The 121,896-nt window shown below is 36.0% G+C and overlaps 8 protein-coding genes across 10 annotated transcripts in view; 6 read left to right on the top strand and 2 right to left on the bottom strand.

Moving 5' to 3' along the window:
* Positions 1-12,170: 12,170 nt before the first annotated feature.
* Positions 12,171-59,402, top strand: gcgra (glucagon receptor a). 2 transcript variants are annotated; one of them, XM_052552838.1, is made up of 14 exons: positions 12,171-12,374; positions 40,847-40,994; positions 41,999-42,095; positions 42,343-42,450; positions 43,620-43,723; positions 44,168-44,274; positions 44,449-44,617; positions 46,176-46,335; positions 46,459-46,519; positions 49,244-49,313; positions 50,894-50,982; positions 51,576-51,723; positions 53,526-53,567; positions 53,669-59,402. In XM_052552838.1, exons 2-14 carry the CDS (start codon positions 40,941-40,943, stop codon positions 54,020-54,022), a joined length of 1,563 nt encoding a protein of 520 aa, XP_052408798.1. In that variant the 5' UTR covers positions 12,171-12,374; positions 40,847-40,940; the 3' UTR covers positions 54,023-59,402. The 2 variants fall into 2 exon arrangements, with proteins under 2 accessions (XP_052408798.1, XP_052408807.1); XM_052552847.1 differs by lacking the exon at positions 12,171-12,374 and adding an exon at positions 39,316-40,481.
* Positions 59,403-82,667: 23,265 nt separating this feature from the next.
* LOC127953707 (G-protein coupled receptor 183-like) lies at positions 82,668-83,618 on the top strand. Its single transcript, XM_052552979.1, has one exon. It carries the CDS (start codon positions 82,668-82,670, stop codon positions 83,616-83,618), a length of 951 nt encoding a protein of 316 aa, XP_052408939.1.
* An 8,635-nt stretch (positions 83,619-92,253) lies between these two features.
* On the top strand, positions 92,254-93,204 carry LOC127953715 (G-protein coupled receptor 183-like). The gene has a single exon (XM_052552990.1). The coding sequence runs from the start codon at positions 92,254-92,256 to the stop codon at positions 93,202-93,204; it is 951 nt and encodes a 316-aa protein (XP_052408950.1).
* A 1,412-nt stretch (positions 93,205-94,616) lies between these two features.
* Positions 94,617-99,786, bottom strand: LOC127953623 (nuclear factor 7, brain-like). Its single transcript, XM_052552858.1, has 6 exons — positions 99,388-99,786; positions 96,857-96,952; positions 96,527-96,757; positions 96,426-96,448; positions 95,900-96,018; positions 94,617-95,308 (listed from the first exon to the last, which is right to left on the bottom strand). Exons 1-6 carry the CDS (start codon positions 99,784-99,786, stop codon positions 94,779-94,781), a joined length of 1,398 nt encoding a protein of 465 aa, XP_052408818.1. The 3' UTR covers positions 94,617-94,778.
* tubb4bl (tubulin, beta 4B class IVb-like) lies at positions 99,651-105,266 on the top strand. Its single transcript, XM_052552883.1, has 5 exons — positions 99,651-99,798; positions 100,996-101,302; positions 102,280-102,388; positions 103,255-103,365; positions 103,881-105,266. The coding sequence occupies exons 2-5, from the start codon at positions 101,246-101,248 to the stop codon at positions 104,936-104,938; spliced, it is 1,335 nt and encodes a 444-aa protein (XP_052408843.1). The 5' UTR covers positions 99,651-99,798; positions 100,996-101,245; the 3' UTR covers positions 104,939-105,266.
* A 1,430-nt stretch (positions 105,267-106,696) lies between these two features.
* On the bottom strand, positions 106,697-112,268 carry crb3a (crumbs homolog 3a). 2 transcript variants are annotated; one of them, XM_052553023.1, is made up of 4 exons: positions 111,714-112,268; positions 110,948-111,155; positions 108,967-109,010; positions 106,697-108,426 (listed from the first exon to the last, which is right to left on the bottom strand). In XM_052553023.1, the coding sequence occupies exons 2-4, from the start codon at positions 111,054-111,056 to the stop codon at positions 108,217-108,219; spliced, it is 363 nt and encodes a 120-aa protein (XP_052408983.1). In that variant the 5' UTR covers positions 111,057-111,155; positions 111,714-112,268; the 3' UTR covers positions 106,697-108,216. The 2 variants fall into 2 exon arrangements, with proteins under 2 accessions (XP_052408983.1, XP_052408990.1); XM_052553030.1 differs by having other exon boundaries at positions 108,967-109,007; positions 111,714-112,221.
* Positions 112,269-114,642: 2,374 nt separating this feature from the next.
* LOC127953731 (histone chaperone asf1b-A) lies at positions 114,643-120,594 on the top strand. Its single transcript, XM_052553013.1, has 5 exons — positions 114,643-115,029; positions 115,114-115,235; positions 116,106-116,221; positions 116,741-116,917; positions 119,862-120,594. Exons 2-5 carry the CDS (start codon positions 115,127-115,129, stop codon positions 120,051-120,053), a joined length of 594 nt encoding a protein of 197 aa, XP_052408973.1. The 5' UTR covers positions 114,643-115,029; positions 115,114-115,126; the 3' UTR covers positions 120,054-120,594.
* A 602-nt stretch (positions 120,595-121,196) lies between these two features.
* LOC127953664 (cAMP-dependent protein kinase catalytic subunit alpha) overlaps positions 121,197-121,896 on the top strand; it is a 17,091-nt gene continuing 16,391 nt past the window's right edge. Inside the window, exon 1 of the mRNA XM_052552935.1 lies at positions 121,197-121,896. This exon is cut by the window's right edge and continues 240 nt beyond it. The gene's annotated coding sequence lies outside the window, so the exon portion shown is untranslated.

Here is a 121,896-nt window from a genome sequence, read left to right as displayed (position 1 = left end):
TCCGGGCACTTCCCACCGGGAGAAGCCCTGGGGAAGACCAAGGACACACTGGAGGGACTATGTTTCTTGGTTGGCCTGGGAATGCCTCTGTATCCCCCCAGAAGAGCTGGAGGAAGTGTCTAGGGATTGAGAAGTCTGGGCCTCTCTGCTTAGACTGCTGCCCCCGTGACCTGGCCCCGGATGACCGGAAGAAGATGGATGGATGAAAAATAAAATATTATTATATTTAAAATTGATAATATAGAATAATATATTTCTAATCATACATAATGGCTTGTTTTGTCATCAAAAATACATATAAGTGATAATTTTGTCAGCTTTTGTACCCAACGTTGGCTTGCTAATTTACTTTTTATTAAATATAAATCTGAACATGAAGATGATATCTATCTGAGTGACTATATGTTTAATATATTAATATTAATTAACTTTCTTTTATATATTAAATTTAAATCCAAAATGTTAAAATGATCAAAGACATCTTAAACAATTCCTGGAATGCCACGTGAAAATAAGCAAAAAATTGCACATTGACAAGCTTATATGCGCTTTATATTTTGAATTATATTTTAAGAATGCATTATTGTAGCAGAGTACTGAAAAGATTAAACATGTCTTTAAGACAGTATATTGTTTGTTGCATATCATCCTACCATCCATAGCAAATCATTTTAGATATCAAGTTTTCAGTTTATCAGAGGCACTACTACAATAATTTTTTTCAGCACAGTCGTGAGTACTGTTTTTAAGACGCTGTTTCTAACTGTATGTCTTGAAAAGAGACCCTTGCACAATTTCTCATTGAGCTGCACTCCCATCTGTTTTAGAATGCAAGACCATGTCTAGTGTGACTGACTCACTCATTCAGTGCTGTCTGTTCTTTATGCATGTGGATTGGTGAGGCTTGATGCCTACAGAAGCAGCTGAACTATGCTGATTGCGCACTTGAAGAAACATGAAGGTGCACCATGGTACTTTAAGCTTGAATTATTCAGATGGTGGGAAAATCCCTTATAGCATGGGTTCTCAGTTCCATCCCTTGAGGTCCACTTTCCTGCAGAGTTTAGCTCCAACATTTATCCAACACAACTGAACCAGCTCATCAAGGTCTACAAGATTGCTAGAAAGTTACAAGCAGGTGAGTTTAGGTGCATCCCCGCCATATTGTAATTACCGTGATCACGAGATACTAAATTGTAAAAAGCATTCACTTCATCGTGAAGCTCGTAATTATAACTTGTGAACTGGGAGTATTCTGAGAGCTACAACTTGTACTACCTGACCACCTCAAATTCATTAGGCGGTACTGTATGTTTAGGCATTAATAGTGCAACAGCTCGGAGTCCAAGGGTGTGAACAGCTCCAAGTAATACGTTACAACATGCCATGAATGCAGCATTTGATAAAGGGTTAAACTCTGCAATAAAAGTGGATCTTGAGGGCCAGGGTTTGATAACTGACTGCCTTAAAGAGTTTACCTACTGGTCAGAGTCTGAGTGCATGATTATATTAATATTTATTTATTTATTTATTGGATTGGTCATGACAAAATATTGATAAATATTTTAGTATGATTCATATGTTATCAAAGTTTTTGTTAATATTATGAATATTGCATTTTTATTTTTTATTTTTTTCACTTTAATTTTAAGGTTTTAGTAAATTTGTTTCTTTTTTTTTTATTTATATAAAAAATATATTTAGTTATATACAGTTACATTTTATTGATTTGTCTTAGTTTATTTTGTATTAGTACTTCAACTTGAACTAAATGAAAATGGGAAACGTTGCTTTGGCAGCTAGCTGAAATAAAGTAAGTTTGTTTTATATGTTATTTCAGTTAACTTATATTTTAAAATTTAATTTCACAATGTTTATTTTATTTAATTTTTTGATTAAAGCTAATAACCCTGAATGTAGGTTAGGTTAGGTTAATTTCAGTTCATTTTTTTTTTTCAGATGACAAATGGTTAAATAACAAAACATTTTTATGTTACTTTTCAAAATACATAGGCGAGAGGCTTACTGAACATGCATTTATTTTTTCAGGGATGAAGTGTATTACCGAAGAGCTGTAAAAACAAGTGAAGTACACCGGCTGGGAATAAGTAGTGTTTTAATGGAAAAGACAGGGAATGTGGGCATACGAGTATGTGTGAAAGAGGGCTCTTGTCAGTCCATGGTGTTGTGACAGATGACAGGAGACGTGCACAGGAGCTGTGGGTTATTTTTACTTCCAGGCATGTGGGCCGGGGCCAAGACCTCAACCACTGGCCAAGATGGGATAGCACTGTCTCTCAGTCGTCTCTTAACATCAACACCTGCCCAGGCTCTCAAAATGATTATACACTGCGCTGTTTGAGAGCTTCCCGTCAGAGAGAACACACATTCTTTTCCTCTGTTACCACTGCAGATTTCAAAATGAAACTGTACCTTCATCTGTATTGTAATCTTAAACATTAATAACGTTGTGCTGTTGGACAAAAACACTTCAACATGCTTGTGACCTGCAGCTCATGGAGGGTTTTGTTTGTGCACATTTACTCTAACATTGCCATTGGCAACATTCACTAGCATAAGCATTGGTAAATTTGTTGATGCTAGAATTGTTGTTTTTATGTTTAATGAGAATCATTAGGTCTCATTTACTAATAACTGAGTGAAATGTATAAACTTTGATCTCAGAAACAGCATGCCTTGTGTTTGTTCACATGCAGTTGTAGTGAGTATGTATCATTTATGTACATTGCAACAAATCACCAGCAGCTTCAACAGTTGTGACCAGGGCAATATTAATTTTAATTATATGCAAGAAGGTTTTTAAGACAGTTAATAGTAATTCAACTTCTTCTTCTGCAAATTTCAGTACATCAGTGCAGATTAATACATGGCTGTGTAGTTAGAATTAACTTTTTCCAAGGTATTTGTGATATCATCTATTTTATATAAACACAAAAGGCTGTTTGGTTGGTTTTTTTTGTGTTCATCTGACAGACTTTTTTTTTTTTTTTTTTTGTCTGTCTGTTTGAGTGGGCATTTCATTACCAGCGTATGTATTAATAAAAATGATAATAGGGAGGGAGAAGAAAGGATGAAGAAAGAAAGGATCAAGTGGTTCAGAAGACATAGTATGCCACCTCATCTCTGTGTCTTGCTAAGTGTGACAAAAGACTGAAATAAATGGGTGAGTGATGGACAATATTGCACCCTATTGCTCTTTGATGCCATGGAGCATGTCACTTGTTTGGTAAAAGAATGGTACTGGACTGTCTAGACTGAGTTCAGGGGCATAGAAGTGTGAATAACATAAGCATTGAATCATTCATAGGAACTCTGGTGGTTTCATGCCATTATACAAGTTCTGATGGGCACATAACTCTTCACTTTTTATAAATAGGGTCTGAAACTTTTAAAGTTAGATTGACATTTTTCAACAAAGGGGCAGTTCATGGAGGTGCAACTTCAGAGAAATGAAATATCATGTGAGTTTTCATTTTCCTATGTATTTTCTATGAGTTCTGAATGGAGGGGAAAATATTATTTCAGCATGGGTAAGAAGGTTGCAAGTACAGAGTTGCAGATTTAGCTTAAATTAAGTTGTAACTCATTAGATCATATTGATTTGTAGACTTCTCATGAATTATAGAGAGATTAGCTGATATTTTTCATCTTACAATAACATGACTAAATAACAAATGCACAGGTGTTCCTTAAAATTAGTTAATAATTAAAAATATATAAATTGAAAAGATTTGGCCAAAAAAGTTGTGGCCTAGTGGTTAGAGAGTTTGACTCCTAATTGTGGGTTTGAATCTTGGGCCGGTAATACCATGACTTAGGTGCCCTTGAGCAAGGCACTGAACACCAAAACTGCTCCCCGGGCGCCGCAGCATAAATGGCTGCCCACTGCTCCGGGTGTGTGTGTGTGTGTGTGTTCACTGCTGTGTGTGTGCACTTTGGATGGGTTAAATGCAGAGCACGAATTCTGAGTATGAGTCACCATACTTGGCTGAATGTCATGTCACTCACTCAAAATCATGATTTTAAGGTGATAAGGAGATGAGGTACCGTGGAAATTGTTCACTACTGCTTTAGTAATGGGCCACTGAAATTGACACTAAAGTGCTGGTTCCTTTGTTATTTTATTTCCTTTGCTATATTATTATTATTATTATTATAAATAATGTTTATTGCACTAGCTGTGTGCTATTTATAAAAAAAATAATAATAATTCATACAAAACACATGAATATGTCAGAAAATATGATTTTTTTTTATAGATTGTCAATTTTTTATTATTATTATAATTTTTTTATCTAATATATTAATTTGACCTGCCAAAACAGTAAATAAAATACACTTATGTAACATTGATCCATGTAAAGTAGTCTATGGCTCTTTTTCGATAGTTAAATGCTGCCGTCCAGCCCACTGCATTAAGGCACTTAACACTGGCAGTGACTTACATTGAAAAAGAACAATGTAATGTTGATTTATCAATGAAATTTGGCGATTTCTGTTAGTTTTTGGTCACCGAGAAATATGCATAAAAACATATACAGCATGTACAAATAGGGTGAAATATAATCTAGATAGTGTGACGATCGTGCACCATAGAAACACAAGGAGCGGGAGAGATCCAATTGCTGGTAGTTTATTTAACAAAAAGGGTAATTCAAAATAAACAGTCCAATGAGACGAACAAAACAGGGAACCGGAAGGAACAGAACGGGAACTCGGAGGCCGAGAAGGCAAGGGTGAGACGAGAACATTAGTAACACGAAGGGTAAGGACTCCATACAAACAACAAGGAAAGACAGGTATTTATAAGAAAACTAATGACAATAGATTTCCTGCACCTGGTGCAATTAATTGGAGTGCAATTACTGTGAAGACAGGACCAGACTAGAAGAATTATAGTGCCTCTGGTGAAGTGCCTAAGGAGAAGTGAGCTCACTAGTGGACACCCAGGAAAACAGAGACTGACAGCGTGACAGATAGTCTGCTTATTCTCATATCTGACAGATGGCAACAAATGGAATTGTTCTCTGTCTCATTAAAAACTAGCTCAGGTTTGGTTATTATTCCCCTCCCCATCCTCCTCCCAAAAGATATGTGCACAAAACCCCACTGATCTAATAAATGAAACCATCCATCTAAAAACAGCTATTTATGCTTCCTTGTACTGACTAATGTAACAGACCACGAGGGGCTCTGCATTATGAATATCAACACAATGAAACTCTTTAGTTTAATTGCTCCCTTTAGATTGTCTTACATGTTGTTTTGTGGCTCACAGAGTACGCAGAAAACTGAGGCAGAGAAATCACTTAGATGCGCAGTGCTGTGAAAACATGATAATTAGAGCAAAAAGCCCTGATGCCCCTCTGCTAGCCAAACCATCCAGAACTCCCCGTGTTTATCCATCATATTTAGAAATCATGTTGATACACGCTCATTTGCACCAGCCGAGCCCATTTATGAATGCACATTATTCTGACATGACCTTAGTTTACGATTCGTTTGGCCTGTTGGCTAAAACTAAAAAAAAAACTAGCATCACTGTGTTTAAATTTGTACATTTAGTAGCTGTAAATAGTTTTTTTTTTTTTTTTATTTAATTGTATAATGTTAGAGTGGTATAGGTAAGGTAAGGTAATGAGGGTATAGGTAAAAAAAAAAAAAAAAAACATAATTAAATTGGAGGATTGGCTTTGATAAAAACAGCCAAATATTCATAAAGGTGCTCACTCTGAGGCTTTTTTTTAATGTATTGTTTTAATTAAAAAATGTAATTCCCATAAAATTCCATAATACGACCTCTGCATTTTAATGGGTTGTTGCATTCTTAATATGATTAACTGTTTTAATTGATAACAAGCTTTATATATATATATAGAGAGAGAGAGAGAGAGAGAGAGAGATACATTTATAAAATATATATAAAGTATTAAATATATATATAAAATTATAAATATATATATAAAGTACAACAAGAGTCCTCTTTCTTTTCCATGCTGTTTAATTTGAGCTTATCCACCAACGTTTTAAATAAAAGAAACATTTTTTTTATTTATTAATTTTTTGGCCAGGCTTCAGAGTGGAGGACAGTTATTTCCAGAGAACATGCCATGAGACAAATGTCTTTGTATATTATGTGTTACAATCAGGTAAAATGTGTTTATTAGATGTATTATTTAGCCTTTGACAACAAATTCCTCTTAATTATCCTTATCTGCCAAGAGTCCTTTTTTATGATCTTTCACTTGGCATTGATAAAACTATTCAGGCTTCCTTGAGGTATTAAAAAGTGATGTCTGGCCAGCACTTGGCTTTTGTGTTTTTCTCTTTATTGGCATTCTCAAGGCAAAAGAATAAGAAAATTAATACTTGAGGAACAATAGTCATATTTTTACTGCATCAAAAGGGCTTTAAATATTTTTTTTTCCTAATGTAATCCCCACCACCAGATGAATATCACTGAAATGTTTGTCCTAAAACCCCAAACCTCGACAGAAACAGACACTTTTCTGTCTGTCAAGTTGGCTGACGTGTCTTTGCAGCAGTGAAGTGCTTTGAAAAAAAACATGTGTTAGCAAAACATCTGAAAATACTTACTTCTTGTCTTCATTTTGTAACTCTTTTGTCCAATGCTCATGAAATTGCATCGTTTCTAAACAAATAATTAAAAAAGTGTATTTTTAAATTAACTTGTACTGTAGATCAAGATTTGCTCGAATGACATTTGCGATGCCTCTAGCTCCCCCTATAAGAGCATTTCTGAATTGCAGTTATAATGAAGCCCAATTTTTCCTGTTATCTTTCTCACCACAGGAGGTGAATTTCTCAGGGGAACTCAGTATATGCTCTAATGCTGCTTTATAAATACAACTCTAGAGACACCGAGTTTCAGCACATAGCCACTTAACAGAATTCACTTATTTTTTTATTCCTCCAGCGATCTCTAATCTCTATTTTACCATCTGTTTTGGCATTCTGAGCCACTTACACTTCCATTACAGTGCCAAAACTAAAGATCGTTGTGACTATTCAGCATTTGCAACTGATATCTCCATACAACTCTGATATTCTGAAGGCTCTGTTTGTTTGAGGTTTCCAATGCAGTATAACTTAGGGATAATGGGGATGTGCTTGACGCTCACAGGTAGTTTTTGATTTTTTGCTGTGGAGGCAAATGAGGACATTGTTCAGTAGAGTTTAGAAATGTTTTATATTTTTCATCTGCCTATGGATGAAACTGCAGAATGTCAGAAAGACTCAATCAAAGGGAATCAAATTAATGTCCTACAAATTAAATTTACTTCACGCTGTGCTGATTTAAATCTGCCTGTAAACTGATTCATATGAGCTCATCTCTCACACCTCGGTACTCTAATGCATTTAAAAATCCAGACACTTTTCATGCATTCGAAAGGATAACACTTTGTTTTTGACATGCAAACTTTTTGGTATATCAATGCTAAATAGAAAAGTTTATTTCCATCGTAAAGTTTACTAAACCCTATACCAAATAAAGGTTGGAATTATTGGTTCCATGAAGAACTCTTATTATCCATGGAGTCTTTCCAGTCCACAAAATGAAAAAGGTTTTTTTAGATTATTAAAATGTTCTTCATACTATGAAAAAATGGTTCTTTTAAGAACTGTTCACTGGAAGGTTCCTTGGGGGATCCAAAGTGCTTCTTCTAAGACATTGTTGTGAACCCCCAGTTTTGTACGCTTGGTTTATAATAGTGCAGCTTCATTTATCAAGTGGCACTTGAGCCTTGTACTATATGTCTTATGTCTACAACAAAGCAAGACACAAGGTCAATGATAACGTCTCTGAAAATTACATTTATATAATTTACCCGGCTGATATTGCAACACATTTTCCATAGTAATGAGAAAGCCTTTTTCAAAGAACGTTGTAGGTTAATCAGCCTATTCCAGCAAATGACTGAAAAGCCTTTCTGCAAGACTTTGGAAGAAGAATTTATCCAATTCATAAAGCTCTTCTTTCAGAACTGAGCATAATATATTTAATGGCTAGGGCTTAATGATGGATTTTCACAGAAAACTGGCTCAGTTCTGGACCTTTAGCTCAGATTCTGGCAATACTCAGCGCCATTTATGAGGAATCTCGTACTTTAACACCCACTGTCAGTTTGAGGAACTCTGTATTCTTTTTTTTTTTTAAAACAGAAGACATTAATTTACTGACTCCTCGATCTGAGAGCGGTCTGCCAGTTGTAGTCGGCCAATGTCGTGTTCATTTTTTTGGCTCCAGAAGCTTTTTATCAAGCCTGAGAGTAGTCACATTATTTTTCACAGTTCACTGCTGGCTTTGGTGTGCATGGGAGTCTGCACAGCTGGACCAGCCAGAAAATACACCTCAGGGAATAGTCAATTCCCACTCGACTACTGTTCACGTTGGCTGAAGTTCAGAGTTTATCCAGAATATTGGACAAGGGAGAAATATTGACTTTGCTTAGCAAGTAATTGATTCATTTGCTTTCAATAGCTTGCCTGCTTGCTAGATTAGCACAAGTGACTTGTTATGAATATCCTGTTAAAATCATGGTCAGACATCAGGAGCTGTGATAGCAGTAATTCAGCCAGAAATGTACAGGATGGCACACTGGTGCCTGTATATTTTACAACTTCTAACCATATATTTCAGTAAGTTATATAATGTTAATATACCAATCTACTTATACCAAAATCAGCTTTTTATCTTAAAATCTACTTATTACATAATAAAACAGGTGGTACAACAGAATTGTTGAATGATTCATACACACTTTTTAGCTGCCAAAATGTTGACAGCTTTGTAATATATTATATCAATTATGAGGGGAAATACATTTATGGAAAATTTACATTTTTTTTGAGAGAGCTAACCATTCTTGCTTTTTTTTTTTTAAGTTTGATCAAAATAGTCTTCATAGATTCTTTTTAGTGTGAAACACTGAATGAAAAACAGTGACCTGTGTTGTTCACGGAGTGTAGTTTGCCTCACCAAAACTTATCTTCAAAGTGGGGCACTGAACTTTGTATTGGGACAGAGTTCATAGTGGACAGAAGCATGTAGAAGAAAAAATATCCCCTTTCAAAGTTTTGCTGATCTTGTTTTTATCTTTGAGTGCATTTGAGTCACTGTGTGTTTAAGAAGTGCAGTCAGGCAAAGTCACAGCACTGCAAAGGCATTATAATCTTATGAATATTAATTAGGTTAAGTCTACCATCATGGTAACTTTCCATTGTGACGCAATATCAGAAACTTCATGCTCATATATGACATAACTGAACGAGTCATGAGAAGCAGTCGTGTGATGTTTGTGTTATTGGTCTGAAGGTCAAGCTTTAGCAGAGCATGAATGTTAACAAATAAAATGAAGTGAAATAATTGTAACAATAATTTCAATTACACCCAAAATGGCTGTTTTTCTGCAATCATTATTTTCAATCAATTCTAAAGCTCAAACGTTTTTTTTATTTGATAACATTGCATCTCTCTCAGTATTGTGTGGGTCAGTGGAAAAATGCTTGGATCAAATAAGAGAAAGAAAAAAGGATGTTCACGTCTACGAGAGAGAACATCGCAACTTTATAAAATCTGCTGCTGATGAGAACAGTGGCAAAAAAAAATTTGAATAACAATTTATTTATATATTGCAGACTCTATATTACATCCTGCATTTTCCCCCTTTTAAACAGGAAAAAAGCCTTCATAAAGTCCCACCATATACTTGAACATATGAAAAAAAAGAGTTTCTTTCAAATGAACATGCTTGGTAATTATTAATACTTCCCTATTAGTCACTCATCATGGGGTCAATAACCCATGACAGTGATGTTTATTTATGCTTGGTATTTGAGTGGCTCGCTCTGACAGATGCATCTGTGGGCACCTCTCTGTTACGTAGAGACGATTCCTGTGGTGTTACTGTAAACAGGGGATCACGATTCTGCATGTGAGTGGATTGAAGCAAAAGGACAGAGTAAGGGTTGAGTGGAGTCTGGGAGCTTTTTGAAGAGGCTGTTAGTCAGGTCAGTGGGGTTAAAGGAAGAACTGTTGAAGGGAAGTGTCCGGTCAAGTTCATTCTGTACAGTAATTCATACTGTAAAAGGATAGGTCAGCCAAATATATATATATATATATATATATATAGTGACGGGGTGAAGAAGCACATGACACGAGGATCAAGGTGAGTTCCCCAAAGGGTGGATTTTATGCTCGGTGCTCGGCCTTCTCTCTCTCTGTGTGCAGTGCTTTGTAAGTCCGTGTAAATCAAAAGCTGGCGGTCACACGCTGCTATCTGGAGGAATACAACAGAGATACATTAGTCTAGTCTTTGGGGACATCTCTCACCTCTGTTCGTTGGTGCAGCTTATAAAGCCAGGTCTTGATGGGCTGCAGGTGCGACCGCTCAGCCCGTAATGAACAGGTGCAGGTGTGCCTGCAAGAAAACATCCCCCACACCATTACACCACCACCAGCCTGCACAGTGGTAACAAGGCATGATGGATCCATGTTCTCATTCCGTTTACGCCAAATTCTGACTCTTATCATCTGAATGTCTCAACAGAAATCCAGACTCATCAGACCAGGCAACATTTTTTAAATGATTTTAGTTTTAGTTTTCTGTTATAACTAAAATAACCATATAAAGTTCAGTTCATATAAATGGAATTTTGAAATTTAAATCTTTTTAGAAATGCTGTCACTGTCACTTTTGATCCATTTTCTTGTCTTCACTAAATTAAAGTGTATATATATATACTTACAGACCCCAAATGTATTAATGTTTGTTATATGTATGCCCACGAAGTCTATTTGGTTATCTTGGAATTACAAGGTTCTATCCGACATTTTTGTCAATTTTATTATTCTCATTCTGTGACAACATATTTACATTATGTGATAGACTTTTAAAATATCGTGTACATTATGGTACATTTTATTTAAAAAAACAAAAAAAAACCTATAAGGTTTTATCTACAAAGTCAAATAATTTGAAGCTCAATATCTCAAAATACTCAGAATGCAGATAGAACACTATAATTCCAAGGGGACGTTTTATTATTCCAATACCATTGTATATTTTGAAATGAAATGTAGGGCTCCTGTTGTTTAGCTTTTGTGCAGAAAGAGCACACCCAACACTGTATTTAGCTTCAGTGTTCTTTTGTGCTACTTGAACAACCTTTGAAGAAACAATAATGCTAATTGGCTTTCAGCATTTCATTGAGACTACATTGTGTGTACATTGCAATTGCTCTGTGTGAGGTGTTGAGTGTAATGATGGAGCTCCCAGCAATTTTTCACAAAAAAAATATACAAATAAAATAACATTCACACAGCAGAGGGGAGCAGATTTCCACAGGCGTAGCACAGAATAGTGGATCTCAATCATGCTCACATGTTTCCACATCCTAATCTCTAAGATGAAATACATGATGTTTACATAATACACAAATAATACATGTGCCGTCACATTGTATATATGGTGAGTTACATCGAGTTACAGTATATATGGTGAGTTAAATGAGTTACATCATTGCCTGCATTGGTATAGTAGGCTACTATATATGGCGAGTTAAACGAGTTACATCATTGCCTGCATTTTCTTTTTTAACTGAGAGTGTTTTTGTACACTACAAGTCATTCACATTATCATATTTTAAAATAAAGACAAATCAGTTTCTTTAAATCCGCCTAAATGTCTAAGTGTGCAAATATTATATATATATATATATATATATATATATATATATATATATATATATATATATATATATATATATATATATATATATATATATATATATATATCTCATAATAATATCTCAGTAATTATAAAATTTGAGTCAAAAGTTGAAATACGTTTGCTTTATATAGATAGATAGATAGATAGATAGACCCCAATCTTCTCTATACAGCTTAAATTAAACGTATTAGTAGCTGAAGTAACATAAATAAACGTCACATTCAGTAAATTGAAGGTTAGTTTTACATAAAAGGTGTCAGTCTCACTCTATTGACCGTAATTAATGCGTTCATTAGATTAATTGTATAAAGCAGTCAACAGTGGTCACTAGCTGAGTGTTGACGTCAGGCTGATGATGCAGACACGCGCTCCGCGGCTTCACTTTGATCTCTTCAGTGTGTTCGTGATCTGGAGCTCACGCGTGTCACTCACCGCAGACCAGTCACAGCAGATTGATATTCTCCGAAGGATTCATCTGCATCAATCCATTCAGGATAGGATTACGTGTTAAATCCTGCGCAGGCTTCGGTTCTTTCCCTCTGAAGATGCCCGCTTGTGGATCACAGATTGGGGACTTTCGTGGAATTAGACGAGCTAAAGGTAAAAACACTTTTGATTTGTTTCTCAACACTGTGACCTTCGCGACAAGTTTTTGTTTATTTTTATTTTTTATTTTTATAGATTTGTGGTACTACACAATGTTTCTCTTTTTGGTGTTTAAGAGCAAAAATGAAAGTTGAATAGGAGCGACAGTTATTCTGAGGATCATAATAGATTATCCTTACGGATTTTTATTTTAAAATGAAACAGTTTATTTTGGTGGAGAAAATAAGTAACACCTAACGTTAAAGTAAATCTTTTGTTTGTGCATGTTACTCAGTCTTGCGAAAGAGAACTCTTGAAAACAGGTTGTGTGATTGCTTAACCTCAATCTTATCAGTGCAGGAGTTTGTGAGGGCAAAAACATCACTCCATGTAAACATCTAGCTGTTACAGAAAAAGCTATCAAATATTTACTGAAATCTTATTTTTGTATGCGTCTTATAGCCTACGCTTACGAAGACGAATAGTGGGTTAGCAAAATTGGAAAAAGAAAGTAATTACATTTTATTTACAGGATCAGTTTAAACTGTTGAAAACACTACAAGGTAGGCTAATAGTCTTTATAGCCTACCTTGTAGTGTTTTCAACCGTTTAAACTGATCCTGTCAGTATACTCGTGCCACAAACCGTCTGCTCTCTCTCTCTCTCTCTCTCTCTCTCTCTCCGCGCGCGCGTGGCGCGTAACTGACCCGACTCATTGACAAGCAAGTTGTTTACATTTTTTGTATGCACAAATTGAGTCAGATGACCATTTAATCGTATTTTAGTAACATTGTGAAATTGCAATAAGGATGTAGAAAGTTTCTCGCTGGCCTGTTCCTATATTTTAGAGGGAAAAGGTGAGAGATCGCTTTTAGTTAAAATGTATCGATATGTTTTAGCTGATCATTTACTCACATATTCTTGCTAATTGTTACCGTTATTCTTGCTGTTTGGAAAAGGTAGGTTGTCACTCGATCATCACAGAAGTTTTCACAGTTGTGTTTATACTTTGTTGTTTTGTTGGTGTCTGGTTTCTTCAGTCACTATATATACACAGTCAGGGGCGTAGCCATCTTTTCAGAAGTGAGGGGGACAGAAATTTTATACATACACATATATATATATATATATATATATAAACATTACAATAGAAAATTTCTGTAATCTATACCAGTCAACAGTTTTTGAACAGTAAGATTTTTAATGTTTTTAAAGAAGTTTCTTCTGTTCACCAAGCCTGCATTTATTTGATCCAAAGTACAGCAAAAGTTTTAAAAGTTTTTACTATTTAAAATAACTATTTTCTATTTGAAAATATTTTTAAATGTAATTTATTCCTGTGATCAAAGGTGAATGTTCAGCATCATTACTCCAGTCTTCAGTGAAATCAAATCATTCTAATATGCTGATTTGCTGATTGTCATTATTTAAAACATGAGTCAATTTTTTTTCAGCATTCTTTGATGAATAGAAGGATCCAAAGATCAGCATTTATGTGAAATAAAAAGGGACACGTCCCCCCCCCCCCCCAACCCCCGCGTAATCTACGCCCCTGTACACCGTACAGACCAAAAGTTTGGACGCACCTTCTCACTCAAAGAGTTTTCCTTAATTTTTTTGCCATTCTCTTGATGATCTTCAAGAGGTAGTCACCTGAAACGGTCTTATATAAAAGTAACAACATAAAATTAATAAGAAAATATATTAATAAACGTCTGCCACTTAATCTCGATTGATTATAAACTAGGACTCGACACTGGACTTGGATACAACACTGCATTTATGACTCAAAAAGCTTTCTGGAACTAAAGCCTCACAAAGGAAAAATGGCAGCATCCAGTTTGAGCTCTCCCCGGGCTTCATGCGCCAACCATGCAACTGCCATTGAGATGGCTCTCTCCAGGTGTCATAGACATTTTATTTTTTTATTTAAATCAGCTTAATTGAGCACATAACCAGCCAAGCTGCCAACACTGGTTGCTTCTATGCCAGAGATGTGTATCTGGACATAACATCTGCTTTGTCCAGGTACCTAAAAAAACTCTGAATTATCTATGAAGAGTGAACACGTTTACTATTTTTTGTACTGAAAACATAAATCCATTCATTCATAAATCCACAAATCTTAATGCTTGAGGGGATCGTAAGTGGCCATCAACCATCTGATGCATTCAAACATGTACAGGTTCTTCTGTTGGCTACAGTATCACATATTACAGGACAAGATAGTATTTCATAATGAGCAACTAAGTACTAGAGAAAAGTTCTTTCATGGTATAAACCTCAAGGCATGCTATACTTGAATAATTTTCAGTAATTTACGTCTTATTTCAATTCAGATGCTGGGATAGTGACAGTATGTGACCCAATAGTTTTGTGTTGTTTCACTCTTTTTTTCCCCTTCCATTGAAATCCAGACCTTCACACGATGCCTTAGGTGCACAGGCCTGGTCTGTCATGGATTTTGCTTGTTATAGACCTTCAAGACAATTTACATCTTGCATTTGCATCACTTTTTGTCAGCTGAACATGAAGGCTGAGTCTTTTAATGATAGCAACGTGTGTAACTGGGGCCTTACTGTTGTATGGGCATACATTTCTCCACATGCCCTTATGGCATCATCCTTTTTCATGAGCAAAGAAGCCATTTTTATTTTCTTGACTTTGCCTAATTTAGAGAACAATTATGTTTGGGTCTTGTCTTGTGCTTTTATCAGCCTGTTTTTACAATCTTAAGAAGCGACTTAACAGTCAGTGCATGGATGTGAACAAGAATAATTTATATAAAATATTTGTTCTACCCAGTCTGAAGGAATGGATGCAAACTATTACAAACACTACTTGAGGGAACTATAAGAATAGTTCAAGCTTTAATCAATATTTGTGCCCTTTATTCCTGGAGTGTAGATGCTTTGGGCTGAAATATCATATTGTGAGGGGGGAAGCATCACATTAAGACTGTAATGTGTGTGTGTGTGTGTGTGTTTGTGTGTGTGATTTTAGCACATTGATGTTTATTGTTGTTTTTCACCCTTCTGAATGCAGGTTTCTCATTGCTACCAATCTGTACCTAATATCTAGGATATTGTTAGCACAGCAGTTTACTCAGCTTATTGTGCTCCTGTATTAAAAATGGAATAAGTTCTCCCATTTAAGGCAGCACAGAGGATGTTTTTAAAAATATATTTTCCTGTCTGCTGAATCATGGGACCAAATCAGGCGACAGAGCAAAGGGTACGAGGGAAAGACTGTATTCTCTGTACCAGGCATTCTGTCCAGACACTGCTCATTTTTTCATTACAGTATGTCAAACAGAAAGACCATTTGAGGCAAAGGAAAATGTCATAGTTGCATTCACTATGGTTTGTTAATATTGCATCCAATTCCGTTTTGTTTCTCAAATCTGATCTTTTGGAAAGACTGTAGAAAATAAAATCGTATCAGTTTGTTCAGACAGTGTAGTCAGTGTCTGTTTTATGCTGTGTAACACATCAGGACAATACCAAGAAACCAGTGTCAGTGTGGAAAGAGAACAGAAAAGTCCATCACAACATCTTGCCATGCTGCTGAAGTGACTGTAATCATCTACTACTTTTCTGATCGGACCTTTGGCCTGAAACTCATTCTCCACTCCAATTTCAATACGATTCCAGTTCATATTCTAGTTTGGATTTGTTTGTAAAAATATATATCTTTTTTTTTTTTCTTAGTTAGACCAAATGGATATGTGAATATGAGTCAGATATGACACATACAGACACACAAAACAATTGAAACATTGTTTCCCTTTTTTTTTTCTAAACAAAAGATAATAAAAATAAGACACTGTGACACATAACACACATGACTCAGTACTTAAAGGCAGGGAAGGTGATTTGGTTCAAAAAAATTTTTTGTTATGGTGGTTGAAAGCTCTTCACATCCCGACAGCAAGCAATAAGTTACTAAATGTATTTATATTGTCAGTGGAAGGTGTAGCACCAAAAAATGCTCGTCCAATCATATCTCCTGGTCCAAGGACTACAATAGGCTGTCCTACCTGCCCGTCAAATTATGCTTTTATCTCCACGCAGACATGATACATCATCAGCGTGTTTACTCTATTACAGACCGAGCGAGAACAGAAGGCATTATTATTGTAGTATTATGCATGCACTTTGTACTGTAAAGTTTTCTCACCGGTGAATGAAACATGAGGTCATTTGACAGCATTGAAGTCAATCCTCCACCAGTGCTGTCGCTCATAGCCTCTGGTCTGGCTGTGTGCGTTCATGTGTTTAAGAGGAGACATGGCTTTGGAAAGTGATTATGCAGGGAAGGTGGGATCCTGCTTGGCTCTCTGAAATAACCAAACCTAGTCTCACATTAAAAATGTACATGTGGCGAGATTTCTCCAAGATGATATGATGGTGTTTGCACATTTTACAATACTTTAAAAGCTGAGTGCAGGTTCAGTTGTCCAAAACTGATAAAATGTGAATCTGGCGATGTTTTATGTTAGCTGTTGTGCGTATTGCAGTATTCCGGAAATGAAATGTGGTGATGATACTAAAGGTGAGATAAAAAAGTAATTTGCTGAAGTAACCTTGGAATTTTAGCTTGCTCTTTTTTTCTTGACTCATGTTTTTAGGCCAGCGAGTAGTGCTGTGCAGGTAAACCTCACTCCTTGTTAGTGCGTCCGCCTCCCATGCAGGAGACCCGGGTTCGAGCCCCGCTCGGAGCGAGTGCGAGGAGTGTCAGAGGACCTGGGAGAGAGGGGTTACACAAGCACCTGAGTGATCTGTATTGCAAGTGTAATGCTGTACCAGGTGATCTACTGAGCAAGTTTACTATGTCACAAAATCAGTGCGTATGGTTGTTTATGTGGTGCCAACATTATAATGTATTAGTTTACAAATAATGTACTAATATTAAAAAATAATAATAATTACTGTATGAGGTCATAACATGGTATTGTACAAGAAATTATATAATAGTTTTTGATAAATCTACTGATCTAATAATCTGCCCTAGTTATCATGATTTTTTTTTTTTTGTCTGGTCAAGTACTCATTGCAGCATTTTTTGGCCAAGAACCAATCAAGACTCAGTCATTTGACTGACACTTGACTAAAAGGCAGAAAATACAAAAAGGCTGGAATGCGAGTAAGCTTCTGTTTGTACCTTTGTATAGTGCTGATGATTTCACAAGCATAATTTAGAAAAAGCGCTCCGTTACAGTCACCTGGCTCATGGAGGTTGCGTAAAGCCAGCCACCCAGTCAATTTAGAGCTTGCTGCTTCAAAAAGGTGCTTACCATTTTTGCTTGCAGTGAATTTGTGGACTTGAGACGGTTGATACTAACCAGGGTTGACCGAAAGTTGTTAAACCCGTTCAGTCACTCAGTTGGAATTAGTTGTAACATGACTTTGCGTGAGGTTGTTAGAAACACCTGTCCAATGAGTTGGGGTTACGAAGGGGTCCAAGAGTTCACCAAGAGATTCATTGCATGGTGAGTGATCACACGTGCTGCAATACACAAACCCTACGATAATTGGAGGCTCATGTATCCCAGCACTCATGTGTACTGTATGTGCACTTACAGGTGTTCAACAAGTACAAACAGTGCCTGATAGCCGTAGGAAACAATAAGCCTTCACTTACTGGATTAGCATTGACTTCTCTGTTTTTAACCAGCTCAAATTTTATTGCCAATCATTCCCGCTTTCCTTCTCGTGGTGTGTTAAACGAATCAGCTCCGAGTTTATTAAATCTGTCCAAGTACAACGTTCTCGAACACACATGCTCTTTATCTCACTGTGAAATCACATTACCGCTGTCATTTGTCCTGTGGAGGGACAGACCCTCATGACGTTAGCACAATCTGCCTCTGTCATCTGTAGCTAAATCAGTCTTAACCAGGAGTGACGCGACAAGTGTCCAGCTACAAGTCATTTGTCTCTCCAAATGGAAACTGAATATGCAGTGACACACACTTACAGCTAAAAATAATATGTTATAAGGTTATGTGGAACTGGATGTTTAATGTACAAATAATAGTAATAATATTATTAATATATTGCTCCACTTATCTAAATTTGTATGTTGTCTTATACAGATATTCAACCTCGGTAGACGTGCAGATTAAAAAGGTATTAATGTATGGATAAATCTGAAAATATATTAATATTTTTGTGACTGTTTCACATAGAGATGGAGACTGACTCATTCTGTATGTGATGGTGTGTTTATCACAATAGTGCAAAGCAACTAAAATCATATTATCATAAAACAAGGATGTATTGTAAATTATCCAAATATTTTTCATGGTTAGAAACAAATACTGCATCTCTGGTTTATACAGTAAAAGGCATTAAAGTTAACTCACAATTGCTTTCATCAGAGTTGTGCATAAAGGTTTGAGTCTGATCCAGATCTCTTAATCTAATTTCCTACAAATTAAAGTAAAGAAAAGCCCCTAAGGTGGCAACACAGCTCCAGATGTTTGCCCAAATATCACTAATCATCATTTGCATCAATTTCAATAGATTGTCCTCATCTCTTTCATGCAGCAGCCTCTCATCTCTGTGAAAATGAGTTGCATGTTAACTGAGTCTTCAAGGTAAATTAACTGTGTCATTGTAATAATAATATAAAAAAGACAGAAAGACAGAAAATGTCCTGGTACCAAAATAAATCACAAGTAGCTACCATTCATGGTTGTCATTTACTGTTATCAGTGACAGGAAGCAACTGCAAACTTGCTATACACTGCAGAAGATTTAGTAAACAATGAGCAAATTTGGTGCACCCTGTTGATATACATCCACTGACATACCACTGCAATTTTGATTTATTAAAATAAAAAGTATACAGATGGATTAGAGCTCATTACTCAATGTTATTAATGTCAACAATTAAGTGTTATTTTGGTATCATTGATAGATTGGACATTTAGTCAGTTTGCTGTAGTAATAATAATAATAATAATAATAATAATAATAATAATAATTTTAAAACAATAATTTATTGTTCCTGAAACCATGATCCGCACTCATCTTTTAGCATTTTATTTGACATTAATCATCAGCAGGACAAAACACAAATGTTTCAGCTCAAGGCCTTCTTCAGTGAGTTGAACAAAAGTGATTTTCAAAATGTAATTTCTATTCAATTTATTAACCTTATCTAATGCATTATTTAACCAACTTTCTGCATACCATTTAGATATTCATCAAATTCAGATGTAATACTAAAATTACGTTAATGAACACAGTTGAACTAAAAGAAAAGAATAATTAAAACAACTAAAAAAACTTCTTAAATTCACAATTAAAAAAAAAACTTAAACAATTAAACTTTAATCACAAAGATATTTGAGACATTATATGGTACAAAAGATGACCCTTTGCTCAATACTGTTATTTGTTCAGTGGACTGCTTTGATTTTAGTCAAGAGACTGTATCGTTAGAACAATGGACAATTATTTAAATGCTGTGTACTTTTCCATTTTATTGAAATAGGAATGTAATATGGCTGACATTGATATTCTTATCACTGGGAAAAACATTAATTGTGTCTATCATGAAGCTAAACCAGTTTAAGGATCCTTTTCATGCTAACACAAATGGGCATGATTGAACAAATTCTCTGGATATAATGGCTCATATTGTCCATGTTCAGAAAGCTCAAAGAGAAAATGACACAGTCGTACAGCAACACATTTAGTAGACTCTACAGTAGGACAGAAGTGGTGTGCTGGAGAATGTTTCTCTCTCATCTGTCCTCAGCACACATGTTATATGTCATCATTAACGCTGACATTTTTCCAACACATTTCATTTGTAAAGAGATTGCTGTTGTATCTATAAATGCATGCCTTCTGATATAACCGAGGAGGAGAGCTTCTGATGTAATCACAGAGAGAAACTTTCCAGTCATTATAACAAAACAAACCCTGACAGTGCATCAGAGATGTGAGAGACACTCACAGTCCTGCTTTTGTACTGAATAACAGTATGACTGTGATTCAGTCACAGTTAAACACAAACATGCTGGGATCCAGCACAAACTGACCTCAACCTCGTTTATATATAATAATACTTTTATACATATAAGATTATAAACACAGAACTGGCCTTTAAAAAAATATAGATAAATAAAATCACTGTATCACTTTCACATCCATTGAACAAAGAGTTAATATATATATTAAATCTTTGTTCAATGGATGTGAAAGTGATACAGTTCCCACCTTGTCTTAAAGGCTCATATACCAACATCAGCCTTTTTCAAAGAACATGGAATAACATAATTAATATTCATGACCCAAGCTTTTCCTGACACGGTTTGTGAGCACCGGCACAGAAGACACTTTTCTGCAAAGTCTGTGCACTCGGTCACCATTTTGCAATGCCTCTGGGCAGCTATTTGCGGCATCCAAGACCAAAGCCTATCTGTTCTAATGGGGAAATGGTGAAATATCAAAAGCTACCTAAATTCAGATTTATGTAATCTATTTTAAATCCGCAACAAAATCTGACATGAATTGTGCTGTAAATGTTGCTTGTCCTCCTCAAATAGCATTACAAAGCAATTTCAAGTTCGTAATAGAAGCTGATGTAAGGAAAGGAAAGGATGCAACGTGATAAAGAAAATGCATTTATACATTATTTTTTATAAAAATGAATGTTAAACGCTGAATTCTTAAACTTTCATAACAAAGCTCTCAGCCTGATTTCACCGTTTACAGGTAAACAATCAGATGTAACATTTACAAGTACAAAAACAGACTATTTGTATGATATATAATTACATATTTACAGTAAATGCATTTATAAATTCTTTTTCTGCAATTACCACTGCACATCTGTAAAGTTGCTCATTTGTAAGTAATTACATTTCAGATGCTGTTAAAACATTGTAATTATTGTATGAATTAGAAGATATTTTGAGTAATGTTGGTAACCAAAACCATTTAAGGTCCAATTGAATTCCATAGTATGGTCAAAAAATACAATGCATGTCAACACAACACAATTCAAATGGACCCAACACTGTTTGGTTACTAACATTTTTCAAAATATCTTCTTTATTGTTCCACGGAAGAAAGAAACTCATACAGGTAAATTTCATTATTTAATTTTTGGCTAAAACATTACATTAAACATGATTCCATTTCATTTCCTTTTTAAAATTAGAAATGTTTAAAACATTCATCCGAATTAACTGAAAGTGTTGGAACCGTGCTGTTGTAGTGAATTCATGTACTCTGATAGACTTTGCTATGGCCCTTTTTCCGAAATGTCCAAATTCTTGATAAATTGTATGCAATTGTTATTTTTCTTTGGAATAATTGAACCCAGTATTCATTAACAGCTTTATGAATAAGAATCATCTCTTCTGTGGCTCAAATTAATTACCTGTGCCTTCAGTTGTGAGAACCCATCAATACACCGGGGCTCTTGCACAAACTGAAGTGTCTCTGTCACTGCGAGTGGCATTTGTTCAGTTGAATTGGACTATGAGTGGCACTCTGCGAGAGGTAGAAAAACATCACAGTGACTTGCGTCATCAGAGTGGGCTCCTGATGTCCGTGTGTTTAGTGTGGCCTGGTTTTGTGCAAACAAACAGGAAGAGCTGACCTCGATCTGTGGCCTATGTGCTGTCGGTTGAACCTTGACCTACTGGACACTAACACACTCTTTATGTGAAGAGACGTCTTCTGGCCCCTGCTTGGTTCATCTTAAGAGTTTAAAACGTGCCATAGAACCGCACACTGAATCCATAAATGTTTTAAAAGGTGACAAGTTATTTCTATAAAGTGGGGCAGTTCCAACTTTGCAGAACAGTTTGGTGCTTCTGACGCAGTCTTTTAGTGATTTTTCATATTTAAAGAATTTGCCACTGGATAGCTGGCCAATCAGCGTATACCTCGCTTTTCAGAACAATGAGCTTTGAAAAAATATGTTTCATAAAGGTGGGGTATAGAGGAGCAGCAATCATGTAAATTTTGTGGAAAATAATGTGTTTTTGTTCCTTAAACTACATAAACACATTGCTTTACACCAAATACACAAAATAATGACGTTTTAGCAATTCGAGTTTATTTGTGTAGCGCTTTTTACGATACAAATCATTACAAAGCAACTTTACAGAAAATAAAGTTTCTATAATATTTAGTAGTAGCTTATAAGTGCTGACTGTTAGTTTGTGTGCATATGACAGGATTTTTCAGAAAAATGTATACAAGTCGCAGTCAACCGGACGTTGAACATTATTAACAGCAATTATTATATGATGCAGTCATACTTGTAGCAATGTTTGTTAGTTCTGTATGCTGTTTCAGGGTTAGCATCTTCTGAGGTCCTCTGAGGGTCAGCATCATCTCTTCTCAGGTGTTCTGGATCCAGACTGGAGCTTGTGTAAATCTCCGAACTCCGAACATTATCAGGAAAGCTATTCCAGAGTATTGGGAAATTGGGCAAAATTGGCGTTTTTTGGCCTTTGGGAGCATGATGGATTGTAACGTGGTAGAAGACTAGTTAGGTACGCAGGAGCTAAACCATTTAGGGCCTTATAGGTAAGTAATGATTTTGTAACTGATACTGAAACTTAATAGGTAGCCAGTGCAGAGACTGTAAAATTGGAGTAATATGATCATATTTTCTTGACCTGGTAAGGACTCTAGCTGTTGCATTTTGGACTACCTGTAGCTTGTTTATTGAAGATGCATGACAACAACCTAGAGGTGCATTACAATAGTCTAGAGGTCATAAATGCATGAACTAGCTTTTCTGCATCAGGAACAGGTAGCTCGTAGCTTGGCAATGTTTCTAAGATGGAAGAATGCAGTTTTTGGAACATGGGAAATATGATTTTCAAAAGATATGTTGCTGTCCACGGAGCCCCGCACATGACAAGCAAGAAAAAATAAATAAATTGTGCGCACAATTTACTAATTTGTTCCCTCAATTTACTAAAATGTGCATATGATTACTATTGCGTTCCCTCGATTTACTAATGCGTGTGCTCGATTTGCTAAATCATGCGCATGTTTTAGCATATCGAGGGAACGAATTAGTAAATCGTGTGTGCAATTAAAAAATCAAGTGAACGTAATAGTAAATCGAGGGAACGCAATGGTAATCATGTGCACGTTTTAGTACATTTGGGAATGAATTAGTAAATCGTGCACACGATTTAGCATTATATTTTTTCCTGTGTGTCATGTGCGGGGCTCCGTAGCTGTCTAACATAACACCCAGATTTTTGACTGTAAAGGAAGTAACTGATTGCAGTAGCCTGCCGAATCTTGCACAAAGTACATGTGTCCTATGCCTTTTTATATTGTTAGATATATTTTATTATTTGCATTTAGCATAATATTGCTTTTCCTTTCTCTCTATGACCCTTTTTGAAAAGACCTCAGTTTCTGAGTCACAGCCCATTGAGATCCACTAGGTTAAAGTAGGATAAAAGTCTTTTACCTTTATTAAAGGAAAATTCCATTCTGAATTGCTTATAGCATTAGTTTGTGCGGAGGAGAAATAAATTATATGGTAGCCAGGAAGATAACATTGCTTTTCGTATGTACATCTGCATGGCTGGCTTTTTGACTTGATAAATCCATTATTTATGTTCTGGGGCGCTTGCATGCCAGCATCTAAAAACTTCATTGGAGAGATATGGAACAGAGTCACCCTAAACTATGCTTCTCTCCAAAACATTTGGGAACAAATGAGACCTTCTGCATTGCCCAAAATAACAATGGATGTTCAAGAGCCTCCAGGCAATTCGATGTGGTTTACTTGATGTGGTGTGAGAACATCTGGGAGGGCATATGGGAGCATGTCTCTGAAAAAGTGGAAGTGTGATTTTCATTTTTGGGTGAACTAACCCTTTAACTACTGAAGTTAATGTATTAATTATAATTACATATATGGGTAAAACTCGTTGAAACATACCTAGGTTATATTTCACCCTAAGATGAAAAAGTTTATGTAATTTCATAGATATTATGTTTTGCATAATGAAAATAATGTATATTGCTTTGCATCTTGGCCAATTTAAATTTTGGCCAACATAAAAGCTTTTCTACTGGCTAGATAGAAAATCGCTGCACAGGGAACTGAGTTTCCTTAAAGGGACTTTGTTCATCCTCAACACAGTCAGAGTCTGGGCAAGTCACTCGGTATTTGATGAAGACCAGTATCATCAGACACTGGAAGAAGGGATTACTATGGTATTTTGTTTAAAACAAGCACTGTTTAAAAAAATGACGTGTCATCTGACACAAACACAGGCTGCTGGCAGCTCAGCAGGGGTGGATTTACCCAATAAATGAGGTAAGGGGCCACTTAGAGCCCAGAGGAATCAGGGGGCCCCATCTGATATTAGCGAAACATTTGGCAAACGCTCCAGTATGTATTTGTATTCTGGAGAGCATCAAATGTTCACTAACTGCTCAAATCGCAAAGTTTTAGTCAAGTGCTGAGTTCTCTGGCTCGTGAATCCTCTCTTTGTAACAATGTGTAGATGGAATTTATTCATTGTACTGTTTTAAACATTGTTAACAATAACAATTACAATACTTTTTAACAATAGCATCACATTTACAGCTTCTTATGTATGGGATTTCTAACACAGTCAGTAGCTCACATGATACAGCGTTGCATCTATAAGGTGAAGCACTCCAGTACAAATCCTGTGAAGCTACAGTGTGTACAGAAGCTACTGTACGAATGCATTTTTATATCGCTTTTGCATCCATTGACACTATCGGGTAGGTTAAGGGTTGGGATTGGTGTAGGGGTTATACACCAAACCCAGTTTTAGCAACACTGCCCCAGACGTTTGAATTCTGAACCACCACAATACATGCTTGAAGCAACATAATATGAAATTTCACCACAAGCAAACTAGAGAGTATGTCATTTTAGATGCTGCTTATTATTGGAGAGAAGCCTCTGCCAGATGCAGGGAAACAAAGTTCAGATCTCAAACGTAATATATCATTTTTTTTTTAATTGTCTGAGTAAAACTGTATCTGGGCTTGACAGCCAGTGACAGCCTGGTGACACAAGAGGCATCAGCCTGCATTACTTCTAGCTTCCTGGCCAGTAATGCTGGCTGAAGGTGTTGAAGGCACTTGAGAAATCAAAGAATATTCTTCTCCGTGCACTGCCAGCTTTGAGCAGGTGTGTACTGACCCCCTGCAGCATGATCAGGTTATCAACCCTCACCTGGGGCAAACTGCAGAGAAGTCAGCAATTAGCAGCCTGAAAATATCAGATGTGTCACAACCTGGTCTTATATATATATTTCCCTGATATTCTACCCAGTAAATGCTAGAAAGCGAATGTGACTCTTTTTTCTCATTGTGCATGCAGTGTCCTGAAATTGCCTCTTACTCTGTGCATTCCTGGAGTGATTAGAATGATCTGATAGCACTTTAGTACTGTGATAATCTCACCACATTCTGCATTGTGGTTTCTGTGTGAAATTTAAAACTGATGTGTGTCTTTTTTTTTTTATTGTTAAAATGCTAAAATATTACATTTTGGTAGAGTGTAAATCATACATTCAAAGGTTGATTTCTCTGAAGGTATGAGCGCTGACTGGCACTATCAAAAAATGTGTTTGTTTGCTTGAACTTCAGACTCAGCCAATAGTGTGAATTTGAGGCAGGACCACCTGTTTGTTCAACCTGTTTGAACAATCATTTTTCACCTTTACTTTTTCTTATGCAATTGGAATTTTGCAGCAAATTACACATATTAACAGGTTTACATTTGTGCTGCACTGTAATCATTTAAAATATATAAATCACTTGATTACACAAATTATAATCAAAATTATGTATCATGATTAGTGTGATTTGACTTTTTTTTTTGTATGCACGCTTTCACATAAGCACAAATCAAAAGAATGTCAACGATTTTTTTTATGATGTTGTTTTTTTACCTCATAGTTTCCTGCATTCTTACGTCATTAACACTCCCAATATAATGAAAACTGGTAAACAATTAGTAAACTTTTCTCCAAAGCTAAAACTTCATAAAAAATGTATAATAATAATAATAATAATAATAATAATAATCCCAAATGTGTGGGGGTTTTTTGTTTTGTTTTTTTGTAAAACAACAAAGACGCCTTTGTATTGTCAGACAGAGGGTTGCATAAGTGCTTTAATTTACCTCAATTGCAAACAAAATAGTATATATCCATTGATCACAGGCTTAATTGCAGCAAACAGTGCAAATTGTGTTCCTACAGTTGAAGGAACACAGACCAGCTTTATTACACATTAATCCGAGCAGAATAACACAGTAGAGATCACATACATGTTTTTCGAAGTTTTCAGATCATCGGCACATTTCAGCAGCAAAAATATACCTGTGTGCATATTAAGTAAAACACTGCGCAGAAAATGTATCAGTTTAAGAGAAAAGCTTTATTTGGGAGATTTATTACCTTGACCTGAAACCATGAAAGTTTGTGGAAGCAGTACAGCAATTATGCAGTGATGATGTTGGCTGTAGACCAAACGGTAAGTGCACATTTTCCCTATACAAAAGCATGAGGGTGTAAAAGTGGATTAGCAAGTAGATGAGTTTTTGGTGATGACATTTAACATCCCTGATGACCTCGGTAGTCCTATTTAGCCACTGTTAGCATCTGTCTTTTTCAATCCAAGTGAACTTTCAAATAATCACAGGGATTTTACTGATGTATTTTATGCTTTAGAATAAAACCTGAAAATATTTTGAGCTTGTGCAAACCACCGTTTATTTCAAACATTTAACCATAAAACCCTCCAAAAAACCCATTGACTTCAGGACAATGGAACCAGATTTGCTAAAATGCATTTACAGGATTTGGACTTCAAAAATACATTATCCCTGCAGCACTCTATGCAAAATAATGGAAATGTGGATAGAATAGTTGGCCAATTAATTGAAGACAATTATGCTTGAATAAAAAAAAGCTCTAAAAAGTTCTAAACAGGTCTCATATTAATCTTCTGCATTATTAATTCACCAAAGCAGTCAGGCGCTTCAAAAGAGAGAGACGTCAGTAAATGAAAAGCATGAATTAGCACAAGAAAGATTTGTTCCCTTAAAAGAATTGTTCAAAAACACTTACATTCACAATCAAAACAGCATCATAAAGTGGCTCTGATACAGCACAACATTTACACCTAAAGTCTAAAACCTAAACTTTCCCAAATTACAACTACAACACCTTGCATGCAGTGGTGCAGTATTTCCCTCATGTAAAGCATATCAAATTTTTCCTGCTGTTATGAGGAAAAGAGCAAATGAGGTAAGATTAATTCGGAGTTCCACTTTATCCTCATAAGCCCTAGACCTTTGAAATGTACACACTATCTCAGCGGCCCCTGGTTCACCTTTAACACTGCAGCCGATCTGCTCTTTTAAGACCGTAAGCTTGTGCAATATGTTTTGGTAGCTACTCTCTAACCCCAGAGGTCTATGAGGTTCCATTTGTGCCAAAATTATGTTGACATGCTGTCTGTCTATGCTACGTGTCGTCTCAACTTACTCCTGTCATCTGTCCTTGTCGTTTGACTGTGTCGTCTTGAGTGTCAATGCTGCATGTGTCATGACTATGTGTTTTTTCATTCTGTCGTTACTATGCGTCGTTTCCCTCTGTCATTACCATGTGTCATCTTCCATGTCAATGCTATGAGTCGTTGCTGTGCGTCGTTTCCCTCTGTCGTTACTATGTATGACACGGTGTACATTTTAGGACATCTTCAAACCTCAGTCATTAAATGAAAAGGCGTCATGCCTTCGACTAAAAGGCGTCAGTCATCAGACAAAACGCATCGCCCCTTGGACTGAAAAGCTTCAGGTCTCAGGAAAACCGACGACAGGTGTCAGGTCTCTAACAATTAGGCATCAGACGAAACGGACTCAGGTGGAATATCTTTTTTTTTGTGGCTTGCTGGAAAAGAAGCACCCCATCTTCTCTTATTTTCTGTCACTAGAAGCATAGTAAATTTCACAACATGCATGATGACCGAGTGACCTGACGGAAGTTCTTGTTGATCAGAGATGCAGGTGTAAACAGGTGCGTTCCTTCTGTATATTCAACAATCCCAGAGCCAGCAGTCATTTGATGTTTTTTGTGATGAGTAATCAGCAGGTGAAGTATAACTCCTTCTGTTTAGTGAAGAATTGAGAGCGCCTGGCAGCCTGAGATGAGCTCAAAAGGTCAAAAGAGCCATCGGGGCTGTTTTCATTACCAGATCGACTTCTGGAGGCCTTTCTGGCACTCTGTCCAGGGCACGACTGAATTAAAGACACTAAATCCAAGGAGACCAGGGGGGAATGTTTTGTGGGCCTTGAAACAAAAATTTTTGCACATCATAGCTTATTCCTCTCAGCTGTACTGCCATCCTATTTCCATTATCCACATTTTTGCTTCTTTCTGTCGTCTCTTAAGCTCACCAATGCTGCATTTAGTTGAAAATACAATAAAAACAGTAATTTTGTGATATATTATTATAATTTAAAATAACTGTTTTCTGTTAGAATATATTTTAATATGTATTTTATTCCTGTTTTTTTTTTGTTTTGTTTTTTTTTGTTTTTTTGCAGCCAATACTCCAAAACGTATTATTATAATCAGTTGTGCTGCTACATATTTTTGTTAAAACCATAAAAAATGTTGGGGTGAACAAGTTTTTGTTTCAAGGGCACATTAAATTAATCAAAAGTTTATAAGATTATATTTAAAATAAATGCTTTCCTTTTTTTCTTTTTTTTTCGAAATTTCTATTCTATTTAAAAAGTATTATGGTTTCTATAAAAAAATTAAGTAGTAAAAATTCAAAACCATTAATGTCTATTGGAAAATTATTCATGGCTAATCTTTTAGTTTTTTTGAAGTGAATGTTACAGAATGAATTTGGCCTGTGGCTGGAATGTCAGCACTTGAGCGTGTGGCTGACTTTAGAGCTCTGTTGGAAATGTATGCATGCTTAACATAGTTAGATCTTTTGTAATGTGATCACAGTTGTGATCAGAGAGTAAAGTGAATCATTACTTGCTCAATAACCTGAGATAATGCAACTAACGCAATGATACACCCCAGAATTACAATGCAGTCATTGCAATGTCATTGTAATGTAGTCAATGCAGCTTCCTTTTATTCCAAACCCATACTCTCTTAAAAATAAATGTGCTTCATGTTCCAATAGAAGAACCTTTTTGTCTAAATGGTTCCATAAAGCACCTTTAACATCTGTAGCACCTTTCTGTTTCACAAAAGGTTCTTTGTGGTGAAAGAAGGTTCTTCAGATTATAAAAAGGTAAGAAAGAGGTGGTTCCTTTGACTGAATGTTTTTTGTGGAACCAAAAATGGTTATTCTATGGCATCACTTGAAGAACCTTTTGAAGCACCTTTATTTTTAAGAGTGTATGACCTTATTTTTTTATTTTTTTTACTTTTTACATGGAACAGAAAGGCTGCTCATTCCCAAGTAATGAACACTTATAGTGATACATTTTACCCCACTCTTGAAAAGCACCAGACAAACTATGCAGGTCAGGTGGGAATTTTATAAGATCAGATTTGACAAATCGTAAAAGGATTCATCCGAAGTGATAAAAACCAAAAAGTCTCTCTGAGGTAGAAAAGTTGTCTTGAATTTCAATACAGTATTTCTGTGAAGATGACTTCGTATGCTACCCTTTCCTTTGGCTCAGGAAAAATCTTCCTGGCATTTGACAGGGGATCTGTAACCTTTAAGAATATACAGCCCAGCTTGCTCTCAGTGTTTTTAGTTTTTGGGGGGTGTTTTTTGTAAGGGAGCTTCTGAACCCCTCAGTATCTTATTATCATGTCACATTATATAGGGGATAGCTCAACCAAAAAAAAAAAACTTTTCTTTTTCAAAACTCCTGCATTCTGATCCATTCTGTTTATGATCGACTGTTTTTAAATGTGTCCTTCTACAGCAGTCTTTGGTCCCCAAATGATTGGTCCCCCTTGCTCTCCTTTAATGCATATTTTATGCATCCATATTTTACTTCATTGTGCACATAAATCACCAGGCTAATGAGGCTAATGGCAGCTCTGTTAAATATTGATGGCTTGGGCTAAACAGAGCCGAACCAGAACCTTTGTGTGTTTACCTGTAGGTAATGCAGTTACATCAAAAAGAAATATTGAATAATCAATGTTCTTTTTATCATATAGCATTCAATCAAGACATTAGCAAGTGCATTACACATTATCAGCACTATAAATAAATCAAGAGAACGAATTAGTAAATTGTGTGCACGATTTAGCAAATCGGGGGAACAAAAAAGTAATTATGTGCACGTTTTAGGACATTGAGGGAGCGAATTAGTAAATCATGCGAACAAGTTATTATTTTTACTTGAATTTAATGCACGGGGCTCAATAGCATAGATCTGTGAATGTGATTTTTTTTTTTTTTTTTTTTTTCTTTCAGGCACAACCTTTGCACATCACAACTGAAATCCTCTTACTGTTGCAAATGATTAATGAGACACTATTGTTGTGTTAGCTGAAGGGTAGCACATTGCAGAGGTGAATGTCAGCCATTCAGCTGTCTTGGTCACCATCCAGTCACTCTTAATCACTACAGTAAGGGTGTCTAAAATTGTCTCAGCTGTATCTGTACTCTGGGTGGTTTGGGGGATCTCCTATGGTTAATTAAAGAAATAGTTCAGCCGTTCGACAAAATGGTGGAAAAGTAGCTATTATTCAGTTTGCATAATGTGTGTACACAGTTTGTAAACTACATAAATATTGATCACTCATCAACACAGGAAAGCAGTTTCATGGGGTTTTTAATGGTGTTTCTTCTGCCCTCTAAAACCCACATTCATGTCATGCCTTCAGACTGTATTCAGACAATGCATGTTGTCAGTGAGTTGACAGGGCTGTCGAAGTGGATAACAGTGCTGGTTTTACTATTTTAGGATATGCATGAATGATGCCTTATAGGTAGGTGTTCTGAGGTTAAGGCCAACAAACCAATAACAATAATCCTCCAGTTTGTTCGTTTCACCGTAAAAAACACACGTTTGTTTTTTGTCATGTGAGAACTGAGAGAAAATTGTAATTTTTTGATTGTTTTTTTTTTTTTTGTTAGTTCATCAATATATATATACATACAAAAAAAAAATATATATATATATATATATATATATAATATATATTATTTTATTTTTTTTTTTTTTTTTTTTTTTTTTTTTTTGTATGTTAAAAGAGTGGTTCGTTGCAATTTCCCTTTTTTAATGTTAGTGTGTAATGTTGCTGTTTGAGCATAAACAATATCTGCAAAGTTAAGAAGCTGAACGTTCAATACAAACTTTTACAATTCTGTCAATTTAATGCCTACAAAAACGTCTGGTAGGGACTACAACCAGTTACTTCCTGGGTGTGTGATGTCAGATAAACCCTGCCCTCAGGAAATGACAGAAAAGGGAACGAGGCCATGCTGCGCTGCTTAAGAGAAGCGGAAGAGAAAACTAGAGTTGCACATAAAAATTTGTTTATATATGAATCACGATTCTGTCTTCTAATGATTCTAATGGATTCACAAGTTTCAAGATCAATGCTCTAAAGCAGCGGTTCTGAATACTATTCCACACATCTCACTGCTCTGCACGTGCTCTGCATCTCTCTCTCTCTCCGCCCCATTGTTTACAATACAACTGAAGCACATGCGCTGTGGTTAAGAGATGCACGCTAGAGGCAGTTTAGCCAATCAGAGCACACTGGGCTAGGTAACTGGTCAGAGCCCATGGCCTATTTCTGAGGGAGGGGCTTCATAAAATAAGGAAAAGGTCAGCGCGTTTCTCAGAGAAGGGAAAAAGCAGTGTGGAGTAAAGGTAAAAAAAAAAAAAAGAAAAGAAAACTAATGGTGTGAGAGAGAAAGCGAGAGAACTTGTATCACCTAGTAAATTGGTTGTTGTTAAGGTGCCATGATTGAAAACCTTTTCTCAGTCATTGTCCTTGTGAACAGCTAGCTATATAAAGAACCTGAGTCTGATCTTTGGAGAAAACAATGTTCTCAAAGTTCAGAAGTTCAGAGGCACAGGTTTGCTGTTTGGAAAGGAAGAATTGTGTCTCTTCAGTCATGAACATTTCGTATTTTTTAATTCACTGAAAGCCACTGAGTTTAAGTAAATGCTAGTAAATGAATGAATTAAGTAAATGCTAGTAAACATTGGCTGATACAAGGATTCTGAGAACTGAGAAGTGTATATAAACATTGTACATTATGACTTTGTTTCTTAACACACTTAAATACATTTTATTACAATGTCATAAAAAGTTTTGCTTTAAAGTAAAGTATAAAAATGTGGTTTGTCATGCTTTAACCTGTTAAATGTCACCCCGTCCCGTATACGGGACGCCTACGTTGACTATACTATATTACAATCAAATCTAATCTAATCTTGACAAACTATATATCGTTGGAAAGGTCTAAGACTCCCAAATATATATTTTACCAATATTTTTTGTTAAAAATTATGTAGGAAAAGTAATAGATGAATTTATGACAAGAGTGCACCCTCAGAAATCTACATTACAAAAGGAGCTTTGACCTTTGTTTAAAAAAAAAAAGACTTCCTCGTTGCCTTTTTCTCTATCACATTTTAGAAATCATCAGAAGTTATATATCACTTGGAAACATAAAATCTCAAAATTCATCCTTCAAAACCCATTTTAAAATCAGACATTGCATTACCATGTAAATGGTACATCAAAATCATGTTACAAAATGTTTTCAGTCATGAATTATACAAATTTATGTTTGGAAGTTCATAGAGAACTCATAGAGAAATAACTTGATTTTCATATAATCTGCTTGAGTAACATGAATGGTTTTTGCATGTGCAGATTTTGCTGCTCCAGTGCAAGGCTGGAGGTTTTAGCATGATGCTAGGGTGTTATACAAGTGAAAGTGACTTTTTTATTGTGCTTACTGGCTAAAAAGGTTATGAATCCTCCACCAAGTCTCTGTGATATTAAAATATTTTCCAAAATAATCAGTCACAGCATTTAAAAAAGCAACATCATAACTCTTCTTGACAACCTGCATGATTTGGGGCATCATTCTTTTTTGTAGCACAATCGCTCTAGGTCGAGTTTAATACTTAGCATTAGTGATTTTGAAAATCCCTTTATTTTTACAACATAAATCAACATTGTAATCCGCCTCCACAACTGCTTTAGCCTGAGCTGTGTTTTCGTGTAGGCGTTTTACAGTGTTGACTTCTGTTGTAAATGTGTTCGCAAAATTATGCTCAAGCTAACAAAGCAAAGAATCATATGAACAACAATTTAAATGTTTTTGTGGGCTTGTTCTTCTTCTTTTCTTTTTTTTTTTTTTTTTTTTTGGCAAGGCATGCTTTTCATAGCTGAGGTTATTTCAGCATGAAGCAATCATGCATGTGTCTGCTTGTCCACTACATAGTCAGATATCTGTAAAGACACAGCATGATATAGTTGAAGAAGTGAATGATTGAAGATTATAAATGAAAGCTCTTTTCCAAAACCTAGAGTGCTGAATAAATAAAGTAAATAAAAGCGGTCCCAGTATGGAACCTTGTGGGACGCCAATTTTAAAATTTGCAGAGAATTATATAAAACACATAATTCTCACTGTTAATCTTCTTTCCAATTTTATCAAAAGCTGTACTAAGATCCAATCAAAACAGACTTACTGTATGCAGACCTATGCCTGCATGCTATTGGTCAAACTACTTAGTAATACTATAGGATAACAAATCCAAAACTTGGACATTTTGGTCAATTTAGAAATCCCAGCCTGGACATGTTGGGGAAAAAAGTGGATGTATTGTCACCTTATCCAGTATGGTGGATTAAGTCTTAACGCATCCAATAACTACAATACAAATTACTAAAATGTATTTTATTTTGCTGAACATTTATGTGAAATCAAGTGATTCTATTGTCAAAGAGTCATTACCTATATAGTGATTTCCTAACCAGTTACTTTATTTGGAATGTTGCCTTTGAAGACAGCAGACAGTAAATCAGCTCAGCTGGTTTTGGAACAAAGCCATTGAGTCTCATCTGTGGCATATTAGACTCAGTGTTGATAGAAATGACATGGTGGAGTAGATTGAGTCAGCAGTAGTCTGTGAGTATCGTTGCTGACACAGGCAAAGTAGCAGTGACATTAATCTGAACCAAGATGAAGTGACAGCATATGGAGTGCGATGTGACGGGTGTGTGGCACTGGCACTCTCAGACATTTCCTACTGCCTTCCCCACTGGCATACAACTGTGCCAACATGCTGGTTCATGACATTGGCATCTCTGAGCCCTCTGTGAGCTTCTAATCAGATCTAACCGTCATGTCTCAGTGGGAAAGATGTGCTCTGGGAACCACACTTGTTTTCTTACCCCAGTTAAATGGAGTAAAATGTTATAGTGGGACAGTGTTTTGGGGTCACATTGTCTAGTTGGCTGATATTGTCTGCATGCTAATAGGTAACACTTTAGTATAGGGTCCAATTCACACTAATAACTAGTTGCTTATTAGCATGTTTATTATTAACATATTGGCTTTTTATTAGTGCTTATAAACTACATATAATGCATGACATCCATAATCCTACCCAATACCCTAAACTTAACAACTACCTTATAAACTATTAATAAGCAGCAAATAAGGAGTTAACTGAGACAAAATTCATAATTAATGGTTAGTTAAAAGTGAGAATTGGACCCTAAAATAAAGTGTGACCCTAATATCTTATTGAACTTCAATATGTATTTGTATTGAAAAAATGCATACATTTCTTCAACAAAAGTCTGTCTTGAATGAAAGCCTGTTTTAATTCATGTTTTACTTTACTCTTGCTGTAATTTAAATCTTAAATATATTTTACAATTCAGACTTTTCATCTCAGAATTTGTAATTCGGCATAAAAAAATAAGATTGTGAGATAGACTTCTAAAATAAATGGAAACATCAGCTTTCAAACATCAAACTTGTCGAGTATTTGTCCTTGTATAAATGTCAGATCTCAGTCTGTTTGACTGCTGCTGTGGTATTAAATATTCCACTAATGAATTTGCTCAGTTTTGACTGAGCCCAGATCACACAAAAATGGCATGGCTGTAATTACACACGTGTGTTCATCCACTCTGCCTGCACTCTTCAGATGGGCATGAGAGCAGCCCTGCATTGTGCGCTTTAGTCAGAGAGGTTTGTTTTCGCTGTCATGACAGTAAGTGATTACGTTTTGCAAATGCCAGAATAAAAGTGAGCCCTTAAATACAAAGAGTTAATGGTCATTTTGTGGCACTTGTAAATTATGAGTGTATGCTTGATGCATTGCCGCTTTGTTCACTTAAGAGACATTCATATAGCCCTTTGTAATTACATTCTCTGTAGAATTTAAACAGTATTCAACAATGAAAACTGCTGGGAATAAAAACCGGTGCTACAATGGCAATATTGACTGATTACTGGAGCACAGTTACTGAGACCACTTCATGTTATTGGTCACATTTCATATTATTGTGTTCATGTTTATAGCTGTTATTATTCTACTCTACTACTCTTCAGACGTTTGGGGTCAGTCATTGTTTTAAGATATTAATACTTTTATTCAGGGATGCATTAAATTGATCATAATGGACAATAAAGACTTATTAAATTGGTAAAGTGCTTGTTAATAAATTATATTATTATTTCTTAACTAGCATTACATTTCCTTGAATAGCTACTGCTACTAAACAAATTAGCTTTTGTCATTCATGTTAATAAATAATATATATATAATGATATAAATAACTACTAAATCCTTCTGTAGTTTGACTTTAGAGATCACAAATATGTACATGCTGATAGATATAGTGTGAATGAGCATCTCAAGTGCTAATAAAGCCAACTGTGTGATTTGCTTTGTACAGTATTCCAGTGTTAGCGCTATCTAAGGCAACAATGGGAGGAGTGAATATTTAAAGTGCTTCTAGTGTACATAAACTTTCCTGACCCACTAGCTGAATTTTAATTTGTTTAAGAAGCTCGTAACAAGATTGACATGTCACTCTAATTCATGTATGAAATGTCTAAACTATTATTTGTAAACAGAGCATTCTGGTAACAATTTATTTCGATCGTCTATTTTAGACATTCCGTTTACTATAACTTTGCTACTGCATGTCAACTAGCAGTCATTAGAGTATTAGTGGACTACTAACACTTTATTTAGATGGTCCTCCAGCAGATAGTCTACTGACTATAAGTAACTTTGCAAGTGGATCAGCTTATTCTACTAACCCTAACCCTAACCAAACAGTCTACTAATGCTGTAGTGAGAGACATGTAGTTGCAAATTAAATAGAATTAACCCCTTTACGTGCAAACATCGCCGACAGCCCCAGTTTATTATTGTTTCACTTTCACAGCACATTAAACATCACTGTCTTACTTCATCTGGACAAACTGTGCATCAATTGAAAGTTTAAAGACTCTAGCTTCGATATTTGACCAATATTTTGATACAACATTGTTGCCGTGACCGATATTTAGTGATTTATGTCAGAAGTGCAAAATAATAAATCCGAATTATGCCACATTTTGAATAGAAATTCACAACTCACTTATATTCAGTCACGTCAGCAGCGGTTTATTTGTGTTCACATAGACTCACTGAACAGCGTCAATAAGGATTTATAGACCAAAGATGCATATCTGCGGAGATATATGGATATATTTACTGATGTTTACTTCATATTTCTTCAGACAGAATCATCATTTATATTCATTTTCCACGGATTTACGCGATCTGATGATAAACAGCCTCTCCCAGTGATCTGTGTGTGTGTGTATGATGTGCTGTCAGCTCGTGCTGTGTGTCACTCAGACTCCGATTGGGCCTTCCCAATGTCAATCTTAGAGTGTCATATCTGGACACCGCCACATCGTGTCACATGCTTCCTGCACACTTCCTGGTAGTTATCTGGCCAAAACAACACTGAAACACCTCTGTACACACGAAATATCCGAATAATAAACCCGCGATTACGATAGTAAAACTTGGTATGAGAATTTCTTGAGATCTGGGGCATTTTTATAAAAAAAATCGAAAATGTACATCGGAAATGCTAACTTGTGCAGCGATGAAAAAGGCTACAAATAACATATTTTTACAACAGTAAACGACCAAATTCCACTCCTGATCGCTAAAGGAAGTTATTATAAACACTCGATCGGGGTTTAAAGTGAGTTTTGAGTAAAAGTGTACTAATAATTTCATAAATTGTCTGATGTAGCTTGATGCTAACGTTAGCTCCAATGCATTTCTTCTTCATAATGCATTTTTTGTCTCAATAATTCACGTAAGGTCGTAAGAAAATGTTTTGTTGTATTTTTATAGTAAGACTTTTGATAAATAAGGGCTAAATGCATACTGAGACTGAAGTGAGATCGCTGCTTTGTTGCTTTGTAAAGCCTGAAAAACCACAATAAAGGCTAATAAAGGTGGAATAAAAATAAAAAAGAATAATGATAAAATAATAATGCGGATAACGTTTCATACCTGGCGGAGGTGTGAAAGACTCGTTTGGTGAGAACAATACAACAATGAATCGGGGAGTTTTGCAAAGCCAACACACACACAAAACACACAGCAGTGTTTACATGTGAGATCTTACAGGGATGACCAGGGCCATAAATCAATCTGATTAGCCTTCTCTAAAAACACACATGACATGGCCTTAGAAAATATTTCATAAAATTCACAGTTTTACAGATTAGATTATGAAATTTTTTATGAAGTTTTGGAAGACTTGTGGCTTTAGCTACACTGTGTTTTCAAACTCATTTCCTACATCAGCAATTTTTAAAATACATTTAAAACATATGTTTTTAATATTTTTATTTTTGTTTTAATGTTTGAGCTTATATATCTCTATTATCATAACAGTCTGAGAGATTCTGATTCCTGAACAGTAAACTTTGAAGTGTCAGCTTTGTGAACAAAGGTTGATTATGTATCTAGTCAAAAAGAATCATGAGCAGAAACCTTTTTATTTTGGGTATGTAATTTCTGTCTCCATGCCAAAAAAAGGGGGTTACTAGTAAGGGGTTAATTGACATGTAGTTGCAAAGTTACTTAAAGCCTTATAAAAGTGGATTACTTAAATAAAGTGTTACCTCATTTTCTACTTGCACTATGACAGTGAATGTGGAGCCATGCATTGAAGAAAAAATGTTGTACACTGCAGATACAAAAATATTTAGTAAAATTGTAAATAAAACAATGACTATTGGAGTATGCTTTACAAGAAAATCAGTCTTTTTTAGTTTCATGTTTATTTCAGTGCAATTTCTTTGTAATTCTTTGTGTGAGAATTGTTTTAAAGCTGTTATTTCCAGTATTTTTTTTTTAAGTTTTTTTTTTTTTTTTTTTTTTGTAAAAACAAGTCATTGTTTTATTTATTTAACAATTATGAATGCACAAAACTCTGAAACAGCATTTTACTTCCATAAGGTTTAGTGATGATTAAAAAAATATAAAGAAATTGTTGCAAAACATTCTGAGAGCAAAGGTGGTTTAAATTGTCTATTTTAGAGGGTGTCAGGCAGTAGCAGAGCAACATTGAGTTTAGACACAGATGTACTTTTTTTTTTATTTTATAATGTCAAATTTATGTATGTTTAATTCGATTAGATTTTTTTTTTCTGGATCAACCGACTGGTGTTTCTATTTGTTAGTCTTTTGTATTCACCACAATAAGCTAAGTGTATCTGAAAGCTTATTTAAGTGCCTGTCCCAGCCTGCCCAGAGACTGGAACAGAATGGAATTTGAAACGTTTTAGCCAAAAATGTTTCCATGGTAAAGGTGTTTTTTGCAGAAACGTTTCAGATTTCGTTCTGTTCTCCAACTACGGCTGAAGTAGGGGTGAGATATGGATCTATAACCAGGTGAGTAACTGTTATACTACACTTTGGGATGCCAACACGCAGATGCCTAGTGAGTTACCTTGCTGATGACAAAAAGTTCATTTTTGAATGAGCTATCCTTTTTATGTGCAACTTATGTAGGCCTCTTTCTTAGATTTAGAAAAGGATTTAGTCTGTATCTGTACTGTGATCATATCTGTTACCATCATGTTCTGTTCTAACATCTCTCTCTAAACCTCATGAGTAATTGAGCTGGATGTGGTGTATCCTGCTGTCCACCACTATCTGTTTTATCACACAAGCAAGTGCTCAGAGCAAAGACAGGGATGTGGTCAACAGTCTGTGACCCTCCTTTGCCCAGAGGCTTCTGCAGAAAAGCGTGCTGTTTTTATACTGTAGATCAGTAGTCCAGGTCTTAATTGCACTGCAAACATTCTTTGTTCTTGTATGCTATCCTGATTGCACACATTCAGCAAACAGTGAAATGAGCTTAGGGAACCAATGAGGCTCACACTGCTTGCATTATTACTCAACATTTTGTTTGCAGCTTTAATCAGCAGAAAAACTCCATCAGGGCTGTTCCAGTTCCTGGTCTTGTTTTAGGAGTAGGGTGGGGGAATATGACCTAACTATCGACTTACAATCCAAACTGTATATATTCATTGCTTGAAATTTAGCCAGAAAATATTTTATGCATTACATAACCATGCAGTAATGCCTATTTTTTTAAATAGTTTTATTAGATTTTTCATTCATGTTTATTACTTTTTTACATTTGTTATTTTATTATTATTATTATTTGTTTGTTTATTTGTACAGGGACAGAGCACAACAACAGTGTTGTGCCAGAGTTAGCTATAAAGCTAATTTGCATCTGCAGTCCCTGGGCAGGATGCAAAAAAACACTATATTAAGTGACAAACAATACAATACATATAATACATACAATATCACATACTACATTATATATATAAAAAACAAAAGTCAATGATCACTTATCTGATTTTCCTAAAGCCATACTTTAAGCATAGTTTTAAAACTTACAATTTAAAGCAACTCATGTTGTATATCAACAATATGTTTTTTTTTTGTTTTTTTTGCTACTTTAGAGCCCCCTACAGTTCCAGAGTGATCAGAATGATTCTTATCTTATATCTCAAATTATATGTCTGACTTGAGGTGAGGTGGGATTTGAGTTATAAATAACAACAACAACAAAACTTAAAACAGAAGCGTTTGATTTCTATTTTAAAGCTCCAAGTAACATATCAATATTAAGATTTTAATTCAGTTGCAGCCCATTTAGTTAAAAGTTACATTATTTATTTATTTTTTTAAATTGTAATAATATTTTACTATATGTGTGTGTGTGTGTGTGTGTGTGTGTGTGTGTGTGATATATATATATATATATATATATATATATATATATATATATATATCTCATCATAACGTTCTATTTATACATCATAGCTTTATTTGAGTGTCTTCTTTGCATTGCTGTTGATAATCTATTGATCTCTTTGTGTCCTTCTGTGCTTTAGGCTGTGTGATGATAGCTGAAGCCTTCTTATGAGGTAAACCTATCTGTCTGGACCTCCGGCTCCCTCCCAGTGCCAGCAGCAGCAGGACTAAGGGATGTCACAAGTATTCCTCCTTCTGACCCTGCTCAGTTTCTCCTCCTGCATCCAGGTCAGAACAGATTCCCCTTCCTCTCTTTCTCTCTCTCTCTTAAGGTGACCAGATGACCGTGAAATCTTTTTTCCATCATCTTCAGTTACACAGGAGCTCATGTTTGTTACGTACTTCTCAATATTCTACAGATGAAGCAGTAGTTGTGATTCTTTACATAATGCTTGCGTTATATTTCTAATGTCAGTTAATCACATATCACATTAATAGCAATCAGACCAAAGCCAAAACTAATTATTAGGAAAAATGGTGCTCTGTAACTCCAAGACATAGCAAATGGCTTGTATAATCGGGACTGTCCTGATCTTATCTGGACATCTGGTCGACCTACAGTCTCCCGAACACTTAAGACTAAAGTACATCTTAAAATGTCAATTCATAATTACTTCTATTGTCTTTGAAATATGGTTAAAGTGTATTGTTGAATGTGCTGACTAGCATAAATACACTTTAATATACTTTGATGTCATTTTTTATTGAAACATGTATGGCATCTATTTCAAATATTTATGTCACTTTTTACCCAATTGTGAAGTTGCAATTTTGTACATCTAAAGTATACTAATGTTTAAATGTGCTAAAATGATTATCAAGTACATTAAAGTACATGTGTTAAAATGATTATCAAGTACATAAAAAAATGCTTGTTAGTCAAATTAACATCAACACATCAAAATAAAAAAACATTTAATTTGATGTTATTACAAAGTGGACTTTTTAAAAGTGTCTTAATAAACAATTGTGAACGTCTGTGTGAGTGTGTGTGTGTGTGTTTATAGATATATAGATATAGATAGATAGATAGATAGATAGATAGATAGATAGATAGATAGATAGATAGATAGATAGATAGATAGATAGATAGATAGATAGATAGTCTGTTAGTCATCATTTACTTCCTCTAGCTAACTTATTGTGTTTGTATTTGTGTTTAAAAAAAAATAGTATTATAATACTTAATTCAATGTACCTTTTCATGTGGTCTCACTAAATGGCTCTTCCAGGTGTCAACTGCTGCATCCCTCAAAACATTGATGGCAAGATGGATAATGTATCGAGATGAATGTTTTCGAAATATTAGCAGAGAACCGCCGATGACCGGTGAGTTGTTCAGCATCCTTCCACAAGTAATGGCTGGAGTTGCAGTGACGGTCACAGTCTTGTGTAAGGTCAGCGGGGGTTTTTCATAGACCTTGTTGACAGCCATGATGAAAGTGCAAGTGTTGTTAAGGGATGTATGCTGGAAAACGCTGCTGAGACCTCTTATTAAGGGTCATGTCACATACTTATCCTGTCCAGCACTGCAAACAGACCAGAGGAGACTTTTACATGAATGATTGTTTTCCAGGTCTTGTGTGCAACAGAACATTTGATAAGTATGCCTGCTGGCCGGATGCCCTGCCCAATACTACAGTGAGTGTGGCCTGCCCCTGGTACCTGCCCTGGCACAAAGAAGGTAAGACTACTGGAAATATAACATGCACTTTGATAACATTTATAGCTCATATTTCATTCCAAAATTAAAAGAAAGAAACATATTTTTGGATTATTGAGACTTTACTTAAATTGTGACATTTACTATAATCACAGTTTAAAGGAATGGTTCACCCAAAAAACGAAATTTTGCTAAAAATACAAAATAAATTATGATCAAATTATTTGCTCATCAATGGTTCCTCTGCAGTGAATGGGTGCCGTCAGAATCAGAGTCCAAACAGCTGATAAAAACATCACAATAAACCACATCACTCCAGTCCATTCCATCACTTAATGTCTTCTGAAGTGAAAAGCTATTTTTGTGTAAAAAAAAATAAAATGAAATTTCTTGCATATTTCTCTCCTGATTCAGAAAAAATGACTTTTTTTTACTGGAGAAAGTTTTATATTAGGGAAAAAGACTGAAATACTTTTATGGATTTTTTTTTCTTACAAACATGTAGCTTTTCACTTCAGAATTTGATGGACTAGATTCATGTGGATTATTGTAATGTTTTTATCATCTGTTTGGACATTCTGACGGCACCCATCCACTGCAGAGGATCCACTGGTGAGCAACTGATTTTTTAAATGTTAATCTTTGGTTGAACTATTCCTTTAGGATTTATTTACATTTACAAGCCAGTCTAGGACATTTTCCATTTAAAAGTTTATGTTTTGTTTGTCAGGTTCCTAAAACTTGATTAGGCTTGAAATATGATTTTAGCAGTTTCAACAGTCAAAAGACTTTCTAGTAGCACAATCCTAATTCAGAAGATTAACAATTGTTTGTGTTATTTAAAAGTTATTTATGGCTCATCATTTAATCAATCACAATTATACACATTGCCTCGATTACTGACATTGCATAAAGTAAGTTTAATTTTCTTTATGCTAAATACAAATATGTAAATTATTTTCATTTTGAGGTGAAATATTATCTGGGCATGTAATGACAGGTTGCACATGATTAAGAGTAAATGCATATCCATAATTGTGTGAAAAAAAGTGCTATCTGTGGCTGCACTTGAAATGATTCTCTTCTTTTAGCTTATCTAATTTAACACCATGCTGTATTCTCCAATGCACATGACTCTTTCTCATGCACCCTGTGTGACCACACAATCTGTGGATGTGTTTGTGTGTCAGTCCGACATGGGTTTGTGTATCTGGAGTGTGATGAAGATGGACAGTATAGCAAACAGAAGAACGCCAGCGAATGTCTATCACATGACCCCGCACAAATCAACATGGTATGTGAGAAACACTGCAACTCTTTTGAGGCTAGATGAATAGGTGATTGTTATATTAAATAGCTGTTAGCTCTTTAAAGATTAATTATGTGTATTTTTTAATTTATCCAGCATACTGCTGAAAACATTTATCAAAATAGAATTTAAATGTAATAGCACAATAAGTATACTGAAATACAATAGAATTACAATGTGTTCAATGGATTGAACTGTTGTTTGACTTCATACCAATTGTTCAGCTGACAAAACATCTTTCCAAAGACTAGTTTCAGTGGACAAAAAATTCATAAAACAATTTTTAAAGTTGTGAGTTTTAAATAAAGATGTGATCTCTGACCTTTTTACAGTTCATGCCAATGTAAAGACTGTAAGTCTAACCATCTTTAAATTCAGTAGTGCATTTGTGTCACTGTCTGAGCAGATGGTTTGTATGTCTATGTGCAGCAACACCACGGACGGGTCCTCAGTCAGTTCAGGACCATGTACACCATTGGATATTCCCTGTCTCTCGGGGCACTGGTGCTGGCATTGGGCATCCTGGTAGCGTTTAGGTAACATTCAAGCCAACTGGGAATTTATTCCTTCTGCATACACTTTAATTTCAAAACGTGTTTAGCATCAGTTTCTGGATCTTTGGTTGTGTTGGTGGTTAAGGAGTTTGGGCTTCTTTGTGCGAACAATGTAATGCTTTTTGACTTTTATTCATTGCACTCTGATCCCCGCAGGAAGCTGCACTGCATGAGAAACAACATCCACATGAACTTGTTTGCCTCCTTCATCCTGCGAGCCTCTTCTATTCTCATCAAAGATGCCATGTTAGAAAGGCCTGATGACTTCCATGTTGGTCAGGACTTCACCACTGAACTGGAGGTGGAGTGGCTGGTTAAAAACGAGGTCCAATAACCTGCTGTCTTTCTTTGTTTTTGTTGTTATTAAAAGATGATAATATACTGTACTAACATTCAAAAGTTTGGGGACAGTAAGATCAAGAATGTTTTTGAATGAAGTCTTTTAATGCTCACCAGAGCTGCATTTATATTCAATAGTAAAAATGGTAATGTTGTGAAGTGTTCTTACAATTTAAATGTTAAATATGTATTATTTTAAATGTTAAATATAAAGTATTCTATTTAGTTTATTTCTGTGATGCAAAGCTGAATTTTCGGCATCATTACTCCAGTCGTCAATACCACATGATCCTTCAGAAATCATTCTAATATGATGATTAATATGACATGTCTTATCAATGTTAAAAGATTTGCTGCTCAGTGTTTTTATGGAAACTTTTAAAAAACAGTATTCAGGATTTGTTGATGAATAAGAAAGATCAGAAGAACAGCAGTTATTGGAGATAAAAAAATATCTCTCTTTTTTTAATGTCTTTTCATCAGTTTAATGCATTATAGCTGAATAAAAGTATATATAAAAAAAAAATTAAGAATCTTGCAAACCCCAAACTTTTGAAATGTATCTCTAGATTCATACACATGTTTAATAATCCTATACCTTTGTTATTATTTTCAAAATTCTGGGTTATTTACAATTGACTGTCTATGGACAGCATGTTGTGGGAATTCTTCAGTTAGGGGATTTTTCTGTTCTTGTTGGATGTGTTTTCAATAAGAACAAAGTGTCATTCTACTTTTAAAGAAACAGTGTCCGAATATTTATTTCTGATATATTAACAACTTTTGGCATTTACAACGTTTTATATATATATATATATATTATAGCTATATTGGTAACTAATGTTAACGTGTAGCATATTATGTGCATTTATGTCCAGATTCACTAAACAATGCAAATTAGCATGAGAGCACAATCCCATATCTAATGATATTTGATGATCTTCTGACAATCCTTAGATTACTGAACATAAACTCAAACAGATCAAATTAGCATCGGACACAGATATGTCTTTCACAACATGGGTTAAGACATGCATTTTTGGCCGTTAAATTATGCAAAACCAGTAAATTGACTACAGCAAACCTCAGTATATGACATTGCATGATTCATTTTAGTGATCTCCTCCCATAAATGTTGCATCTTTTACAAATGCATATATAATAAGTTAAGCTGCAAAAATAACTTGCCATGCCTATTCATTTTACTGTCTTCAGTAAATCCTAATAGTAGTTGTTGTTTTTTTAAAGCCAAAAGAAAGTTTGTGTTGGCAAACATTTAAAACATTTTACTCATGAAGTTGGAGTTTTCATGAAAGACATTTAATGAAAAAAAAAAAAACCTTTCACTTTCTGCTTTTAAGGACTTTGTATGCTAATATGCTGCCCATAAACCGTACAGTGTATTGCAAATGACCAGGAATATTCTTTGAAATGCATGTTAATATAGATATAGTATAAAATCGATTACTGTGCAAATCTGAATGGAGGAGGCGGGTTAAAATTTAGCCGAAAGCTTTCAGTGACCCATGAACTCTGCGTTTCAGACGGCGGTCGGCTGCAGAGTTGCAATGGTGATGATGCAGTACAGTATACTAGCTAACAACTACTGGCTGCTGGTGGAGGGCATCTACCTGCACAGCCTTCTGGTCGTGACAGTCCTGACGGAGAGGAATTACTTCGGCATCTACCAGTGTATTGGCTGGGGTGAGAGGTTCAGGGCTTTTACTCTGTGAACTCATTAGCTGGGTTTAAGAGCTTCCTCATACAGAGCGCGGCAGATGGTTTATACCTCGTGTCACATGGTCTCTCTCTCTCTTTCTCTTTCAGGGGTCCCTCTGATATTCGTGTTGCCGTGGGTGATCATGAAGTACTTGTATGAGAATGAAGAGTAAGTTCTAGAGCCGTGTGGGAAGAGTGTGTTTGTTGCTGATGAAAGCCAGTGCACGTCAAACAGTCGGTGTGTTTTTTGCAGTTGGAGAGTTGGCCGACATCAGTACTCTGTCACTGTAGCGTTTGTTTTATAACAAATCAAGCACATAAGTTGTGAACACATGCTGCCCCGATACTGTCAAATGCAGTGATGCTACACAGATTTTCATCTATGATAAATGACTGTTAAGCATTTTATTTACCTGCAACATCCCCTCCAGTCTTACAAGTCTTGCTTGTAACAGCCATTGAGTTACACAGTGCATTGTAAAATCTCATAAATCTTACATGTTATTGTTGGAAGGGTTTTCAAGATGTAAATTTATTTCAATGACCCTTTGTGGGCGCTGAGTTTACATGTTCAGTAGTATGTATTTCAGCCATATTCATCTAATTTAGAAGCTGACTACAGTACATACTGTAATTCGCATACATTAGCCTGCTATACATCAGATGTATTGTAAGTAGCACTCTAGTATGAGACCTTGTTGCTCCCTTAAATGTAAAATGTACATGAAGGAGATTTTCCATATGGTAATAGTTAAACGTTGCACTTTCTTTATATTTTCTGTAAGAGCTGGATGATAAAGCTAAAAATAATATCTTGATATTTTTCTGCTTCAACCATCCTTTCAGTCAAATAGACATATTTTTGCATGCATATTTGAGTACTAACATATTTTAATACATAAAAAGTCACATTGGCACTTCCGTTCCAAATTTTGTATCAATTAAATAAAGTCGTTTTAATGATTCATGGAAATGAATTGAACTCCTGATGTTGTGTAATGTCTCTCCTTAATGTGGGAGACACTCTCGTGAAAACATTTCAGTCTTGTGAGTCACAAAACTCATATAATAGCAGTCGTTAGGATTTAATGGACAAACGAAAAAGACTGCAAATATTGTAATCAATCATAATTGCTTTTTTTTTTTTTTGCATCAGCCAAGTGACTTTGAATATATTAAGAGTGTTCGATATAAATCATCTGTGAAAATGGAGTATGTTTAATTTAATTGAATGTGCTTCATATCCTAAAATTATATACTTTAACCATATTTCAGAAACATAAGAAGTTATGAAATTGCATACAAAGGTCAAAAACACTCTAAAGTTGTCTAATTATATAATATATTACTTTAAGCTGTAATATATTTTTTATTTAATTGCAATTAAAATGCAGCTGAGTTTCCCGAAAAAATGACATTCAGTTCACCCTTAAAGTAATAGGTCACCCCAAAAGTTTTTTATTTCCAAAATAAATTCTGTTTTTATAAATAAGTGTACCTCTGTAGCCCAGGCCTTTTTTTCTATAGCAGGCACAGAGACTGACATAAATCGTTTATAGTTTGTATATCTGTGACTCCACTTTAATGTGTCACGGCCTGCTAGGGGTTGAGGACAGATTTATACTCTCCCGCACTCATCACCCCATCCATCCATCTGAACTTTCCCGTCCTGTGCAGATAAAAGAATCACTCCTTCCTGTTGATAAAGTGAGCATTATCCCCATTCAGTCAGCATGTCATCTGTTATGTGTCTGTGAGGCTATTTGTTTCATTCGCTGGGTTTTATTTCCACACTATCACTCAAGATACTGAGATAATGCTGCATTTTCAGTGTGCAGGTTTTCTGAATGCATTGAATTACTACTGTGATAGTCAAAATGTGCAGTATGCAACAGAAGAGCACACTGTAATGCACTTAATTTTACCTTCCATTTCAAGTGTGATTAATGAACCACAAGTAATATGCTGTAGGCCAGAATTTTAAACATCTAGTTCATTTTGCATTATTTAATCGAACCGCCAAAAAAAAAAAAAAAAAAAAAAAAGTTTTATACATGAAATGTCAAGTTAATTTTTTTTACAATAAAATAAAAATCAGAATAAGAAAAATCCAAACTCTAACGAATAACCCTATATTTATGCATTTAGCAGTCGCAACTCACCAGGCTATTTTCTTTTTACCATTATGTGTGTTGCCTGGGAATCAAACCCACAACCTTTTGTGCTGCTAAAACAATGGTCTACTATTGAGCCACAGGAACATTTTAAATCATAAACACATTTAGAATATATTAACTCTGAATAGTTAAATACAAAAATATTAAATAAATAAATAAATTCAGTTTATTGAACCTCTAGACAAAATATTGCAAATATCTGAAATAAAGTTTGCATGTATGATTTGTGTTAAGTAACATTTCATGCATCAGGATTTTATGGCTCATCGAAAGAATATGGAGCTCAGACTTGAGGTTCAAAAACACTTAAATTTTATTCAGAGGCCAAAACTAAGCAAAGATATGCAAGATGATATTCTGATAGCTTGTATTGTAAATCAATGAGATATTTATAACAGAATACTTACATAAAATCAGTTCTCACTCTATATCTCACATAGATTAATATGTCTAGTAAGATTATATTTAAATACTTAGTTTTATTATCAAATCTTTGCAGTTTTTATTGTTGAGGGCAAAAAAAAAAATGCATTGCAATACAATGATGATTGAGAGACATACAGTACAAATAAATTAAATAAAATGGAAATCATGGACCAAGTAAACCGAAGTTGCTTCAGTAAACGTTTGTCTGTATTGAGTATATTTAATGAACAATAGTTGGCCATATATTTGCTCATGTACAGTGATGTATTTGATCTCTTGTTGTTGATTAGATGCTGGGTGCAGAATATTAACATGGAGTACTGGTGGATAATTCGTTCGCCAATCCTGCTGGCCGTGTTGGTGAGTGCAAGTCTCATTCATGTACATATCTGCCCGAGTGTCCCATAGTCAGAGCACTGCTAATCAAACTTTACCTCCACCCTTGAAGTCAACATGAGTTCAAAATTGCATTTTAGCCTTGATTATCTAGCTGAAGCTGCCAGCTCCAGTGTAAATATTGCTTCAAAATCAAATCAATTTGGGCATGACTTAATGCATAAACTAACTTTACCTAATAATGAACAAAATATTTGTTTCAGTATCTTTTCAAATGTTAACAAAAATGCAGTTGTTCATTGTTAGCTCATGTTAGCTCAGGCCCATTAAATAATATTAAGTGATCCAAATTCAGATTTTAATAATGTGTTAGTAAATGTTGAAATTATTTTTCATTTCTTAATAGTTAACTTAACTAATGTTAACAAATCAAAGCTAAAGTGTTACCAAAGATTCAATGTATCAGGGAATAAATTGGCATGCTTAGGCTAGACAAATATAATTAAACCACTAATGAATTTCTGTAATGAGATGTCCTGTTCTGTCATTCTAATTCAACAGCATGTGGCCATTTCAATTAAAATTCACATTCACGAAAGTAATATTTTTCTTAACCTCTACATGCACACCATAGTAAGAATTTTGATAATACTGCTATTACTAGTATGACCCAGGCTTGAGTGTCTTGAGTGTCCATGCTTGAGTGGGGAAGTCGTGGCCTAATGGTTAGAGAGTCTGACTTCCAATCGAAAGGTTGTGAGTTCGAGTCTCGGGCCGGCAGGAATTGTGGGTGGGGGGAGTGCATGTACAGTTTTCTCTCCACCTTCAATACTACGACTGAAGTGCCCTTGAGCAAGGCATTGAACCCCCAACTGCTCCCCGGGTGCTGCAGCATAAATGACTGCCCACTGCTCTGTGTGTGTGTGTGTGTGTTCACTGCTCTGTGTGTGTGCATTTCGGATGGGTTAAATGCAGAGCACAAATTCTGAGTATGGGTCACCATACTTGGCTGAATGTCACTTCACTTTCTTGTTTGCCATAATTGAAAGAATATAAAGAACACAGTAGGGTAAATATTTTATGCCCTGCAATTTCCATCTTCGGTCACACCATCACACCCAATTGCCTTGTATTTGGCTAAGCATTAAGCAACGTTCAAAATTGAAGTCATTTCCATTATACATGAAGCACACATGTCCACTCTCAGTGCATCAGGAAGCAGCCTACTTCACAAGATATGTTTTAGGGTCCACAGCTATGATTTCAAAGAACTGCTTTCCCCCTCCTCCAGTGTTTTATTTCCACTTGATTGCGTTGAAAGGCACATTACTGTGCAAACTTGCCAGGCATAATGAAATGTGCAGTGACGTTTCTGTGAATCTGTCCACGTCTCAAGTGTTCCTGTAGTGGGCAGGAATTCCTATGTTAAAGAGCTGGACTTTATGAATGCTGTTCCCGCTGACTTCCTTCCCCCTACGCTCCTCACTGCCCCAGTCCCTCATCTGAGTCTTGAGTCATTGGTTGTGCTGTGAGGAAACTGCTGTGTCAGTTTTGTGACATAATGGTCTTAATCAAGGCATTTTTTTCTCTCTCTCTCTGTCAAGATTAACTTTTTCATCTTCATACACATCATCAAGATCCTCGTGTCCAAATTGAGGGCGCACCAAATGAGATATTCTGACTACAAGCTCCGGTAGGTGTCCTACAGTTAAAGGGTTAGTTCACCCAAAGGTGAAATGTATAGCATAATTTATTCCTTTTGCTTCATTAGAACCCAAAATAAGAAGTGTTGATGGAAAAACTAATTGCGCAATAAAAGTAAGCCCGTACGACAGGTATTCTGGAGCCAAACAATAGCTTTAGATGAGGAACATATTAAAAATTGTTAGTTATTTGCTGATAATCTTAAATTCCCTTCATTTCAGAGCATTCAAGCATTTGCACCACAGTTGGTTATAAGAGATGTGGTTTTTGACAACAATGTAATGCGCTATTGCACACAAACCACCATACTTTAATCATTTGCATGCTTGCACATTGCTTTAATCAGAGCATTTGTGAAACAGATTTGAGATGGACAGATTTTTCATACTTATTGTACTTGTAAATATAAGTATAAAATAATATATTGAAAAAAGAATGAAAAGTATACAGATTTGAAACAACATGAGGGTGAAAAAAATGATGACTGTACTTCATTTTTGGGTGAACTTTGAGCATTTGCACAATGTTGTGCATTTTTATTCCAGATTAACTGTCTATCTTTGTATTTTCTCCCAAATTTAGGCTTGCTAAGTCAACCCTCACCCTGATTCCATTACTTGGGATCCATTCGGTCCTGTTTTCATTTGTTACTGATGAGTCTACCTCACATGGTGCTCTATCCCTGCGCCTCACAAAGCTCTTCATCGACCTCTTCTTCAACTCCTTCCAGGTCAGGAAGTTTTAATACACCATCACTCTAATCATGGTTGAGGAAAACTCAGAATTGTAGAATTGTTCTCCTTTCAATTTGTGAAGTTTTAGAGGAATGCTAGAAAAAGGAATCTACTGAGTTGTCGTTCGAATCAGATCCACACAGTCAGACAACAGAACAATTTCATTAGACTAAGCCATTTTCAGGGATTGAATTGGAATTTAAAAGGCATTCTCAAGTGAATTCAGTTTTAAATGCTGCATTACTCTGACCCTCACTAGCAGATGGATAACAAGCTCAAAATTACTCCAAATAAATTGTTTTGTTCTCGATATGCCACTAAACAGAGAAATCTCTTGCCAAACACCTCACCTTGCCAAAATCTGTCTAAAAGCCTCATATATTGCAAATTAGCAATGCATTCAAATGTCCATTGATTGGGCAGCAGCTTAGAAAAACAAACTGATATTCTGTAACTTATTTACAATGTCAGGACTAATTGCTTTGAGAGAGCAAATGCTACAAATTGGCGGACTCACCCTTTGACAAACTGGTAATGACTCTCAAGTGGAGCGCAGCTGCAATGTGTTGAATTTGTATCATCTGCCTGGAGGAATTGCCCTGTTGACACATGTGTAAAGATTCAGGGTAAGGGAGAGAGAGCGAGGCCATAAACGTGACTGTTGTGTGTCCATCTGTAGACACTTCATGCTTATTGGCTTTTGAACATCTTACTGCAGATTGCACTAAATGAACTCATTCAAAGTGTCAGGTTTATCTCATTCGCAAAATAGACTGATGATTACTTTTAAAGATCTCTGAAAATGCTTATGTATGACAATGAACAACCTCAAAACAGAGTTTAGCTGGCCTTTTTGCAGTTGATTCAAACTTTATCCAAAGGATTACATATCCAGGTGGGTTTATGATGGTTAGTGGTGGTTTAAGTTAAGTTAATTTGATAGGAATAGTACTTTATGATCAGCTAAAGATGTTGACCAGTGAACAAGACCTACTTTGGTAAATCAAACCAAATTTTGTTTGGTCTGACCTTCTGGTGAAGTTGGTTAACATGGAAGTCTTGTTGGAAAAGCCAGTTAAAAAGCCTGGTTAGAAAACCAGCATCCCGTTGAGACCAGTATCCCAAACACAACATAAACCAGCAAACAGTTGTATGGTTATGTTTCCCAAATGCATTGTTAGTTATATGATCTCAAGTTCCATTGTTCACGAAACCATAGTTCTAGCAAACATCCGCAAATAGCATCTCAAAGTTGTGTTGTTGGAACTATAGCTCTCTTCAAACTGGTGATTTGAAGCTCAGTTTAGTTTTTCAAGAGAATGAAAACAGCATTTCGAAGAGTGTGCATATGCATATGCGTAATTACACAAGAGAGAACCCATCACTGAATCAAACATCTCTAAATAAAGCAAAACAATGGAGATCAAATATGGCAAAGTAGTCCTCGGATGCCATGTTCCTTATTTATTGCAATAATCTGGCATGAACTCCATCATAAACTGATTAATTAGCAGAAGTTAGCACTCCATGACCTGCACAACATTAATAACGACAGTCCTTTATTATTGAGCCAATGTGGTTAAAAAAACTGATGTGTGACAAAATGACTACAGTTTTGGGAAACAGCTGTGACTAGCTACTTCTTCAAAAATAAATTATACTATGGTAGTTATTCAGTAAGTTTTGTCATTGTAGTAAGCACATCCCTGGATATTTCAGCAGGTTGTCCACTTATACAACTTTTTTTTTTAAGTGTTTCTTAAATTAATTGCTTATTCGTGCTCTGACATGTTCACAGGGGCTGCTGGTAGCCATCTTATATTGCTTCGTCAACAAGGAGGTACGTTAGATACTCTTTTTAATATACCCATCCTCACAAATCTGGCTCAATCTTTACAAGTCTGTTTTATAACCGTTATGTGAATGTTCTCGATTGGTCAGGTTCAGTCTGAGATTCTGAAGAAATGGAGACGTTGGAAGCTTGGGAGGGACATTGAGGAGGAGTACCGTCACACCTACAGCCAGTCCCTTCAGATGAAGAGTGGCAGCATCTTGGTCCCTCCTACCAACCTCTCGCAGCTGCCTGATATCGCTACCACTACCTCCCGGCTGGGCAGTCCAGAAGAGAAGCAGATGTTGGTGTCCAGCAGCCAGAATGGTATGGGTCCTGGATTGCAGTTCACCTCCACACCACAAGATAGTTCCACCTGCAGTTCGATAACAGAGGACATAGTCATGGTGGACAGGGGAAAGTGTTGTAGCGTTCAACAGGGCAATGCGAAGAGCAACCTGTGAGCATAAGGACCTCCAGATGTCTCACAGAATAATACTCAAGCACTCTTGCTTCTTTTGGCTAAGGGTCCTGAAACCTTGACCCTGGCTGGAGCAAGAGGAGTGTGTATGTGTGTTGATGTGTGAGTTTGTGAGAGCACTGCGTTCTCTGATGGACACATGATGGGCACCCGTTCATAACATTACTTGATGCTCAGTTGACACCGTCCCAGTCAGGCAGGATCAGCAGTGAGCAGAAGGTGAACATACAGTAGGTTAAGAAAGATTTGCACAAATGTACATGCTAAAAAACTCAATGTGAAGAACAGAGTCTTACCTCTAGTCTTAAATACAGTAGCTATCTGTGATGTTGATGATTTAGTAGAGAAAACCCACTGGGACTGCAGGGTCCAATAGGAACAATCACAAGAAAACATCTACAACCAGCGCATCTGGATGACCGGAAGATGTAGGAAAAGATACACTTAACTGAACTTGTCAAAAACTTTACTAAACCAGCTAATGCATTTCAGAGTGCGTGAGCTCCATTTAAACTGAAGGAACCCCACATGTCTCTGTAGAAAATACCAACTTGGACCAGAATTTCCATGCAGGTTTATGCTATTGTGGTGCTGATGGACCAGCAAAGCCAAAAATGAGTGAAGCTGATTAGTCAAGAACATTTGCTGATTGAGTAAGCGAAGAAGCCTTGCACACCAGCATTTTTGTTCGCATACCGTATATTTTGGAATCAACTGACGCTTTTGGGTACATGTAATATTTACAGATGTTTGTGTGTAATTTAATTAAAAGCATCTTTGTCTTTGTTCAAAATTAATTGCCAAGCTAAGGTATAGATGTAGACTGATCAAGTATAACCCGTGTGCCTTTTTCTGTAGGTCATAGACTCCGATATTGAAACAAATACACAAAGATTCACCAAGCGAAGTAAGTTACCCAGTCTTCAGAGGTGAAAGTTGCTTAAAGCAGATTCTGTATAGTGAACCGGGCATCAGGCACACATTAGATGTGAATGTGCCACTATTAATGATGATGATTTGCTCCCTTCAAGGAAATATGCTTGGTCAAGCATGCAAAATACAGCCCTAAGTGAAATGCTTCAAAGGGTCTGGGTCCGTTTCTTAATGGAGTAGCATGACAGATCTGATTCCCCTGTGTCAGTGGTCAGAAGAGATGACTGTCCACCAGCCATGATGATATGTTCAAGAGTCAGTATTAATTAGCAACTATTTCTTCTCTCGCATACTTCTCATCTCCTAATAGGCATTCAAATCTTTGCCATAGAGCTTTGAAAGATGTTCAGGAAGTGTGAGAACAAGAGCCAGAAAGCGAAGAGAAAATTTAGAACAAATTATAACCTTCAACATCGATCAAAATGATTCTTCATTCAGAGGATATCTGTCATGCTCAATTCAAGATATGCTATAAAAAAATATGCAACCGAAAGACACTGACATGAGATTGCGGTGAAGTATAGAAGTGAAGTGTGTCATTTCTGCAACATTATTGCCACAAAATCTGTTCGTTTGAGTGGCCCAGCTGAGCCATAACAATAACAAAGAGACCATAGGGTTAAGGTTTGTCTGGTTAGTATCTATAGTTGAGATGTCGAGCAACTATACGTTTAATTTGAATGAGAATCCTAACAGATGGGATTCCCCAGTTATTGACATTAACTTGATCTGAACAATTGTAAAATAGAGCATTTGTTTGTAGAATTCATTTCTGCATTTCTGTTTAGTGTCACTAATGATGTGTAAATCACATACTTCACCTTTAATGACAATGAGCAGCTGATGCCCCATATTGTGGCATTTGTGTGCATTATGATGCACATTTATATTTTCTTTAGGTCATCAAACACGTGATGATAATAACGATGAATAACGCAGATAACTATGTGGGGCAATTTGCACAATTCTAATTTATAATTGTTAAATATGTAGATATCTGTAAATGCCGGTTGAGATTTTGTTTTGTGGTGTCTGTTATTTCTGTTGTTTATGCAGACGGTGTGTATTCTGTGCTTGCTTTGCGGGGGGAGGGAGAGAAACACGTAGGTCCTGGGTTAGTGTTCAGTTAGCTAAGAAAAGAAACTGCTGGCATTTTTGTTTTTTTGCAAACAGTCGAGACCAATTTTGCATTTTGAGTGAAACCGGATGATATAATTCAGTCCTTCTGTGGTAAAAGTGAGATAGTTGTGCCAATTTTTTTTAATAACTGCAGGTTAAAGACTCCTACCAAATCCAGTTAGACTTTTTTTCAAAAGACAGAAATACTTTATCGCCACAAGGGATAAAAGAACATTAAATTATTTGCCTAAGGTTGCCTACCAAAACAAAACAGCCTGTTGAATATTTAAAACAGATTTTTTTAAAATTGGCATCATGAAATGTTATCCAAGCATGAGAGTAATTTTGAAAGTTGATAAATCATGCATACACTGGTCTGCCTTCTATTTCAACTGTAGTCTTGTAGCAAAACTGAAGTGATGCCAAATTTTTCAGTGAGGGAACAAAGTGTCTGTTATGCTCATCTCTCTGCATTCAAGCTTCAGAACCTCTTGGAATATCTAGGAATGAACTATAGTATCCCAGGAGCCATGCTTTAGAAACAGGAGAGATGGAAACCTGAATCTGTGAAACATTTGACAAATAGAGCCCATTGTTTTTTAAGTATCTGAATGGTAATGATGTTGCACCCAAAGTATGATATGCTCACAAATTATATGGACAGATTTTTTGGAGCTTGGTAGTATATCATCTGCTTTTCTTGTACAGAAATGAGCAGCTTTGACATTCTAATATCTCATTTGAAATGTCATGCAATGGTTTGACAATGATTAATTTTTAGTGAACTGTTCCTTTAATTTTATTTGTTGGCAAAAACTCAAACATGTCACTATATCAAGTCATTATATATTACTATTTTCTCACGCAGTCCTAGCAAAAATATCATAAAACATCTTTTTTTCCCCCTGAAATACTTTTCCCTTTGACTGCAGTGGCTTTGGTTGAATGTATTGTATATTTATCTATAAGGATTCCCCTCAAATTATAATTTTTTTTAATTTATCACAGTGTTTGTGTTTCATAGTATACCTCAGCCACATTGAAAATGACTGATGCAAAATAATAATTCTAGAACACTGCCATTATATTCAAAGATCATGTCTACACTGTAAACAGACAGTGTTGAAGCTTTGCTCATTTTAATGGGTACGTTCTAGTTTTGTGTTGTGTAGCTCTCTTGCAATGTAGATGGGCTGATGGTATGGTTGGCCAGACATGCTGTAGATTAAAACGTGTTTGTGTAATGCTTTTTTTTATTAATTGTGATATCAAGATGGTGAATAAATAAATTAAAGTAAAAAAAAAAAAGAAAAAAAATATATGTATATATAAAATACATGGTTTGTCTTTCACAATTGTTATGAATTTGTACAATGTAATTCACATGTTTTCGTATGATCTGTTTACACTTCGCTGATGGGTGGACCTTCATGCTTTTTTTTTTTTTTTTTAGCTTCTTTGTACAAATTTGTATGAAATCATATAAAACCTTGTACAATAGTTACATTTTCTCAGGATACCAGGTTGGTTTATACTGTGAATTTTGTCTTAAAGCCTTGATTAGATGTTTAAAACTGTTTGAAGGTTAGTTCGAAGGTTATATTGGCTTCATATACTTGTACCTGTATACTTTTTATGTTTTGGCGATTTAGTGGCTATAACATGTATGAATTTGTGCATTTTCATGCAATGTCTATGATCCACTGATGGTTAGGTTTATGGGTTGGACTTTTATGCTATTGTGAATCACATCAAATAGATTCATCCGAAAACACTTAAACCCTCATAAAATACTTGTGTTCTCATGAAATTGGGTTGGTGAATTTTGGCTCAACAAGCCTTTCCGGGATGTTTAAAAGTGATTATTTTACATACATAAACTTAACAACTACCTTACTAAGTATTCATAAGCAGCACATTAGGAGTTTATTGAGGCAAAACTATAGTAAGTTAATAGTGAGAACTGGTCTTCAAACGAAAGTGTGTACTTGTGTTTTTATATATATATATATATATATATATATATATATATATATATACACATATACATTTACTATATACATTTTTGCAAAAAACAAACAAAAATAAAACCACTTCCCTATATACAGTATACAATTCACTTTAGTTTCCCACTGAAAAAACACCAACAGCTTGTATTCCTTTTCATGCAAATAATGATTACAGGTACAGATTATAAATTAACAAAGACATTTTGTTTTTATATAATGGTTGCTTGCACAATATTATGTTATGGCCTCAACATAGTAGGTCCTTGAAAAGCCTGGGAATGCATTCAGTTTTTAACAGATAACAAATTCAAGGCCATAAAAGATTAAATGGCTTAAGTTTCTTCAATGCACAGATTTTTTAACAATAATGTTAATATCTTGTCCCAGCAAGAAAGCAAGAGCTCTGCACACTGACAAAAACAAGTTTACTTCCACTGGCTTTCAGTGACCATGGATGGATTACAAAATTAAATTAAAAAATTTCAAAGGACACAGTTTAAAAGTAGATAAATGAACTTGAGTGGAAATTGTGATGTTCACACATTATACACTTAAGTAATTTGTTCTGATGAATCTCCCTGAACCAGGCTTTGAACGCACACTTAGAGCTGTTGTTTATATCTGTACCTGCTGGTAAAAATAGCATAAATACGACCAGGCGTATCCCCCATCAAATAATACTGGAAATGGCATTGTGAAGTGCAATTTCCCTCCCTTTATTTCTTTATCCTCATGACGTACAGACATAATTGTCAAAAGTCATAATGACAATGATAGAGGGGCAATTTTGTATCTGCTATAAATATTGCTCATAATGGGACCATTGCTTCCTCTCAGGTTTTATCAGTTCCATTAGAGCTTAATGGACTCATTCACGATGTGATTATGAAGTCAGCTCTTAAACCTCTTTCTCGGAGTTAAACTGACTTACTTTGACTCATGTTGATAAAGTAAGTGGGCTGAGTTTGATCTGTTGTGTTGGTTTATTGTTAATTGTATTGGCCTGATATTCAGTCCCTGGAGGTCACACCGTAAGCAGTGTTTTGAATGCATTATTGTTCATTACCACAATTAACTTGTACAATGACTGAATACCTAATTTCTCATTGCAACTCATCAAGCGAGCATCATGAACGATAGGGTACTGAAATCTTCACTGTGATTCAGAAATCTTCTAGATTGACCAGATTTACCCAATACAGTACATTCAGAAAATGTATGTTCCAGTTTCAGCTGTTAGGCTCACTGACTTGAAATGTGATACCAATAAAAGTGGGAAATTAAATAAGTTTACTGTGCCCACTTACTGTCTAGCACTGTTTTTTGCACACAATATTTGCGTAATTTTAGTATATTTCAGTATATTTCAGTAACACAGAAATATGAGGTGTTCTTCATATAAAGTCTTGTATAAAGATTGTGTCTCTTCAGAGACTTGGTTTAAAATGCTAAATTCATATAGATATTTTTAAGAATATTTATATTTTACTACTTGCAAATATAATATTAATGATAATAAAATGCCACTTAAGTGTACTTAAAGAGAGTTCATGTTCTTGACTGTGTTTCTTAACCGTTTCTTATCGTGCCTTTTGTTATCATTTCAAAATAATTATGTTTTACTTCAAAATACTTTGTTTTAATTATATTTTGGCATGTTTTAAACAAGTATGGTATAGAGCTACTTCCCATCCTGCTGTTTTAAAAGGCAGGACCCCATCTCTCGTTCTCTCTTCTTGTTTTTTTTTTTTTTTTTTAATTTGATTTGATTTGATTTATTAGACAGTAAAAAATAAATGCATAACATGAAGTCATCACAGTGACATTATACATTAATTAAATACGTTGTTCTGTCTCTCTCTCTTGGTCTCACACTCTCTCTATCTGCCTGATCTCCTCGCACGATTGCCCCAGAGCAAAGATCTCACTCACTTCAAATTATATACATTCAGCTATAGTGCATATTTTTATCTACAGCCAGATTCGTCTGCTAATATGCTGGCCAATGCATTGCAAGAGCTCGATCCCATTGCAGATTTTTAAAACCTCAGGACTCGAGGGGTTGATAGAGTTAAATTCAAATGTCTAAAAGCCAGATGCTAGTATTCAGGAAGCTAGCTATAAACATGTCAACAGTTCAACTAACTTTAATCTGGTTAATGAACTCTGTTATTTTAATTGACAGTCCAACGTGATGAAGAGATGTATAGACTATACTGAAATATCATTAATGCAGAAACATTTGAGGGGCATTATGTAGCGCCACCTTTCCTTTACCAAGCTCATACGGGGTAATATCAAGGTATTTTGTGGTACTACTCACTGTTGACAAACTGCATCTGTGAGATAGCTTTGAAGGCTACGTTAAATAGAAGGCACACCAAGGACCACACGTCAGTTTTTAAAATGACTTGAAACTGAAATTGCATTCATTATCTCTCTGTGTGCTCCATCTGTCACTGATAACAAGTCTACGTCGTTTCATTATAATGCATTTTGTCATCTGGACAGTGCAGCTCCTTCAGATGGGTTTGTTGAGCCTGAGGGTAGAAAAACAGAAGCTCTAGAACTACTCAACAGCTGGAGAAAGAGAGCATGACAAACAGATACAAAACACAACACAGAGTGAGAATAAGAGACAGCCAGGACAGCAGTGCACCTTGCATCTACCAGACATGCTCAAAGGGATAGTTCAGACAAAAAAGGAAATTCTGTCATCATGTGTTCACCTTCATGTTGTCTGATCTTTTGAGTTAATTTCTTCTGTGATAGCAGAATGTCCCATCTGCTCCTTTCCATACAATAGAAGTGGATGGTGACCTCGGACGTCAAAATCTTCAAGATAGCTTTCGGTCTGTTCTTCACAAAGCTATTATATAACTTCAGAAGACTATAAAGAATGCATGAGTCGAATGCACCCCTTTATGATTGTTCTGTGTCTTTTGTTCTCACGTCTCACATTTGGTGCTCTTACTCAGAATTTACTTACATTTTATGTAAGCGAGAAGTGTGAATGTTCTTCAAAACTCTTTTTGTGATTCATTCTGACCATGTCATATCAAAATGGGTCTTTAAAGGAAATTTAAAAAAAAACATCTTCAGGCCACTGATATGTAAGCATCTTCATCTGTGTGAGTTTATATTGTTTTTATATATTTATCAAATGTACTACCAATGAATTTTTGCTCAGAAATTGCTTGTAAATTTCTGAAGTAATTACAAAGAAACGGCAAATAAGACACTGAATTAAATGTGACATTTTTAAGTAGAAAGACTGATGTATATTTTTGGTCCCATATCATTTTAAGGTCCATTTCTCACTATTAACTCAATATTAGCTACAACTTTTGCCTCAATAAACTCCTAATTGCTACTTATTACTAATTAAGGCAGTTGTTAAATTTATGTATTGGGTCGTTTTATTACACCTTTAAAATATCTTTATTTACAATGTACCTTAATTGGTGCATCTTTAAAGTGGGAGAAAATTGTCAGTATTGTACCCTGTACCTTGTCTTAAATTACACTCTTATGCAATCATTCAGTCTTGTAGCTGTTCACAATCATGTAAATCCATGAGACTGTAGAGTATCTCGTGTCATTTTATGATTCAGATGGATGCGATGAGCATCAGCTTCAGTAATACACCCTTCATGTGCTCTTTTTGGACTGAACCTGCATTGGTCCAGACTCCACTGCAGACGACTGCCCATCTGTGCAGAGTTACGTCACTGAAGTGTGTACTTGAAGAGGCTGAGGGGCAGGGCTTAGGGTGAATAAAAGTTCAGACATTTCTATCATGTTGTGAACACTCTCCTATTTGGTTATTAGTGATGTAGTGCATTAAATCTATCCTGTTAGGTTTTGGTATCAAGAACTATTATGACATGATCACTGAGCTAGTGATTTCAGCAGATCTGTCTGATCATGAACGAACCAGTCTTGTGAAGCAAATCAACCAATGAATCTGACCAATTGTTTATAAATCAGACATCACTACTTCTCATGAACACATCAAGGAGAACTGGATGTAAAGATTCTTGGTAAATAATGACTTTTTGGCGGTAATTCCTAAAAATCTATGCTTGAGCTTTAAAAGACTTAGAATATAGTTCCCAAGTTGTATTGGATTACATTATACTTTTGTGTGACTTTATAATTATACATTATACTTTTACATCCATTTGAAGCTTTTAAGCTACAATATATGTAAAATGTACAAAAGCAACCAGTTTAACTGCTTAGGCGAGTCTTTTACATATTTGTCTTTTGTATCACTTTTTCAATCCATTTACATAAAAAGGAAGCTCAATCTAATTTGAAAATGAAAAGTAAGACTGATTACCCCTACTTGGTCAAACTTATTAAGAAACAGTCTTAAGTGGTTAGGTTTATGCATTTGGCTCTTCTTTTGACTTCCTCTGAAGAAACCAAGCCATACAGATGTGCAACAACATGATGGTAAGTAAATGACGAGATCTTTGACATTTTGGTTATTCCTTTAATGTGGGTGCGTCTTACGACTACAGTGTGAAACAGGCTTGACAATGGTCCAGTCACTATTAAAAAAAGATGACAAATAGATTCATGAAATTAATCAAGGCTTGAATGCAGATAGGCTTCCCAGGCATTCGTATGTGCTCTCAACACTTCCTTCCTGCCTTGTTTCAGCTTAGGGCCTGTTGCCCTTTCACAGCCCTCGGGGTGGGGAGGACGTGCAAATCCCATCCCGCCCTCCGATGGCATCTCTCTGACACTCCACTACATATCAATAGCTGCCACAGATACAAATAAAACAGCGTCAACACAATCCATCTGTTCCAGTACACTTATCACTTCTGCTCATTTCTCACGTACACAGCACAAACCCTAGTTTCCTTGCTGAACTATAAGCAATATCAGCAAAACCTAGCGAACTGCTTTAATTTCAACTTTGTACAAACTCAGCTGAAATATAATATTCAATACAGAAGTAACCAATTTAGAACATTCTGCATAGACAACGGTTCTGCGTGTCACTCAGCCTACAACTGATTTAAATAAAGTTTGGGGTTGAGTTAAAAGTTTGAATTATGTTGGACAGTGGAAAACATCAACTACTATATAATGAAATACTTACATATCATAGCAATGGAATGCTGCTTTTAAATGGCAATCAAGTAAGATGCTTTTTAATGCCAGAAGTTGTAGTTATTACATTGACCAGCAGGTGTTGACTTTAGTCAAACTAATCAGCCAAACCATGAACCCTTATTTTACTCATAATAGAATCAGATTGACCAAACCAGTAGCTATAGTGTCACAGATCATTCATTCTTAAGGTTTTAGGACCCATATTTTACACTAAACATCAAGTGATGACCCAACAAAGGATTGAAAATATTAAGTGTACAAATGTAGCAAAATAATACGGGATTCAAGCATGATGGTAAGTCACGAATCTGTCCAATTTGACAGATTAATTTGATGAGTTACAAAAAGACATAGGAATCATTTTGTCCTCCATTTATTTGATTGCCCTAACTATACTTTTTTTATTTGGTTAGTTGCATGTCATTATTTGCTATCTTCAAACCAGAACAAACCTGCAACCCATTATCACAGAACCACTGTCACAGTCAGATATTATCACAGAAATGTTCTAAACCAAAGTTTCCTAATTGTAAGTTTTGCTAATGAACATCATAATGAGTGACAGCTCTAACTCTGACTGAGCAGCAAATCTGAACAGCTGGAAATCGAGACTGAATGCAGTGACTTGTTTATCTGTGCTTGCTGGGCACTCATAACATTCCAGATCAGAACTAGAATCTGACTGTGACAGCCTTGTGAGAGGGTAATGAATCGAAAGTTACAGGCAAACAGAGCACTAAGGCTCTGAGCCTGAGGGAAAAACATAAAATTGACGCTCTGTGACTCCATCTCCCTTTTTTTCAGACCCATTCAAAAGGCATTATGCTCCAGAGATGTGCACTAGCATAAAACATACACAAACAAACAATCACACTCATGCATCCACAAACGCGGTATGAAAATGTATAGGTCTACCAATCAAAGTCTTCCAAGTCTTCACATTCATTCTAGATATACAGAAAAGCTTCAACCATTACATTACGTCTATGAAATGTCCACATAAAACACTGAAACCCAACATGTGGTGTGTGTGTGTGTGTGTGTGTGTTTGTGTGTTTACATTTACATTTAGACATTTGGCAGATGCTTTTATCCAAAGCGACTTACAAATGAGGACAATGGAAGCAATCAAAAACAACAAAAGAGCAATGATATACAAGTGCTATAACAAGTCTCAGTTAGCTTAATGCAGTTAAGCTACATGTAGGAAGGGTCTTTAAATCATATAATCAAAATCTTCTCTTCGTTTTTACAATGTTGGGTATTATAACCAATCACACATGGGTCTGTTGAGTGTATGAATGCATCAGCCAATCAGAGGCGTTCAGATGAGTCATCTCCAGAGTTTTGTTATTCAGTTTCCACACTCGCTGACTTAATTCTGCTCTCTCGCAAATTCTGTCATCATAAAAAAAAAGTGCAGATGTACATATGAAGTAGGAGATTCATTCATTAGAAAGTGTATAGACAGCTTTACTATAAGGGGAGTTTTTTTGAGAGAGCTTTAAATATATTTATTAGTGGTTCACCGATATATCGCCAAGGCCGATGTGTAGGCCAATATTTGTCATTTTTCAAATATCAGCATTAGCTGATACATTTTTCTGCTTACCCAATGTGTTTGAGGCAGGACTTTTATTTTGACGATGCTGAGAGCGTCAGTGCCTGAGCGCCCACAGTGCTTAAACTTTCTTGTTTGTTATCGTCATTAACAGTTATGTCTAATACGGATAGAAGTCTGTCTAATAATCAGATAGAAGGGTTAAACAAAGGAATTAATGTATACAGAAAGTAGTATAACAATTGTTTTAACATTAGGCCTATTACTAATAGAAAGGCGAACATTATAATACCTTCTCATTTGCCATCAGCATTAAGCAAATATGCAATTATATAATTTAAACAAATCTTTGAATGACTAATGAACATTTAATTTCACAAACCTTCCAAACTTAGTCGAATCCAGCTGTGAGATCTTGTGAAGTGTGTATGTGTATCCAGCATGATCAGGTGTTCTCTGCATACATTTTTAATCCATTATAAAATTATTTCAAATCTCTTAAATATTAATAATAATAATTTTTAAAAATCATGTAGGCTTTATATCGGTTATCGGCCCCTGCTTTCCAAGATATCGGCATAGGCTGTCAAAAAACACATAAAGGTCGACCACTAATATATATATGGTCCGAAAATTATTACACAGTTTTTTTTTTTTGTTTGTTTGTTTTTTACACTGATAACATTTAAGAAGACATTTTACAAATAAATCCTAATTCTAATTCATTTTAACCTTATCAGGGTAGGTTAACAGTATTTTATACACCCATTTTCCATTTTATTAGATAAACCTAGCTAAACCTATGCTGTCTAATTCAGTCCTGCAATGTTTTCATGAAGATACAATGTTCAGTTTTTGGTGAAACTCTTAGAGGTGCTGATTGAACTTCAGGAGTATTTGGGAGAATGAATTTTGTGGTGCTGTGAAACTTGATAGCATAATACAGAGAAGTGTTTCTGTTATTTAGCCTGTAATCATTGATATAAACAAAGCAGAGAAATTACAGAATCAGGGGGAAATCTAGAAAACTGTCAGTAATACTTTAGCAGAACAAACATCTTCCGAAATTTAAATGAATAAATCAAATTTTAATCAATTTTGAGATGGAATGATTTATTGCAAGACAGATCAGACTTCATTAGTTTCAGCTAGGCATGCAGGAATCTGTCTGTATGCTGTACACCAACTGAGAAGTGTATGTACGTACTGTTGTATGAGTTCCAGTGTCACAGAGGCAGGCTCCTGGTATTCTAATTTGAAACCGTAGAAGCAGCCAAAGAATACAGATAAGGCATCTGCAAATCCCAAATGCTTGTCCAAAATGTCGGCCACCTTTCCCTCAATGCTCACCATCCACTTTGTTGAAGAGAGAAATGTGTTCTCTGAAAAACAAGTATAAATTACAAAATGGAAGTACAAAATACCCCAAATGGAAAACCCTAACCTTTCCCAAAATGATAGGCAAATCTTCTCTTACCAAGCATTATGATTCTCAGAGTGGCTGGCAGGCTCATGTCTCATGTCAGTGGATGCTTTTGCTGCAACTGGCTTTAGAACACTCAAAAATTCAACATGCGTAAAATACGGCCTACATAAATAACAAAAAATGTAATTCACAAGACTATTTGCCTACTTACGTCAGCCAACATGAAGATGGAGTCTTCTTTTTCAAGGAAGTTCTTCATCAAAAGAAAGCACTGCTGCATGGTTGTTGTGGCACACTCAATGCCATAGAAGTCCCTGAATCTCTCTGTTCTGAGTTTTTCTTTGGAAGAAATGTATGATCTCTTCCCCTTGGTTTGACGAGTCTCCCCAAATCAATCACATATATCAATACCTGTGAGAGTTTTGATTTTCTCACAAAGTGCTCTTTTTGTAAAAAAGAAAGGCCACTGTTCTTCAATCGAATTTATACTGGGGAGGAGGGCAGCTGTTTATCATGTGATGTTGATAAATGTATGTCAAACTCACTGAATTGTCAATATGACTCAATGCATGTCTGCAGCTCTGTGCTATCAGACTGAAATATGGCCACCACATTTTCGTCTTCCAATGAGTCAACTGTTCCCATTCTGGGTGACATTTTGGATTGCTAATTTGTGCAGCCATAGTTGTCTACTTTACACTGTACTGGTGTAAAGGTGGTAGTGACATCACTAGTTTTTGTCATTGTCCTTGGTCTCCATATTCTGTTTCTTACATTGTTACGAATGACATGGTTAAGTGGTTTACCACTACAACAAAGTGCACCTGTTTCTTATCAGTAAGTATCAGGAATATTTTCCCAAAGACCAGTGTGTCACCAGTATGCTTTAAAACATCATGAAAAAAATATAGAAAATATATCTAACTTGTTTTATAGTTTTTTTTTTTTTTACAAAATAAACCTTCATTTGTGAATGCCGCTCCTGTCAGAACAAAATGCTCCCTTTTCTTGGCATTCAGCTTACAACAGATTGAAAGTGCACAAGAATTTATCACTGCTGTTAAAGCATGTCTTGTTGAAGAAATGCTACCGCAGGGTTCCCCGTAAAGACGAAGTGGCAGGTAATTTGATACAATAATATTAACCAAACTTTCCATAGATGCTGGGTACTTCGGTATAATCATATAAGCTGCTAAATAAAATGAAAAATAAAGTAAATATATTAAATAAGCCCCCTTGAGAAAATGTTTGGGAGCTCCTTGCTTGAGTTAGGACTTGGAAGTAATGATTCATGCTGCAACAGGAACATGCTCTACACAAAAGCATAAAAAAATGTGTGGAAAAATTCAGGAATATTTTAGCCAAAACGTACTGAAAGCATCATGCTACAATAGTAAACATGCATTCCTTTTGTACTAGAGTCCTGTGCGTACTGAACAGGTTAGTGAGTAGTTAACATGGAATACTTTTGGGAAGTTGATGTCTTGCATTGTGACGCTATACCAATCTAAAACTGTTAAACTGCATTTTAATAATTACTTGAAAACCATAATGAGCGCATGATAAATGTATAATCATTGAAAGACACTTAACAAATATTTAGGGTGCTTAAAATATACGTAATGTATTTAATGGTATATTGAGTATAATGTTATCATTTTAAAGTTGATTAAAAATACTGCCAAAATACATCTCTTAAACACCCACATGCAGTCCTCTGTTCTCTTCCTTTTCTGTCATGGAGTCTGATGCCTCTAAAGTTCCTCTTTCCAAACAGATTATCTTTGCAACACTCTAACCCACACTTGCACACACTGAGACATTTCACATCTTGTCACATTCATGCACAACTCAAACACAGCCTAACCTTACATTTTTCTCCTACCAAAAACGTGGGTAGTGTTTAAGCAGCTTCCTTATTTTCTTTCACAAAACATCATGCTTCATAACTTTTGGTGAGGAATGAAGACAAATGGTTTGCAGTATAACACACCGGTACTGAGTAATTGTGGGGAAGTCTCTGTAGCTCTACCTTTCAGTCTAGCCTGACAATTTCGGCTTATATCATTGCATACCTTTCAAACAAGCTTATGCTATAGTCTTACAGTAAACTCCTCATTGCTCTACTGTGAATATTATTGTCCCTTCTAAAGTCTTTGTTTCTGATGGTTTACTAAACAATTCTGTTGCCAGAGCTTTGATCCCCCTACTGATCTCAAAAACATGAAGGCATCCAGAAAGCTAGATTTTGCACATTAATCTGTACAAAGTCCAAAGTAAAAATATTATCCAAGCATGTACAATAAAAAAACTGAACATCTGACAAAATGTTCCTTGCCTCTATTTTTCCTCTTGTTTTAGGGATAGGGTTAAATGTGACCACAGTTTGACCTTTTGTCCAGTTTAGACCTCGGTCATTGTTAGAGTTATGATTAGGACTATGATTGGTTGATTTGAATTATTTTTTCCTGCGCATGATTTTCAGTTCCTTCCATTATTATTTCTGGATTGTCTGCCTTTTTTCTATACATATGGCATGTTTTACAGATAAACTCAGGCTGATGTGTAGGCAAACATAACAAAACAGAAACATGACAAACAGCAATCTCTGAAAATGTGAGAAGAAAATGGTACTGTTATTGTTCTATTGAAATAGGATTCCAAACATCATCTTTCTTTCTCAAAATTACTCAAAGAATCATTAATAGAATGTTTGGGTAACTATAATCGGACCTAAAAGCATTAAATTCCTTATGATTCCATAACTACTAATGTGTTCTAAATTAACTTTAATGTATTGTGTATGGGGTTTTTTTTCACTTACTAATGCTTTTGTAGAGTTGTTAAACATCTAATGATGAATAATTAATAAATGTAAATCCATCAGAAACGTAACTGGGAACGTGTCTTTAATTATGCAAACAGAAAAACATCCCAGAGATATTATATGTTTTTTTTATTTTTAATTATGTGACTTCAGTGATTTTTGCATTAAGCAACAGTGCATTATGATTTATCCAGTATCTAAATTAAAGTGCAACAATAAACTTGTTTGAACATTAAAAGTTTCTGAAAGACATTCATGACTTTTTATGCAGAGAGTAGATACTCTGTTTGAGAGAGCTGTGGAGGAACACACTGGAGCTTTTAAGATTAATTCTACATATAGGCTATTTGCGTCAGCTTTATCTATCCGTGTGGTTGGTGATTGAGTTGAAGAATCTAATTCTAGAGACTGCTCGCACTGACCAGCTGGTACAGTACAGGACACTGTACAGTACAGTGTGTGTCCAAACCTACGTTGCTCTCTCATGGCTTCATGCTATTTTAAAGAGCTGTGTGCCTCAGTTTCTGATTTTTTGTAAAAAGGAATCTGCAGTTAAAATGAAACATCAAAAATTTTATTTTAGGCTTTCACTCTATGTTGTTCCACCTAGTTTACCCTGCACTTTTCACATGCTTTTTTGTCCAGTGTTTGGCTCACACCAAACTTGCCATTTAGTCCGATGGCCAAAAACCTAAATTTATCTAATCGAACGATAAAACCTCCTTCTATATGGTTTCAGAGTCTTCCACATGACTCCTTGCAACCTGTAGCCAAGATGTTTTCCAACAGTGGCTCTCTCTTTGGCACTCTCCATAAAGCAGTGAATTACCGTGTTAACAGTCTCTCCGGTTTTGCCACTAATGTCATTGTTCTCTTGGTGTCCTGCCTCAGTAGTCTCCATCTTCTTGGACAATCACTTGAGGACATCAGGTCACAGCTGAGTGATCCTCTTTTTATTTTATGAGTTTTGATTTAACTGTACTTCAAGGGATGTACAATGGACTGGAAATATTTTGTATCCATCCCCTGGTTTTTGCTGCATTATTTACTCCCCAAAAGTTGTACCTTGTAAAGCTTTATTTCTAGTACAATCAACTGAAACCCCTATGACTCTCTGTCACCAGCAAGGTCAAATTTTGCATGTACTAAGAGAACAAAGACAGGTCCCATTATTACATTTATGTATGGCCATCAACTTTAGTTATTTTGCTAACCACATACCCTCTCTCCACAACCCTCCCCTCCAAAGATGTGTCAAGGAACCCAAACCCAAACCATAGCCTGGAAGTTAGCTGGTTCAGGTGTGTTTAATTAGGGTTGGAGCTAAACTCTGCAGGGCAGTGGCCTTCCAGGAGCAGGTTTGGACACCCCTGCCCTAATGACCAGGGAACACCCAGAGGGAAACCTCTCCTACACTGGGAGTCCTACATTTACCTAGTTACCTACATTTTTGCAAGACTTAATACCTAACTTCAAATATACCTATACAAAACATTCACCAACTTTTATTCCTGGCATTATCTTCCATTGAGCCTATGTTGATAAATACTTTAAATACTAATTGTGAATAAATAAAGCTGACAGCTTTCTGATGTTAGACAGCCCCTGAGAGAGAGGGAAAATAAAAATATGGCAAAAGAAATATAAATGCTAAGTGTCTAGAGCAGGTGGTGAATAAAACAGGACTTTTGGAAACTACATGGTTGACACTTCATGTTTGATTACCCGAGACAAAAACAATATTAGTGGATGTGAACACAGATTCATTTGTGTGAATGTTTTTGGATGTTAATTTATTTTTTAAATGCTCTGGAACGGCACTGCTAAAGGGAAATTCACATTCTATTTTAAAAGTATAGTTGACAATTGATAGATTTTTATTTTTTTTAACTTATGTTCTAGCCACTTAATATCACCGGGAAAGAGAAATAATTACTGAATATGTCATCTCATTATATGCAGAAAAATAACCTGAAATTCAGAGACATTTCATAGCAATAATGGATATAAGAATAGCACATAATAAACCATGAGTCAATTCACTTGTCAGAAGTGTTCAGCAAAATGCACTCAGTGCTTTCGCTCATGGCAGGGTCAACAGACGTTCAAAGCAAACCACTTCCATCCGTCTGTGACGCTTCACCACTTTCAGAAATTGGAAATTAAATGTGCTGTAAGTGTGTTTTTGCAATGTCATGACATTACAGCAGAAAACAAATCAGGAGAGTGACCCATGATTTTAAAATATTATTCAAATAATTTTGAAATAATCAGATCATAGCTTTTATGTTTATTCAGTATCATTACCTCTGATTCAGCTGCCCTCTTTCATGCACGCATTTGGAGATTGTATTTAGTGTCTGAGCCAACCAGATGAGATCTTGTGCTTCAAAAAAAAAAAAACAAAAAAAACATGGCCCCTTGTTTCTGATTTGTAATTTGGAGAAATGAAGTCAAATCAGCAGCTGCTACTGCAAAAGAAAGGATGTTTCCAGAAAGGATTTCCAACTTCCTACTTAGAAAAGTGCTAGAGAATATCATGCAGAGAGGTTTCTAACTTGGAGACTCGTGTGGAAAACTGGAACTCCAGTTTAGCTGAGATGTGTATTGCACAGTGCTACAGTGATCCATGCCAACCTTTCCTTCACGTACAACAACATCTATAAACTGCCAGCATAAGATATTTTGAAGAATGTTGTTAAGAAATAGAATAATTTTGAGATGTTAAGTTCACAGAGGCAGAATTATTCATTAATATTGAAAAATAAATACTTCAGAATTTCCATTATAGAGTTTTTCAGTATGTGCCATGGCAGCATCATTGCAATTGATGAGATGTTAGCATGCATGCCAACCCTAGGACAGACATGCATTTCCTCTGGTTTCTTCCATCTCTTGAGGCTGAGCTGGTCATGGGAGCAGGCCAAAACACAGCTCAAATGCAATTCATCTTCTCCTGCCTTACATGAGGTGTTTTACATCATTACAGAAAAATGATTCAATTACACCAGAGGCCTGAAAACAAAAAATATTTTACATTGAGCTATTCAGTCCTGCCCTCTCTTTTTTTCCATAATAGTCAAGAGTCAAGATTACTTTTATTTAATAATTTAATATATGCTCACCCATAAAAATAAATTATAATCCATAATATATAACTAAGCTATAGACTATGTATACATATAAACATAGGTTGATATATGATGGCATATGTGCTATTGTATCATTTAAAAGCATTCACAAATCAAATCCGACATTGTGTTACCATGGAAATAGTACTTTAAATCCCTTTTAGATTCTCAAAGTTCCATATTTGGTGTTTATTTTGTGATAGAAGAATACTATGACAAATGTATTAATTTGTGAGAGGAAAATGCATTAAACATTTTCAATGGATGTCATCCGATTGTCTTTTTTTTTTTTTTTTTTGTATAGTGCCGAAACAAAATCTCATCAGAACCTACATTTTTTGTGATATCCACTTCAAATTTGGAACAAAACCTAGGTAGACATGGCTGTGATTTTATAGCAGTGTTATATTCCAAAATATTTTGAAAAAATATTTATTTTACATAAAATAATAATTTAAGTACAATAAACTGTAAATTTCTGTAATTTTTGTGCACTTTAATTTTTTGAAATAAAGATAAATACTTAAGCAATAACATGCTGATTGTCTTTTTTTAGAAAATAGTTTCATGACGCGTTCATGAATTAAAAACATTTCAATTCAGAAAAGAGTATTTCACTTGCATATTATGACCCAACTATATCTACTTTAGGGGAATTCATGCCATCTTGCACACTGCAGCATGTATATGTATATAACATATAAGAAGATACATAAGGAAATTAGTTGTGTTCATATTTTATGTTTCTACTGCATGTAATTTAGGTATAAAAAGTCATAAGATATTGTGAAAATCATTCATGCTTGTAATATTAGAATACAAGAATGTCTTCAGGCATAGTAGTCACAGAGAAAAAAATCCATCGTCAGCTCTCATTATTCGTAAACACTATCAAGAGTGACAGCGTTGATACATCGGTTCAGTCTTTTTTAGTTTTTGACCTTAATGGAAGAGTTTAGACGTGGCCAGTGGCATTTCTGTGTCTGTTTCTGAACAGCAGGGTCGGTCAGCTATTCTGAAATCCTGTGTGCAGTTCAGATCAGACCTACAGCAGATACATTCAGCAGCACACAGAGACAAAGACCGTTTCAAGATTTCTCATCACTTTTCCAATATTCAAAATTCAATACTATATTACAGATTCATTACGGATTGCAAAGGTACCACATAATAATTAATGGGTAACTGTTTATCAGTGCATTAAATACTGGTTTAAACAGTTTATTAATGTATCTATAATTTAGGAACGATGCGCTTAAGATGCACTTTACACAATTAAAGGATTATATTAAAAAAAAATTAAGAAAATACTTTGAGGTAGAACAAATGTGTGAATTATCTATTATCTTTTTGCCATTTAATAAAAACAGTAAGCCATTCAAGGCCTGATTTACTGTAATTTTACTATGAGCAAAGAATATTTTTTAGAAGTGCCTGAAACCCCTCAACCATATTAAAATCACTGTAATATAACAACCTTGAGTGATTAATAGCTTTTACAAAGCAAAAGCATAATGACACTTATTACTAACTCTGCTCTTATGCTCTATATTTAAATTCTCATTATATATTCTGTGCATTTAAAGATAATGTACTTTGTTGGGTTATTTGTAATGGGTGACCTAGATGGGCGTGCATGTTTTATGAGAAATGACTTATACTAATATTTGAAGACAATATTCTGAAAGCAAGCCATGCTAAGCAGGAAAAGTCTGAACCTTTTGTTTTACCTGATATATTGTGGAAAAGAAATAAAACTAAGGACATATCTGAATTAGTATGATGGTGATTAGTAATAATTGTTCTGTCAGATGATAATTAAAGTGTTTGCTTGTGTTTATGTGTTCCTGACTGAGCTTCATTTGCATTTGTTGCACAGTCTTTTATAAGGATCTCAACAAAATAACGAAATACTGTGACGCACTATATACGCAGCCTTACTTGTTTCCATACAATCTGTTGTTTTCATTTACTGACCATTTGTAGGTGGCAGCACCATAAACATCATCTGTCAGATGAAGTCAGCTTATAAAGACAACATTTGTGTTCTCCATTAGGACTGGTATGTGTTTTTCCCACCACTTAGCGCATTTTATCACGAGAAAAGCCCTAATCAACAATTTTATCTGGAAGCAGGTGTACTACATTGTGCTGTTTATTTCTTGTAGATAAAGGACAACAAATAAGAGAGGTTAATTGCAATATTGCCAAAATCCCATTATAATCATATTATAAGGATGTTTGTAAAGGTACTGACTGACAGTTTCTTTCTTGAGACTGATCATGGGTGCTCAGTTTTGGGCATTCATCACCTGAACTGTAAAGGTCATGTGGATAATTGTGCTGGAAATGCAGGAAAAGGGTGTGCTGACATGCTGCCAATGCTGCTTGGAACCAAAAAATATGCCCCAAGTCATTCACTAGTGAGTATCCTGAGCTGTGACCATTGTTGCCAGGTTTCACTAGAGAAATAAGCCCAAAATATACAACCTCTGGTTTTGGGGAGTATGCACACAGTCTGTACATCACACATAGGGTTAACAAGTAATTACGATATGCAAAAAAATATAATTTATTCTTATTCTTTGAACCATTTTTTTTCTCCTTTAACTACCGTTGCATATTCATAAGGACCAAACGAGCAGCATTATTACACTGATTTAAAAAATACGATTTTATTCTCTTCAAAACATATAAGACAGGTGTATCATGGCTATCTAAATAAGATATTATTTACAATTATAATATGTGTATATTGACTACTAAACATTTCTTACTGTCGCATTGTTATGACATGAACATGCTGAATCAAAATAATTCAGATGTCAAAAGAGGCTAGTTAGTAAAAACAAATTCCAATCAGTTTATGGGTTTAGTAACTGTCTTTAAGGCATGCAGGTCAACTGTGTGCTTGCAATGTATGTTTAAGGGTTAAATGCATACAGTTCTGTCATGAGTAACAGCACCATTTCTGTGGAAACAAGAATACGTTTATTTGCTTCTGATATTGCAGTCACAGAGCTCCTTCAAACAGACAGAGCACTGACCGAGAAACACCACACATTGAGTAACACTGAAGTGGTCATACGTTTTGTTCTGTGGCCGCCAACCACTAACAAGCCCAAACACACAGCTGACTTGATCAGCTAGAGAAAAAAATGTCACAAATATGGCTGGATGCTGTTTTAACAAGAATCCAGCTGCAGTGGGAAAACAAGGCTCCTTGGCTGTCCATCATAAGAATTGCAGAGGGGATCACAAACAGCAGAACAGCATTACGAATTTATGATCACTCTTACAATATCTGACAAAACAATTTTCACACTCTCGAGCATGGTCATGGTTTCATGTCCTTTGAGATGGTGTTTATATGGAGACTGCCTGCTGTGGAAATTAAAGAGAAGTGATTATCATTATGGCCCTCCATGCTGTCAGGAGCCATCACAGCTGGCGTGCACCTCTCATCACGCAGCACAACCTCCCACAGTCCCTCCGCTAATCACATTGAATCAAATTCGTTACCACACTGCGACAGGCATAAAGTGCTCTGCACATTTAAATGACCTATTAATACAACATTAAATGATTTTAAACATTGTTAAACATTGTAGTGTTTAATTTTTTTTTTTTTTTTTTTTTTATGGGAGTGAATGTACAGTGCTCTCTCCATCTTCAATATCACGACTGAGGTGTCCTTGAGCAAGGCACTGAACCCCCCAACTGCTCCCCGGGCGCCGCAGCAAAAAATGGCTGCCCACTGCTCCGGGTGTGTGTTCACGGTGTGTGTGTGTTCACTTTGGATGGGATAAATGCAGAGCACTAATACCGAGTATGGGTCACCATACTTGGCGCCATACTTCACTTCACTTTTTCACTTATTTATAATAAAATTATAAAGAACCTTTAAAGACAGCTTTTCAAGGCACGTTACAGGTTAAAAACAAAATGCACAACAAACATTTAAGAAAATGAATGGTAAGACTTTAAAATAAGTTCCATTTGTTAACATTAATTAACAAGGAGACAATACGTCTAAGCATTTCTTAATCTTAATATCTACTGTTAATTTCAACATTTACTAATACATTAAAAGAAACTATCAATGAATCTGAGCTAACAATGAACAGTTGCATTTTTGTTATCTAACATGAACAAAGATGAATAAATACTGTAACTGATTTAATCGTTTTTGTTAGTTAATGCATATAACGTATTGTGAGCTAAAGTGTTGCCAAATACATTTAAAATCAAACTAAAATTAAAGGGAATTTTTCTTAATTTACTAAAATATTAAAAACTCGTAATATACTGTCACTTGGCCAGTTCTATTATAAGCACACGCTGCAAGAAATGACTTTCCTAATAAATACTTATGCCATGTTTTTGAGTGAAAAATATGAACATTCTTAAAGAAACATACGTTTACTTGAAGTATGATTGTATCAAATATTTAAGACTGGTTTTGAGAGATTCAGATTATTTAATTTTTTTTATCCATTTTATGTATTTTTTTACTTAATATTTCATTTTAATGGAAAGCAGAAAGGTTTTTTTATTTTTATTTTTAATTTTATTTTATGATGACTCAAGTTTTCCACTTTCTCAGGTTGTAGACTTTCTTAACTAGACGTGAATAGATGTGTTGTGAGAAGATGTGTGGTGGCCATGACTGTTACATCCCTAATTCCCTAATGGATCCTGTCTTTCTGAGCTCTGACACACTAAAGCCTATAGAGATTAATAAGACCTCTAAAGTGTCCTCCACTGAGAGAGTTGATGCATTACTGGCTAAAATAGCAAGCCGAGGTCTTTATCCACCTTCACATAGCTCTTACAAAGTAAAAAGCAGAGCATTCATTTGGGATATTGAGAGTGTGGTGTTTCGTACAAATATTGTTTTTATTCCTCTTGTCAGCTATATTGTTCGAACAATTGCTCACAAAACCGTTCTTGCATTAAATTTAATACAACAATTTACGTAAGAATGGTTTTATGAACTATTCTCTCTGATGAAATGGCCGGACAGTAAAGTCTTTTAGCAAATTACTGCTGAAAACATAATGTGACCGGCCCAAACCCATACATCAGTTCAGCTGGTAGTCTCCTTTTGTGATTATTTGATTGTCGCACAAGAGCTATTATGAAAACATTGTGTTCGTTGGAGAATGTGGCTTGTAAATGTATGGCTTAATTATGTAAAGGAGACTCATCAGTCTCTTAGCAGATCACTACTGCCCTCTCTTGCCTTTAAAGACAAGAATCCTCCCATGATGCCATGATTCCCATGAATGATACTGGAGCCTCACACATTTAAGTTATAATTTATATTAGTTATATCTTAAGTTAAAAATAAGATCTATAGAAGTGAACTGAGGTTGCAATGCAGTCAAATAAACAGCTTCCATTGACTTTCCTCTCACTGAAGTGGAAGTGAATCTATTTTCTAAATGCATGTTATACACTATATGTTGTTTTATTGTGAACATTTCATCCGTGCATATGTTTACTTATTTAACAAATATATTTGTTATTTTATTTATTTGTCTAACTAGTCCTTTAACAGTATAGTATAGTAGTTTAACAGTGGTTCCCAATTTCCGGTCCTGTCGCCCATCACTTCTCTGAGATGCATAATTGATATTTCATCTGTGTGTAATGCAGTTGCAGGAGGATCTGAATGAACGCGTTTTGTCAAGTGAAGTGAGCGTGCTTAGGGAATAGGGAGCAGTGAGCACTGCGTAGGGACCCTGTTAAACAGAACACAGCTCAGTTCATGGCTCTCTCTCCTAACAAGCTGATGATTTGAATCAGCATCAGGACCAGAATTAGGAACCACTGCTTTAATGGTAGAATTTACTTAAGCAGCTAAAATAAATCTTCCATTGGTTGGACAAACAGTCCCAGCTCAGACTCACACCACTGGTTGACCCAGTGTTGCTGTGTTAAACTGGCACTCATACAAACAATGTTTCTTCACATTTCAGGGAAATCAGGATTTTGATTGCTTATACAGTAGTTATCTCTGCACATTAAGCTGGAATAGGACAAGGTATTTTAACACCCAAAAGATAACATACAACTTTAATGAAAATAAAGTTCAAATTCCCCAAGAAATCCCCACGAAATTAACTAAAATTTTAAACGTGAAAAGAAAATGAGTACAGATCTGTTTTCTTTCCTTAGTTCCACTGCACTAATTAAGTTATAAGTACATAATAATGCACTAATGAGTAAATTCAAATTAGCAGTCATAACCCACAAAGAATACTATATTGCCTTACCATGTTCAGATATACAGCATTTCTTTCATGAAAAGCTTTAATAAATAATAAAACCATCCCAGTTTATTCCAACTTGCCTGTATTTCATGAAAAACAGTCCATCAAAAGAAATGCATCGCTGCATTAATCCATCAGGTTACAGCCGCATAACTCACAGCAGACATGTGAGTGCACATACTGGCAGCAGAGTCCTGCACCTGTGCTCTCTGTGTGCAGTGAATGAGGGCTAGAGACTGACATGAGGGCCTCTGGGCCGGTGGTACAAAACCAGGACCAGTCCCAAGACGCAAATCAGCCCCCAGACCGAGTTTTGGAGCATGTAAGTCGGAGTCAGGGGAGAGGTGTTGTGTGACGGGATGAATCTCAACCGATGCTGGTCTCATAGCTCACCTAAACCCATTTATTCTCTCTGACTGACTTTATCAAGTCTATTCATTGTCTGGTTTTAAAAAGACACACTTAAGCATAGTAATCAACATAAGGATTAATAAAATGATTGGTTTATGATTGTTGAAATCATTGAAGATCTCTTCACTTTGTCAGTATGTGTTCAAATGAAACATTGTTAATGTAGAATGAAGAAAACTGTGATAATTTACTTGGAATCAGATGTAATTTTTATGATTCAAGAACAATACAGTAAAAGCAAAATGCAGAATTTAAACAAAGATAACATTTTCACATCCTCTTACAGTTTCTTTCTGATTAAGAAAAACTCAATTTAAGCCATTTAATGTGATCATAAGCATTATGTTATATACAGTAGCTATTCATGTTATTGTCATAATGTTATGAGCTTTTATCAGGGAAAAAAACACCCACCAAAACAGCTTTGATCCTGCGAGGACAGAAGAATCTTGAAAACACAGTCTAATTCACCATCAGGGACCGAGTCCGGAAAGAATAAAAAAAAAAGATCCTCCCTTGTATCAACAATTGTAATTCCTCCTGGCCTCATGATGTTTATAAAGGCGACTCCACAATCTGACCCGCACCTTTACACCTAAAACATCTGTCAGAAGGTAAGAAGCATGCTTTTTCTTCTCTTCTCTGTCTTTTAATCATGATTGTTGTAAATATTCATGGCCCTAAATATATCATTTCTGTTATGTCATTCTGTAGGTGCCAATAACTTTTCACATGAAAAAGTCACGATGAATTTGCCATAGTATTGGTTTTAGAATATCTTTAAATATTAGAAACAAACTTTACATTTTTATTGTACATTTGTTGTATTTTCTTGATCAGGTTAAAAAAAAAAATCTACAAGTTTTAATAAGTTAGTATAAAAGAGGATTAGGGCCAAGCAATAATAATAATTTTTTTTTTGTTGTTTTTTTTTTTTTTTGACTAGACTACACTAGTTCCATTTCAAGAAAAATTATGTAATAAAAAGTTGAAAATAAACTCATTAAATTATGAGAAAAAGATATGTTGAGAGAAAAACTCAGTAAACTTCCAAATAAAATGATGAAAATAAACACATTTGTGTTGTGTTCATTTGAGCGTTTCATTCAGTGTCTGCAGTGGCGTTGGTCCTAGGGAGTAGTGTAAAGGTAGCAGATCTTTCCAATAAGTGTAAATAGTAATTAGCTGCTATTTATAAAAATAAATAGTGACAAATACTATTTGCACCTCAGTATTGTTGCACATTAACAGGATGCAATAATACCGTAGTGTAACTTATTTTGTTAAAATTATTAAATTGAACAAAACAGCCCTATCTACCCCTAAACCAACCCAATTAATACATCATTATTAAACACTCGTTAGGAAATTGATTTCATCTTGTGATGGAAAAAATGAAGTCAAATTGGAACTCTGGTTCGCCACTGCAGACACTGCTTAACACTGTCCAACAAGAGAAAATGATTATTCTCAGCATTTTATTTTGACTTTTTTTTCAAAATGTAATGTTATTTATTTTTATTTTTTTGAAACTTGAGAAAAGTTTATATTATAACGTTTATTCCCAAAATTTTATTTTCGAAATTTTTCCTCTAAATTTAATAATTTTTTTTAGCACAATGACTTTTTTTCTCTAAATATTATGATTTTATTCTCAACATTTTATTTCAACTTTTTTCTCCTTGAAAAAATGTGACATTAATCTTGCATTTTAATGACTTTAATCTTGAGATGGTTTTATTTTTATAATTGCGTGGCCCTAATCCTCTTCCGTACTCTTCCATATGTAAGCAATGTCTTATAACAAAGAATGTTTCTTAAAAAATAAATAAATAAATAAAGATTTAAAAGGTGCTAAAACAGACCTAACTTCCTTTTCTGCACACTTTATCAAACAAAGTGGCCATTATTATACAAAGCTCAAAAAGAAATTAATAAATAGCGTCAATTCTAGAAAGCCTCCTAATCAAATTCAATTCAAACTGAAGGTCTTGAAGTCATGGCAGCTTTCATTGGCCAAGGCCCACCCCTGAGGCCGTTTGACTGACACGTCAATCAACCAATCACAGTTCATTCACCGTCACGTTTCAGGGCGTGGAAATGTCGCCACAATAATAGATCTGTGTGTAAAACTCTCAGACGATTAAAGATTCTATGCCACAAACTTTAAATATTTCACATACTTTTGAAAATCCAGCGTTAATCTGATCCTGACAAGTGCTCATCTTAGTTTCATCAAAGTTTTAGCATGATGACCTACTTCTTTAGTGAGGAGGTTTGGCATTACGGCATCCTTGTTTCCAGACAGAGCGTTTAAGAACACGACACACACCTCTCACAGAATTCCTGTCCAATTCAACCAATCAGACTATGACTTCGACACTCCTGAAGTGTTTCCACGTTTGCGTCCCATATGCATCAGACGATTAGCCAACGATCCGTGGGGGTGACGTCTGAAGCTGAGACTAATAGGGAGATACAGTAGCTATTTGTAAATTAATGTTGCAAACAGCGCTGTTGTCAAAATCAGGAGTATAACACTAATAGAAAACCAGTGGTAGAAAATAACAAAAAAATGGAAAACTTAAAAAACTACAAAAAGTCAACTACATTTTAGAGTTCAGTTGCATAAAAAAAGCAAAAACTAAAATTCTTAATCTAAAGTGACAACGATTTATTTATTTATTTTCTGCAGGGTGGTAGTCATTCATGATAGTAGTTTCATTCCTGCAAGTGTTTCTAGTTTGCAAAACTGATGATCACATTACCATACTTATGACCTCTTCTATTAATGCACCAAATATCTATGTAGTCAATTGTATAAGTTTCTTTGCAGTTTAATGTGTTTTTTTATGCACAGTGTGTTAATGTCATTTATGCTACTGGAGCTAGCAAAAAAAAAAATGTTTAATGTTGGACATTGTGAGTAGTGTTTCTGCAAATGCAACTGCATCATAGTGAAGTCTGTCCATATATAATGTATATGCTGAGGAAACAGGGGCGGGTCTCATGTCTTGTACGGCCCCTGATGGAAGTCCCTGTCGACAGGTGTTTCTGCACATATGTGTTCCTGTGTGCTTGTGTTTGTGCGTTGACTGCACTACTTTGGGAATATGCAGGAAAACATCCTCGGGGGAGATCCTCCTGTCTGTTTGTGATAGCTGAGTATTGTTAGATCACCAAATGTGACGTGATCCACAATTATTTCTCTGGTTTGTCTCAAGGACACAATGAGAAAACAATTTGTGACATCAGTAAATATAAAATAAGCGTAAAATATGATGAGAATGGTTCAGCTGGAATATATAATTTCATTTTGCAGACTTTACATCTTTTATTACATGGTACAAGCTGTAAAACGGTCCTCAGTTCCTCATCTAAAATACTGTTAATTTCATTAATGAATACCATGAAAAAAAAAAATATTTGTTGACATCCTTTTTTCCAATGATTAAGATGAGATGAAGACAAGACGAAACTGACATGACCTTATCATCATGTATTGATTTCATGCTTTGGGTTGCCAAATGTTAGGAATTTAAATCCCCCTATCAGATGGGAATATTTTCGGCCCTTTGTTTTACTTTATTAGGTAAAACATTTAGGTTTGTGAGTATATTGTAAGCAGAAGCAGCACAAAATGGCTCAAGAAGCAGACAGAAAAACACACTGTGCACCTGATTTCAGTCAGTCTAATATTATATTTAAAAATGAATTTGTGAGCTTAGCATATTAGTAAGAGTACATGAACATAATTTTCCCCTGTTCTTCTAAAATCAAATTTCAGCTCTTTGAACATCATGGAGGGTCGACTACGCCACGACACAAGATTCAGCTACATCTTCAGAAGCAGCCTGCCCTCCTCTAACCTGACGACCGATTCAGTCAATGCCACACATGTCTTCAGTGTGTTCGATGGGTGTGAAGAAATGGTGGCCGGTGTTGTTTTTGACCTAGCCATACAATGCTTTAATGTGATCATTGGAATACCTGCCAACATCCTGGTGCTCGCAAACCTAATAAAGACCCGAAATGAACCATTAACTTCTGATATCTTCCTGGGCTGCCTGGCGTTCATGGACGCCTACTTTGGATTCATGACAATCGTAGCATTTCTCAATTTCTACCACTGGAAGAGCACTATGGGTTGGAGGTCTATGAAGTTCTCATATGGTGTGAAGGACACCAGTGGGCCGCTCTTCCTCTCCTGCGTCTGTCTGGATCGCTTTATAGCCGTTCTCTTTCCCATCGCATTCGGACAGTTGAAGGCCATCAAATACAGGATCGGCCTGACCATCGTGGTTCTTCTGCTCACTTTTGCTTATGCTTCGGCCAAATCCATTGGTGGCCTACCAAACTTTGAGAAGGTATTCACTGGAGAGGTCTTGTTTGCGTTCACCTGGATGGTGGTGTGTAACGTGGCCATCCTCTGGGCCCTGAAACGCTCACGAGGTTCTGGTAAAGATGAGATGAATCCTATGAAAAGAAAGGCCTTTAAGATGGTGCTGTCTATTTTGATCATAATCATAAGCAACTATCTCCCTCCAGTGGCTCTGTTCCCCTTTGAAGACCACTATCCCCATAAGGTCTTCACTTGCTATGTGCAGCCAGTATGTTTTGCCTTCGTAAATATCAGCAGCACGATCCAGCCTTTAACTTACTTATCCCGCTTAGAGAAAGTGCCATTCTTACCAGAATCTTGTGTGGAGCGGTTAAGCTGCAAGGAAAAAGAGAAGCCCTCAAACAAATGATAACCTTCCTCTAATACAAACATACTGACACTGATCATAAAATGTAAAGTAGTAGCTGCATTTCTTCCCTTTTCAAAATAATCATGTAAATAAGGAGACAACTGAATCTAGAATAAACTGAACTTGTTAGGTGTTTATAATTAACTTGATGTTTTCAGACTCCTTTTCTAGATATGTTATTAACTGTAATTTATACATCGTTTCAAATGTTCAAGCCTTAATGTATCTTGTTTAAATCAGACAAATAAAACATGCAAACATTAATTTAAAGAGTTGTGGCGCCATCCTGTGTTACAGACAAGAACATAAAAAAGAGAAGTTGTTTGTGATCCCAGACATAAATCTATATAAATCTTTTCTTTAAACGTTTATTTTACATCCATAATTAAAAAATGTATAAATGTATAATTTAACTGACACATGACATTTCAACTGGCCATCTTCTTTCTGTCTCAGTTGTGTGTCACTTTAAGAGTCATCAGGTCTAAACCACCAGTAATGAACAGATAAGGTTTCTTCCACATTACCTAGATGGAAAAGTCAGCGCAGCAGCAAATCAGCATGATATAAAGATAAACTAATTTAAAATTCATTATTTATGCTCAGTTTTGTGTCATGTTACTTCAATCTTTAGACGTCCCTGGTTCAGTCAAATCATTACCACCCCAATGATCCAGATGTTTGTGCTGGAGGATGAGCAATCTGGCCTTCAAGAGAAAATTGGTCTGCACTAGTTTTTCACAGGAAAGGTAAGCTGTCATTGAGCAGATTTGAGATCTATACGTTTGTGATTTCTTTCTACATTAGGAAAGTGATTGCCCTCTTTGTCTTTCCTCAGTGTATTCCACAGATTGCCGTTTTTGTCTTTCCTCGATTTCCAAGTCGGAGAGCCTGCATTCTCAGAACATCTCAGTGAAGACTAGTGGCAAACTCTCCATTAGAAACTCATGAAGAAGAACATGGTAAGTGGTCTTGAAGAGTTACTTCAGATCATTTGTCATCTTAAGGAGAAATGTCCACTGGACAGAGCTCATTTCAGAAATACTTTTGAAGTGCGCAGTTTCAGTGAAATTTGGACTGAAAAGAGAATGTTCTGGCAAAAGGTTAGATCACAAAGCAACCATTAAGTACATGAAACAACCACATCAGAGATAGTAGTAGAGGTAGTGTGGGTGCACACATAATTTAAACAAATAAGAAATTAAATTAGATTTAAAGGATTAAAGGGGTGATCTGATGCCCATTTTCCACAAGTTGATTCTTTAGGGTCTCAATGAATGTCTGTAACATAGTCTGGTTAATATTTCTCAATGGTAGTGTAAAAAAAAAATAAAAAAAAAATAATAATAATAATATTTACCCTGTCGAAAACAGCTCTTTTCAAAGTAAGCGTTTTGTAGCATTTTCCTTTAAATGTTAATGAGCTCTGCTGACCCCGCCCCTCTCTTGCAAGCCAATCTCAGAGAGATCGTTTTCTTTGATTGCATTCATTGTAAAACTTTCTAATTAGCAGATTATTTAAGAGGCGATTTGCAAATTTGCAAAGATTCATTAAAAAACTTTGCTTACTCACTTCTTCTGGTGAAGCTGTACCACAAATGATTTGCGCAAACATAGACACATTTAGGTAGATCAAGGGTGCATTACCTTCAGAAACAAAAGTAATCTACTGCATTTTCAGTGTCTCAGATGTCAGGAGTAAATGAGGACTGCTATGTTCATTATAACATCCAACAACAGAACACCACAATCGCTTAGGACACATTTTTGTCTACATCTGCTCTTGCTGTGAAACAATGGTGAACCGTTCACTCAGGGCAGGTCTAAGGTAAGACACCAGTCCAGTCTATTCTGAAACCAAGTGGCAATAACCTCCTGCTCTCGCTCGTGAAACCCACACGGAAGTGACTTTAACTGTAATTCATCGACTGGTCACTTGAGGCTGGCTGCAAAAGGCAGTCAATCCCACAGACTCCCCATGTTAAAATGTCCAACTTTACAGCAGAAAAAAAAACATTTGTTTATAGCCTGGTTCCAAAAATTATTTGGTCTATATAGCTAATTTTGCCCTTCATGACAACTGTGAGAGGGTGAATTTTTTTTATAACTCATCCGTTTAAATTATATTACGCCTTAAAGTTTTACATCCATGTTTTGGTATAGTCTATGGCTGGAACACTACTGTCAATCAAACTATCTTGGGAGGGGCCTGTCTGGGTGACATCACAAAGATAGGCATCTGAGATCGGCTCTATTTGAGAAAAGGGGTAAAGATTTTAGTAGATAAAAAAAAATGAATGAATGAATCGGTAAACAAATTGTATGTTTGAATGGGTCACTAGTAAAGAACGTGTTTCATTCCTGAATAAATCAGCTTTTTAGAATCAGAAAGAAATGGTTGAGAGAATGATTCAAGGAAACAAAGACACTTGCTGCCACCATGTAACAATGTAACCTGTCAGTATAATAATAATAAAAAAAAAATCACTATTTTTATTCACATCAACCTGAATTCTAAAAACGAACATGAGAAGTGGGTTTAACAGACCAACTCTTTCTATTGGCGAACCATTGGAATCTTGAAACAATAGGATGCAACAAAGCCTCAATATAATACTTAGCAAGTTTGAAACGGGCCCTGAACCACTTATTAGATCGATTTGAATATCTATTTATATTTGAAATATAAACAAAATTTCTAAGTTTCATGATCCTGTTAAAAGAGGAAATGCATGCAGCTACCTCCATTTCTATGTTTGTTTGTTTACAGATGAATAGGGGCATGAGAAGGCATAAATGTATGCTGCATTCTGTTAAATGTAAACTGCCTTTACATCACCATCAGGTCAACACTGAGGTGCAAAATATTGGTGCATGAGATTCTCATAACAGCTTCACATGTTAACAGACATGCACAGAAGCAATAAATACAGAAAAGCTAATTCAGTCGTTCACACACACACACACACACACACACACACACACACACACACACACACACATATACTGTACTATGTTTGATCTACGTATGTTGCGTTAATATTATTTCAATATCAAAGAATTTGTAGTTTTGTAGATGCCAGTGAACAATGTTTTATGGCATTGGAACATATTTCCCTCTTTCTGCTGCTTTTAATGTCCAAGCAGTAACAAGTGGATAGTTTAAGACAATGTTCTCATTGTGCTGTCAGCCAGTGTATGTTATAATTATGGTAATATGGAGGGGAGACTTGTAATTAAAAGTATGGTAATATAGAACATGGCAACAGTGGTAGGTTTCCTGATTGGCGTTTCTAAGGGTATTTAGTAAAGTTTTAGTATATGGCCCTAACACACAAATTTAAACAGAATCCACCCATTGAAAAGTTTTGCATAATTAGCATAACTTAAATGGTTTCGAGATTTTTAGGGAACAGCCCGTAGCACATTTTGCTTGATAATCAATTGTTTACTATCTGTAGTTTTTGTCAAAATAATGCACACTGATGTAATGTTTTGTAAGGTGCAAATTACAAAAAACAAAAATGCAAATGAAAAAAGGAAAGACCTCACACACTACCTAAATACTCCAAACAATTTTTTTATAACAAACCATGTGGTTAACATTTTAAATCTTCTGATGAAGACTTGCCTAAGTCTTAATATTAACCGCATGGTTGTTATAAAATCTTTAAGCATTTAGCAAGCTTGCAACTTTAATCCTTTTTTAAAACAAATATCCTGTACCTGCTGATTGGTCCAAGAAAAGATCATACTTTCCAATTTGTATGTAGCAAAGTATTAATTTGGCTTCTTACTTATCCACCTTCATTATGACTAGACTTTACCATTCCTCTGTGACCCTACAGCAGATAAAACAGTATGGAAGATGGATAGATGGGTGGATAGATGGAGGATGGATGGATGAATAAAGCTGTATAAGATGAGATCTACCTTAATTTAACAGTATGGAAGGTGGATGGATGAATGAGGTAACCCAAGTACAGTGTCCATGAGCAATTCTTCTGGTTTATGTTCATTTATGCTGTTTGGAATGGAACTGTTGGCAGTTGTGGCCTAATGGTAAGAGAGTATTAGTTGTAACCCAAAGGTTGCAGGCTCGATTCCCAATAACAGCATTACATGTAAGGTAGATTGGGGAATGAATGAACAGCACTCTCTTTCACCCTCAATACCCACAGAAGAAGTGCCCCTGAGCAAGGCACTAAACCCCCAATTACTTGCAGAGTGCCTTAACAAAAATGGCTACCCACTGCTCCAGGTGTGTATATGTTCACTGCTCACTGCTCCTAATGTGTGTGCACACTTGAATGGGTTAAATGCAGAGTATGGGTTACTATACTTGGTTTTCACATCACTTCACATCTTATAAAAGTAGTGTCTCATGGACATAAAATGGCATGATGGTATTCTGGTTACAGTATCCATGCTAAAGCTCAATCCTGCTCTTGAAGATCTACCTTATTTAAACACACTTGAACTAGGCAATTAAGGTTATGGAGTTGGAGTAAATATTATATGCAGTTGTGTTAGAGTAGCAATAGACTCCATAGGGAAGAAGATGTCTGGATTAAGATTGATCCCCAATGGGTATGAACAGTTGAGACTTGCCTGTTTGAAAATAACTTTTGTCACTTATTTCAAAATTAAAATAATAAGTGTTATTTCACAGCCTTGATAAATAATCATAAAATCAAGTTATCCAACTGGTCTGTATTCCATGAAACACTTCATCAAGAGATCATCAATCCTTAAAGTTGTAAATGCATATAGTAACTCACAACAGACATGTGAGTGCACATACTGGCAGCAGAGTCCTGCACCTGTGCTCTCGGTGTGCAGTGAATGAGGGCTAGAGACTGACATGAGGGCCTCTGGGCCGGTGGTACAAAACCAGGACCAGTCCCAAGACGCAAATCAGCCCCCAGACCGAGTTTTGGAGCATGTAAGTCGGAGTCAGGGGAGAGGTGTTGTGTGACGGGATGAATCTCAACCGATGCTGGTCTCATAGCTCACCTAAACCCATTTATTCTCTCTGACTGACTTTATCAAGTCTATTCATTGTCTGGTTTTAAAAAGACACACTTAATCATAGTAATCTTTGTAATAATGCTGCACTGTAGATTTGTAAGATGTATTCTTTAAATACTGTGTATATGTTAAATTAAATGTTTTGTCAATTTGGAATGAGCAATTTAATTACTTCAAGGAAAATGGATGGTTTATGATCCCAAAATGGACAGGTGGGACGATTGCAGGAAGTAAAAACTAAAAGAAATGTCTTTTATCCCCACAAAAGCCCATCATAAAGTTGGATTCATATATGATTCGAACAATGTACATTCATCTTAAGCAGTAATTTCTAAAAAAAACACACTCTGTGAGCTTTTACCAAGAAAACACCCACCAAAACAGCATTGATCCTGCGAGGACAGAAGAATCTTGAAAACACAGTCTAATTCACCATCAGGGACTGAGTCCAGAAAGCATCTCAAAAAAAGACCCTGCCTCCTCTCAACAATTGTAATTCCTCCTGGCCTCATGATGTTTATAAAGGCAACTCCACAATCTGACCCGCACCTTTACACCTAAAACATCTGTCTGGTAAGAAGCATGCTTTCTTGTCTTTTATCTCTTTCCAGTGTTATACATGGCTGTATATAATGTCATTATGTTACCACAGGCTTTTTACATTAAATAAATGGTTTTGGTAAAAATCATGATAATATTGCAGTTGTTTGGATTGAGCTTGGAGTATGTTTAACTATTCTGAATTAACTATCATTAATTTTTCATATTACAATATAAAATGACAGTTTTGGTATCGGGAGCTGGTACATTTGGTACATTTTTAAGCTTTCAAATTTTTGCATGATATGACCGTTTTTTTTTTTTTTTTTATCCCTTTCGTAACTAGTATTAACAAAGTATGCTGATATTTCAAAAATGTTACTATCTAGACAATGACCAAAAAACTAAAAAAAATATTTATTTTAATAATTTTAAATAAAACACCAGATACTTGCTCTTTTGAACAACATTACAAAATGTTAAGACATGTAAAATAAAATAAGAAGAGAACATCAACAATATGAGCTGATCGAAACAGTTAAGTGATTTTGAAATGTTGCACAATTGAGACATCACATTGAATGCAATGCTGGAGAATGATTCTAGTTTCCACAACTGATTAACATTCCTCTGTAATTATTTTTCACTATAGGTGAGAGAACAAGAGTCACTACTAATAATATAAGATTTGTTACTCATGAGTCTTCTTCATTGACTGAAACAATAAGACAAAGAAGTTCTCTTTGCATTCATACTGCTGGGCCTCGACAAATTACTCACAATATAGGGGCAACAGTGTCATAATATTAATATTGCAAACATTATTATAATTATAATCAATTGAGCCTTAATTTCTGTGCCAGGCTCAGGTACCAGGTGCCAGGCTCACACAGAATCAGTTTTTAACAGAGCATCTGCATAGTATAATGCTTTTGTTGAAAATTAGAGATTATGAAATCAATCGCCTGGTGAGAGTTTTTATTAATGGTTTCATTTATTATGAAACCTGACTAGCTTGACCTCTGTTGTACAGCACTATTAACGGACATTCATCGCCCTACACTTTTGTCTTCAGTAGAAGTGACAGAGGTGGTGGGAAAGAAAGAAGTGCTGGGAGCTGATCACCAAAAATGACCAGTAGCTCAATAAAAGTTAGCATTTCCTAAACTGCTGCAAACTGCTTTTACCAACTGATGATGTTTTCTCCAACAGGGACAGAATATGTAGCCTGAAATCAGTCAAAAACACCACTTCTTTCATCTGTTCATTTGCTAAGCTGGTCCTGTTTTTGTCACAGCTGCAACAGAGAAATGGTTGGGTTGTAGTCAGCTATTCTGGATATTTCTTAACCATAGTGTTATGATTATGTCTGTGGAAAAATAAAGTTGTTTCAAATATAGCTTATGCAATTACATTTTAATGAAACAAAGACAAACGTTTTGTCTTTGAATCACACACAGTAAGACCAGGATTTTGCACTAAGGAAGTATACGGTCAATTCTGTGTTTCATGTTGACTTGTAATTGGGAATTACATTGATTTCGAGAAATGTTTCCAGACTGTGGTCCTTGAGTACCCCAACATTAGACATTTTGGATGTCTTCCATTTCTAACACCCATTTCAGAAGATGAGCAAGCTGAATAAAGGATGTTTGATTATGGTGACACTTAAAGTATGTAGTGTTGGAGGTACTTTGGGAGCAGGGTCGGGAACCACTCACAACAGACTTCTCAAGTAACAATGACTTATCAAATATTTGAACTTATCAAAATCAAATTTCCATTGTTCACATCTAGCTGCTTGATGTCCCCAGAGGTGAAGGAGAAAAACACAGTTGATTAACAGTGTCAATCCCTGGGAGCCTCCTTATTGTTTAGCAGAGGTGCCACTGGAGAGCGTTTTGCCTGAAGGCGAAGGGAGTAGGTCAGGGACATGCGCTGGGTCACAGGGGCCCCTCTGAGGCCCCAGTGGACAAGTGGTACAGAGAATGACATGACAAGAACACATTGAGCTCACTGTCCCTTTAGGTTTAACTGGGTGGTGCTTCCCGTAAGCTCTTCTATAAAGGAGACAGATGAATCACAGAAGTCCCTCAGTCTTTCACATATAATGTTTTATAGTAAATAATAAATGTGCAAAACAACTGAAGTTTTCATATGCATTAAAGTTTTACTAAACTTTTTTTTTGTTACTTGCTGTGCAAAATAAGTGGATTAGGGAGACACACCAAGTGTACAATGTTGGGGGTACTTCAGGGTTGGTGAAACACTGTGTTAATCATAAATTGAAATCATGCAATCATGCAACAAAATACATTTTCATGTTGTATAAATACTATTGTACTACAATGTACAAGTGCAGCTGCCTCACATACAGCCAAGCCAGCCCTTATATATCCACGCTGAGGAAACAGGGCAGGTCTCATGTCATTTTTGTATGGACCCCAATGGAATTCCCTCTTGACAGGTGTTTCTGCACAGATGTGTTTTTGTGTATTCTGTGTACCTGTGTTTGTGCAGTGGCGCCACTACTCTGGGGATATGCAACGGGATAACATGATAACATCCTCAAGGGGAGACACTGTTTGTCATAGCTGATGTATTGCCACAAAATTTTAGATGATCTACAAATTGCCCTTAAGACTGAATCCGGTCAAATTATCATTACTAAACAAAATTAATACCACCAAAAAAACTGTAGAATAAGGGGAGCCGAACTTTATTCTGGAGGGCTATACCTTCCTGCAGACTTAAGTTCCTGCCCTTCTGCAGCACATCTTACTTTTATTTTCAAGTAATCATAAACACATAGATTTGCTTGTTTAGGTTTATTTGATTAGGGTTGGAGCCAAACATTGCAGGACAGAGACCCTCCAGAAGCAGGACTGGTCATCATGCAAGGATCTTTCTAAAAATGAAAGATCTAAATCTGAAATTTATCTCAAAAACATTTATCAATAATGTCAACTGGCATTCAGAATATGTTAATATGTTCAGTTAACATAACATTTGTCCTTTTCGCTTATTCCAGAATTTCATTTGTGGTTTCAGTTTCTCATTTTTCATGGAGAGTCAGCTACGCTACGACACAAGTTCCAGCTACATCCTCAGAAGCAGCCTGCCCTCCTCCAACCTGACGACCGATTCAGTCAACACGACACACACCGACAGTGTGTTTGAAGGGTGCGAACAAATGGTGAGTGGTATCATTTTTGACCTAGCCATACAATGCTTCAATGTGATCGTTGGAATACCTGCCAACATCCTGGTGCTCGCAAACCTAATAAAGACCCGAAATGAACCATTAACTTCTGATATCTTCCTGGGCTGCCTGGCGTTCATGGACGCCTACTTTGGATTTATGACAATCATTTCATCCCTCAATCTCTTCCACTGGAGGAGCACCATGGCTTGGATGGCGTTGAAGTTCTCATACGGTGTGAAGGACACCAGTGGGCCGCTCTTCCTCTCCTGCGTCTGTCTGGATCGTTTTATAGCCGTTCTCTTTCCCATCGCATTCGGACAGTTGAAGGCCATCAAATACAGGATCGGCCTGACCATCGTGGTTCTTCTGCTCACTTTTGCCTATGCTTCGGCCAAAACTGTTGGTGGGGTACCAAACTTTGAGAAGGTTTTCACTGGAGAGGTCTTGTTTGCGTTCACCTGGATGGTGGTGTGTAACGTGGCCATCCTCTGGGCCCTGAAACGCTCACGAGGTTCTGGTAAAGATGAGATGAATCCTATGAAAAGAAAGGCCTTTAAGATGGTGCTGTCTATTTTGATCATAATCATAAGCAACTATCTCCCTCCAGTGGCTCTGTTCCCCTTTGAAGACCACTATCCCCATAAGGTCTTCACTTGCTATGTGCAGCCAGTATGTTTTGCCTTCGTAAACATCAGCAGCACGATCCAGCCTTTAACTTACTTATCCCGCTTAGAGAAAGTACCATTCTTACCAGAATCTTGTTCAGAGAAGGTAAGCTGCAAGGAAAAAAAGAAGCCCTCAAATGAATGACATCAACAGCGTCTGAAATATGCTGTTAAAATGATTTAACATACTTCTGTAGTAGTAACTGAATTCCACTAGTTCACCAGTCTGCTACCTATAATCATGTATAATCATAGAAACAATCATAACATAAACTTGGATATGTGTAGAAATATATTGTACTGGAGGTTTAAGATTCTCTTTCAGTTATGTCTGATGAACTGTAACACTGAATTCGTTTTCTAAAAACAATGCTATATTTAATTATACCCAGTTTATAATTTTCTAAGCATTAATTTATAACCATATTACAGCAGATCTGAATATTGCTTGCATTATAGAATCACTATATTATTGTCTATAACTGTAAAGCTTATTTTGCAACAATCTAAATAAACGTGACTGAAAAAAACCAAATAGACATAAAAAGGTTTATTTGAAGGCTTGTGGCGCCACCATGTGTTAACAGAGCAAGTTTGAGCTGTTTGTATTTATCCTAACATTTGTTGAAGTTAAAATATGATCCCATAAGGCAATGTTGGTTCTGACTTACCACAAGTCTTATCACTTATCACTTATCATATAGGGTCAAGTACAGTTTACAGTTGGCCCAGGTTACAGGTGAGTTGAGAACTGGATAACATTAATAACTGCAACTATTTTAACAAATAGCTCTCAATGGTATTTAATAACTTTTTTAATAATACTCAAATGGACACTGCATGGCCACGACCTACCACGGTAATGGTGTAACCAAGAAAAAGGGTCATTAATTGATCTATGAACAAGTCTTTTTTTGAAAAGGACATCAGCTATAGGAAATATCTAAGAGGCATTGTTGGACATTATTAGAGTAGCAATTATAAAGACAAACATCTGAAAGTGGTCTTGATTGTGCACATGCTGGAGAAAATGGTTAGTCTTCACAGGTTTAAAAAACCTCAGGCTCAAAAATAAAGAGAACATGTAGTGTCTAAACAAAACTCTCTTTTGCAAACCAGACTCTCCTGTTCTGTCTTTGTAAAATATGTGTACACACCTTCTAGAGGTTTTTACAGCTGCAGTTTTTACAATATCAGCTATCCTTTTCACCCGAAGGTTAGCCTTCAGGAACCCATACAAATATATTTCAGGATAACTTCAGAATGGGTATTACAGTATACGAAGCATGAAAAATATATTATACACAATTTGTTACATTTTTGTTATTTTGATTTCATTTTTGAAAGCATATTGTAATGATGATAGTAGTTTGATAGGGATAGGAATGTTGTTATTTTTTTGTAAAATTGTACAATTTCTAGCAGGGATGTGGCGAGTTGGTTTATTCACATGAAAAAAATAACGAAGTTGTTGTGGCATTTCACGCTGCATGCATGTAATCTTTAATGACAAATACCATTGAAACAGATTTAGAAACTGCAGTTGTTTGAATATAGTTTTATTAGCAGTGAGGATAAGCTTGCACAGGCACATTAGGCCTCGGGCTACTTTGCACAATACTGATTGAGTTGAACCTGTTTAAATCTGCATTTATTTAATACATGTGTTGTGTACTATTAAGAGCTTCTCTGTATTATATTAGATATTAGATGATACTTTCACGTAGACACCAACACAGGCTTGGAGAGGATCTGCAAAGGCTGCTTACTTTGTGTGTAGAAGTACGGAAGTAACTTTTCTGTAAAGACATGTTTAAATGTGTATATGATTTCTTGACGCAATGGGTTTGAAAAAATCACCTCCCCCCCGTCCCAGTTCAGCTGAACCGAAACCCTTTGCAGTTTCTCCTCCACTTTTAGAGCAGTTGGGGGGGATGACATCGCCCTGTATTGCCCATCCCGTAGGCAGATGGTCCAGAAGCCATTCTCTGGTCTGGCAGGAACTTCCTGATCTCTCTTCACACTGTCACTGGCCAAGCCCAGGATCCAGTCCTCATTGTCCCCAACCTGGATCTCCCAGCTGTGGCTTGCGGAGCTGAAGGCAGTGCAGCCCAGCACCTCTGCACTGATGTGGAAGCGCTCAGGGTTACTCGGGAGGCCTTGGTTTGGGGTGCTATAGCGGAGACTGGTCAGGCTATCTGACAGCGTCAAGCAAGGGTGGGCTGTGTTTGGGTCCAGAATTACTGGACCTGACAAATGAAGACAGACGTTGAAAACATACTGTAAAATAGCTGTCAAAAACTACAAAAACAGCTACAAAAGTGGTCACTGGAGTGGTATCCTTTGAAATTGTACATCATTATTTATTCCTAAAGTGTGCATATTAAAACCTAAAGTGTACATAGTAATACCATTTAGAAGGGTACTGCCCCAGCTTTTTGGGAACAGTATAAAGTCACAAAAGTGAAGTTATCTTTCAAGTGTTGACATTATCAAAACAAGTATTTAGCTGTATTAAAACTTCATTTTTGTTTTCTTTTTGTCATTTACAGTTAACTAGTTTGGAATTCAATTACATTTTCTAAGTTTGTTATTTCAGTATTGTTTGGTCATCATTCAAACCATTGATCTCTCTCTCTCTCTCTCTCTCTCTCTCTCTCTCTCTCTCTCTCTCTCTCTTAGCAATTTTATTACAGTTTTAATAATAGCTGTTATTATGAAATAAACCACTATACAGTTTGCAGTACTATCAGCATTAAATACATAGAACTATGCAGCAAAATAAATGAACCCTACATTAACCCTCTGAGATATTAAGGTTCATATTTAGACATACTTACTGTAAGGTGCAACTCCCTTCATCTTCTCCCAGACCTTATACTTTACATTCCCAAGATGCTTCGATTCATCCAACAAAGATCCAGACATGCCTTCTGGATCCTGCCATGTACTGCACATTCTGCAAACATTTTTATTTTATTTTATTTTAACATTTGATTTATTTATTAATATTCTAATCTAGGCTTAATTGTACGTGTTATCCAATAAAATGTGAGCTAATGTTGATTCAGTCTTATAGGTAATAAAATGTGAAGTTCATCTTTTAGTTCAGGAATTCATTTTAATACACTGATTATAGTAGCTGACATAAACATGCCACAGAGAATATATATTTTTTTTTACTGTTTATGCTTAGGACAAAAAAAAAACATAATAAAAGCTCAACGTGTTGCAATTATCATCCCAAATTGATTTAATGTGTGACACTGACACTGAGAACCATTTTTAGGTTGCGACCCATCAGTCAAAGATTAGATGCAACAGCAAAACAAAAAGTAATGCGAAAAAAGTCATAGATATTCTTACCTGTCTATGATAGCTTTGAAGTTCTGTAAAAGATTAACACAAATTAATGTCTCAGTGAATGAATGAGAACATGCTTTTCCAACAGATGCTGATATTCTCACCTGCAGCAATGTTAAATCTTCAGCATTTATGGTTTGCTCCATTGTCCTGATTATGTCTGTAAGAGACGAAATCCTCTGTGCATCGTCATCATCTCTGTTTCTCACAGCAGCAACCCTGTGCTCTTCCTCTTCTTTCAGTGCTGATAACCTCTGCTCTTCCTCCTCATAAAGAAACTGATGGAGCTTGAGAAACTCATCCTTCATTTGTCTCTCAACCCGATTGGCCTGATTCTAAGATAAAAAAAAAATAATAATAACAATAATTGACATTGATTGAAATCTATTGACTGAGCTTTTAAGAAAAGCAACATATCTGAATATAATATTGACCTTAATGTGCTCCAAAGTAATAGCTGAAGATTGTCTTGCTTTATCGAATACCTCCAGCTTACATTGCAGTACCGTCATGGCAGCATACATTTTATCCTGCAAATGAAATAATGTCTTTAAAAGAAAAAACAAGGATATATTCCTTAATGTATGTAAAAAAAAAAAAAAAATCTTGAAATTTTGATTTGGGTATCAATTGGCGTCAGCATAAGAGGTGTCTATCATATATCCCTCAATTAAATTAAATGAAGAATAAAAGAGAAACGGGAGTTATTATAGTTAACTAATACTAAAAAAAAAAACTAAAAAAAAAAAAAACTTGAAATAAAATAAATTTTGACTGAAAATGCAGCCTGAAATGAAGTCGGCCACAGTTTTTGTTTTATCCAGCTGTAACATCCAAGTGAAAGATATAACACCAACATCGGAATCACTGAGTTGGATAAAGGATCACCCCCCTCCTAGAAATGAACTCAATCAGGTGTAGCTATCACCTTCTCAGTGGCACACGAACACATTTGATTTCAGCTGTGGGCATTTTGTTCAGCTCAGCATGAGAAGAGCTTTCCTGGAGCATTTCAGAATCCATGACAGAGAGTGGTCATTGTCTGCATGTGACAACAATATCACAAATACTCCACAAATGTGGCTCATTTCTCCTCAAGAAAGGCCACATGCAGTCACAAATGAGCTTTGCAAGAACACACCTTGAAGAGTCTGAGGCAAATGAGACTAAATTATTTGGCCTCAACACCAAATGATACGTCTGGCAGAAATCCATTAGCTCATTATCCAGAAAACTTCCTCCAGTAAAGCATGGAGATGGTAATATCTTGTTATGGGCTGATTCTCTGCAGCAGAGACTGGAGTACTTGTCAGGACGGAAGGAAAAATGTTGAGGAAAATCTGCTGCCGTCTGCCAGAAAGTTGTCAGTGGGAAGAAGGTTTATATACCAACATGACAATGACCCAAATCACACAGTGTTGACCACACAGTGTCCTGCATGGCCTGTCAGAGCCCAGACTTAAACACCCCTGAATATCTGCAGAATTTGAAGACTGCTGTCCACAAACGACCATCATCAAATTGAACTGAACTTGAGCAGTTCTGCAGAACTTCTAGAGAGATACCCCAACAGACTAATGTAATTAAAGCAAAGAGAGGTCTGTCTTCATTTCAAGCTGTAAAGCAACAAAATGTAATTAAATGTGATTCTTTTCTATACCTATGTGTGTGTGTATGTGTGTGTGTGTGTGTGTGTGTGTGTGTGTGTGTGTGTGTGTGTGTGTGTGTGCCTACTTAACCATATTTTGGTGACAAATATGTACCCAAAAGTGAGCAAAACCTGACAAAATCGCCAAAAAAACTCCATTCAGGGATGAGATGGTTTGTACAAAAATGTATAAAAATAAAACATAGTTTTTTTTAATGGAAAAAAAATTAGAAAGTTTTCTGTAAGTGTTAGTGGGAGGGGTGGGTTAAGTTTAAAAAGTGTATAACTTTCTGTATATAAAAAATATAGAAGTCTATGTAATGTCCCCATTTATATAAATAATTAAACGTGTGTGTGTAGTTTTAGTAATCATGGTTTATATATATACATATATATATATATATATATATAGAGAGAGAGAGAGAGAGAGAGAATAATAAAAATTTTAATAAAATACAAATTTTCTCTAAGTGGATGTCTTTTGTATATGATTTAAATAAATTTGTTTATTGTTCATGTTTAGTGAGCTATGTTGACCCACAAAGACTGTATGAACAATTATATGTTTAACTTTGTTTCTAAAGAAAAGAATAAAAATTAAATTGAAAAAAGTAATTAAAAAATAGCTTAAATTTAAATGACAAATAATAATCAAAAAATAAACTTATCCAAAAATTATACATATAAACTATAATAGTATCTCAGTGATAATAAAATAACACTTGAACTTACAAACTTAATTAATAGCATAGTTTTTATGGGTTGAGGGCATTTACCACAAATTGTCCATGTAGTCCTCAGCATTAATTTTCACCTAAATTTGATTGGTTGCACATCTTTTTATGTTAAATACAAAATATCTGACCAGTGTTTTGTCTTCCCTTTTAAATGGCAATATGTTTCTATAAAATGCTATCCGAACAATGCGTGATAAGCTTTGTATTTGCATTGAGCATTGTTTTATTCAGAACAGACCTACAGCTGAGAACAACCACTGCAGAAGAACTATGAAGCCTTGGCGTTTACCATTACCCTGATCCAACTCTACAAAGATACTCTGAAAGATTTATGTCACATTTTGGAAAGAGTTGATCACATTTTCCCAGAATACAATCGAGGCATATGCCACAATGAATGCTGAAGGTGTTGTTTGAAAGTCTGCCATGGTCTTTTTGGCCGAACACACTGAGATAATGTCAAAGTGAACTTGATAAACAGCATTCTTGTGTTCTGCCGCTGTAAACCAGTAACAGCAGCATTGAGCACGACACAATGTAACACAGTTTGTCGAAACAATGTGGCACTGTCAAACTCTACCTTACAGTTCTGAGCCGCCTCTTCCGTGGGAGAGCAGTCGTGACCTTTGTGCATTTTTGAGGCTTGGCACACCACGCAGATGGGCTCCTGATCCACCAAACAGAAGAGTTTGAGCTTTTCCCCATGTCTCCAGCACAGGATGTTCGTTCCAGATGCACTGTCCTGGCCTCTGCCCAGCAGGAACGCTTCACACAGGTTTTTGAGGGCCCGGTTTGAAGGGGGGCTTTTCTTGGAGGCTCTTCTTCTGCAGACGGGGCAGCTACGAAAGACCGCGCTCTCCCAGAAGTGCTCCAGACAGCTCCTGCAGAAACTGTGGCTGCACGGCAAAAGCACCGGATCCTGGAAGATCTCGCAGCACACGGGACAGGAGAGGTCCTCTTCGGGAAGGTTTGCAGACATGTCCTCCAGCAGGTACTGGGGTTTTAACAGGAGGGATTGTAGTCTGTTGTTGAGTTTACAGGTGTTCCCACTCCGCTGGTTTCATGGAGCTCAGTCTGTCTTGACATGCATCAGTAGAGAAGGAGGGGTCTAAGCACACTGAACTAGTAAAACTAGAAGTCAAGAGTTTTTAATGATGTCGAGAGCCGATGGTAGTTGAGCCACATCTTTCAGCATGTTCCCGCAGTCTGATTTGAATAGTAGGTGTGGTTTCTTCCCATACATCACATTAAATACATTATTAATAGATACTGTGTATAAATGTATTCATGCATTGTGACATATGCACAGGCAAATATAAACACTGAAATGCATAACAATCAATCTAATTGTTTACATTGTAATTGTGTAATTTTCACACAGCATGGTCATTTTGGTGTTGTACTGTTTAATTTTTACTGAATAAATTTTAACAAGAATTAATCTAATGCAGTACAAATTATTGTAATGACCGCTAAATAAAATGCCTTGAGACTGGGCTTAAATGTCACGAAAAAGGCACCGTGCCAAAAAGATGACACCCTATTGATTGATTGTAAATTATAGGAACACATTTTACAGTGTGATACTGTTTCAACTTCAAAATTCCAGATTTAATTCAATATTTGTTTTCTTGTTTTTTTTTGTTTGTTTTTTTTTTTTTGTATTATATGCTAATAGTATTATAGATGGATAGATAGATAGATAGATTAGTTAATGTATTAAAGAAAATGAATAAACAATGAGCAATGCATTTATAACATTATTTATTTATCTTTGTTGGTGTTAATGAAAATACAGTCATTCATTGTTAGTTCATGTAAATTCAAAGTGCATTAACAGTGCAATAACTAATGTTAATAATGCATTAGCAAATTTTGAAATTAAAATGAACTGAGATGAATAAATGCTGTAAAAGTGTTGTTCATTTTAATGCATGTAAACTAAAGTATATAACTATTGTTAACTAATGAACCTTATTTTAAAGTGCTAGCAATAATTTAGTGTCAGCCACACTTGTCAAGCACCAATCTGTCTCTATTGCGGTTATGGTCCTGCTCCAGTCCAGTGTAGCCTCCTACAAAACAAAACAAGTTAAACAATACCATGGTAGTTTCATAGTAGTTCATTATTGTAATGAGAAGCCATTTTCCATTCCCTTTGCAATAGTTTTCAGACATGTCTTTACAGTCAGTGGTCGCCTATCATCTCCGTCCAAATCACAGACAGCATCCTATCCGCTGTCTCCACGAGCTCAAGGTCCTCCTCCTCTCCTCCAGTCTTGTTGGTTACCATGGCGATGACGTCATCTTGCACCACAAGTCCAGCCCAGTAACGGAGTTCAGAGGCGGGCGTTAACCTCCGAGCGACAGAGACGAGCAGAAGAAGCAGCTCGAGAGAACATTCCTGCATCCCCGCCATCGTCCTTTCCTGCAGCATCATGCGCGAGATTGTGCACCTGCAAGCTGGCCAGTGCGGCAACCAGATCGGAGCCAAGGTAAAATACACCAATTATGTTGCTTTTTGAGATAGGATGGCTCAGATTTAAATCTGCACGCGATGCCCTCCAAGGCGACTAATCCACACTTCAGAGAATCTTCTAGAAACGCACTGCAGTTCGATTCGATTAATTCTGCAGCTTCTGTCATCTGCATGCACGATTTAAACGCGCATTTGTCCGATTTGGAGCTGAAGACAGACGGTGCGTTGTGCGTAGAGGAAACATCTCATTCATTGTACGATGGAGATTGAATGAATTCAACGTTCCTTTGTTTCCCCCCCTCTCCCTTTTCTATTTGTGTTAATCATGCAGTTATGGCACATTTATTACAGCTTGACCTTATGTATATCTTCAGGGTGATTCATTTTTGGTCGTAGGCTAATGAGACTGAATTGTGGGAATTGGTTCCTCCTGTCTACAAAGAATGACCTAGTTTACGTTTAATTAGCATATACGGGATAAAAAAAAAATCTACATTGCTATTTAATATTTAGCAAATATATAAAAATGCATTACATATGTATACAGTACATTTATGCATCCGAGTCTTGACTATATTTCGTTAATCGCTGAAAGAAAATAACATAACATGGAATCCGTAAAATGCACATAATGTACCATATTCCAAATACAACTTAGAGAAACGTTCTTAAAAACACATATATGAAAATATTCATAGTGAATAATCGACATAATTTAATTATTTTCGTTGCTTTTCATTATTTGCTCAACATCGTATATTCTTTAGTATTTTTTTATTTATTTTTTATCTTACATGAAATTTTAAATCTGCATATTTGATGCTCATTTAATTCCTTATTTCTTTTTTTCTAAGAGTTAAATATTATTCTTTCTTCGTTTTTTCTGTCTCTGTCTGTCCCTCCCCCTCCCTTTCTCTGGCCTTGGCCCTGTTGTCTCTGCTCCTCCTCCTCCTCCTCCTCCTCTCTCTCTCTCTCTCTCTCTCTCTCTCTCAGTTCTGGGAGGTTATCAGTGATGAGCACGGCATTGATCCAACCGGAACATATCATGGAGACAGCGACCTTCAGCTAGACAGGATCAGCGTTTACTACAATGAGGCCACAGGTAGTTTTTGAAATATCATAAAGGTTGCAGAAGCAAGAATCCTCAGCATCTTTATGCATATTCGATGACAGCAAAAATATTTAGTCGGATCCAAAGGTGACACTGAAATTCTGGGATGTAAAAGCAGTGTTTTTATCACTAACAAATAAATAAATAATAATATGAATAAATAAAATGAAATAATTAAGAAAAATGAATAAATAAAATAAAAATGAATATTCCGCCTTGGAAACTAATTGAAATAAGTTTTTACTAAAATTACAAAAGCACACAATAAAATCACCATTACTGAAATTAAAAGAACAGCTGAGTAAAAATAAAAGCTCATTCAAAATACCGGTATGAATAAAAACGATATAATAGTATACAAATAATACTAAAATAACACTGTAAAAGTGGAAATTAAGTTTTCAGATTAAAATTTTCATGACAACAGATACCTATAATTATTTGTAATTATAATTACATTTCTAATTATGTTATTATAATTATTATTTTATAGTCACTAATGAAAGTTAAGCAAACCACATTGTGAACTTCTTTGCACTTACTTAAAAATGCTAAAACCCAAGCTGATACTCTTTAAATCATTCTCAAATTATGTTGGATAACATGATCATTAGGTTTGACACACAATTCATAGAGCTTGAGTGTTGCTATCATTACAGTGAAAGGAGGACACAAAGACCATTCATTCAAAAATTGTATGCTGATTTGTATAAAATACTGATTTGTATTGTTTTTAGTTATGCAAAATGTAAGCCAATATTGTGGTCTCAGACTTTTAATCCTCACCTCATGTGTACAGGAATTTGCATGCACATTGAAACAAATTATATGACCCGCTGTATCGTCTCTTTGTTTAGGTGGGAAGTATGTTCCCCGTGCCATCTTGGTGGATCTGGAGCCTGGCACAATGGATTCAGTTCGATCTGGACCCTTTGGACAAATATTTAGACCTGACAACTTTGTTTTTGGTAAGCTAATCATTCATCAAATGTTTTACAGTATCATTTTACATGCTTAGTCTCTTCTGTTGGATGCAAGAAGTAAAAAAAAAAATGACATTGTGGATGCCTGCAAACTCCTGTCAGAAGACTGATGGTGATTGGTGCACTCTTATGAATGGGAAAAAGTTCAACACACAGGATGGCACAATAAGTCCCGCCTTCTAAATAAAAGAGCCAATCACTAACTGCGAAAGTCAACACCAGCTGCTGTTAGAAGCTCTGGCTGCACATTGGCTTTACCAACCTGAAAACCTTTTTTAATGCTATTTCAGCACAAGAAACACCATTTATGGAACAGTATGTGCCAGATTTTGTTGCTTGTTTGAATTATGTTATGCAAATGTAAGTTTGGCCAGTTTTTGAGATTTCTGGAGCTGCCTATTCAAGTAGATAGAGCTTGGTCTTGGGTGCCAGAAACAGCTGCCAGAAGGTGTTGAAAATATGGCCTTTTCTTGAAAAGTGCTAAATGTTAATGATTGCAGGTCAGAGTGGTGCTGGAAACAACTGGGCCAAAGGTCACTACACAGAGGGAGCAGAGCTGGTGGACTCAGTACTGGATGTTGTTCGTAAGGAAGCAGAAAGCTGCGACTGTCTGCAAGGCTTCCAGCTCACCCACTCTCTCGGTGGAGGCACTGGCTCAGGCATGGGCACCCTCCTCATCAGCAAGATCCGTGAAGAGTATCCCGACCGCATCATGAACACCTTCAGCGTGGTGCCTTCGCCCAAGGTGTCCGACACCGTGGTGGAGCCCTACAATGCCACGCTGTCCGTCCACCAGCTGGTTGAGAACACCGACGAGACCTACTGCATCGACAATGAAGCTCTCTACGACATCTGCTTCCGCACCCTCAAGCTCACCACACCAACCTACGGCGACCTTAACCATCTCGTCTCGGCCACCATGAGTGGAGTCACCACCTGCCTCCGCTTCCCCGGACAGCTCAACGCCGACCTCCGCAAACTGGCCGTCAACATGGTGCCCTTCCCACGTCTGCATTTCTTCATGCCCGGGTTCGCTCCCCTCACCAGCCGAGGCAGCCAGCAGTACCGCGCTCTCTCCGTTCCTGAGCTCACTCAGCAGATGTTTGATGCCAAGAACATGATGGCCGCCTGCGACCCCCGTCACGGCCGCTACCTGACCGTGGCCGCCGTCTTCCGCGGACGCATGTCCATGAAGGAGGTGGACGAGCAGATGCTGAACGTCCAGAACAAGAACAGCAGCTACTTCGTTGAGTGGATCCCCAACAACGTCAAGACCGCCGTCTGCGACATCCCACCCCGCGGGCTCAAAATGGCAGCCACCTTCATCGGCAACAGCACGGCCATCCAGGAGCTCTTCAAGCGTATTTCCGAGCAGTTCACCGCTATGTTCAGGCGCAAGGCTTTCCTTCACTGGTACACCGGCGAGGGCATGGACGAGATGGAGTTCACCGAGGCCGAGAGCAACATGAACGACCTGGTGTCTGAGTACCAGCAGTACCAGGATGCCACCGCCGAAGAGGGCGAGTTCGAAGAGGAGGGCGAGGAGGAGGTTGCCTAAATCACAACCATCTGCCGAAATATTATTCCTTACACTCCATCCCACACATTTCATCCTTCTCACCACAAACCAGTTCTCTCCATAACAATTCATGGGTTTTCCCATTCAGTACCCAACAATGACAGTCATCACCCCCATCAGTGACATTTTGATGAATTGTGAACTTTTGGTTTGGTTTTGTGTTTCTGAATGTTGTGAATGCACGCCGTCAAATCCCCCTTCACATTCAAGTGAAACGCAAGTGATTTTAACTGTAAAGCCTTCAGATTCAAGAACGATGTAACTGTTGTCAGTGTCATTCTGAATAAAGGCTACTCCTACATCTGAATTGCTTCGTTGTGGTTGTTGTTGTTGTTTTTTATGTCACAGAGGGTTACAAGTAATTTTTTAATTAAAGGTATAGTTCACCCAAAATGCAAGTTAGCCCATAAACTACTCACCCTCAAATCATCCTACGTGTGTAATATGACTTTCTTCTTTCAGATGAATCCAGTCAGGAGTTGTTTAATGCCACTCAGCGGGTGTTGCAGTGCATCAGTCCAAAAGAAGTTACGTAAAAAGTGCTCCTGTAGTGAATAGATCCATTTTTGTAAGAAAAATATCCAGATTCAAAACGTAATGATCACTTTAATGTAGCTTGCACCGACAGTTTTACATTGAAGAGGCTCCGGGAGGATGTTGTATGAGGTCATTCGCTGGTGAGTCGCGTGAAAACCAACCTTTGTTAACAGGAGCAAAGGAAGCAACGTTTCTTTACTTTTACTCTTGGCTTATGTCAAAATCCTCTGACATTTTTCTTTACAAATTCTTGTTTTGTACTTCTAATTAGTGACCGTTGTTTTGTTTTGATCTCTCCCCTGTGCTTCCGCGTTCTACACTTCTGAGAGACGCATTCGCGCAAAGCCGACCTCATACATCACATGCATGGAACTGCTTCTGTTTACAACAGTGAACGCAAGTTACATTCAAGTGATTTAAATAGGGTTATTTTTCTTACAAAAATGCATTGATTTGCTACAAGAGGACTTTGTTCAACCCTCCCCTCCCACCCCCCAGAGCCTTGTGAGACACTTTTTATTAAGGATGGATGCTTTTTATTTAACTTCTTTTGGACCCACTGAGTGCCATTAAACAGCTTGAAAGAGCAAAGACCATTTTCAATATAACTCTGACTGGATTTGTGTGAGTAATTTATGGGCTAATTTTCATTTTTGGGTGGACTAACCCTTTAAAATTAGTGGTACTCAAGCAGGTGGACACAGGATGACTTATTTATTTTAAAACAACTGCCTGAAAGAGACACTAGACCACTAGAGAGCAGTGTTGCTGAAAACAACGTGCTGAACATGCTTTTCTTAGCTCTAGTTCTCACAATAAACTCTTGCAATGTTTTTGGCAAGAAAATCGGTGAGACACAGCCTGATTACTATACTATGCTTATTAAGAAATATAATCCTCCATGCACACCCAGATATTATTAAAGTGTCAGCACTCATGGGATATTTATGTAATGTCATAACATTTCAAAGAAGCCTAGCCTAGCCATAACAGTAAACAGTACATCAGTTTGCACTAGTACATCAGTTTGCACTAGCTGCACCCACTATTGTGTATAAAGAAATAATGCCCAATGGGTAAATAGACCTTATGAGTCAAAGGAACAAGTGTGCAGCCGTCTTTACAATTTTGTCTTTGAACTGCCATTTTAGTTGTAGTTCTGTACAGCTGATGTCATAACAAATGTCAGTACACTAGAAAGATTTTGAAAATGAGCATTTCATTTATACATTTGTATGACATTACCTTCATGCTGTGGAAATACAAATGGAAGACAGAAGACAACCAGCACAGCACAGTCTTGCTAAATTCTACATTATAGAATACACAACTGTTCACCATATCACCCACAGCAAAATATTTTTACTGCGTAGTAACATTCTCTTATATTAGAGACTGCATCTTCAGCGGAAGAATAACACTTAATGAATTAGCTTAATAAAATAATGTTTTAATGATAATTTGTCCCGTCTCTTCAGCTTTTTAATATAGAAAAAGAGTTTTATAAAAGCAAAGGCACTTGGCCGTGCTGCTCTGTAAATATAGTGACTGCTGGGCATAACAAAACCCATTAGCATTTATATTTATTATATTCACAATATAGCATGACCTTTGTGCCTTGTAATCTTAAATAAAAACGGCACGATTTAACAGATTCTAAAAAGCTGACATTTTTTGAAAAAGTACTCCAGTGAAAAAAAATGCATGAAATATTTGAATGTAAACATTCGTGCTATGATAAAAGAATCAAGAATGATTCCAAGTCAATTCACTGTTGCACTGATCAAATTTCTGGTAAATTAATACTAGATTAAATTATTTAGATTGAGAACATTACTGAGGTAAATCAAGACAAATGCCATTTCTCAATCATTTGAAAAGTTTTTTCAACAAACATATGAGAATGAACATCTAACATCTATATTGTGAGCAAATTGATCTGAATAAATTTTTTAAAGGTGTAATGTGCATAATGTAGTGCCAACAAACAGAAATGCAATAATAATGACCAGCATCCATTGTTCAGTCAACCCCCAAATTCACACCATTGGTCAAGCTGATGCCATTTAAAGTAATAATTCAGCCAGAAATGAAAATTTTGTCATCAAAAAGTTGACAGTACCCATTAACTTCCATAGTATGTTTTTTTTTTCTTTTCTTTTTTTCTATGTAGCTACTTTCAAGTTGTTCAGTTACCAACATTTTTAAAATATAATTCTAGTCAACACAAGGACAACTTGAAAAACTTGAGCTTGAGTAGATGACGCCAGAATTTTCATGTTTGGTTGAACCAACCATTTTAAGCCTGGCCCATTCTGAATGTGAAACAAACAAACTGCAATTCTGTTTCGTGCCACTAGGGGCGCAGAAACTACATGCTTCACCTTTAAATTTCTCTCTACACTACATACAAACATCAGCATTTTTATGTGTAAAGCAACCGTAAAACAGGTAACACATCACAAAATGAAGTATTCAGAGAAAAGCTACCAGGCTAAAATGGCATAAAATGCTAGAGAGATACACGTGCAGATCAGTATGTTGCCTTTTGGAGAGACAATCTGTTCCTTCAAGTTTCTTCCAAGTAGTCAGACTTTAGCCAAAACATAGGGCTAAGTTTGTGCCTTTAGAAATGTTCCTTAGTAAATGTTTATCCGTTTAACCATTTTGGAATTTAGTCACTTTAATCATGTGCTGTATGTTAGTCATAAACCAGTGTGTTAAATCAGTCTCTCCTCCTTGGGTAGTTTCAGAGCGTCAGGCGTCTCTACACTATGCACTCCTGACTGCTCCTCTGCGCTGGGTCGGTACGTCCCTTCCGTCTGTCTCTTCTTCTTTACCACGCAGAACAGAAACAACAGAACCGCTGTTAAAATAGCCAGCAGTCCCAGGACCACGGTTGGTACAACAATGGCCACAATATCAGGGCCCTGGTCAAAGAAAAGTAGGAATGTTAATCAGCTGAAGCAGTAGAACAGGATGCTAAACTGCATTAAACACTGACTTGTTTAAGGTTAGTTGCATGTAATTATGCATAATTTGCATTTGCACATGCATGTTATTACTATACTACTGTTATTAGTGTAGTAATAACATGTAGCAAGGGCAATGAAAAGTGAGAAGTAATAATATGTTAGGTTTTTTTGTTTTTGTTTTTGCATTATGAATTAGCCATAAACATAAAAGTTATTTGTTTCAGGGGTTTTCTTTTAAGAAAATAATCATTTTACTCACCAAGCATGCATACAATTGTTTAAAAGTGCTTTCACAAAATAATAATCAGCTACTTTTTTCAGCATTGATATTAATAATACTTTTTATCTTGAGCAGAAAAATCAGCATATTAGAATGATTTCTAAAGGATCATGTGAAACTGAATAAACTAAAATGATTTATAATTTCTAGACAGATGATGCACTTGAGGCTTATATATGGAGACACGACTACACCTCAGGAGAATCTCTACTTACTGCGCTGGGAGCTGTAGAGTTACTGGACATTGTGGTCATTTCTACTGCAAACAGAAAATATTACAATGAGATTGCAATCAATTGTACAGATTTTTGATGCAGACTCTTAATATGACTTTGGTATTCATCCTATAGCTCACAAATCTTGCATGGTTTTTTAATGCAGCGTTGCAGCTCAAGGTAGCATTTTTTGGTTCTTTAATATTTATGTGCCAGTTTCATTTCAAATCACATCACTATGCTGTGCACCTATGCCACTGAGCTCAATATTAAGGCTTTATTTCTGAGAAAGAGAAACAAAGATATGAGAATGAGAACTAAATGTTAATAAAAGAGGAACTTTAAGTTTTCTCCATGTCGATTTGTGTAAAGTGTGATACATCCGCAGCGTGATGGTGAAATCTCACAGTTAATGAATTATCGCAATATTATGAAACCCAGTGTTCAGAGCTTCTTCTTTTTCTTTTCTTTTTTCTGGATATTGAATATAAAAGAAATTGATAAAATTGAGAGAGTGAGACGGTTAAATCTTAATCATAAATGCCTACACAAATGAGATGTAAAAAAATACATAGTAATAAAAAATACTGCACTTGTTAAGTAATTACATTGCCTTTAATCATGTGGTGCTGTATGACTGGTTGATATCAAATCCATTTTATATTAATTTATAAATTTATAAATTATTATCATGGTCACCTTGTTTAATAATAATGAAGCAAAGTATGAACTGGTGCCCTATGCTTAGCCTCAATTCTGTAAGGAACAACAAATCCCTTAAACCTCAAATAATCTCAAAATTTGGCAACTTTGTAAAATCTTTGTAAAATGCACTTTGACAAGCCATAATGTGCGTTCGAAGGTCAGGGAAGAAGTAATGGTACAAACTGCTAACTTGACTGAAAATAAATGTTACACTTGCATATTGAAGATAAAACACATATATAGAAGAGAGAGATCGAGAGAGAAAAAAGGGAAAGAGAGTGGGAGGATATATATAAAAAAGAGAAAAAATGTTAATGATTCACAGGAGCAAATAATCCCTCAAGGGCAAAAGTGCAAAGATAACTTTAAAGAATGAAAGAAACTTGAGTCATGAAGCATGTGTAGCATCGTATTTTTGTTTGCGTGACCATTTACAGCCCCACTTATGAATCTCACAAAACATGTTCTATTTCAAAAATGAGAATGAAAATACAAATAAATTGTATTTTCTATAAAGAAAATTACACCTCTTTATGGCCAAGCCTCAAATTCTCATTGTCTTTAAGTCAGCATCAAAGGTGTACAACTAACACCACAATAATGTCACACTCTCGGTATTAAATACCACATTTTCCTCAATAAACTCCTAATTTGGGGTTTATTAATAGTTAGTAAGGTAGTTGATATGTTTAGGTATTGGGTAGTAAGGGATCTTCAATATGGTCATGCAGAACATGCTTTATAAGTACTAATAAATAGCAAATATGCTAGTAATTTTCATGCTAATAAGCAACTAGTTATTATTAAGAACTGTGTTATATTTATAAAGTGTTATATTTCACATTAGTATACAGTATCGTTAGGTTAGAATAAAAAAAATTGTTTTGCAGTTTAAGTATTTGTGGCTGAAACGTACCTACTTGTCTTAAAAATAAAGTCACAATACATCACAAAAGTCACAATACAAAAAAATCTTAATGACCCTAAAACTTGGTCTGTTTTCTGTAAGGACGATAGTATTTCTTAGTATCGTTCTTGTGATATTCAGGGTTTTTATGACACTTCTGCGGGAAACCGACATGCTTGAGCTTGTCTGCTCCAGAAACAATCCTGTACTAATTTAGTACAAGTTAGAGGAGTGTTAGGCTCTTGTGTTCAGATTAATCTGATGCAACTCCACTGAGCTGTTGAAATGCAGTGAGTCTAGCAGTGATAAATAGGATACTCTCAAAGTTCAGTTTTGGACATGACTGCAGAAGTGGCGCGAAGGACTCACCCTGGGCCGAAACATTCCTGAGAAGCAGCAGCAGAAAACTCCCTGCCAAAAGCCCAACCTGCCGTATCATCTCTGGATTGATGGAGTCAGTCTGCACCTCTACCCTCATCCAGAAGGGCCTGACGCTCCGGGTAGGTTGGAGTGGAGGTGATCAATAAATCATGTCCCAGATCAAAGAATAAAAATAGTCCTATCTGTCTCCAGCAAGCTGCAAAAGAAGAGTAGAAACGTCTGTTAGGATCTGAAGTTGTTTTGCAAACGTGATTGTTCATATTGTGTGCAACAAACTAAATCAGTTAAAGTAAAAGTGATTAATAGGGAACCAGATTATTTAGCTTGCTAATCTTTTTTTATGATCTCCTAAATTACATTTTATATAAAATATATATATATATATATATATATATATATATATATATATATATATATACACAAACACACACACACACACACACACACACACACATGCACTGATTCATTCCATTAAACCTTAATGTTTATGTGTAAACTTTTTTTATGAGTTTCAACTTTCAAAAAATCACCATGTGTCAATCATTTTAAATATTTCTTAAAGCTGTACTGGATGTGTTTAACACCTAACAGCTGACCCTGGCCATCCTAATAGAAAAAAAGGCAGCCTACCGGTATTTATTTTTCTTTTCTCAACTAGCCTTTTTCCAGTCCACGACAAGCACATTCCTTCTTATTTGTGTTGCTAAGGAAACATTCGTCCATAGTAGACACATAAACAGAAACAAACTCATACCTGTGTTTCCACCTTCATAATCCACGATGTTTTCCGACGAATAGACTGTATGTCCAATAGATCTGACCGCAGCTCGCTTCCGCCTCACCTTACCGGTGAAATGAAGTATTTAAACCGAAACTAGCGCAATACTCCGGCGTCCCGCTCATAATAATAATAGTACATTGTCCTTCGAGATCCTGCTCTGCTATCAATGGTGGTCTTGTGTGGTTGTTATCCTATTTACTAGTGTGTTGAGTGAATGCTCGAGCTGTGTTTTTTCTTCTTCTTCCTAAATTCTCATCGCTGATCACATGGTTCAGTGTCGTGTTACAACACCTGAGTCCAGCTACTACCTGTGGCGCGAGACAGTCGCGCTATTGTGCGCAGACATGCACCTGCTCACCAAAGCGATGCGCGCTCTCGATCAGTGACTTCACTGACACACATCATCGCTGATTTCATCTTTATGCTCTTGCTAATTTAAATATTTCGCGGATGTCAAATGGTTTGCATCTGACTGATTTGAGGTTTTAAATTGAAGCTATTTTTAGCTGTCATTAAAGTTTCAAGAGATTTAAATAGCACTATACCTCTCTTTCTTATCAATACCATCGGTTTGAAATATTATTTTAGTGTCGCGACATCCAGTGGTAGCGAATCAACTTTTAATCTTACAAGAACAAATTCTTGACATACCACAGTTCCGTTAATCCCTTTCCTCCTGTCCTTATAGGAAAATTATTAACCACTTCGCTACTGTTGCTTCTTTGACGATCCACACACAGAAAAAAAGAAAATTAGCATTAAACTTTCCCATTGAGACAGTAAAACGTACAACAACAACGAATAAAATAAAATATAACATAATATAACAGATTATAATGTAATATATAGACAATATAATAAAAAATGTACAACAAACTTGACTATTGAGACAGTAAAATATAGACTACGACAACAACAATTAATATAATATAATATAATATAATATAATATAATATAATATAATATAATATAATATAATATAATATAATATACATTTGTATTTAATAATTTAGCAGATGCTTTTATCCAAGGTGACTTACAAATGAGAAGAGCAAATAGAAGCAATTCAGACCAATAGGAGGGCAACAGTGTTCAAGTGATTTAACAAGTATCAGTTAGTCTAGCACAGTACACATATCAGTTGTTTTGTTTTTGTTTTTCCAGAAAAAGAGACAAATAAAATAAGATGCAGAAAGTGTTTCACAAGTAGGCCTAGGCTATAAACACTTGGAGCTTCTGAAATATCGTGATCACTAACAACATGTAAAATGTGGTGAAAAAATAATACATTTAAACAAATTGATGCATAGTAATATTCAGTTATTCTTCTTTAACTGTCAGCTGTTTCATCTTCGTCTTAACTTGACTTAATATTTTACAACCTCTCTAATAAAAGACATTTCATTAGCCTACTTGATACACAGACACAGATGGTCACTGATACTTCTGGAATCTTTCACAATTCAAATTTAATTCACAATAATAAAAAAGTAATAAAAAATAAAAACTAGCAGGTTTTACTAGGTTAATTCTATTTATCAAGTTAACAGTTTTCACATTTGGTTTTTAATAATTCAACAAGAAGACGCCTCATTTGTCTGCTAGCGTGAAGCGCATTCACAAGAGCTATAACGGTTCGGACATTGTGTGAATCAGAGGTAAAAAAAAACAAACAATATTAATACTGTTCAGTTTCTTGCATAGACTGATCGTTTTGTGTCTTTACACATCAATGTTTCATCACGAGCTGCAGGGTTTAATTTGGATTTGTCTGTGCATGTTTTTTTTTTTTTACTCTCATAGATTCTGCTACCATTGCCAAGTATTGTGCTGAGAAACTGCAATGACTGAAGTAAAAAAAAAAACATAAATGGTGTTCTACTGAAGAAACAAAGTAACCTAAATCTTGGATCCCCTGGGGGTAAGCAGATAAACATCAAATGTTCATTTCTGTGTGAACTATCCCTTTAATTCGTGGCCATGATTTAGTTAAACCTTGTTGATTTAATGACTGTAATGATTTTTTAATTAAACCTAAAAATATTATGTTTATGTGAAATGTCAGATTACCTGTAGCTTACTGTATTAGTGTTAAAATGTGTTTAATGCTCATTGTTTTACCATATTAAGTAGGCTATAAATCATCTTTTATAATTAAACTGTACTGACTGCCTGGTTGCACCACAGTATTTGTTATTAGCTTGTCAATTTGGCATTGTTTTGCAGTGAGAAATGAGATGTTTGGCAGTTTTAATTGTTCAAATGTAGGCCACATCTGCAGAGCTACACCACATAAATTCCATGGTTATCATATGTTACATTCTGTCATGTTCTGCATGGCCAATATGAACTGATTTTATGGATTTGGTTAGTTACAGGGACCTGAGGAGCATTTGGTGGTACTTTACTTTCACATTACAGACTAACTCATAGTAAAGATTCACCAACGATTAATTAGTGATTACATTTCAAATTATTGTATCTTTATCTTAAATGTATATATTCAGAAATGTTCTATCTATCGTGTGTGTGTGTGTGTGTGTGTGTGTGTGTGTCTATATATATATATATATATATATATATAATGATTCAAGCTCGTTCGCAGCTTCCGCTATATCATCCACTTCGGAAGGTGGCGCTGTTGCAAAAAAAAAAAAAAAAAAAAAACTAAGGTCCGTGGTTATATCTCATCTCCACCAAGTGAACTCAAAACCCACCCATATCCACTCCTAGATGTGGATCCAAACAATCCCCTTGGATCTTGTGTTTGTTCTGCGGGGAGGGGCTGGGGCTACTGAGAAATGCGGTCCTGAAACTGCAGCCTCTGGTTGTGCAGTAACAGTAACACCCTTCTCCAATTCTCCAATAAAAGATGATGCATCATGCAGCTAATCAACCAGAGAGGAGGGTCCGTCCGTTTAACAGCTCTCACTGTCGTCCAATCAGCGTCCACAGAATCCGGGATCTTTGGTCTACTGACCAATCAGCGCGCAGACCAATCCGCTCTCCGTGACGCTTCCTGGAGTTGTCTGAAAGCTCTGGCGGGAGACTACGCAACTCGTATTGTCTGTCAGTTTAAGTAACGAGTTTCGCGAAATAACACCTGTTTTACGTCTACACGTTACTCTCGATCATAGATTTAATTATTTTTCCTTTTAATTTGTGAGGAGAGATTACCTAGACTTCTCTATTCTCCTGCTTTAACAGTATAACGTTAGTCCACGGTGTTGAACCAATAGCTCGCAAGCTAAGAAGTGAAGCCAACGCTTCTGGAGTTTTACTTGAAAACGTATGTTGAGTATTTAAATTTCTTCTCGATTTATCGGTCTTGCGTTGTTTTGGGGGTAAATTGTACATTTCCTTGTTACTGCAGGAACGTTAGCGCAATGGCAAAAGTGCAAGTGCTAAATGTAGCTGTTCTTGACAACCCGAGTCCGTTTGGGAACCCGTTTCAATTCGAAGTGACATTTGAGTGCATGGAGGATCTTCCCGAGGGTGAGTATTAAAGTTTATTTTAATTTTTAATATGTTTTCTCGTTCTTCATTAGCCTGCTAGCTAACGCGCTAACTCCTGCAGATGACGTCAGATTGGCGGGTGATTGAAGCGTGCGAGGAGAAAACCGAGCTGTAATTTATACTTTATCCTTTATTCTCAGTTAAACCGAGCTAATCGTCTCTCTTCATCTAACATTTTGTCTTTTTCTATTGATGTGTGTATTGCTAAGAAGAAAAAAAAAGACACATACATCTGTTGCTTAGTTATGCATGGATTTTACGTTAGTTATATTACGATAAATCTTCCCAAATTACTAACTGCAATCATTTTTACATAAAGTTTTATTTATTAAAACCTCGTAAATTAGCAAATCCATTACTCTAATTCCACTGTGCTACAATATTGCCATATAAAACTTTAAAGTTTATCTCTGAACAACAGTATAGATTTAGCCTATCAAATACAAACGAAAAATCCAGATGAAATTCACACAAATGTATAATAATATACGTCACATCTCTTGCAACATTACTCCAGTCTTTAGTGTCACACGATCCTTCAGAAATCAGTCTAATATGATAATTTGCTGCTCAAGAAACATTTCTCATTATTGTGTTGAAAACTGCTTAATATATATTTTTTGGAAATCAGGATATTTTATCCTTATATTTTATAAGGATTCTTTAAATAGAAAGTTTAAAAGAACAGCATTTCTTTAACAAAATACATGTCAGTTATATGCAATTTAATTTAATTCATCCTTTCTGAATAAAAATATATATATATTTTTTTTTTTGAATAGTTAATTGTAATTACACATTATACAGGACAATCTGATCATTTGAATAAAATAGTTTTCTCTGTTATAGATCTGGAATGGAAGATTATTTACGTGGGCTCAGCAGAAAGTGAAGAGTATGATCAAACTCTTGATTCTGTCCTGGTTGGTCCAGTTCCTGCAGGCCGACATATGTTTGTGTTTCAGGTGAGTTCATAACACGGATCATCATTATCAACAATGTCTACTTCGTTAAAAAAAATCCCCCACACAAAAAGAGTATAAATTAGCCATTTTCAAAGTGTTGCGTCTGTTTAATGCAACTTACAAAAAACTGGACTTCATCAGTACTTTAATAGCTATAGTCTCACCACACCTGTGTTTGAGATTATTTATTAAATTATACATTGTCAATCTAATATGCCCACATTCACACAACAGTAGAAGGTTCTGTATTTCGAGTCATCTATGCAGCACAAAAGTAAATTTAGCTAGAAGAACATGAGTGAAAATTGTTTGTTTCGTGCTTTTGAAGCTACATGAGTGTTGATCCTTCATAGGTGAACTGTTCCTTTAATGTTGTTCTGTACTAAATGTATAAATTCAAAGTCAATTAGTGCACTTATCCTGCAGTTACACCCAGTTAGAGTCATGCAAGTATTCCAAGTAATGCTTTTATTTTACTTTTTAATTTCTGTGATGGTGTTTTTGTCTTTTGTGCAACAGGCGGACGCTCCAAACACTGGCCTAATACCTGAGAGTGATGCTGTGGGTGTCACTGTTGTTCTGATCACCTGCACATACAGAGGACAGGAGTTTATACGCATCGGCTACTATGTTAACAATGAGTACATGGACACTGAGCTTCGTGAGAATCCGCCTCTCAAACCTGACTATGGACAGGTATGTCAGCATGCTTCTTACACTCTGAAATTAAAAATCCCCATTAATTCAAAAGTTAAGTTTTTTTTTTTTAGTATCAATATGTTTGCCTTTCTTGCTCTGAAACAATGACAAAATTTGGATTTAGAAGATATAAGCTTCTCATCCAACTTTCTGTCCAATCAAATGCCTTCTAGAATCTGAAGCATCCTGCCCCCTTCACTGTAAATAAACGCTGAAGCTGGAATTGGTTCACAGACTTCTGTATGGTGAATGGCCCGTGGTGCACTATATAGGGGAAAGGGAACGATCCAGACAGTGTAAATATGCTTTCCATGGGCACGAAAGAAGTCTGGTTTCGTGTTGTCAGGCGAACCGCTGCAGTGTGTACACAGTCTGTTCCCTTCCAGAGACATGATAGCACAGAGCAGATCATGTGCTTGAGTCTGCGCAAACCATAAAACACATCGAAACCATTCAAATTCTCCACAGAATGCTTTATTTTATAGTGATATGGATGAGAAATACATCATTATAATAACTGTTTTGTTTTTGTAACCATTTAATATTTAATCTAAAGGGGTAATCTATTAGACTGTGGCTGTCATAAGTTTTTGATTCATCTTAAAAGGTTGTCCAATGGCTAGACAAGATTAAATCCCTTTTCTCCAGAAATCACTCCCCCACAACTGACTGTAAACTTGCAATCTGCTTCTGTTTAGTTTGCATTAGGGCTGCACAATAAATCGCATGCCAAATTTAATGTGCATCTTGTCAGTAAAGCCGGTTCTGTTATCAGCAGTAAATCACCTGCGCGCTTTCACATGCAGCTGTTATTCACTGACAAGCTTCGCAAAACCACACTCATAATTTGCGCAGCTTATATGTAAAAAACAGCTCTGTGTAGTAAATGCAGCTCCATGTGAAAGCACGCAGGTGATGGAGATTTACCTGCTGATTACAGAGCCGGCTTTACTGACAAGATGCACATTAAATATTGCATGCAATATTTTTTCATGCAGCCCTAGTTTGCAACAACTACTTTTCTACGATCCAATCAATTCCTAGTGGACAATCATTTTTTTATTTTTCTTATTCAATAAGCTGTTAACTTGGATATATATGTCAAAGAAAAGACTGTCAACTTTTGACCCACCTGTCTTGTACGAGCAATATCAAGTAGAAAACTGTTAAGTAATGGCTGCTACATAAACTAAAGGCTGTTGGTTGTTCTAAAAACAGATGAGTTTTTCAAACTTGCTGTTTGAAATAGAGCTGCATGATTAATTGTTAAAAGAAAGTGATCTGGATTCAGAGACCCTCCCGATCTCTTTTCTAAATGACAACGATTCCCCGAGTCTGTTAAACCTTTGACAAAGTCTTACCGGATCATTCAAATCCGTGTTCGCACTGCCGCTGACACAGAGAGAGCAGTTAGCATGTTTGGTTAAAAAAAAAACATCTTCACAAACAGTCTTTTCAACTACACAGTATTATTTCAGTCTTACAGTCATTTATATTATAACAGAAATACTGGGATAAAGTTTATTATTCAGATATAAACATTGATGTCTATATGGCAGCTATCAAAATAGAACAAATCCCCTTTTGAAAGTACTGCGCTTCAAATGCCGTTCGTGTCAATTGCATTGTTTCACCACTAGGTGGCGATAAGTGTCTTAAAAATGTATTTGTCAACGAATGAATTATTAGAGAATCGTTCAAAAACGCTGATTCATCCAGTAATGAAACAAGTGAAGTAGGTTTGAATGAGTGAGTAGTTGAAGCAGTGATTTAAACAACGTTTTCATCATTCTAATATAAAAAAACTTGGGTTTTAAATATATATATATATATATACACACACACACACTACCAGTCAAAAGTTTTTGAACCATGTGTAATGTTTTTTTAAAGTCTCTTCTGCTCACCAAACCTGCATTTATTTGAGCATTTATTTAGTACAGCAAAAACAGTAAAGTTTTGAAATATTTGTACAATTTAAAATAACTGCTTTCTTCTTGAATGTATTTTAAAATGTTATTTATTTCTGTGATGCCAAGCTGAATTTTCTGCATCATTACTCTCACAGTCTTCAGTGTCACATGATCTTCAGAAATTATTTTAATATTCTGATTTGCTGTTCAAAAATTATTATTGTTAAACATTTATTTTTATTATTATTATGTTGAAAACAGATGAGTAGTTTTATTTTCAGTTTCTTTGATCGAAAGTTCAGAACAAAATTTATGTGAAATATAAATATTTTGTTATAAATGTCTTTTGTCGCACTTGATCAATTTAAAGAATCCTTGCAAAATAAAATTATTGATTTATATACTTGTAATAATGGTAATAGTAATAATAATAAAAAAAGAATCGTAGGAGAATCGTGATCTCTCTCTCTAGTTTGAAATGTAGTATGGCAATAGAAGGAAGAACACTGCTCATAAAGCCATTTCATTGGGTTTTAATAGTTTTATTAAAAGGTATCTTCAGTGTTAATTTTGTTAAAATACAAATATAGTTCATTTGAGTAGTGCATGTAATATCACACTTTAGTAATAATTCCAGAGCTCGACATTATAGTTACATTTAAATAAAGGTAATTGTTTTTTCTTCTTCTCAGAATTCTAACGTGCCTTGCGATTTGTATGTTTCTCACATTTCTAACTTTTATCTCCGAATTGCATGAAAAACATCAGATAAAAAGTTTTAACATTTTGTTATTCTGTGATGGAAACAAGCTTTCATAAATATTAAATGGGTTCCATTAAAGCAAAAGTATGAATGTTGCCTGAGACAACATGCTAAAACTGATTGTAACTAAACATTTTGAAGATGATATTTTACATGTTTTACCTGGGGGGTGTTGTATTATCGTCATCTATTTCATCCCTGATGAATTTGCATCGCTGTAAAATTATAGTGTGTATTGAAAGACTTTTTATCTGCTTGCTTTCAGCTCCAGAGGAACATTCTGGCTTCCAACCCACGTGTAACCAGATTTCACATCAACTGGGAGGGATGTGCTGAGAAAATGGAGGATTCAGAGAACGTGGACCCTGCACCCAATGCCATGCTGCCCCCATCCTGCACTCCGGGAAAAGCACCTCCACTCAGCCTGGTGCCAGACAACTCCATGGACTGTTTGTAGTGACGCAGGCTCCTGTGAATAATCCTCACATCTCAAGGCTCATCTGAGAGCTCAGGTCAATCTGGACACTGTGGAGGAGAGGCGGGATTATTCAAACACATCAGAGAAAAAAAACAAAAACAGGTTTATCTAATTTTGTTACAGTTGCCACATGTATTTGAAACAACTCCGTGGTGTGCAGCATATGACAAATTCTCCAGTATGCAATAAGCATGTTTGCTTTTCAGTTTGAAACATGAATGGAAAGCTGATGAGTCATAAATATCTAATACATAATTTAGGTATTAGGATGTGTTGCATCTAATGCCATCAAACTTTTGATCCAAAACCGATCCTTCCTCAAATCGAAAGGGGATGGAAGATCAGTTCAGCAGTTAAGAAGTCTGATGCATAATTCAGACACAAGCAGCAATAATTCTGTAAAAGATTGCAGTGGACAATATTTTTGTAGTTGGGACTGTATTATATTGTGTATATATCTCTCTCTCTCTCTCTCTCTCTCTTGTTTTGTTCTTAACGAAATAAATGTTTTGTTACGTGATGATGGTCATTGAAGTTGTTTTACTTTGATTTGCCTTGTACACAGAGTGGATGCAGCTGTGCAGCCTTTTCATTCATAAAAAAGCTGTTGTGTTGCATTATGCAGGAGTACACCATGTTTGGAGTAAGACAAGCAGCTTGCTTGTTGCTTGGCAACATGAACTATTGCAGCATCTGTGACAACCTTAAAGTAGTGTTTTATATATTTTTTTTAATCTGTGTTTAGTTAGCATGAGTGTCACATTGTGGGTTTTGCCTCTCTTTGTTGTTGCACGGCCTTCATGCATTTGCGGTTGATATGCACAGTAAATCATGCAACTTGTTCATGCATGTGCATCACGAAACTGGGTTGGTTGGGACTCGTTTTCCGTTTCCTGCTCGACAAATCCTAGCGCGCGCATTCGTTGCCGAAACGCAATGCATATACCTGCATATATGACTTCGTCGTGTTTGTTGTGCACAAGACAGACCCCGTTTTAATATTCCATAGACGTAGAGTGTTCGCGTTTTCAAATTCTGACCAACATTCTAAAAATAGACCGTCTTGACGTCATACAGCCTATCACGGATTAGTCCAGCGGGAGGGGTCTGCGCGGCCATTTCGCTAACAAACCAACCGCGGAGGATCACCAAAGGACTGTGAATGAAACCGACTCTGTATTGAGAAAGGAAAATAGCGCGGCCGGTAACAAAGACGGGAAGCGCACAGAGGAAACCTGTATTAAAGAAATTAAAATAGATTACGTTATTTGCCAGTTTGCGGGGGTGGGATAAAATCGTACAGAAAGATATCGGTTGGCCAATCATCGATCACCCTGCATTGGATTGCTGAGCTCTTGTCCAATCAGCTTCGCACTTCGCCAGCGCGTCACACGCATAACGGCCAATGGGCATCGCGTAGGTCTCGCCGAAGCAGGAGTTCCCTGTAGCTGTGGATAGGGGATTAATGGAAGGGGTCTGACTGTCGAATTATGCGAACTACATAGTGCACACGACCGAATTGCTTCGTCAACATAAACAAGCAAACGACCAGGCTACCGAAAAGGTACTGTCAAGTCGGCGTGCTGCGACAGGAATCGCGCGCGGACGGTGAAAACAAGGGCTCGTGGCGCTCAAGAGGAAAGTCGAGGGCCTCGCTGAGGGCTAGCAGACCGAGGAAGAGGATCGAGAGAAGAAGACGGCATCTTAGTGATATTTCAACAGACCCCAGGAGAGCCGAGAGACATTAACGAACCCGAAGCACTGCAACCAGACAGCTACTGTTGGCTAGCTAGCGCTCGCTCGCTAGCTAGCTAGCTAGCTA

This window comes from Carassius gibelio, chromosome A3, assembly GCF_023724105.1.
Source record: "Carassius gibelio isolate Cgi1373 ecotype wild population from Czech Republic chromosome A3, carGib1.2-hapl.c, whole genome shotgun sequence".
Taxonomy (NCBI): Eukaryota; Metazoa; Chordata; class Actinopteri; order Cypriniformes; family Cyprinidae; genus Carassius; species Carassius gibelio.
This window is presented reverse-complemented; position numbering and strand designations above follow the sequence as displayed.

What these genes read in the sequence shown, in the direction of transcription:
- LOC127953715 (XM_052552990.1), top strand. Translation starts at nt 92,254, where the DNA reads ATGGAGAGTCAGCTACGCTACGACACAAGTTCCAGCTACATCCTCAGA.
- LOC127953707 (XM_052552979.1), top strand. Translation starts at nt 82,668, where the DNA reads ATGGAGGGTCGACTACGCCACGACACAAGATTCAGCTACATCTTCAGA.
- crb3a (XM_052553023.1), bottom strand. Translation starts at nt 111,056, where the DNA reads ATGAGGGTAGAGGTGCAGACTGACTCCATCAATCCAGAGATGATACGG. An exon ending in CAGGAATGTTTCGGCCCAGG is followed by an intron (nt 109,011 to 110,947) that starts GTGAGTCCTTCG and finishes TTCTGTTTGCAG; the next exon opens with TAGAAATGACCACAATGTCC. An exon ending in ACTCTACAGCTCCCAGCGCA is followed by an intron (nt 108,427 to 108,966) that starts GTAAGTAGAGAT and finishes TTCTTTGACCAG; the next exon opens with GGCCCTGATATTGTGGCCAT.
- tubb4bl (XM_052552883.1), top strand. Translation starts at nt 101,246, where the DNA reads ATGCGCGAGATTGTGCACCTGCAAGCTGGCCAGTGCGGCAACCAGATC. An exon ending in GCAACCAGATCGGAGCCAAG is followed by an intron (nt 101,303 to 102,279) that starts GTAAAATACACC and finishes TCTCTCTCTCAG; the next exon opens with TTCTGGGAGGTTATCAGTGA. An exon ending in TTACTACAATGAGGCCACAG is followed by an intron (nt 102,389 to 103,254) that starts GTAGTTTTTGAA and finishes CTCTTTGTTTAG; the next exon opens with GTGGGAAGTATGTTCCCCGT.
- LOC127953623 (XM_052552858.1), bottom strand. Translation starts at nt 99,786, where the DNA reads ATGTCTGCAAACCTTCCCGAAGAGGACCTCTCCTGTCCCGTGTGCTGC. An exon ending in TTACTTTGGAGCACATTAAG is followed by an intron (nt 96,758 to 96,856) that starts GTCAATATTATA and finishes TTTTTATCTTAG; the next exon opens with AATCAGGCCAATCGGGTTGA. An exon ending in GAAGGGAGTTGCACCTTACA is followed by an intron (nt 95,309 to 95,899) that starts GTAAGTATGTCT and finishes TTCATTTGTCAG; the next exon opens with GTCCAGTAATTCTGGACCCA.
- gcgra (XM_052552838.1), top strand. Translation starts at nt 40,941, where the DNA reads ATGTCACAAGTATTCCTCCTTCTGACCCTGCTCAGTTTCTCCTCCTGC. An exon ending in ACCCCGCACAAATCAACATG is followed by an intron (nt 43,724 to 44,167) that starts GTATGTGAGAAA and finishes GTCTATGTGCAG; the next exon opens with CAACACCACGGACGGGTCCT. An exon ending in CAATCCTGCTGGCCGTGTTG is followed by an intron (nt 49,314 to 50,893) that starts GTGAGTGCAAGT and finishes CTCTCTGTCAAG; the next exon opens with ATTAACTTTTTCATCTTCAT.
- LOC127953731 (XM_052553013.1), top strand. Translation starts at nt 115,127, where the DNA reads ATGGCAAAAGTGCAAGTGCTAAATGTAGCTGTTCTTGACAACCCGAGT. An exon ending in CATGGAGGATCTTCCCGAGG is followed by an intron (nt 115,236 to 116,105) that starts GTGAGTATTAAA and finishes TCTCTGTTATAG; the next exon opens with ATCTGGAATGGAAGATTATT. An exon ending in TCAAACCTGACTATGGACAG is followed by an intron (nt 116,918 to 119,861) that starts GTATGTCAGCAT and finishes GCTTGCTTTCAG; the next exon opens with CTCCAGAGGAACATTCTGGC.